This window comes from Trachinotus anak, unplaced genomic scaffold, assembly GCF_046630095.1.
Source record: "Trachinotus anak isolate AG129_WGS33_773 ecotype Australia unplaced genomic scaffold, CSIRO_AGI_Tana_v1 ptg000008l, whole genome shotgun sequence".
NCBI lineage: Eukaryota > Metazoa > Chordata > Actinopteri > Carangiformes > Carangidae > Trachinotus > Trachinotus anak.
In genome coordinates, this window is record NW_027273859.1 from 19,669,242 (window position 1) to 19,807,445 (window position 138,204).

At 39.9% G+C, this 138,204-nt stretch overlaps 14 protein-coding genes across 30 annotated transcripts in view; 8 read left to right on the forward strand and 6 right to left on the reverse strand.

The window, feature by feature from the left end:
• Window positions 1-16,838: 16,838 nt before the first annotated feature.
• On the reverse strand, window positions 16,839-19,869 carry ptger4a (prostaglandin E receptor 4 (subtype EP4) a). Its single transcript, XM_071483342.1, has 2 exons — window positions 18,748-19,869; window positions 16,839-18,412 (listed from the first exon to the last, which is right to left on the reverse strand). The coding sequence occupies exons 1-2, from the start codon at window positions 19,603-19,605 to the stop codon at window positions 17,864-17,866; spliced, it is 1,407 nt and encodes a 468-aa protein (XP_071339443.1). The 5' UTR covers window positions 19,606-19,869; the 3' UTR covers window positions 16,839-17,863.
• Window positions 19,870-29,787: 9,918 nt separating this feature from the next.
• Window positions 29,788-39,521, reverse strand: mrps27 (mitochondrial ribosomal protein S27). Its single transcript, XM_071483341.1, has 11 exons — window positions 39,407-39,521; window positions 39,174-39,251; window positions 37,017-37,087; window positions 36,810-36,868; window positions 36,097-36,211; window positions 35,503-35,581; window positions 33,889-34,004; window positions 33,541-33,643; window positions 33,307-33,449; window positions 31,589-31,753; window positions 29,788-30,299 (listed from the first exon to the last, which is right to left on the reverse strand). The coding sequence occupies exons 1-11, from the start codon at window positions 39,477-39,479 to the stop codon at window positions 30,051-30,053; spliced, it is 1,251 nt and encodes a 416-aa protein (XP_071339442.1). The 5' UTR covers window positions 39,480-39,521; the 3' UTR covers window positions 29,788-30,050.
• A 4,595-nt stretch (window positions 39,522-44,116) lies between these two features.
• On the reverse strand, window positions 44,117-53,716 carry znf366 (zinc finger protein 366). 2 transcript variants are annotated; one of them, XM_071483343.1, is made up of 7 exons: window positions 53,564-53,716; window positions 50,154-51,185; window positions 49,898-50,065; window positions 48,925-49,075; window positions 48,091-48,282; window positions 45,672-45,846; window positions 44,117-45,579 (listed from the first exon to the last, which is right to left on the reverse strand). In XM_071483343.1, exons 2-7 carry the CDS (start codon window positions 51,176-51,178, stop codon window positions 44,882-44,884), a joined length of 2,409 nt encoding a protein of 802 aa, XP_071339444.1. In that variant the 5' UTR covers window positions 51,179-51,185; window positions 53,564-53,716; the 3' UTR covers window positions 44,117-44,881. The 2 variants fall into 2 exon arrangements, with proteins under 2 accessions (XP_071339444.1, XP_071339445.1); XM_071483344.1 differs by lacking the exon at window positions 48,091-48,282 and having other exon boundaries at window positions 44,744-45,579; window positions 53,564-53,701.
• Window positions 53,717-55,308: 1,592 nt separating this feature from the next.
• LOC139624314 (isotocin-neurophysin IT 1-like) lies at window positions 55,309-57,449 on the forward strand. The gene is made up of 4 exons (XM_071483348.1): window positions 55,309-55,448; window positions 55,551-55,672; window positions 55,765-55,969; window positions 57,072-57,449. Exons 2-4 carry the CDS (start codon window positions 55,553-55,555, stop codon window positions 57,215-57,217), a joined length of 471 nt encoding a protein of 156 aa, XP_071339449.1. The 5' UTR covers window positions 55,309-55,448; window positions 55,551-55,552; the 3' UTR covers window positions 57,218-57,449.
• Window positions 57,450-58,658: 1,209 nt separating this feature from the next.
• On the forward strand, window positions 58,659-59,551 carry LOC139624315 (fatty acid-binding protein, liver-type-like). Its single transcript, XM_071483349.1, has 4 exons — window positions 58,659-58,817; window positions 58,917-59,089; window positions 59,287-59,379; window positions 59,465-59,551. Exons 1-4 carry the CDS (start codon window positions 58,751-58,753, stop codon window positions 59,513-59,515), a joined length of 384 nt encoding a protein of 127 aa, XP_071339450.1. The 5' UTR covers window positions 58,659-58,750; the 3' UTR covers window positions 59,516-59,551.
• Window positions 59,552-60,609: 1,058 nt separating this feature from the next.
• Window positions 60,610-67,435, reverse strand: smyd1b (SET and MYND domain containing 1b). 2 transcript variants are annotated; one of them, XM_071483346.1, is made up of 10 exons: window positions 67,155-67,435; window positions 66,246-66,422; window positions 65,598-65,811; window positions 64,820-64,950; window positions 64,568-64,606; window positions 63,378-63,573; window positions 62,270-62,362; window positions 61,926-62,089; window positions 61,610-61,778; window positions 60,610-60,928 (listed from the first exon to the last, which is right to left on the reverse strand). In XM_071483346.1, exons 1-10 carry the CDS (start codon window positions 67,274-67,276, stop codon window positions 60,764-60,766), a joined length of 1,470 nt encoding a protein of 489 aa, XP_071339447.1. In that variant the 5' UTR covers window positions 67,277-67,435; the 3' UTR covers window positions 60,610-60,763. The 2 variants fall into 2 exon arrangements, with proteins under 2 accessions (XP_071339447.1, XP_071339448.1); XM_071483347.1 differs by lacking the exon at window positions 64,568-64,606 and having other exon boundaries at window positions 67,155-67,424.
• Window positions 67,436-71,605: 4,170 nt separating this feature from the next.
• Window positions 71,606-73,945, forward strand: sprb (sepiapterin reductase b). The gene is made up of 4 exons (XM_071481692.1): window positions 71,606-72,022; window positions 72,094-72,322; window positions 72,431-72,718; window positions 73,454-73,945. The coding sequence occupies exons 1-4, from the start codon at window positions 71,924-71,926 to the stop codon at window positions 73,606-73,608; spliced, it is 771 nt and encodes a 256-aa protein (XP_071337793.1). The 5' UTR covers window positions 71,606-71,923; the 3' UTR covers window positions 73,609-73,945.
• Window positions 73,946-76,761: 2,816 nt separating this feature from the next.
• Window positions 76,762-90,065, forward strand: lzts3b (leucine zipper, putative tumor suppressor family member 3b). 3 transcript variants are annotated; one of them, XM_071483350.1, is made up of 8 exons: window positions 76,762-76,977; window positions 79,582-80,550; window positions 81,853-82,326; window positions 82,414-82,581; window positions 83,570-83,698; window positions 85,003-85,194; window positions 85,430-85,660; window positions 86,886-90,065. In XM_071483350.1, exons 2-8 carry the CDS (start codon window positions 79,699-79,701, stop codon window positions 87,996-87,998), a joined length of 3,159 nt encoding a protein of 1,052 aa, XP_071339451.1. In that variant the 5' UTR covers window positions 76,762-76,977; window positions 79,582-79,698; the 3' UTR covers window positions 87,999-90,065. The 3 variants fall into 3 exon arrangements, with proteins under 3 accessions (XP_071339451.1, XP_071339453.1, XP_071339452.1); XM_071483352.1 differs by having other exon boundaries at window positions 79,707-80,550; XM_071483351.1 differs by having other exon boundaries at window positions 76,762-76,935.
• Window positions 90,066-91,245: 1,180 nt separating this feature from the next.
• On the forward strand, window positions 91,246-97,446 carry ubox5 (U-box domain containing 5). Of its 3 annotated transcripts, XM_071483355.1 has the most exons (8): window positions 91,246-91,349; window positions 92,733-92,796; window positions 93,549-93,650; window positions 94,088-94,860; window positions 94,982-95,589; window positions 95,688-95,873; window positions 95,944-95,986; window positions 97,047-97,172. In XM_071483355.1, exons 2-8 carry the CDS (start codon window positions 92,743-92,745, stop codon window positions 97,048-97,050), a joined length of 1,770 nt encoding a protein of 589 aa, XP_071339456.1. In that variant the 5' UTR covers window positions 91,246-91,349; window positions 92,733-92,742; the 3' UTR covers window positions 97,051-97,172. The 3 variants fall into 3 exon arrangements, with proteins under 3 accessions (XP_071339456.1, XP_071339454.1, XP_071339455.1); XM_071483353.1 differs by lacking the exon at window positions 95,944-95,986 and having other exon boundaries at window positions 91,249-91,349; window positions 97,047-97,446; XM_071483354.1 differs by lacking the exon at window positions 95,944-95,986 and having other exon boundaries at window positions 91,280-91,370; window positions 97,047-97,446.
• Window positions 97,447-100,774: 3,328 nt separating this feature from the next.
• On the forward strand, window positions 100,775-102,899 carry avp (arginine vasopressin). Its single transcript, XM_071483356.1, has 3 exons — window positions 100,775-101,034; window positions 101,786-101,990; window positions 102,193-102,899. Exons 1-3 carry the CDS (start codon window positions 100,915-100,917, stop codon window positions 102,339-102,341), a joined length of 474 nt encoding a protein of 157 aa, XP_071339457.1. The 5' UTR covers window positions 100,775-100,914; the 3' UTR covers window positions 102,342-102,899.
• Window positions 102,900-110,576: 7,677 nt separating this feature from the next.
• On the forward strand, window positions 110,577-114,424 carry slc35d2 (solute carrier family 35 member D2). Of its 3 annotated transcripts, none has more exons than XM_071483357.1 (12): window positions 110,577-110,832; window positions 111,056-111,089; window positions 111,210-111,296; window positions 111,388-111,455; window positions 111,545-111,616; window positions 112,054-112,122; window positions 112,232-112,355; window positions 112,994-113,086; window positions 113,177-113,244; window positions 113,356-113,434; window positions 113,751-113,833; window positions 114,115-114,424. In XM_071483357.1, the coding sequence occupies exons 1-12, from the start codon at window positions 110,705-110,707 to the stop codon at window positions 114,242-114,244; spliced, it is 1,035 nt and encodes a 344-aa protein (XP_071339458.1). In that variant the 5' UTR covers window positions 110,577-110,704; the 3' UTR covers window positions 114,245-114,424. The 3 variants fall into 3 exon arrangements, with proteins under 3 accessions (XP_071339458.1, XP_071339460.1, XP_071339461.1); XM_071483359.1 differs by having other exon boundaries at window positions 112,232-112,334; XM_071483360.1 differs by lacking the exon at window positions 111,056-111,089 and having other exon boundaries at window positions 110,692-110,832.
• A 13-nt stretch (window positions 114,425-114,437) lies between these two features.
• Window positions 114,438-119,470, reverse strand: znf367 (zinc finger protein 367). The gene is made up of 5 exons (XM_071483361.1): window positions 118,894-119,470; window positions 117,883-118,033; window positions 117,449-117,568; window positions 116,878-117,016; window positions 114,438-116,717 (listed from the first exon to the last, which is right to left on the reverse strand). Exons 1-5 carry the CDS (start codon window positions 119,170-119,172, stop codon window positions 116,459-116,461), a joined length of 948 nt encoding a protein of 315 aa, XP_071339462.1. The 5' UTR covers window positions 119,173-119,470; the 3' UTR covers window positions 114,438-116,458.
• Window positions 119,471-124,895: 5,425 nt separating this feature from the next.
• Window positions 124,896-129,330, forward strand: LOC139624324 (intracellular hyaluronan-binding protein 4-like). Of its 3 annotated transcripts, none has more exons than XM_071483368.1 (9): window positions 124,896-125,053; window positions 125,181-125,422; window positions 126,041-126,206; window positions 126,397-126,537; window positions 126,624-126,695; window positions 126,776-126,856; window positions 128,023-128,197; window positions 128,540-128,728; window positions 129,085-129,330. In XM_071483368.1, the coding sequence occupies exons 2-9, from the start codon at window positions 125,188-125,190 to the stop codon at window positions 129,151-129,153; spliced, it is 1,128 nt and encodes a 375-aa protein (XP_071339469.1). In that variant the 5' UTR covers window positions 124,896-125,053; window positions 125,181-125,187; the 3' UTR covers window positions 129,154-129,330. The 3 variants fall into 3 exon arrangements, with proteins under 3 accessions (XP_071339469.1, XP_071339471.1, XP_071339470.1); XM_071483370.1 differs by having other exon boundaries at window positions 129,088-129,330; XM_071483369.1 differs by having other exon boundaries at window positions 124,978-125,095.
• Window positions 129,331-129,496: 166 nt separating this feature from the next.
• The window catches only part of cdc14b (cell division cycle 14B), a 13,020-nt gene continuing 4,312 nt past the window's right edge, over window positions 129,497-138,204 (reverse strand). For 2 of the 7 annotated variants that reach the window (XM_071483362.1, XM_071483364.1), the window contains exons 9-15: window positions 138,177-138,204; window positions 137,321-137,486; window positions 137,107-137,204; window positions 132,679-132,726; window positions 132,462-132,587; window positions 131,843-132,011; window positions 129,497-130,275 (exon numbers count right to left, since the gene is read on the reverse strand). The exon at window positions 138,177-138,204 is cut by the window's right edge and continues 111 nt beyond it. In XM_071483362.1, coding sequence (XP_071339463.1) covers window positions 130,255-130,275; window positions 131,843-132,011; window positions 132,462-132,587; window positions 132,679-132,726; window positions 137,107-137,204; window positions 137,321-137,486; window positions 138,177-138,204 — 656 coding nt within the window. In that variant the 3' untranslated portion in view covers window positions 129,497-130,254. The other 5 variants (XR_011691646.1, XM_071483365.1, XM_071483363.1 and 2 more) reach the window with 5 other exon arrangements.

A 138,204-nucleotide genomic window follows, 5' to 3' on the forward strand; every position in this document is an offset into this window, starting at 1 on the left:
CCTGCTTCAACAATTGAACACTTGTGTGTGTCTGTGTGTGTCTATGTATGTGTATTGTTGTTATAACAAACCCAGTCTCTTGTTGTTACAACTAACCCAGACTCATGTAGCCATGAAGTAGAAGACTTTACAGCTAACAGCTAAAACATTAGCTGACAACTTGCATAAAATGTATATACATAGACACACAATAAACATTATCTAAGTTTGAAGAGTTTAACGGCAACTCAGGGAATTATATCACAAAAATAAATTCAGTAAGAAAAATCAAACAAACAAAAAAAAAAACTAAACAAAACGTAAAAAACTTTTTTTTTTTTTTTTTTTTTACCTCAAAATATGTTTTTTCCTTCTAAAATTGGGTTGGTTTTCCGCAGGGTGCTACAACCATCAATCCTAACAATCCTAACCTTACAACAAGCTGAGAGCCTATGAACAAGCTGAGCTAACGTTAGCAGCAGCTCGGCTAACAGACTTCAGCGCAGTCTATGGTCAGGCCAGCCTCCGCTTAGAAAAGCTAGCCCACACTTTAATTTTGGATAATGTACATACTAGACAATACCTTAAGAGCGAGTTAGAACTCATTTCAAAATAAGAGCGATATACATTCATTCAGTCATCAGTCAATAACGAATGAATGAATAAATGAACAAACAAACACATAAATAAGAATATACAAATAACTAAATAAAAAAACTAATAAATATATAATAGTAAATAAAATAAATAACAAATTGTATTTATGAGAGGGCTGAGGATTTGTCGTTTGTGTTGTGTGAATAATTTAATAATAATGAATAAATTACTACAAAACAACCTGACTTGTGCGCACTATAATGCTAAAATGTATTAGCTGTAAATGTAACATTTTTTTGCTGGGCAAAAGAGAGAAATCATCTGCTGGTTCTTGCTTTTTGTGTAATTTGTATCTCAGCCAGCAGAGGGAGATACCTTCATTTGGATTTGGGTTCAAAGTGAGTTGTTGTGTGCACCATTACATGTATTCAGGAGCGCATGAGCACTGGTTGCATCATCCAGATTGTCACAGTCTTAGAACAAAACAAAACAAAACAAAACAAAACAGAGCTGCTTTCCCTCATTCATGGATTTTCCAAACACAAAATAAAAAGAACAAACAGCAAAAAACAAATCCTGTATATGTTTAAACATGCTCTATGCATTATGTATTTGTGTTTTACATACATTCAAATGTGAACATTACATCAACAACACAGTGGCTTCTTCATGTGTACACTTCTGCAAAATACAGAACAAATACAAAACAAACAAAACACAAATACATTGACAAGATACTGAATATACAAATGCAATGCAAGCTCTTTGTGGTACGTACTTTTTATGGTAGAATATGTATGATGTGACGACTGTCCTCTGCACACCAATAATAATAAAACAAAGCAATTTAAAAAAAAGCCTTCATCCTGTATTCATTTTCTGTCTGGCCAAGTGTTTTTGTCTCCACTTTGTGCTATGTTTCCTTTGGCCGTACCGTGGACTTTTTGCCTGGCATAATGTGTTCAGCCACAATGGATCCCTGGATGCTCTTCCTCTTCCTTGTCCTCATCTTCCTCCTTCTGTTTCCCTCCCCCTACCTCCCCCTTCGCTCTTTGCAGTGATTCATCCAAACTGGGGCACCTCACTCTCAGCACTCCACGCTGATTTGGAATAATTTAACTGTTAAAGTTTGCACCCGTGAGTGGTCATTGTGGCCAAATTTAGTGTTTTATACCTGGAGCTATGCTGTAACTTATGATTACAGTTTGATTTACTACCTAGAAATGTTCAAGTGTTTTTGCAGAATTTGGTTAACAGTGTGGTACCTCAGTTTTGGGTTCATGCATGTGTCAAATTCCACTTATTTATTTGTCTAGAGCGCCCATTAATTGTTAATTTTCCATTATGCAGTCACCATGTACACAAGAAAGTTATCCTTTAACCGTTTTTGCAGATGTGTTTTGCAATCCAAGGAGTCGGTTAAAATGGATTGCCAAATCATTTTAAAGAAACAGCTGTTACATAACATGGCAAAAACTGTTAGACTGAGCAAAGTAATGATTTTCATTTGGGGGCTAGTAATCTTTTTAAAAGAGAGGACACCTGATACTCAATGCCCTCCTCTGTAACCTGTCTTTTAGACAGGACTGTTAGGTAAGGAGATTGACATGTTTGTAAGATACATATCAGTGATGCATGCAGGAAAAAGGAGTTCCATCATGCCTTTCAAGATGTTTGTCCTGACAAGCTAAACAAGCTGCCTCAAGTAAATTAGCAATTTCCAAGTACTTTCTGATTCATCGAGAGTGAAGGAAGCATTTTAGACTACAGAGGAGCAGATAGGCTGTCACGGGTGAACATGTCCATAGGGGCCAGATACTGTGACTTCAGACGTAACATTTATCTGTGGTTTCTTTGAACATAGATTCAAAGTTCATGTCATTGGTCAAACCCATTATCAGTGCAAAGGTTTTCACTGGGATAATCTGGAGCAAAGGCCACAGATAACCACTCAAACTATATCTGTCCTTTCTTTGTTGGTTCAACAGAATCATCTATAAGTTATCACTGAGAAACCAACACCAAAATGTTCTTAGTCTGCCTATTAACCTGGTCCATTTGAATAGTGCATTAAGATACTTTCTGTTGTGATTTGGCACTATATAAATAAAATTTGACTTGACTTGACTTGCCTGATTCTGTCTGATGTGTCTGTGTTGGAAGTTACTATTTTTTGACCCTATGCATTTCTTTTCTATGATTTAAGCCAGTTCCATCAGCTCTGACTGGACCAAATTCGGGCACATTATTAAACAGACTGCCAGTTAGCTCACATGTATAATCAAATAATCTAACAGTGATCTGTAATGCTTTATTTTACAGCTCTGTTATTTTCCTAATAAGTTCTTGAAAGTTTCCTGGAAAGAACAATGTAGTCTGGTTCTAGTTACAGGAAAACTAAAAAAAAATAGAGAAAAGGTCTGTGCTTTTTATTTTAGTTAATTCAGTCAGTCGTGTTGAGTTTGTTATTGACATACAATAACATTTACTTGAAATAAATTAGTTTATTCAATGTATTAAATGTTCATTTGTTATTGGAAACATTATTATTAATTTATGATGAATTGTACGCTTGTTTGTAGACACATTTCATATTTTGCTTGTGTGGTCTGAATAAAAATCTCAATCTTGTGCTAGCTTAGCATTTAGAAAGAAGTGTACCAACTGATCACTCATTTATTTTTTTTACATTCCATGGTTCTCTTTTTCTGGGAAAAACTTTTTGGAAATAAATTGGAACTTTTTTTTTCAACAATATGGAAGCTCATAGCGTCTTTCAATTACATGAAAAAAAAAACACACAAAAGGTTCCTGTTAAACCTAAAAAGAGAGGAAACATAACACTGTTGTCATAAGACAGTTGTTCAGATGCAAATTATAAAATGAAGTGGTTTACTAGCTCACATAAACAGATACAAAAACAAAAAAAAAAAAACTGGGGTGAGTATGGAGCCAAGTCAAAGAAATTAATGTGAAAATCAATCATCCATCCATTCATTAGATTTCACTTTAAGTGCCTAAGAAACATTTTTAATAAGTCTGCAGGTGAGTCTTGAGATGCTGCATGTTGGATATGTATATGTCTACTATTTCACCGACCAATTAAAACCCTGCATCAGCATCAATAATCACAATTTAGATTTTGTCCCCACTTTATTTCAAGATGTTACAGTTGGTTTATCTATTTGTTTTAGAGATATAAACATTAAGAAGTGAAGTAACCTCCAGTGGGAATCTGAAATGTCTTCTATGTGTGATGCTTACTTCAGATCCTGCCATAGCCTTTGGATTATAAGCTTAATTGGTTTCCCAAAGCTACAAATGTTTATTTTCCATACTGTCCAGAAGGAACTTCGTGATAACATAGCTGCGACACTTTGCAAAGATTCCCAAAACAAACACAGTGGAGGGTCTGACAGTTCACGCAGGATGCACAGAAGGAAATGAAGAGGAAATAGATTGTCACAGCAGGATACGTGATGAACACGGTCACTGTCATGTTGCTCAGCCAAGAGCCTCAGAGTCCACGACTGTGGTCAAATTATGTTATGACAAAGGGATCAGATCGTGGAGAAACCTAAACACTGATTTATTTGATAGGGGCAAGGTGGTTTGTCCCTTCTCACAGTAACTTGTCTCATTGTGGTTATGCAACACAGAGAGAGGTCACTGCTAGTGCTCATAGTTTTATTACTGTGGCCAACAGGTGACATAGTGAGAAGCAAGTGTGACCCTCAGTAAGAACCTAAGTTAAAGGTGCTATGTTAACAAGAATCAATACCGATATTGACACTTTTTATTGTTAAAATCAGCTAATGTACCATCATACAAGGCTGAGAAATACATCATGATTTATGAGGTGAATGCATTATTTTTAGTCTGCATCAGATTATATCTTAATCACCAGGAAATAATTTGCCAAACATAAGGTAAACATTTTTACAGGTGTCTCTTAATTACTAACTATAACATGCATTTTAACACACAAGACATTTTTTCCGGTAAAGAGCAAATGTTATTTGAATTCTCTGGACTGAATAAATCATCACTGGGTTCATACTCACAGCAGTAGCAGAGAAGCAAATATTACAGCACTTAGTGTGTTTTTGTGCACAAAATGTGATTTAATATGTGATGGATCCTTTTTTTGTCAGCATGGTTGGTTGAAACCAAGACCTTGTATGAGTAATATTAATACTTTGGGGATCAATCCGTCCAACCTTATCTTGAGCAGGAGCTGTCCATCCTCCAACTTGTCCTCACTTGGTTCCTGTTCACTGGAAATCTGATAAAACATTACAAAGGCATGGTATCATCCCCTCATGGGAATCATTTTTGTCTTTTTTTTTTTTTTTTTTTACAGGATCCAATGATAAAATTCCAGTTGATACTTTTTTTGGTTTGTGTGTATAACTGTTTGTCCAGAAAATCATATTCTTCCCAACATGGATAGAATTTTGTATTCTGTGGCTAACAAAAGTGCAAACATGTTTAGCATACTGTATTAACACTGAACAGCAAAGCAAACCAATGGGGTCAAGGCACAGGCCAGAAGATGAAAGGTTTTATCATTATAGTCTGTGAGTTATTTCATGAAGCAGAGTAAAAAATATCCAATAATACTAAGCAGAATTTCTCCCGTTCCCACACAACACCATTTGAAAAGGAAATTGTCATATAGATCAATCAGACTCTTCTTTTTAACCATTTCTTACTAGGTAAAGTTTTGACCAATACTTTTTTGTTTCACAAGGCAACAGTATCCTACAGTATGTTTACTGGGTAGTAAAGCAGTGGGAATCAATTCTCCAGTGATACAACACTGGATTGGACTAACATGTCTCTATAAAAAGGACAATACTCATGCACTGGAAAGTGAGGAAACCCTAACTGCTTCAAACTGGAGAACTGGCTGAAGGAATTTACTTGGATCGAGTCTCAATGGAACAAGCAGTTACAGCCTTACAAACATTGGACAATGAACTTGAAGGACCTTGGACTTTAATCAGATCCCTGCTGAACACTCTGCATTTTTACATAATCACACATTCTAGAGATTTCCTGTTTTTGTCAAAATTATATGGATTTTTGATGTTACAGCTGCTTGACAGCTGGTAATGAACTAAAATGTTAATAGCACTTTGGTCTTCTCAGGATGATGGTGTCAGACCCCAAACGTTAGGCCAGTGTCTCGGACCAGTGTCCCCGATCACACCCTCCCATCCCTATCCATCGTTAAGTTTTTGTCATTTTGGTTTTGTCTTTGTTATGTACATTAACTAATAAAAATAATTTAAAAAAGGCAACTATTAACCCATTTGTCTCCTTACCTGTGCTTTAGTTAAGGAGACAAACAGCAGCATACATGGTTGACTGGTTAAGAAGAGTCTAATCACTGGACTGGAACTGTCATTTCTTATCGCCCCCAATTTGTAATTTTCTTTTTGTCTATACACAGTCATAGTTTCCACATCCACATTGCCATGAAAGGCCAGAGGGGTTTGCATGCCATAAACTTCATCCTCTGCCACATCCTTAGGGCAACTTAGGCCTTCTCTGTAACTATTCTTTGGTCTCTATCACTATTGGTCTGTCAAGTTTTGTGACATCATGTAAGTCCAGCTTTAACCTGACATGATGTCCAGTCAGTCAGTGCAGGGCTTTCAAAGGGTTTTGTATTTTCCTCAAAAAATCTTTGAAAAAGTAGGATTACTTTATTGATGTTTGCTGATTTTTTTCAGACAACAATTCAGTCTGGTGTTAGTCCTTAGGCATGTTAAACCCCCAAGGGAGCAAGTGTAGCCTTCAGTCCAGTTCTTTAAATTTTACTGTTGGGTTTTAAGTTTATGTTTATGTTTTTAACATTTAGATGACAGACTGTGTCTGTCCATAATTATGGTGTATCTCAACCTGGTATATTTCCTATAAATGTTATGAATGTGGCTCTTTGGGCCATGCTTTGCATTTGCCATCTCTGTAGTAGAGATTCAAGGAAACGAGAAGACGCAACTGGAGCTTTCCCTATAAACATAATTTTTACATGAGTATCTTTGACTCTCTCCGAAAGTAAACACAGAAAGTAGCCAGCTGGAAGAGGTATTGGTAAACACTTTCTATATTAACATTCAGTCAACTTGGAGAAAAGCATTCGAAATGAAATCATGTAAAATTCAAGTTTATTTGGAAAGCTGAAGGAGGCTGCTTGCCTGCAGCAGATTGTCCCAGTATACATTATTTTGTGTGAGCCCTCGGCTCCCCGAAACTCTGAAATGAAAGTGGAGAGTGCAGAGCTAGCACAAACCATAGATTCACAATAGCCAGATTTATGGGAAATACACCAGGTTGAAATAAACCGGAATCATCCTTTGACCTTCTCTTCCAATTTTGGTTCCTAAATTTTCCACGATAGCATCTATTTCTCATGGAAAGTAGCAGTGCAAATTGTTGCTAAAAACAGCCTTGATTCCAAAACATTCAAGTATCATATCACAATGTTTTTCCTGTTCCAAGCATGGCACACGTTATGATGCAAAGTTCATCGGGTTAAACGAAAGGAAAAATAAATATATAAATAAAAACTTAACTTTTCAGCATCGCTGTTCAACCTCAGAACCCTATCACAGGCTTTGAAGCTTGGCAGAGAGTTACATAAGCTTTAGCAAACACCACCTACTTCCAACCTCCAGTGTGAACTTCCTCTTGCTTTTTAGTTTAATTGAATGAGAAAGATACGAGCTCTTCAAGCAGATTACTTTCTCAAAGCAAGAGGCCCTCGATCCAGGGTATTGCAGTGTTTCAGAACCAGAACCACAAGAAGGATTTAGATTTTCTTTTCTCTAAGAATACATTAGATCCTTACTGTTGTAGACTTTGATGGTGTAGCCTCTGGTGGTGAGTGTCAAGAAAAAAGGGATGACAGAGAAAAGATGATGTTGCAGACACTTTTCCATAAAATAAGTCAAACACATGGCCTTTCCCAACCAAATGAGTGAATAACACACCACATGGCACGCCCTTTCATTGCTGGGAAAGACGGTTAAGGTTGTAAAGCCAGGCTGGACAAATGCCAGGGAAATAAACAAATAATTATCACCAAAAGTGATGCTGAAGTAATAAATAAGAAAGAGTATGAAAATAAGAGAAAGTGGAAAAGAGCGTACCCTAGAACTACTGAAAACAATCGATTATTTCAATTAACAGTCACTTAAGGTAACAATGCCTTTTTCACAACGTTCCCATTTCTCATTGAACAAAACATAAACATCAAAGAAGAAGTGCTCTGATCTGACACAACATATTCAGGCTGATCTATTTTTGCACTTGTTCCTGTTATTTCATTCCTGGAAGATAATTGGTACCTTTTCAGATTAACATGGCCAAGCCCAGTGCATGTGAGTCAATCTGTTTATCCTACAAAACCTGTTTCAGCTTGTGTAAGAATATTATGTAGAACTGGGACTAGTGTTTGGTAAACGCTGGTAAATTAAACAGGCAAGAAAAACAGTTCAATCAATTTTGGACACTATAATATTTTTATTTTTTTGCTTTAAGAGAGCAATTCAGTCAGGCTTTCATTTCTCATTATAGGGAAATTGTTTGCAAAATATATATATATGGGGGTGGTGGGTGCAAAAGAGTGAGTGCAACAGAAACAGATCCACAATGGATGCCTTTACTCCACATCTGCTCTCCTTCACATTGTGACGTCTTTTGGTACTTTTTGCCTGCTGAAAGTGCACTCAGAGGCGACATCTGATATAGTGTGTGTGTGTGTGTGTGTGTGTGTGTGTGTGTGTGTGTGTGTGTGTGCAAGTAAGCGCACTTGTTCTCTGTTCCCAGTTGCTGGTAAAACACTTACATTCATGTTGATCCACGCCACCAACAATTAGTGGCCCTGGTCCGGGCAGTGGAAATGAGGACGGCGTCTCATTGCCTTCGGTGAGGTGCAAGGATCTGAACTCAAGAATCACAACTTGGAAGGAACCTGAGCTGTACAGCCAATAACTCTTTAAACACACACACTATACACATTTATTATGATTAATAGCATGCGTATTAGTCAGTGTTTTGAGAATAGTTTGCTCATTAAATACTCAGTGACATACTGTTCCCACTAATTTCTTGCCCTTTTGAAGTCAGTGATTTCATAAACCATTTTAGGTTGACATAAGGTAGCAGATTTATAGCCTGTTCCTGTTGTTTTATCTTGGTATCCTAACTGACCCCTCCATTAAATCATGATTCCCTGGTAAAACTGTACTTTTCACCAGATATTCCCATGCAAAACATTGGCCCAGGGGCACAACTGACAAGATAGACAAGAAAAATGGTCTTTGCAGAAGCAGCAGTAGACATGCTGAAAGTGCATTTGCATGGAGTCATCATCAAAGTTGTGGCAAATTCTGTGTATGAATCACTCTGTCCGGAGTGGCTTACATATTATTGCACCAAAGCAATTATGTTTTAACTTTACACAGTACCCATGAGAATAAAGTACCAATTAGTTTTTTGACCCTGTGTTAGTTTTATTTTTTTATTTCCTATTAAGTCATTTAACCAAACTAAAACATGCCAGGTTTGTGAATTGTTCTATCTTCTCTAGCTGTTTTTAAACTTACTTAAAATAGGTCAACTTTTTTATCTGCTGATTATGTTTTTAGTTTAGCATGTGCTCTTGAGAACCCTATGATTCATAATTAGCTTTCCTACTTATACAGTATGTGAATAATGAAGTGGTTTGATACATGAGTCAGTGCTAATAGTGGCCCACAGAGCAACTGGTTTTGAGTTATGATGTGCTGAAATCTCAAAATAAATCAGGATATAAGCAGCATTAAAGCCATCAACATTGCTTTAGAGCAACATTTGTTAGAAAACCTCAGAGTGAGACACAGTAATATGATTCCTGAGCAAACTAGCAGCTCAGCCTTCAGTATCTGGAGCTGTACTTAAATTAACTTGTTTTGAAATATATGATTAATGGTGTGGAGAAACAATGAGGGGAAATTCTACTCAGCATGTAATAGGTGAAAGCAGGGGATAATGATTATTTGAGAAATGAGGGAGAAACATAACGTAGGTTAGGCAGCTGTGAAAAAAATACACTGAGAGCTCCAAGAATCACTGAGTGAGTTGGCAGAGACAGCAGCGTGAGCTGGGAAAAGCTGCTGGCTTCCAGTATGTGTACGCACGTGACTTTCTGTTGGAGCACCTCTCTGTGGACCCGAAACTGTGTGGTTAAAGTGTTTACTATCACATTCTGTGCTCAGATGAATTTTAAACTCTTTCTGACGTGGTGGCTGTTGTACCATTAATGAAGTGAATGTAAAGTAATGATCTTTTTTTCAGCTATTTGTGCCGCATCAAAAAATTAACTTTCAGTAAAGAGACAAAAACTATTTTTCTTGTTCAGATAGTTCAGCCAACAATCTGATTATTGGCTGAACTATCTGAACAAGAAAAACAGTTTTCAATTTTGTCTGCACTGGATAATAGTGATATTATTTAAATGCATCCTTCACTAAATGTATTGTAGTATAGTACTATGAGATTTCTAAACCTAACCTGTGAAAAACATTTTTTAAAATATCTTCTTTTTTTTTTGTCTGTATTTTAATTTAAAATAACGAAATAATAATGGTAATAAAACTTTTTAATTCACTAAATACAGTATAAAAGATCTTGGTATCAGCCAATGAAAATCCCACCACTTTATTAAATTGGTCCTGCTTTTACTACTATATAGTATCTGTTAAGCCCTTATAGGCATGGACGGATTATGAGACAGTGGGACCCTGGGCAGAAACATGCAAAAGGCCCCCAACCTCTCCTGTAGGAACAAGACAACCAGATTAACAGAGATGCACTTTTTCACCCTTTGCGATAATTTTGTGTCCCTTGGTGGTCGTTTTACCTCTTCTCTAGTTGTATTGTGTGTCTTTGTAGTTGTTTTGTCTCCTTTTGTTGTGATTTTGTCTGTTTGGATTTGTTTTGATATCTCTTTGTAGTTGTTTTGTGGGTTTTTTGTTTTTGTTGTTTGTCTTTTTGTAGTTGCTTTGTTTCTTATTGTAGTTCTTTGGTGTCTCTTTGTAGCTATTATGTCTCTTTCGGTGACATTTTGCAGGTGAAACTCAGGCGGGCATCTGACTCTTTGGGCCCCTGGGCCTGTGCCTGGTAGGCCCAGTCAATAATCCTTCCATGCTTCAAGGAAAACAGTAAGTACAGTATATATTACATCTCTTCTGCAGCACAGACAAACTCCTTACCTCACTCACTAGGTATCAGGATTGCCATGTTGTGACGACCAAATTCAAAACAGAGCTTGGTAAAAATTACTTTTAATGCTTTCTCCTACGTTGATAGAATAAACTGCAGCTGTGTGTCAAACTGCATCACCTAATGTCTTGATCTGATTTTACAGTATCGAGTGTCCGTTAAACCCCACCCTTCAGCAATTGTCCAATCACAGCTTAACAACCATAACTAGGCTCTGTAGGTGTGTCAATCTTTGGACTTCTCCCTGGCATTTAAGTAGTTTGGAGGGTGGTGTCCATTATTAATCTCTCCAAAACAAAAGAGCAAGTGTGTGGAACACACTGTTTATCTGCTCTAACCTGAGATTCAGTCATTCACATATTCAGCGACATAACTTAACTAAGTTACCAAGTGAATGCTAATTCCAAGGCATAGATTTAGCATATCATTACTCACTACATTCATTTGTGGGGTTACATGCTATGTTACATAGTTCAAGACCAGCATATCCAGTGTGTGGTATTTCCCCACTGTGCCGTAGCAAAGCTATAACAGCTGCTGTGCGCTGTTCTTTAATGGAGGTGGGGTTTACCAGACACTCGAGTTAGTCTTCATCCCTGAAGCCTTTCCTCTTCTAAAACTGAAAAATACTGCATAAACACGAAACTTATCTTTTGTGTCGGTTGTCAGAGTTTGTTTTAGAGTCTGGAATGGGCTCATTATTGCCCCTTGTGGCACAGTTCTCACCAGTTAACAAGGTCCAGGGGCATTTTCTGCACCCCAGACTCAGGGGGCAGTAATGAGCCTATTACAGCTTTGAGCCACATTGAGACGAAAAAGACATACAGCGCACAGCCACTTTCCTGAGTTTTAGTAGTACAGCAGAGTTGCGAGAGTCCAGGTTGAAGTGGATTACAAAATACAAAGGTCACACCAGAGACTGGGGTTTGCATCCAGAGTCCTGTTCGTGGTTAGCTTTAGGCAGCAAAAGCACTGTGGTTACAATTATAAATGCTAATAAACACGTCACGTCTGAGGCCACCATTAACTATTTCTGTATCAAATCAGACCACAATCTTTCATGAACATTTGTGCTGTGAAATAAAGTGTCATAATGCAAGTCACTATATTGTGCTGCAAGATTGGATAGTTTGGTGAAAGACAGATGAGTTGTCTTTGAATGTTTCACTGATATATTCAGAATCAACATATTTGCAACTTGCCAAAGATATATATACATGTAATTTGTAGGATACATGGTTGGAAACAAAAATTGTTTCATAAAATTGTTTCAGAAATTGAAGTGGTAAATCTGCCGCAGTCTTCAGTGTAGAGTGCATCTGTGCTCTTCAAGACTGGAAAGCTTGACAAGCGTTAGTGAGTGCAGATCTTCATCATATTTTGTTTTATTCAAATATAACCAGCAGCAGGTGTGATGGTCTTCTTTTATCTTCTTATCATTTGTATCCTATTGTCTTTTTTGTCTATTTTAAATAAAAGAAGGAGACATACAACTGATGTCTGTGGTTTGATTTTAACCCAGAGTATAGGTAGTGCACAGAAAGTGTCAGATGACTCATTGATTTCAGCTATTAATCTTTCATCGGGACCCCATGTGGCCTTCTACCTCAGCAACATGTAGTTTATTCAAGCAATAAAAATTTTCCTGGGAGGTCTGTGACTGATATGAATGGGAAACTTATGATTATTACTGACTCAGTGAACTCTAAACCCACAGAAATCTGCAATGTGGAAAATGCCTTGATAAATGTGACCCTTGTGAAAACACCCCCAGACACATGCAATGACACACACATATCTGCACCAGAACAGATGCTATAATGCTTTCATTGTTTTGGGACATTCTCCTCTCTACTTTGAACACTTCCCAGCAAAAATCTTTTAATCAGATATACAAGTCTTTTATCATCCTCTTCTCAGCGTTTAGAACAACAATAAGGCTTTTATTTTGTTAAAGACTTACAACTATCTTTCTTCCTGCTTAAAAACAAAAATACTTAAAAACAAACAAACAAACAAAAACTTTAAATGTTTATTTAAAAATCTGTATTTTAGGCTAGTTTACATTGTCTGATAGGTCATCCCATGTGGTTAACTTTTTCCTATTTGCATGGGTATTATGTAACGGTGGAGATCAAAGTTACCAATTAGCTGCTGATTTCATGGGAACTTGCTGGTGTACATAATTCAGCTTTAAAACCTTTGAAATACGTTGCTCTACATACTGTATATTTGTACGGGATTTAATAGAGTCAGGAGGGTGACTAATTCCTGCCCTGGAGCTGTTCACATTGCCATTTACGACCAGGCTGAACACATGGATGCAGTGTTGTTAAAATTGTACTTAAATGTGATAATAAAGCCAAGATTTTACAAAAAAAGAAAATTGTCATTTCTTTATGAGTAGTGTCATCCCTTTTAAGTGGTTTTTAATACATATTGTATTGTTTTGTCTGAAACTTTGAGTCCATGCAGAAAAGGTTTCTGATCTCAGTGGGACTTATATGGACAAATAAAGGTATATATATATATATATATATATATATATATATATATATATATATATATATATATATATATATATATATATATATATATATATATACACTACAATTTTACCATATAGGAATTAGACATGACAATAACTGTGAGCATTGCATTTTCAAACAGGAGAGACACCGCCGTACTTTTGTGATAAACTATTGGTTTTTATAGTTACTATAGTTAGTTATAAGGTCAGTTCTCCAACAATAAACAAATAAAAGCTTTAGCAACCTTTAGTGGTATCTATGCATGCTAACAGTTTTGGGTTGCGTGGTTGAAATATCTGCTCTGAGATTTCTGCCACCACTTTAAAGGAGCATTCAACCAATTTAATACAGCAAGATTTAAAACTGCACTTTCAAGAAGTTCGAGAACTTGTGGGAGAGATTTATAGAAGAACAAAAAAGAGCATACACTAAAATATCCAGACTTTAAGTCTGTGGTAATGGTGAGGCTACAAAAATGAGGATCCTATTCTTCAAAGCTTCAATTTTACCCATTCTGTTTTCCCATTTCAATATTTTCTTTTTAAGTAGCCTATACTAGCTTGTACTTTCAACGTTTTTATTGAAGAAGTGATATTTTCCAATGCAGTCGATAATACTTAAGACTGATGATTCCACTGGAAGAGGCTCATGCCAAACAAAGCCATAAAGGTGCTTCAACTGTGAGTCACATAATGTTGTCTGTGGGAAAAATGAACAGGGCTGATAAACGCCCATAGTATCTCTTTTAAATTCCACACCCCCAGTTTGTAATGTAGGATTACTGTGATACTTTTAAGTCTCAAGCCCAAGCCAATACAATCCTGATAACAGACTTTAGAGAGCCCTCATAGAGGCATTAAAACACACAACTGTTTTCAGTGACGGAGTGTTATTCCCCATGAAAAGTGAACTGATCCCTGTGTAAACTCAGTCAAGTGTAACTTTAATACAGTGGGTGGGAATAGGATTTGGTTTGCAGTGCTCATAGCATAAAAGAAAAATTACATTAATAAATTCATATACGACATCTCTTTCCAGATAGAGTATTGGTGTTGCTTCGTGAACAGTTTCACAGAAACAGCCCCAATGAAAACTGGGATGGAAACAAATATCCCAAGACTATCTGCATGGCTAGACATTTTTTTTTAAATTTAGGTGAGCTGATCTTTTAAATATTCCACCTTACCCCAAAATGAAGACGTATTGTTCTAAGTAAGTCTTCTCACTAATGTGAAAGAAACTGCACCTGACAGCATGGCGGGTCATATTTTCTCTCTGAATTGCATTTCATTCCCTTGTTTTTTTTCAGAGGCACAGGCTCATTTACCATTTACAGACATTTACCAGTTCCTACATCAGTTCTGCTTTGGCTCTGGCATATTTCCAGACTGGGATTGTTTTGTGTCCTTTTCAACCGAGGGTGACAGCAGACATGCTGGAGCAAGTTGGTGTTTTCTGCAGTTTATCAATGAGCACAGAGGTGACAGAGTGCAGAGCATCACGGAAGGACCCTCTTGATGTAAAGCTGTTTAACGGGTTTCTAACAACATTTGTGTCAAGTTGTATATCACTTACGAATCGTCTTATGCAACCGACACCACCTCCGACCCTAATAAATCCAAATATATTCTCCTGATTTCCTGTTGAAATTTAGTGCAGACTTGGTGTAAACCTGCCTGAGGTCAGAAAGGCTATTCTATGCAGCTTGTTTCTATGGGATGTGAATGTACACCTGTTCACACAGATGGTAAATATCAGCCTCATTGGTTGTCAATTTATTCATTTAATTAGATGAGGCTAACTCTGGTGAGAGAAAGAGGATCAAATTGCTGAGAAGTGGAAGGCATGTTGTTGTGTCTCACTGTTGTGATCCCATTTTTCACAGTCTAATTCAATTCATGCGTTTTGTTCCCAGAGTCTGGAGGATACTCTGACACTCTTAGTCTCTTTGGCATCTCTGTCACATGTTTGCCTTAGCCACTGCAGTGCTTGTTTAAGCTTAATTGCTATGAATTGGAGACTTAGATTGTGTTTATTGTTGCAGGAGAGAAGCTCTCTCGGCCAGGTCTACTTCCTGAGACCATGTTTCAGACTAACACACTGTTTTTCTCTGTTTCTGTGTGTGTCTGGCATTAGCTATTTGACACATTCAGAGGGGTTTTTTTTTCGTATGCTTAGAAAAATCTTAATTCTGAGTGTTAAGGTTTTGTTTATTTTTCCATAAACTTTGGAAAACTGGTAGCCTGCTCTTCTCAGGGCCATTTGTCTCCGCTAATGGGGTCATGAGATGATCTCACCAAACCTTAGCAGGGAAAAAAAGTGAGTATGAGAAACTTTGTGCTCATATCATCAACTTCCGCTTTATGTTGACAGCATTTGGTGACACGTCAAAGGCCATATTTGCCCTCAAATGATAGCATGGGTGTTAATTTACAGCTGTATTGTAAATTGTACACAATTGTGCCCTGTATTCCTGGTCACAGAGAAGTTAACAGTTTCTGCTCAGTTTTGACGCGCACAAAGTTGTGTTTGCAGATAAGAAAAGTGTAACAATAGCAAATAGAAAGTATATATAAATCGCAATATAAACAAAATAAAAAATAAAGAGCATAATTTGAAAATAAGCTAAATCACCTTATTGAATAGGCCACCTGTATGTCAAACTCTACATTTAACCAAATATTATTATACTGTAGAATCCTTAGGGGTATGTGTCTCAGCATGTATACACTTCAACAGTGAGAGAAACAAGAAAGGCAGCACATAATCTGTGACATTAGGCAACAATCTGGAGTTGATGTAATAACACTGAAAAGGAGGCAGACTGTGCGTGTCAAAGCTGCTGAAACCACAGACATAAAACTCATTTGAGTGGAAAAGCTCAAACAAACAAGAGTTCAAAGGTTCAGTCTATTATATGCTATTAATACGGTGTCAATTGATTGACATTACACCATGTTAGAGAAGAGAAAAATGATTTTAAAAAACTGTTCTAATGATAATGTGAATCACCAGTCCTTGATTGACAAAGTAAGAGCTCTTTTCTAAACTTGAACATTTAAATTTAGAGATGTGCAATTTGAGATTTTTGTTTAAGGGTTAGTTTTAGTCTTTTTTTAACTTCTGTTTCTGTTTTTCATTCTAAACTGAATATAATTGGACAGTTGGTTGGACAAAAACAATGTGAAGACATCATTCCTGGAAGCTTATAATGATGCTTTTTTTGTTGTTGTGTTTTGGTTTTTTTTTGCAAATTTCTAACATTTTGACGAAGCAATAAATCAATTAAGTGATAATATAATCAGCAGAATAATTGCTAATTATTAAAATAACTGGTGGTTGCAGACATAACTGATACACAACACATCATGAATAAGTCCTCTGATTATTTGAGTTCTGATTTTCTGGATGTTAGTGCTGGAAGATAGAAATTCATGAACATGAACGCCAAACCAATCAAACCACAACACCACAATTTAATTATTGTGCGGAAATACTTCTTTTGGATAACCCCTTTAGAGTTGTGATTTATTAACTAGGACCTTCTCCTAGAGAAGAATAATTTTATTACAAACAATATTTTACACAACATTGATCATCTAGAACACTATTTTTCTAAAGCTGACAGCTGTGTTGAAATATGCTCATCTTACACATCAAACAACATCTGTCCACTGATTTACACAACATTTTCTGTAGCTGCGGAAAAACTGTTCAACATTCCCAGACAGATTTAAAAAGTTTGGTGTTAATAACTATGGCACAGGAATCTTTGTACCCTCATAGTAAGATGGAAAACAATGTTTTTATCATTTGAGATGACATATTAGTGTGTTATTCCAGGGCTGAGGAACAAAAACGTTGGTGTTCACCACATAATAATACTGCACTGTACATTAGTCATGGAACTAACACAATACATCCTTCAAAAGGAACTGTACAATAGCGTTTGCTGAACAAATCGATCCCTACAATGGCAGCATATGTGCCAGTGATTACTCATGAGGATCACATTCAATACAGTTTTAATTTACAATATTGACCACAAGCTTATGACTCAGTTTTTCTTAATCACTGGCCTCATCTACTTTATAGTAAAAGTTTCCACAGTGATTGAACAAAGTAGCTGAAATCAGGAAGGATAGCTTTCCCATCACTGACACTTGAGTCATGAAGAAGTGGGTCATCTCTGTTTTGATGACTTCTCTTCAAGTCAAAATGATAAAAATCTGCTTGCACAGGCAGAGATAGTCATCACTGAGGTAGCTTGATGCTGAAACAAAGATCACAAGATAATAAAGCTCAGAGCACTTCAAGTTTCCTCTGTTTCTTTCTCACTGCATGTGCCCCACTTCACACGTTGGAGCATTCATTATTTTTATGTGCCTACCCCCATTTTTAAGTTTAAAAGTTCACTTAAGGAGAAGTAATTCAGTAGATGATCTACCTCAGAGTGATCAGAGAAGATTCTCTTGATTAGTTCAGATGCATTTCTCCTCCACTGACTCATTGCTCAAGGACACTTGAAGTGCTGGATCTTTTGGGCAGGGCAAGGCTGAAAGGTCCCTGATTACATTTGTCTCTTTTCTGGTCTGAGCTTCAATGTTGCCCTGTTCAAACAAATAAGAAGTCTGTGAGTTTCTGACCGATGAAGGTCGCGAACCAGAGAGTCTGTCTGAATTGTTATAGCTTCCAGTGTACATCTCATTTCCCTCCGGCAGGTAGAGGAAAGTTTGGGAGTTGCTGGTGACATCTGGCAGAGAGTCCCGGTTGGAGATGACAGAGGATAGCTGATGAGCATCTATACAATGGAAGTTCCCCTGTCTCTGTTGCCTTCTGGCTCCCATTTTACAAAATAGGCACTTGATTTTCTCAATTAGCTTGAGGAGAACAGCCTTGCGCAGCAGGATGTAGATCCAGGGGTCCAGAATAGGGTTGAAGGAAGCAAAGCGTATCGCTCTTAGATCCGGGTTTTTGTCCAAATTCAGCTCAACTGGAGTCTTATAAAGCTGGTTCAAAAACACTTGAGCCTGCAAGTAAAATTAGAATAGAGGCTTAGTACATGTATAAATATGTTAAACTATGTGTAAATGTGCATCTTTCGATGTGCATAAGTGTGTGTTTGAGAGTAGAGTGAAAGAGTAATTAATAAAAACATGGGAGCAGTTATGCAGTACAAAAGTCATATGTTTTAGCGTTGTTTTCATCAGATTTTGATCAAATTATATGAGCAACTTGTTCGAATTTTTTTTTTTTTTTTTTAAAAAAAAAAAGAAAAAACACCTGTTTGTGCATAGAGGGCCCTGCGTAAAACGTGCGTAACGGTAAGCATTAAACCATAATAAAGCGGAGAAAGAGAACTTACAACAAGTGGGATGGAGCAGATGAGCACCACTGCCGACGTGCCTATGAGCAGGATAACCATCTGAATCTCTGCACCGGCCAGACGCCCAAAGCTGCGTCCTCTCCTCCGCGGGTCCATGTTGCGCCCCAGATCGGTTCCTAGCGACATCCTGCGCACGTAGCGCCGGTGCATCCGGATCAAAGCCCCACACACCAGCACGTTACAAATAACAGTGGCGAGAATAAGAAGAGAGCTGAAACCTGCATACATGTAGGAGTACGCTGCATCGCTGGTCTTGTTGCTCCTCCACTCTAAAAAACACCAGGTTTGCGGATATTGTTTCTTCACCTGCCCAAAGCCCATTATCGGCAGGGCGCAGAAAAGCGCGTTGGAGATGTAGATCGCTAAGAGAGTCAGACCCGCCAGTTTTTGGTCCACATAGTCATTGTAGAAGTAGGCATGGTTTATAGCGATGTATCTCTCCACGGACATGGCACAGATGATGCTGAGCCCCGCCAGAGAGAAGAAAAGCATGGTGAATCCAAAGTACTGGCACAGCGGGTCCTCTCCGGGCCAAGATCCTTTCACATAAATGGCAATGGTGACCGGACTGGCCAGCAGTGTGCCCAGGAGGTCCGTGACTGCCAGTCCACAAACCAGCGTGTAAAACGTGGTTTCTTTCTGTTCTTTGCGAGATTTACAAAGAACCACGATGGCGATGACATTCCCAACCACCCCGAAAATGAACATAATAGACGGGATGGTCGGGACCATGGTCCTCCCAGTCATCGATTGATTATTCATTGATACGCTCTTCGAACGCAGGGCAAGACGAGTGAAACAACTTTTCTTAACGCCAGTATTTCCAGTCGAAAGCATGAAACTTATTTGCACTTGAAAGAAGCCTGAGCAACATTGTCGGAATCAGAAAAAACAAAAACAAAACAGCTTGCACCTTATACTAAAGAAAAACAACTTCTCAACAACTTTCAGCTCCTTCACAGCATCTTCTGTCCGGTACTGCTGTGGCCACTGGTGTTTGCTATCAGATCCTCTGCTAGCTCTACAAGATAGAAGCAGATTTCACTCACTAAGACAGAGAGATAAAAAGCTGGCAACAGACACCAGTGACTTCATTGAAATGAGGCTCTGCCCTCAAGCTTCCTGTAGGGTTCAGTCCCTCCCCTTCATTTCACTTCACAACCCTCATCAGCTGTTCAGTCTGGTGCAGGAAAGGCCTTGGACATATTGTGTAACACCATAACACAGAGGTTAACCTAAACACACTGCAAATGTTGCACAAAAATAACATAGTTTATTATCATTATTAAAGTGAAGTAATAGCTGAAAAACTTGTGCGCAATTTTGTGCTTTTTAAAGTTCACCTAGGCAGGCAAATTAAAAAGAAAGAATCATATTCGATTTAAACTTGAGGTAAGTAAATGAGTTGAGGCTTGTGTCAATGAGACCTTATAATCAGTTTTAGCCATGTATCACTTTTATATCCAAGTTTGTGTCCAAATGCATCTCAACTGGAGTCTCATAAAGCTGGTTTAAAAACACCTGAGTCTGCAAGGAAAATTAAGAATAGTGGCCAAGTAGATGGATAAATGTTTTAAATTGCGTATAGGTGTGCAGCTTTGTGCATGTGTGAATTATTGAGTGGAGGAGTGAGACAGTCACTAATAAAAACATGGGAGTAGCTAAGAGAAAAAGCAGGAAGGGGGAAGTTTAAAAAAAAGCGAAAAAACACTAAGAAGCATTTATTCTGCATCCGTTGCAGAGCTGTACTGATTGGACTCTGGTTTGTCGCCAGTGAGACTTGACCTCCTCAGGAATCGACTGTATTTGAAACTTTAAAGCTGCATTACTGTACTGGAGCTGTCAATGATCCATCATCAGTATTGTTGAAATACAGCCTTCAACCACAAGCGGCAGCACGATGATGCTATGCAGAACATCAGTTGGTGAATGGGGAAGAAATCCTGCGCCATCTGTGAATTAGCATAAGTTTATATAGTCCTTACTCTTGAGACTCTTAATGAATTATTGACAGACAAAACCAAAGGCATTAGAAGGCTAGTTTTGGGTAGCTTTGCTCGTTTGTCTACTACCAACATTGGTTATTACTGTTTCTAGGTGAGTGATTTGGCATTAAGGTGAGCAGAAAGTGGCAATTTTATTACATGCGAAGTGTGAGATGGATTGCACTCAATTCATGTTTATTGTCAGTTGCATTAGTTGTGAAAAAGCAGCAGGGGTTTGTGGTCGAAACAGTAGGATTATCAATGTTTGAAAGAACAGAAACGTGAATGAACAGATCTGCATGTGTACAAACAAACCTACATACACACAGTTTCCTCCCCTCAGCCAGACCGTGACTGCTTTCACAGAACATATTGAACCCGGAGAACCAAGACCTTGAGTCCTGCTGCCTGACGTCATCACACTAGAGTGACCCTGTGCTCTTGGAAAACACAGTTGTTGTTTTCTTTGTTGCCAATTTCTAGCATTTATTTAAACAGAGAACAGGGAGAAACCCTATGTGATTACGGGAATTGTGGAGCCCTGAAAAAATTTTTTTTATTTATTTTTTTTTTTATGTATGCCATTCATACATAGACTGTATATATTATATCTGTCTTTAACATGTCAACCCTTTGATAAACATAGTTGTTACGTAATGTGTTTATGTGTGCGTATGCCACCCTGTGCGTACATAGCCTATAAAATATGATTTCAGCCTCCTGCTGTGTATTCCTGTAAGTGTGTGTCTGGTTTCAAGACATGCAGAATGTGCTGTAAGTAGATTTGAAAGATTAGGCCTCTCATGAATGTACTTTTCCTGGATTTGTTTGTTGAAGTCAGATAACCTGCAGTGTGGTTGCACTACAAACTCAGGGTAATAGCCACCAGGGCTGCTGAAAGAATGAGTTCTCCTGTAAATACGACTTGAACTTATGTTCTGTAGATAGACAATCGCATAACTGAGTGGGTCTTTCTATTCATATGTTTATTTTGTTTTGCTGTGCAAAGAAAAAACAACTTCCTAACACACTATTTACTATTTAATTCCTGGAATTACTACATTGTGTCATGGAAAGGTTTTGTGGGCTCTATAGACTCCTATATCCTCAAAGTACTGCCAATTGGTGGAAAACACTCTTTCCTTTCTCTCCCGTGGTAACTGGCAGGGATTTAGTTTTGTTTCTTACAACAACAGGGAGAATTACACTCGGGAAGAAAAACTAGAAATACCAGTAAAGGTGTGTGGCACACCATATTTACCACTATATTTAGGTACAGCTCTGAATGATTTCCCTCGCAACAATGCATCTGTGACTTGTTTTAAGTCAGTCAGCTACAGTTGAGCCTATGATTTATGGTCTGAGATTGTGATTTGCCACAGGCCTTTTTGTTTAGGAAAACAACAGCTTCCTGAAGGGTAAAGTAAGATCTCTGATCTCCGTGGACAGGTACAGACACATTTGGTAGCGTGTGGGATGGGTCAAAGGAAACAGTTTTCGTTCCAGGTGTAGTTCTGCAGAATGTGTGCAGGGATGCACAGGTTACACAACCACACATTTCACAACTGACAAAATGGACAGCTTACGTTCTTCTCAGTTAAATGACTTGGATACATGCAGATGTTTTAAATTTTGACAACAGTTAGGCTAGCTATTATATTCCCTGTGTTGATTGGGTGTCTTAAATTGACAAAACCACAAGGTCTGTTTAGTAGCTGTTGGAGCTTTTGATTGTATTAAATGGTCATCATCAGCGGATGATGTTTTACCCACTTTACATGTAATTGTACATATTCAAATTCCTATTTCTCAGCTCTTTAAAGACTTTTTATCCATGTTGGCTTAAAGTAATAGGCCAAAATTTGAGATATAACGCTTTGTTGCTAAAAAGTAGATGGGAAGAATTGTATCACTTATATATGTACTATAAAAGCACAAAGACTGGGTAGCACCAATAACTAGATACAAATAGTTGGAAACAGCTAGGCTGCCTTTGTCCGCAGGTAATAAAATCCACCTACCTGCGCTTCTAAAGATCACCAAAGTAAAACATGTTATATCTTGTTTGTTTAATCAGTACTAAAATCAAAATCACGAGTGGGAGCGGAGACTTCAGGAAGCTACTGGTCTAGTCTTTATGCTAAGATAAGCTGCTGGCTCCAGCTACACATTAACAGAGAATATTATTAATAGCGATCTAACTCTGGGTATAAAAGGAATATTTCCAAAAATGTCGAACCGATCATTTAAAAGTAGCGTTGGCTGTTGTTTATCATAGTCAAACATGAACTTTCAATCTCAAGCATGTTTTTCAAAATGAAAACCACTGGCTACCTCGAAAGGTGCAAAAATCACATATCAAAATGTAACAAGCCCAAAGCAAAACAATTTTGGCATGTTTCAGAAAATGGTCAGCCATGGAGTATATGAGATAGCAGCGAAAGGCCTCACAAGAGCAGTTATTTTCATAAGCATTGACCCTCAGTCCAAATATAAAATATTTGTATACATTCCTGTTTTAAGCACTAAACTAGTAATTTAAAATAAAGCAGTTAACTACTTACTTTGTACCAAACGAACCATCTTCTTTTTCATCTGGAGTCTCTCTTGGCTTTAACTTGGGATTCCCAACATCTCTGAGAATAAGCCCAGGTGGACGGGTTGTTTTTCTCAAAGACACTCTGCCTGCAGCTTGTTTTTTAATGTAAAGTTTATACAGAGTTTGGATGTGTTTATTCTGGGGTTTGGTAGATTTGCAGATAACATCCGTATGCGATCTCACTCAACATAACAAATCCACAGTGCCGAGCATCAGATGTAAACTGTTTGAACTGGCACTGAAGTTGACATGTGATGCCAACACAAAAACAGAAACAATTTGTCTGCCTTTTTATTCACAGCAGGCATCTGATCAAATAGTGTCATTAATTTGTTTGGACGGTCAATTGAGTCATCAGATTTAACCATATATATCTCTAACTCCTTAAATATATAGCTTTGCAGTACACAACCACTGTAGATAAAATTTGATGCGATCTGAAAATAATCTAATGTCAACATCTCTTCATAAGATTATTGATGGTCGTCATCTTGCACACATCAAACTGCGTTTAAGCTTGAGGCTGCAGCGCTGCAAAGTTTGCCACAGTACAAAAGCTGGCACAAGCTTAGTCAAGTCGAAATGAAAAAGAACACTATTGCACTAAATTCCAACATTAAATTTTACACAATCAATTTTGTGGCCCTCTGGAGGGACAGTTGATCTGTAAAGGGGGCGATGTGCATTTCTTAGCAACGGTCAAACACCAACATTATGGGATGTTGCTTTAAAAGTTTTAATCCACCCAAACAATTCTGACTCCTTGGAAAAACTGAGTTGTACATCACAGCAAGTTCCTGCACCGGCTCCTGCCATTCACATTATAGTGGTAATCATTGACAGGGAGAGAAATTCAAAGCTACATTAGAGACCTTTACTGCTAATCTTTACATGACCAGACAACCCAAAGTGCCTATTAGAGCACAGTGGAAAAAAGCATGCAGGATGTTGCTGATGATGCATAAATTAAGGAAAATGATGTCCTGCTGCTAAAGGGCAAAAACAAAACGAATGAGAAAACCTGACCAACACTGCATCTTATTTAATTAGTTTTATATTCTTTATTTTATATTCAGCTTGATATTTCAGCTACTGAGTTTATGAATTGGTTTTGTACATAGCCTCCTGTTTGTGAACTCCTGGTGTGTAACTGAATGGGAACATACAGTTCCATTCAGATTATTGATGTATATGCCAAAGAGGAAGGATACAAAAGTTTTTGAATTTCTTTTTTTTTTTTTATATAACTTTTACTGCAGCAGTTATGAATGCTGCTTGCTGTGATTTAATTTTAATGTAGGATTTGTTTACTGCTAACCAAGCTCGTCATTACGCTAGCTGTTTTTTACTTTTACTCTTGTGGAAAATGGCTCCATTTGGACAGGCTGGGTTGATTTTAATATTGCCTGCCTGGGTCATGTTTCCAGTCCACTCTGAAGGGTGTATGTGGGTAATTTTTATGTGTGTAATAATCACAGCCAAAATTACCTACTTTTTTTCAGCTAACCTATTGGTCCTCCTGTAATTTAAATCCTCTCCGGGGCTACATAACCACAAAAAGATCATCTTCCCTTCCGCATTTCAGCAGCTATCTATGAATTGTGGGCTGTATTACAAAGTGTAGCTGGTGGTTTTGAAAACATTTTTGACTGTGACATAGCAGTAATGGGTAGTCACCTAGTAATTTGTTCTAATTTCTTTTCAGTGTTATGACCGGAGCGACAGCACCAGGCCAGAAGGACAGCTGTGATACGTCTTGGCAGACTGTTACAACATCCCTAAACACTCAGACATGTTTTTTATCCACATCACCTCCTCAGAGTTGGGTCAATAGTCTTTCACAAGCTTCATAGATAAAGTGTTGGTCAGAGGTTGAGAGGGATACTGGGAAAAAGGTTATCAGAATCAGAGCATCAAATATCTTAATAAAAAGCAGAGCCACGTTTGTGCAAGAGCCATCTGTTATGCAGTACACATTCTGGGGATAGCTGGATATCAGACTGTCTTCGGGTAAGAGCGCTTTTAAATAGTTTGAGAAAGGACTGATATGAGGTGGCACCTGAGTATTTGTACCATATGGTGCAATCCAGTCACAGACACAAGTGCAAAAATTCACATTACAGCAAGTGTCTAGTGCAGATGCTCATCGTGTCAAAAATATCACAAACAATAAGATACAATAAAATATAATAAAATACAAAGGCAACTACACAAAAAAAGTATCACATTTGTATTGATAATTAGTATCAGATAAAAGTCTGGACAACAGGCTACAGCAGACAACATAGGGCTACTTACAAAGGTACAAGGGCAGGAGTATTTGTTGTAAACACAACAACACTACAAACTACAAAATTACAGAATGCCCAAGTTTTAAAGCATCTTCTAAACAATTAAAGTTTCATAAGTTTGTATTTTGTTGTGAATGTATCGTATCGAATGTTTGTTATTGAATCTTTAAGCAGCATTGAATACAAACATTTTAAGTTTGACGAGGTTTGCGTTTGTTTACCAGCTAATGATGACAAAATAACAGGCAAACGAATCAGACGGCAAATAAATCATATTTCTAATTACCACTGCACATCTACCTAATTTATTACTGTTTAATATGTGAGCAGCACACCAGTGTCAGAATGCATAAAAGCCATGCATATCCTCAAAACAAACAGAAAGACAAATTAGACATTATTTGTTTTCACTTATCTCTTTAAAATGTTAGATATGAAGCAGCTGACCTTGATGAATAATGAAAAATTAATAAACACAGACTCCGCTGCTGTGGGCAGGCTGGCCAAGAGAAACACAACCAGCAGCATCTCATCCTGTAATCTGCTCCACAGGACACAGGACACTTTGTGTTCTCCCGTCTCAGATATTCATCGCACTTATGAATCAGAAATAACATCAGAAAAAACATAACATAGTTTGTATTTACATGATAAGGAAAAACTGAAGCCATGAGAAAAATAAAATCTGAACATACTGTTCAGAGTGGATGGTACATTCTAAGCTAAGATGAGGATGTGCTGGCTTAGTTATACAGTAAGTATTTATCCCACCATTAAGTTTTCCTGAGAGAGATAAATGCTTTGTACAGTAGCAGGTGTGTCTGTATGTTCTGTATCCAGGCACTGATTTTGTCTAATGTATTCCCTTTTCTCTTTCAGATTCTGTAATATTTACATCTCTCAAATAACCCACAACACCCTTCAACCACCCTCCTCCTCCGCTCCATGAAAACACACAAGGATCTTTTAAAACACTTAAAAGGCTCTGGGCATCGGATAACCAGTGATGTGGATGTCTAACTTCCTGACTTTTTATCCTCATCACACCTCACCGGACTGACATCATCGGCAGTGTTAGCACACCTGTCTGTACTAATACTTGCACAACAAAATGACAGCCAAACCTCTGACAACAGCAAGAAATGGAAACACTCCTGTTGCTTTCAAACCAGTGAATTGAAATTGAGCTTAAGGATGAAAAGCTGACAGGGAGCGGTGAATGACCCCCCTTTTTTTTTTTTTTTTCCACACTGTGAACTATTTTCTATTTGAATTCTGTGTTGAATAATCAAAATACAAAGGGAAAGGGGGTAAAAACCAGTACACCTATTTTCCTTTTCCTGCCATAAACCATAGTTGATAAACAATAAAAACAATGACTCCACTAAATGATATGTAGTTAAAGGATAAGACTGGTAATATTCTGTATTTTTCAAAGGTTTGTTGCTCACTTATTTATCAGGGTGACCAGTCGCTGATGATCAACAGTGACAGTTGTATAGACCTTTTTCACAGCAGACAGCTTAGCGTGTCATAGCAGGAAACCCGCTGGTGTAATTGATAACATTAAAAACAAGTGCATTCCATTTAAGTGAGCTCGTACCAGAGTCCTGCTACTGTGCATGCTGGTTCGCTGACATGGCTTAATGCGTGGGTTGATGAAACAGAGCCATTTTTAACAAAATTTGTTTAATCTTTTCCTGCTATTAAATGTCAAAATGTCTGCTGCAAAAAAAATAAATAACTAAAAAAAAAACTCTATAGAATTACAGTGGTGGGAAAACTTTGCACCAAGAGAAATCCACATCTTTGACTTACTTCAATCAGCCTGTGAGGACAGTGACTTGAAGAACAGGGGAGATAAGACATCTCTAGTTTGACTAAACAATGATAGTTTGATACCTTCACAGGGTTGCATCAGCTAATCAGTCCCTTCTGCCTTCATCACCACTACTTTTCAACCAATGAATACGAAACTTGGTTGCACAAGTAAAACTTAAAAGAAACTCTTACATAAAGACTTGACTTAAATTTGATGCAAGGAAACATCTGTACCACTTTCTATCATAAGAAATTATATGTCCGGTGTGTAACTTCTGCCGCTAGGGGTCTCTCAATCAAAACAATAACAAAACACGGCGTAGGGCGACGTCGTTCTATTGCGTGGGATCATGGGAGTTGTTGTCTTCACCACCATTACCGTAAGCTTGTGGATTTTGAATGACTTCATTGTCAGTTGTTCAGGAGGTCTTTACCGGGAGCCGATCTATCTACAGAGGTCTCCTCCTCTCCAAAATTAACAGACCCAGTGAGTATAACTGTTCAAAGCACTGAAAGCAGTTTCACAGTTTATGTCAGTGTTTCGCTGAGGCTATACAGCGGACACAGGACTTCAGGGAAGAGCTGGGAGCTTGAACTACTATTCTAACTAACTAAGCGCTAATTTATGAATCAAACGTTCAAGAGGTTTTTGCCGGCAGCTGAATTATCCGCAGAGGTGTCTTCCCCTCCATAACAAACGGACAATGGGATTAAAACCGGTGGAAACCCAGAATACAGCAGTATCACTCTAAAAATCAGCAATTTGCCAACACTCTTTGGTGGACAGGACGTGTTGGAATGACTTAGATTATCTACAAAGGTAGAAACAACACCTGGAGGGAACTAACGCAGACCCAGGGAGAACATGCAAACTCCACAAACCGGAAAGTGAACATTGTAATGATTTCTGAGTAGTCCTAGGTCTATAGTTTTTGAATGTTTAGAGATTAAAAAAAAAATAATAAAACTATATACACTAAGTCTAAACATGCCCAATAGTCTGTACTTAAATACAGATAGGATTATTCTAAGACAGCCTAAAATAAAATATGGATCACACTACTTAAACTGCTCTTTGAATTTAATTTGAGCTGATAAACTTGTGAAACTTGAAAAAAAACACATACATGTTGCATTTTATAACTTAAACTAGCATTAGCATGCTAACATTTAGCAAGCTTACGGGTAGCTACATCTGGCGGTTGGTGCATGTAAATATTAAGTCGCAACAAATCTCTATGTAAAGACCTGTTTGTGTGGTGGAACTTATTTATTTATTAATTTAGTTATGTGTAAATTTTCACCTGTCAAATGCTTATTTTATCACCCGGGTAAGTTTGAATTAACAAACAACTGTGTCCAAGCAAGTAAGCTAACCCTGACCCTGAACTGAGTTGTTTCAGCAATTGTTGTTTTCAAGGTAACTTTATCCTGGTATTTAGAGGGGGCTGAGCATGAGTAATGATATTTCTTAGCAGCTAAAAAAACATTTCTAATGCTTTGAAAAGAAAACATTGATTATGAAGAGCTGTTCTCAGAAAGGCAGTCAGAATGGTGCCTCTGGATCACAATGGATCTTGTTTCAGCATTTTGTGCCGCTCATTCATCCTGGACTGCATACCAGGCTGTTTCCCAAGATCATGCTCTGAATACTGAATAGCTGCAACATAATGTGGAATGAATGCATTATGTGCACAACGACAACTGCATTTTCTTCTCCAAAGATCTATTATCTTATCTTTCTGCAGAGTCTAAACAACCTGGGCTTTACTCAATTTGCCAGTTAACGGACAATGTTTTTAGTAATGAGTGCAGTTTATGCATGAGCTGATGTTGCACTCAATTGTTTATATCCTAACTTTTTAACAAACACCAAAGTGCAGTTTGTGTCTGTGTGACCAGTTATCTGGATCTGTACTGCATGATTTTTTTAATGATTTTCCTTTGTGAACGGAAAGATTTCAGGTCACAAATGCATTCCTTTCTGTGCAGAGAATTTGGTTTTCTCTAGATGGGCTATCAGCAAATAATTCTTCTATGCAATCCCCCTTTCATTTCCCCCTGTGAGAAAACTTCCAAAGATGCTTTTGACAGAAACACACACACACACACACACTGACAGACATAGACGACTGCAGGCAGAGAGGAAAAGGAGTGGGAGGATGTGATGGTAAGATCTTTCCCCAGCTTCTTTTTGCTTACATGAGGTCACTGGACCACCAGGCCGAACAATTGATGTGCGCATATGTTCCAATAATGATATCATTCCATAGTCCACAACAGAAAAAAATAAATAAATCTGAGACAATATTTCTGATACAAATGAAAATGGAAATCAATTTTAATGTGACAGTACACTTATATTAGCCCAATGCATTCTATAAAACCACAGCAATAATTATAACATAAGCACACAATAATTGATAATAAACAATAGTAACTAGTGACACAATCAGATGTGATGTTGACAATGTTGATATTTCAGAATTTTAGAGACAAAACTCTTATTTCCTAAGTATACACAATTTTATGTACATACTCAAAGGACAGTTCAGTGATCTTGATGCAGCTCCATCCTCAGTGTCTTTACGCCTGCTGAGCTGCAGCCTTGGCAGCTAACCTCTCCTGTCTCTCCTGCTCGGCCTTCTCCCTCATCTCTTTCTCTCTCCGAATCAGTTGCTTCTTCTCGGCCTCCCAGGCCTGCACCCGGCTCTTGTACTGCTCCAGATCCAGTTTCTCCGCAGCGGCCAGGTTCTGCTGGGCCATAGCGGACACTAAATCCTGGAAAGAGGCAGAGTCCACTTTACCCTGAGACTCCAGCTGGCTGATCAGTTCCTGGGGAGGCAGGGAAACAAGAAAAAGTTGAGGGTGCGTAACAGTGACCTCATCACTTCATTTAAATTGCTTGGGTGAAACCCACCAAACCGGTTAGCTCTATTCATGACATTTCAAAAGCTCAAGCTTCTCTGAAAAAATTCTCTCAATTCTCATTATCAACATTTCAACATTTAAATGAATCCATTAAATGTGGAAAGAGTGTACATTTTTGTAGTCTATTTAATACAGCTTTTTGACTACTATTAACAATGTGGAGCAATGTATTTATGAATGGGTACCCATTTGTTAACTCTTGTAAATGCCCTTATGATGTGATCCACCAAACTGATCCAGCCCTTCACACTAAAAACATAATGTCGCAATTTCATGGTAAACACACGAATGCATCAACAAAGCCAGGGAAGGAGAAGACTGCAAACAAGTAAACATGGATTAAAAATGCTTCATGAGGAAGGAAATGCATCCAATACATTTGTTAGATCTCGAGAATACACAAAACATATCTTGGTGAGTGACAGTGAATGTAAACAAAAACTTTATTCAACAGGAAGACTCCACAGGGCAACTTTAATAGAGATAGTAGTGTGGTCAAAACACTATGGCAGCTCCCTCGAATAATTTGTTTTAATTGTAAAATCAGAGAGATACAGATGAAACTATCTCTCAGTGGAATCATCACAGGGCCATTTCTAAACAAAACAAACAAAAAAAAAACATGTCCCCTTGCATTTGACAGCAGATAAAATAATATCAGACAAAACAGTATCAGTGAAAAGGCTGCACCCTACCTCCTGAATCACTGTTTCATTATTATCATGGAGAACCAGCAGAAAGCTCAGCTCACAGGCAAGAGCACTGCTTTAGGTTACAGTCTTAAAAATATATATATCACTGATTCAAACCATTTTCCAAAGCAACACTGTTGCTTTTTAAAAATACCTGAAGAACATTTCCAATCATTCCTTATTTTACTTGCTACACATAGATGATTCAAAACAACGAGCAGCATGTCATTTATTTTTGGTCAGCGCTATCATCGGATCATCATTATCATCAGACAGGGTAATTTGGCTAAGACTGTTTCATGGGTTATGTTACCAAACAATCAACTAAAAACAACCCTTAGTATGCTGCCCACTCAGATTTCACCTCCAAAAATCCTCACACAACCTCAGTTGGGACAGGAAACACATGTTTACCGTCTCGCCCCGACTAGGAAAACTGATGTAAATTCAGTTGCTGCTACAAACAAAAACACACCTGCAGTGAGCAAACAAAACACCCACCTTGAACCTGCTGGCATACTGAGGTAGCTTAGCCCGCTCGGCCTGATCATCTTCATCTACAGTGTCTTCTTTCCTCTCCTCCTCCTCACCTCCTGACTCCTCTCCAGAAGTGTCAGAGTCTGTGGTGGAGGACAGTTCCTGTAGCAATTCGCTCATGTAGTCCAGCTGAAAACAAATGAAAATGAATGTTAGGAATGCGGGAAGATTTTTTTTTTTTTTTTTTTTTTTTGAATTTATCTGTTATGTTTGCAAAATCAGTATAATTGCAGTTTGAGCTCTGAAATAGCTGGCACTGCCTTAAAAAGTCTTTTTGTGGTTGTTGTTTATTAAACCTGAGTGAACCTTATGTGAGTGAAAGTTTAATATTTTCAGCCTTCTGAGAAGATGCAGTTCTTATTTGAATGATTACAGGGCAGGCATGTAATGATGAGAGACACCGACCACCTTACTTGACAACTCACCTCTTAATCTTCGGAAGAGGTAAGATTAACTGTGACCTGAGGCAGCCGTCACCAGCACCTTTATTTGAGATGTAATATTTCCTCTCTGTCCTATGGTGTTATCTGCTCTGTCTACATTATTGCTGTGCCGCTGGCTGACACACAGACCGTTTTGTTCCTGTTGCAGTGACATCCTCGGTGCTCCAGGCTCTTCAAAATCTCATTAGACGTGGACAAAGCTGAACTATTGAACTGGACAGCGCAGGCCAGATTAGAGGCGCTACACCCAGCCGTGTGTGCGTGCATATATGTAAAAATAACAACAATATGACAGCATGTGTGTTCCATCTCAGCAGATGAACACTGTCTGTGTCATACAGCCCACCTGGCAAGTAACAACAGCCCGTCTCTCCCGTGTGTCTAATGCTGTTATGCAGAACCATGATCACCGTTTGAGACCTCGCAGCATTTTCATGTTAAACACGGAAGCCTGTTTGTATGAAAGTTGAATCCAGATTGATCTCACAGCAATAACCCCGCACTTTGGGAAATATAGTTTGTTTGATGTCAAACTCACAGTCTGTGGAGAAGATCGATAACAAAAGACAAAATGAGTGCAGGGAGCACCGCTGTTTTCTTCGGTGCAGTGTGTTTGTTGAGTGTAATTCTATATTTTGTACTATAAGTAGTACTGCAGGCTGTTCTTTTCTGCCTGTATGGTATGTCATGCATGCTGTCACTTATATTAGGTGTCATGTGTAGGCTATGCCTGTGTTTTATTCTAATTCCATGCCCACATTGTGAATTAATTATGTAAAACATGTTCAGCTAAGCTTAGCACAAAGGGGGAAAGTGCTAACCTATTCATATTTTTAAAAAAGAGAAAAATATGCCTTCAACATTCCCCAAAGCCCCCATGTTTTTATGTTCTCTGTTATTATATAATATTGCACCATGCAAAACACTGAATTTTGTGGTACTGATATTGGATCGGTACTCCCTACAGGAGATACTATAACAAGCCAGTCGTACATCCAATAGTCACCTGGGATTTGTAAGTGATAGAGTTAGGACTGGGCCCATACCCCCCATCCCCCCACCATAAGGGCCACACTGTGGACGTGCTGTGCAAAGTCACTTAAATGTGAAATCTACATGTGTCTGTTAAAAGCTCATGTCATCCTTCAGACAAAATGAAATGTGTAAAAATCAGCTTTGAGATAAACAATAACTAACACAAACAAAATGAAATACTCCTTTAAATGTTAATGTCCTTACAGCGTCTTTGGACAGCTTGACGTCACCAGACGCAGCAGCCACTCTCTCGATGACATCCAGCGCTCGGCCCAGATATCCATGAGCCCAGTAGAGAGGCATCCCTCTGAACACAGCATGTATGCCCTCTAAAATCTCCACCTTGCCTAGATGGGGAAGAGGAGAATGAATGAGACAATCACGGTAAAAATGAAAAATATACAAAATAGTTGGGGGGAAAGAAACTCAAAGACACACCTAGGAGAGCATTGCCAAGTAGCTGAGCGCTGAGGCCAACAGTGTTGCCTTGCGTCAGTCCACAGATGAGCAGCGATGCCCCCAAAGCCCGCTCCTCTGACAGCTGAACACAGCGAGAGACAAATGTAGGTATTTGGAAGCACACCGGTTACTCCTGCTACTACATTCACATGCTAATGAGTTTCAGGCATCCACTTTTCCAAAACAAATGGATGGAAATGCATCAGGAAATTGATTACTTTACTGTAGTGCCCAAGGTAATGTACTGTATTTCCAAGGTTAAGAATATACTGGTACTGTTTGTTTTCATAACACCTCCCATGTTGTTTCGGCTGCTGTTTGACTCACAGTGAGTTGTGGTCTGGTTGCTAGGTAACTGCCCAGAGCGTACAGAGACAGGAACTGTGTGGAGGGAAGGTTGAAGGCCTCCTGAAGCATCACCTCTTCCACCACAGAGCATGCATCTGTAAAACAAAAACATTACGTCACAAATACATATTTTTGTAGCATGCATTAGATAAAGTATGTTATCATTGCTTTTCTTTATTTCTCTTTGTAAGGCCACTGTGCTTAATGCCTTTTCAGCTATTCCTTTGAAAAGTTTCTAAAACAATTTGTACCAAGACCAAACCCAACAATAGCCAAGTTTCCATCCAAATTTTAAACAAATGTCCAGAGTATCAGCAAAATGAAAAGCTGATTAACGCATGTTTTCATCTACTACACTGGGTGTTAGTTCATTGAGATTAACAGGTGGTGGAGCTGCTTTTCCAGTCAGGCATCATTAAACGACTACATAAGCAGAAAGCGCAACGGGACGATGTGAAAAAGCATGACGGAAATATGGCATTTATCTTTATTTCATGTGTTAAATGGAGCAATGTTACAGGCCTCTCATCGCCCGACACAAATGTGAAGTTTTCATCTGCTGCTGTTTGTCAAATCTCCAGCAGAGTGGAAGCTTGAGTGGATGTTTAAATTACATGATTCATTCACCAAGTCTGTTGCTTTATGCTTTTATTGATACATCCCCTTCTCTATATCAGCCAAGCCAAAATAAATTCTTACGATATTTCTTTTTTTGTGTGTGTGTGTGTGTGTGTGTGTGTGTGTGTGTGTGTGTGTGTGTGTGTGTGTGTGTGTGTCTCCAAATAGGTTTTTTTAATGCACAAAAAAGGCTCAATTCTTCGTTGTTAGTGTTGTTACTCAATGTTACTCAATCAGGAGTAAATTGTGCATTTGCTGGGGACTATTTTCAGCTGTGGTTCAACACACACTAGTAACTATATACAGCAGCAGGACTGTATCTAGAGGTTTGACTCAAAATAAACTCCAATGCCCACATTCATTGTAATGAAGGAACATGTCACTCAGTGCAACCATGTGGTTCACTGATGTATTTTTAATAGTTTCTGGACAACAATGGAGCCCTTTGACAGAGGAATAGGAAATATCAGGCTTTAGTTGTCAGTAGGATCTATTCACTGTTGGTTTTGTTTTTTTCATGGGATTTGTTGAAAATAAAAAATATTGAATACTGCCAGGTTTATCCTTCAAAGTAATGAAAAAACATTGGATCTGTGCGTCTTCAGTCCCGAAGAGATAAAGTGCATAAGTGCTAAGCAAACAGTGAACTCAGCATTTTATCAAATGTAATTTCAACATCACAATTCACGTGAAAACACTGTAATGCCAACTATGTGCTTGTTGAAAGACGACACAGTGTTTACTGTCTAATGTTATTACAGAAAAATAATCAGGCTTCCCCTTTACCTCTGTCTCTTACAAACAAGGAAAGACATGTTTGAAGTCTGATTTTAGTGATTTGACAGCCTGCTCCCACTCCTTGCAATATTCAGAGTTAACAAGAATGTGTTTGGAAAAATGCAGGGGTTGTACTTCAGCAGTCTGTCTGAACCTCATTTTTTCTTGAATCTTTGATTGAAAAAAAACAAAACTTACTTTTAAAGTCTCCATCCTTAATGTAAGCATCTATGAGCAGGTTGAAGGTGAAGTCATCTGGGAATATTCCATACTGGACCTGCAAGGCACACACACATAATTTGAATTATTTCCATCACATGTATAACGACACGATTTAAAAAAAAAATATCCCTGAACACTGAATATCACACGCAGTAATAACAACTGCATCACTGACATCGAGTCCTCTAATCTCAGTGAAATGGCACCAATCACAACAACTACAGAGATGGCCATACTGACCGAGTATACGCTGCTTCGCCTCACTGTAAACACGTCATTGGCTAGTTGACGTCTCTGCATTTGGAGTGATACAGTGATTCATAGGTACTACAACTCATTGAAGAACAGTGCACATGCTGGGTTGAAAATGTCAAACATGTTTGAAGTTATCGGTGCTGCTCAGATCAGTTTGAAAATGCATCTGGGTTGTTAAGATTGGATTTATAATCACTAAGACTGTCAGATAACTGCAGCTGTCAGGCCTGATTGGGAGCCTCTGATCAGATTTCCTCTCTGATTTTGGAGATGAGCCTCATCAACACAACAGAAGGAATATAATGTGTTGTGTACCTTGTTTTTCAGCGTGTACAGGGCCTTCTCCCTGGCCCCATATTTTAGACACTGTCTGATCCAGCTGTGAACGGTCCAGTCTCGCAGGTACCAACAATTTGGACTGTGACGAAACCTGGAGGGATTACAAAAAAAAACAAAAACATGAAGATTTCTTTATATATCCATCACAGCTCTGCTTTATTAATGAGCAAAACGACAGGAAAGGTGTGAGGAAGAGGAGAAATAACATGCGACCACAAATATCACAAAAGTCTGAAGTGAAATAATTTAGCTGCTGAATAACCAGAGTTTTAACAGCTTCATCCTGAAAAATCAGCTCTAATAACTGAAATACAAGAGTTCAAACATCAAAAACTGTTGAATATATTAACAATAATGACTTCTTGTTACAGACTTCAGATAGTAGAAAGACACTTAATTCCCACTCAATTATGAAAATGAATGTGTCCTGAACAGGGTGCAATTGGGAAATATACTTGTAATCTTGTAATCGCAAGAATGGGTGCAGATTCCAGAGAAGGGAGTAAACAGGAAAGGTCTGGAGTTGCCCCGAACAAAGAAAAGCATGTGACTGAACATAAACCAAAACAGACAAACCAAACAGACAATTCATTCCAAGAAAAGCACGTAAGTTGGTACCATGGACCAAAACCAAGGAAGCAGCAGATGTCTGACACAGAAATGCAGAGAGTAAAAACGATTCCTCTTACTTGTAAAGGTAGTACTCCGCTTGATCAATTTCCTCCCGAGATGATATGTTGTCAACAAACTGAAACACGAACAGAACATATGAACCGTTATTGAAAAAACTTTGTATTAGCTCCCATCAAATTCAAACTCATTTGTTGCTTTGACAGAGACAGGGTCACCACTAAACAAATCAAATTACAGTCCATTTAAATCTGATTGCAGCTTACCCGAGACACAGTCAGGGAGCTAACTGGGAGATTCCTCTCGTATATCCTCTCCATACTGGCAGCCAGTTCAGCTGTGAGTTAAAAATAAATAAATAAATAAAAAATAAATAAAAAAATAAAAAAAAACAACAAAAAGACGATTAGACAGTTTATCATGTGATTAACAAACTACTGGAAAATGTATTTCAAAGTGTGGTATGCCAGTGTGACAAAACAGCACCAACTAGTCTTTGTTCAGTTCTGTCATCAAACACTTCATCATCAGTTGTGATCCATTTAAAAGTTTTCAAATTTTAACTAATGCTCCTTTTAATGTCATTTGATTGTGTGTTGTAATTATAGCCACACGACTGAACATTTACCAGTCAGAGCACGATGAGGCTGCAGTCTTACACTGCCATCCTGTGTTGATCAAGTGCACACACACACACACACACACACACACACACACACACACACACACACACACACACACACACACAGAGTTTGACAGCTCAACTTTTTTTGACATGAAATAACCTGCAATCAATACTTGTGGTCGTGGATATCTGTCAGTTACACCCCACATTTCAAGTGTAAGGGGTGATTATAGTCGGGCTAGGCATCTTTTGAAATCTCTGTGCTGTTACGATACTTCAGTCGTCAATTTTTGACAATATTTTTTTTTAAATATCTCACTTTGAGGAATATAAAAGCCCTTTTTCATAATTTCGAACAATAAGCTACATTATATTCATTTAAGTGGAAGAGAAAACTGGCAAAATGAATTAAACCAGGAAACATTTGCTCAAGGAAGAAAACACAGCTAAGAACCAAACCAGGCGTTCAAAGCCAACTTTAATTTTTAGTTTGCATTTCAGCCTGCACCCAAAAAGTGAAGAGGTTTGATATCCAGCCTCATATTATAACAGTCCTTTTTTTAGGGGCTGCATCTTTTACAATTCATACTTCATTACATTTTGTCAGTACTTGAAAGAAATATATAACAATAATTCATAATTATTTAACCAATTGAACTAATCATACCTGGGCCAGATCAATTCATGTAAGGTTTTGCTAAAATCTTCACCTGTCCCTTGTGAGCTGATGAGCTTCCCAGCTGCTGGAGCTCACAGTAATGATGGTGTTTGCAACAGGTTTGATAACACTGACTGAAACTTCACAAAAAAGGATTAAACAGCCTTCTGCATCCTCCTCCTGCAAGATTTTATAACAGCCTACAGCAGGAAGCAGGTCTGCCACATTAATCATTACAAACCAATTACTCTTAAGAGGGAGAGGGTTTTAAAGCCTTCATCGATCCAGGCTTACAAATGTGAGTTCTGTGTGGTTATATCCAAAGGATGATCATTCTCCACAACTGCGGTGAGCAGAAAAAACATCTCAGACAGCACAATACATCAAAGCTTGAGGCGGATGGGCTACAACAGCAGAGGACTCCTGTCAGCCATGAGCAGAAATCTTACGCTGCAGTGGACAGAGGCTCACCAAAACTGGACTGTTGTAGACTGATGAATGCGGACTTGTGCTAAAGTATGCAGATGGTAGGGTCAGAGTTTTGTGTTCACAGCATGAATCCATGGACCCAACCTGCCTTGTGTCAACAGTCCAGGCGGCTGGTTGTTTTCTTGGCATACTTTAGGTCTCTTTACACCAGTCAGCGAATGTTTGAATGCCACAGCATAGTCTGTGTACTGTTGCTGACCATGTGCCTCCCTTTATAGCCACAGTTTATCGTCTTCTAATGGCCCCTTCCAACATGATGATGCTGGAAGCATGATAAACAACCAACATCACAAAACAAAAGTCATCTCAAGCTCGTTGAAACCAGAATGGTCAGTTTACTTAAGACACCAGATCTGAATCCAATAAAAGGCCTTTCATATATGGCAGAACAGGAGATTCACAGCATGGATGTGCAGCTGACAAATCTGCGATTCAATCATGTCGACATGGACCAGAATCTCAAAGCAATGTTTCTAACATCTTGAGGAATCAGTGCCGTGAAGACCTGATTGTTATTGAGAGCGACAGGGTGCCCTACCCCTTGAGGATGGTGCTCCTGATAATGAGCTCAGTGACTGTAGGGTCCCCTGGACGAGCTCCACGCTGGAGACTGTTTTTATTATTGCTTTGACTGTCAGTTTTAGCTCTTACCCAGATTCTGATGATCCTTCTCCTTCGCCTCCCACACTTTGGTGTCGGTGTAAGCCGCTGAGAGCAACCATCTTCTGGCTGCCAAAAGACAAACACAGTCCATCAGGTCACAGAGACACAAGTAGCACATGTAGGCTCATCGGCTGTTTACGAGATGGAAAACATTTTCAGACACTTTAACCACAGCACACTATGTGTAGAGACTTCAGTTTTGCAATGTGCGATCTGTCTACCTGAAAAAGACGAAGATAAGCGGTTAACTTTGACAGCTGCAGTCACACATCGTTTCAACACGGAGGAGGCCATCTTTGGACGATACCATGTCGTAACCGGAGCGGGGGAGTACCGGATATTTCTTCCGGTCCCTGAAACTGACGTAAGAGGGTCAAACCAAAAATGAGACTCGCTAAAGTTAATGGAAATCCTGAAAGTTTGTACTTGTTTATTTGCACAGAAAAAAAGTATTTTGCTAACCATTCATGATTAGCGTTGTAAGAGCGCAAAAGAGGCCGGGTGTACAGTTATTATTTTTCCTTTTCTAAATTACAAAATTCATAATGACGGTAATAAAAAGATAAATAAATATGATGTTAAATCTTGAGGGATAATTATTCTAAAGCATACATTCCCTTTTTAATCTTCTTCAAGCTATGCTCTTGGACAAAGTTGTTGTCAAATTGATTGGCATCAGTAAAACACAAAGCAGCTCGGGCACAGCAGTGTGCTTAAAAATGAAATTATAGATGACATCTCTTCAATAATATAAAAATAGTTTAATTTTTAAAAAAAGGAAGAGAGCAGAAGATTTGAGCAAGACCGATGCTGTGAGAACTGACGGTCAATTAATTGTCTGTAAATTGATTTTTTTTTTTCTTTATTATTCATTATTAACACACCTTTGCTCGATTTTTACACTTATTCTTTTATGTTGCATTTGTGGAGCACACACCAAGACATATTCCTGTATACTTGTGTACTTGGCTCATATAAAAACAGACAATAGAGGGTGCTGTTTATTTATGGAGGAGACTTACCAGAGAAATGGACAGAAGGGGAAGTGCAGGAGATTCACTTTGCCCTGTAGCACTGCATACAAAGCCATGAAAAGCCCCAGTGTTAGTTACTAAGCATCAGGGATGACTGCTTCTTTAATCTTTTCTAGACATTATATTTGCCCAGTCATGTTTAAACAATGCAAAAAAAATCCCCAAAATAGAAAAAAGCTGGAATTTAATTTTATATGGAGCTGAGCTGTTGCAAAGTTGAGTCTACAAATTATAAAATTGATAATAAATAAATCTGTATATGAATAGCAGGGCTGTTGACCTGTTCTGTCCCCTCTCACCTCTGAGTCAGTGAGCCAGTGTTTTTGTTTTCTGTTCAGGAGGACAGCCCTCAGCTATAATTACAGTAAGCTCCTTGGCTCTGGGTCAAAGGAGGTAACAGGTTGAGTCTGGGGTGGGACAGTTTTCTTAAACAAAACATGGAAGAATCCTAGCACCATTTAATTTTCTCACTGACCAGCAAAACAGGAAGCTCTTACCTGAGCTACACTCGAGAACTGACAGGAAGTAATCATTTCTAAACACACAAACTGGGCATGCAGCTTTCATTTCAGGCATATATTCTTTATTCTGTTTTATTAGTTGGAATTTTTTTTTCTAACCTACTGTGTCCTTTAGTTGGTATTGTATTAAAGGTCAGTCTTGCAAGAGGGAGCACTAAGTGTAGACTGGTGTCATCAAAAGGCCTCTATCTCAACCGTGCTCCCACACTATTCCCCTCATCCAAAAAGGTGTTTGTGAATGTGATTCAGTGATGCGACATAATTGTTTTCACTACTTCAGTCACAGGCATCCTCCTGCCTGCCTCCCTTTTTTATTTCACCTCCGTAGTGTTATATAGGACATTGGTTCCTGAATAGGTAAGTGAGACAGAAAGACATGTGACACATGGAAAAGTAATTTTGGTGGGGTAGAGCGGCTGTATGGGGCAGCCTGTGAATGTATGTATTCATGCTTCTGTGTGAACTATAATGTACGCAAGTTAAGTTACATCCAAATAGCATAGAAATTATGTGCAGAACACTGTAATAAGCCCAAAAGAACTAATCACCTCTACCTTAATGGTATGAAACACAACAATTATCAATATTATTAATAGTAGTAGTAGTATTATTGATTAATCAATTAATCATAGTCTCTAAAATGTCACAAAAGAATGAAAAACATTTATTCATATTTCTCTGAATCCAGGATGACAGCTTCAGATGTTGTTTTGTCCAAACAACAATCTCAAACTCAGACAGATAAAGCCAGAAAATCGTTTTCTTGAATGATGATAATCGACAAATCGATTAATCGACTAATTGCTGCAGCTTTGATATAAATGGGTCATGACAAAAAATACAAAGCAAATTTGTAAAACCAGAGATAAAAGCAGCAGCACTATAGCTACTGTATAGCTCCTGTCCCTCAAAAGGAATGTGCAGTAGTTTATGGGTGTCTTTCATAACATCTAAGTACATTTTGAAGGGAATGAAACAAGATGGGTACCACCCTATAGTATATTATAGGGATATTGATACCTGATATTCTTGATTACTTTTTAACATATAAAATAAAACAATGCTATAACAACACAGACTATCTGTAGAGGATCAGGTTAGTATGGGGCTATAATGAACAACAGTTTTCATTATCAGTTAATCTGTTATGAAATGTGAGGAAATTATGGAAAATTTCCATCACAGTTTCCTAGAACAACATGCAAACCCACAGATATTCCATTTGTAGAGATGTGAAACAGAGAAAATCAGCAAATCTTCACAATTAAGATGCTGAGGTCAACAAGCTTGGCTTTTGTTTTGTTTTTTTGGCAAAGCAAATGACTTATATTAATCACCTATGAAAATCATTGTCAATTAATTTCCTGTCCACTGATTAATTGATAGACCTTCTAATTGTTTCAGAACCAAGTCAGTGGATCTGGAGGGCTAAAGCAACTTTGACTTTAGGAAGAAAGAACATCCATGAGTGAAATGAATCATATGATTTACATCTAAACAACTACCTACCTCAGAAGATCTATGGAGCCTATTCAATCAAACTTTATGTATTTTGTACAGGTTAGCACAATTGAAATGAGAGATGAAAAAATGTGACAAAGCAATAATAAAACCAAATAAAAAAGATGAATAATTTAAAAATAAAAACAAGAAACTGACTGAATTAGATGAAAGACAATAACAAATACAACTGATAAGAGAGAATATAACATTTCAAAACATGACTACAATAAAATACATGATTAAATAAGATAAATGATGGCCATGAAACATTAAGAGCAAGTCTAAAAGCATGTTTCAGCTCTCATCTGATTCTGTGTAAAGCCAACCATAACACGATCTTAAATGATGAATATTCTATAACATATACTGTACCCTGAAATAGGAAGATTTTCTGTTTTTCTCTGTTTTATACCACAGTCAACCGAATATCTTTGGGTTTTGGACTCTTGGTTGACCAAAAGAAGACATATGAATACATCACCTTGGCCTTTGAGAAACTGATGGACATGTTTCACTGTTTTCTGACAGTTAATAACACCAAACAATTAATCAGGTAATTAGGAAAATAACCAGGACATTAAATGATAATGAAAATAATCATCGTTGCAGCCTTGCTGTACCCTGAAGCTTCTTTTGAGTGTGAATCACAAAGTTTGGGTGGTGTAAATTATCTCAGAGTGGTGCCAAAAAAAATCACTGATTCATAAACTGTGATGTGTCTCCTAACAAAACATTATCTTGTCATTTTGTAATGGTTATGATTAGTGTGTTTTAATTTGCAAAGCAGAACAAGAACCGTTTCTTACCACAGAGTTCATTTTCCCATCACTTCAGTATTTACCTGTTCTCCTGTGTGTCTGGGTGGATTCTCATGGTCTCTAAAGTTTCACTTCATTAAAAACACACAGGAGTGATACAATCACCTTCTGAAAGAGTCTCTCCGTCTCCCACCATCTCTCTCGCATCGCTGAGCTGTGATCAGTTCTATATTATTATTATATTATACATTATTGATATTCTACGGCGATTGCACAACGTGATGCTGCTGAGAGGAGCTAATTCTGGACAGGAGACGGTGAGAAGAAACAGTGTGGGCTATCCACTCTCTGCAGTTCCTGTCTGAGCTGGTGGTTGGGATTGAAACGTGTAGGTGAGGAAAGGAAAGGAAAGGAGGATGTGAGAACTTCCTCAAACTGTTTGCAGTTTCACTCTTTAGGACACGGTGGTCTTCACTTGTGGAAATAGAGAAGCTGCTGTTCTGCATTTCAGCTGACACGAAATGACTTGTTTACCTGAACTGTCATGGTAAAGTGAGGTATAATGTGATGCCATAGCCCAGTGAACTCGATTTTATACCGGAGTGTGGATTGAAACACACAAAGCTGATACTTTAAATTACCTTCTGCTAAATTACTTTTTAATAATAATGAGACATGTATGAGTTATCCCACATGATGCACTATATGATAATCTATCTTTAACTGACTGTGTCATAAAAACTTTTTTTAGGCACTTTTTCATTCCAGTAGTATTTCTATTTGCAGTGGGGCTTCTGCAATGAGCAGAAACAATGCTTTATTCTGAGTCACACAGGCACATGAAGCCTTTGTCTGGGACACCCACTGTGTCCGTCACCGCTGTTTGATCGCAACCTAAAAGAGAGAAGGGGAGAGGTGTTTTCTCTTCCTCTTCCTCTGCTTTGAAAGAGAAGCAGGAGGAGAAAAGCAAGCTTTTTGAAACTCACGGCAATCATCTCTGGCTTGCCAAAGTGTGTGTCAGACAACAGACAGTGAGGACTGAGAATTAGCTTATATTCTTTAAAAAGAGTCACAGGGATGTTCTAGAAACACAAACAGCATGTACATTGCACAGGTACATGCATTCAAGCTTTTATTTTTGTATTGATTTAGCAGAATCATATTCAGGTGACAACCATTAAACTGCCATACAATAAAAACAAAGCCATTCCCCCCAGAAAGTCAAAGTCATATAGAATTAAAAATCTAAACATTAGACATAAAAATAAAATAAAATCATAGTTTATTTCACAAAAACACAACGTCAAGCTTTGTCATATTTCTATCTGTTGAAAACTACATTATTACACTCAGTAAATCTGATCTTTACTTTGAGTGCAATGTCCCACAAACAAACAACAATAACAGAAACGACAGGTTTAGCAAAACTTAATTGTTGATTTTCATATCAGATTTACACAAAAAGAGTCAAAGTTAAAGCAAAATTGCATATTTGAGTTAACATTGCAAAAATGATTTGTAAAAAACAAAAATATTAAATATCTCTTTGTATTTTATTTACAGAAAAGCTAATCATTAACTTTCTGTCAGTGACTATTTGTCAGTGTGTGACATGTTCTGTACATGCAGTATGCTTCACAGCTTTGTATTACAGTAACTTCATTTTTATTTTTTGGTCTGGTAATAAACGTGATATGTTTATCTTTCCTTTTTTGTGCTAAGCTACTATACGACATCCTCCATAATCTGTTTTATTAGGAGACCTACACACCTTCCTCTCTCCTTAGGGGAGTGTCTCCTGAACATCCTGTCCATTTTCCTGTCAAGAAAACATCAGCATACCCCAAAACCTGCATCTCCTTCTCATTCTTCCCTTTTTCTCATTCTTTGTCTACTTTTTCATCCTGTGGACCCGTAAATTCACATGTGTGCGAGCGGTGCACTATTTCACCGGTCTCGAAACTGCTCTGCTTCTTCTCTGCCTCATCGATAGCTGCCTCATAAAAGCCATCCAACTGCTTTTTGCTTTGCTCTGGCTCATCTTGCTCTTGGTGACCATCCTCTAGCTCTGAATCGGAGTCATAATCATACAACTGTCTATGGCCTGTTTCATGGTGGTACGCTTCCTCACCTAGTTCTAAATCAGATTCATAGGATGTCTCTGACTGCAAGAGGTGCACCTGGGCACCTCTGGGATCTACAGATTGTCCTTCTGCCGCTGACTCCCTCTCAAATGTCTCATTCTCTAAACTGTGCTGGTATGTCTGTTTCTGTTTCTTGTCTGGCCTTAGTTCATCAGGAGATTCCTGTCCTCTCTCCTCCAGCTCTGGGATATACTGGTCCTCGCCTGCTGGCTCATGGTGGTCTACCTCAGGGCTGTACTGGCTCCTTCTGTACAAACTCTCCTCATCTTCTTCCTGACATGAGCTTCCCGGTACACTCTCGCCATCGGACTGGGAAAGACGGAGGCTGGGCATGCCTGGCGGCTTCTGGGAAAGGTCAAATGGCTCCTCTTGGCTGAAGTGGGTGAGGAGCCCCATTTGAGTGGTGAGGCAGAATCGCCCTCTTTGCCTGAACACTGAAACCAGAGAAGAAAGTAATTACATCAAGCAACTATTTCAATAGAAATGCACATACCATCAACTGCAATAGAGATTTGAAGATGCTTACATCTTTCATCCAGCCCTCTGTCCATGACGCCGTGTTTGACCTTCATGTGTCTGGTGAGGTTTCCCTTTAATGTGAACTTGCTCGGGCAGTAAAGGCATTTGAAGGGTTTGCTGTCTGAGTGGAGATGCATGTGGCCCATTAGATTATGCATCCTGTTGAACTCCTTTCCGCAAAGCTGAAAGAAAAGAGAGAAAAGTGTATGGTTGTGAACAGCCAAATAGGAAATCTAACAAGCACAACACAGCTTTTACAGATATGTAATTATGTGCATTACAAATGGCTGGCATTAAATTCTTACTTGATGCAACCTAGCAACAAGTATTCAGATCGTCCATGTAAAGAAATAGTTCAACATTTTGGGAAATATGCTTATTTGCTTTCTCATCAAGTGTTAGAGGCTCAATACCAGTCTCATGCATGTGCAGGAAATGGGAAGCTGAAGCCAACAGCCAGTTAGCCTAGCTTAACATGAAAACTGGAGTCAGGGAAAGACAGATAGCCTGTGCAAATTTAACAAGCTCCACCTACAGTCAGCTCTAAAATATATATGTAATATGTCAGCAGAATTTTACTGTTGAAATTAGATAAAGTGGACCTAATTCTAACTACGTCAAATGCCGCAGGCAGTTTAGTCTGCAAATAATAGCAACTACAGCTGTCAGATCTTTAAAGTTGAGTGAGTAAAAAGCAAATGCAAATGAAATGCAGTGGGGTAGAAGTAAAAAGTAGCAGATATTTGTAATATTCAAGTGAAGTACAATTGCTTCAAAGTTGCATTTACTGTAATTACAGTGCTTAAGTAAATGTACTTTTCACCACTGGCCATAGTAAACACTATTTTAGGATACAAAAACAATAAGCCAACACCATCCATCTATTATTTTCTCAGAATGCAGAGCGACACGTAATCATGAATGAATGTGCAGGCGTTCAGACACACACCCTCCTTCTATCCTTGTTTTCCTCTTTTCCTCTCTGTCTTCCCCCCTCTCTCTCACTCCCTGACACACACGCAAGAAAAACAGAAAGAGAGAGAGAGAGAGAGGAAGCAACATCGAGACAGGGCCAGGAGGAGAACAGGGAAGGGCAACTCCTGCGCTGTCCTTCCTCTGCATTCTTTTTTATTAGGGTGGTCCTTTCCTTCAGGAGGAGAGAGGGACTGTAAACTGTCCAAGAGGACCGTGAGAAAACAGGAAGCTCCCTCCAGCAGCAGAGAAAGCGAGATGAAATCTATTTGCGGGCCCTGTTCTCCGGGGAGGCTGGGGGGCCATTGTTAGAGAGGCGGTTTGTGCGGCGATATCCTTCCTATGGACAAGGAGGCTCCCACTGCCAAAAGCCTCTTTGCTATCTGGTCATCGTCTCAGTCGTCACACCAAACCCCAAGGTCAAAACAGACACTCCAGAAAAATGGGGAAATCCTTTAATAGCAGCTACCACTAAATATTACAAGTCTGGTTCCTAGCTGTGATTATCAGTAGATAAGGTTTGGTTATTGATAGAATATTGACGCCTTGATGCTTTCTTGCAAGGGGTAGAGGAGAAGATTGCTACGACTCTCATGTCTGTACACTAACTGTGAAGACACAGCCAGTAGCATGTTCACTTAGCTCAGCACAAAGAGTGAAAATTGGGAAACAGTGAGCCTGACTGTTCCAAAAGGTAACAAAATCTGCCACATAACCCCACCACATAATGGTGCAACAAGTTAAGCTCACTGGGTGCTAGCATTATAATTACCCAACAAGTCAAGCAAATTGACAAAATGACAAAACATACAAATATATATGTGTTTAGTTTTTTTTTTTTTATCTGACGCTATCGGCAGGACAACATAATTTATCTTTGCTGTCCAAAACTGTTTTAAATCATTGGTGAAAAATAATCCAGTTTTATGATGAGACAGCATTAAGGCTTGGTTAGGTTTGGGCACAGAAGCAGCTTTGTTAGGATTAGGGAGACATTGTGGTTTGAGTTACAGTTAGTGCTTTGTTGAGGTTAGGGGACCTTTGTTCTATGGTTACAATAATAACAACTTAAGGTTAGGAAACAATTGCAGTCATGGTTAAAAGAAAGTCACGTTGACTGCCAGTTGTGAAAATACAATGTTTCCTTGGTCAATCCATCCACCCCAGGACTTTGTTGCTCTGTAATAACTTTGCCTGACTTCTTTCTTTGATTTAACTTCTTATGGCCTCTGGGGTGGTGGGTGGGGGGATTTGCCACTTGAATATTTGGGGCATTTGCTAAAATTACTAATTCTGTTGTTTTTCGTGGGAAATACCAGCTACCATACAGACAATGACAGTGTTGATCTTCATCCCGAAATGTTGTACTATTCCTTTAATCAGTGAACAAAAGAGGAACTGAAGGCCAGAACACAACGCAAAGAGCCACATCTGACATGCGAATTTCGACCAACCTTGCATTTATAGGGCTTGATGTCCGAGTGGACGATCATGTGAGCCTTGAGAGTCTGTTTTTGGACGAAACTCTTGAAGCACATGTGGCACTGGTAGGCCCGTATGTTGGTGTGGATGAGGACATGGCGCTTCATGTTGGCCAACAGGGTGAATTCACGACCACAGATGCGACACTTATGCTCTTTCACACCCTGAAGAATGAAAAGTACTGGCGTGAGAAATGTGGTCAACAGATGCCTGGTGCTTATAATGCCAATTTGTTTGACCTCTTAAATTTCACTGATCTTCATTTTAAGATCTTTATTCTAAATTGTGTTGGAAAGCCCAAAACTTACAGAGATACCAAATACATCAGACTGAATTTTGGGAAAATGTATATAAAATGGTGCATAAGACAGTTCATGTATTTCCATTTGATGCAATGGTGCAATAATAAAAACATTAAATCTTGTGTTGCCTCAGTTGGGACAAACTAATACAGTATGTGTACATATAATACTGTCAGTGTTGAATCAGGTGTTTTTTTTCCAACCCTAAAGCTAGTAAAGAGGAAATAAAACACGAAAACTGAATGTTCAATCGCATCAGGTCCCAGGATTTGTGGGGAAATTGCTTTGAGACAGCTGCCAAAACAACCCATTGGGCTGGTGTCCAAACTCTCTGAGCCATTTTCACGATCTAAAATGTGAACAAGGAATAATGGAAATGTCTTCATGTGACAGCAAAATTGATAACTGTTTGATACCAAAATCCATGTTTTTGCTTCCAATCCCTGTCAAAAAGCATTGAGAAAATGTTTTGTCTTTTTTGATCATCTTCCTAATTAAACCTACTTTGTGAGTGAGCGTGTGCTGTTTCAGGTGGTGTGACTGGATGAACTCCATCCCACACTCACTGCAGATGTACGGTCTGATGTCTTTGTGTTTCATCATGTGGTTCTGAAGCTGACTCGGATACTGGAAAGTCTTCTGGCACTCTGCACACCTGCAGGAACAATAGGTATAACCTCCTTATACAGCCAAAAAGAGAACTGAAATGTTAAAGCAATAGTTTGAAATGTTGGGAAATGCATTTATTCTCTTTCTTATCCAGAATGAGGTGAAAATACAACTGTCATATCTGCTCCGTACATATCAAGCTACAGCCAGCAGCCTATTAGATTAGTTTAGCACAAAAACTGGAAGTTGGTAGAACCAATTAGCCTGGGTCTGTCCAAAAGTAACAAGTACACCCACCAGCTCCTCTAAAGATCACTAATTTATATGTTATAGCTCCTTTGTTTCACCTACATAAAAAGTGTAAAAATAGCTCATAGCAGTTTCATAGAGGGTTATATGCCAGGATTTCAGGAAGTTACTTTTCATGGCTGGGAAATAATCCACCACATTATCATTTTTACACTTTGGTTTTTGTATGGATTAACCAAGGTAAAAGTCAGAATTTAAGTTAGATATTGTATTTGCCCAAGCCGGGACAGTCTACCTCATAAAACCCCTTAAATCGTTTTTAATCTTAAATTTTTATACAGATTAAACTAACAAGATATAGGCTAACATGTTTATTTTTGATCTTTACATGTGTTTATCTTAGGCAGATTTTGTCATCACTGCACAGAGCCAGGCTAGCTGTTTCCCTTTGTTTGCAGTCTTAATGCTATGCTAAGCTAACCCGCTGCTGAATGTAACTTCATGTTTAGTGTACAGACATGACAGTGGTATCAATCTTGTCATCTAACGCTTGGTAAGGAAACAAATAAGGGTATTTCGAATTACTGCTTTAGCATGCTTTAAACATTTTTCTGCTCACCTGTACAGGGTGGGGCCACGATGGGCGGTCAGGTGTCTTTTCAGCTGAGCCAGTGTGGGGAAGTCAAGACCACACTCCACACATACGTTCTCCTGGCCTTTTTCATGCTTCAGCTCGTGGGCACGAAGCTCACTGGGGTAAGCAAAGCCTCGACCACACACACCACAGCTGGATGGGCAGAAAAAGTGTGTATGAGGTGGAAATATAGGATAAAAACAGTCAATAAAGAGCACAAAAAACTGCCACAATCATTCACCTGTATGGCTTTACGTCACTGTGTTGCATCATGTGCCTCTTCAGGTGGCTGGTCTGGGTGAAGGCCTTGTGGCACACCTGGCACTTGTGGGGCCTCATGCCCTGGTGGGTGAGCAGGTGTGTGTGCAGGTGACTCAGCTGCTTGAAAAGCTTCCCACACAGGTGGCATCCATGTGGCTTGATGCCGTTGTGGCCCAGGATGTGCGTGACCAGGTTGTACTTGGAGGTGTAGGACTTGTCACACATGCGACACTTCCATCGCTTCTGGTCACCTCCAACATCAACATAATAGCTGTCATCTACGTGGATGTTGAGCCCGAGCTTCTCAGCGCTGGTCATCCCGCTACGAGGAGCTCCGTCACGGGTTCGATGACCAGGTTGGAGGTCCTCTCTGGGGTAGAAAGCACCAGGGGAGAGGTGCATGACAGGCCCAGGCATGAAGAAGGGGTATGGGAGGAGGCTGTGGTGGAGAGGTGGGAAGTACGGAGGGTGGAGAAGGAGAGGAGAGGGCGGCCAAACAGGGGAAGGACTGAGAGGCTCCTGTTTTACCTGCACAGGTAGATTCATACCCAATGATCTGTGATGAAGCTGCAGTCTGTTGAGCTCGATCATACCAGGGAGGGGTTTTGGAGATGGGGAAGGAATGGGGCATGGTGCTGGGATGGAGAGAGGGATGTGGGAGAGGTCTACTGTTTTCTTACTGCTGCTTTCTTCGGTGGCCTCTGCTCCTCTTTCAGGAGATTCGCCTCTTTGGGCGTCCATTTTGAAAGGAGTTCTTTTGCGTTTTTGGGATCCCTCCTTTTGGGTGTAACCAGGGCTGAGCGTGGGAAATAAAGCAGGTGGGCTGAACATACTGTAGGTGTCTCTGGTTTGTGATATGCTGCTGTATCTGGGAGGGGGGAATTTCAGGGGCTTGATATAGAGTGGAGGTGGGCTCAGGTAGAAACTGTGCTGTGGTGCTTGTCTTAGTTCATCTCTGAGAGGAGGACTTCTTCCTGGTGAGAAAGTGGCTCTGTCTGTTTCCATCTTCTTTCTGTGTCAAGAAGATTACAACAATGTTTTGGTGAGAGAAGTCCTTCACTTGAATGGGGACTCCACCAAAGTGGGTTTATAAGTCTCATAGAGTGTTAGTACTAGTGCATATGGATCACAGAAGCTGTATAAATCCAATGCATTGTGGCTCCAGTGAGAGCAGTGTGGAAAGTGATAAGTTGCTTCAAGTGATATCTGGTTGGGCCTGAAGGCTGCTACTACAAAGTTTGAAAACAAAAATATCCTAGGATGCATTGTGGGTAATGTAGGCATCAGGTTTTGATACAGAAGAAAAATAAAAATATATGTCCAGTTTGTATCTTTGGAGTGAATCTTTGCTTTTTTGTGAAACATTTGATACTTTTACCTCTTTGGGCCTCAGGCAGTTATTTTAATTCAGCCACCTGAGGTGGGCCCCAACTGGGCACCGTTATATATATATTTTTTGTAATAGGTCACAAGCCAAAGAACATCGGAATCACTGATTAATCTTTAACAATACATTGTGTTTTATAAGGTCATCATTTGTCTTTTTATGTAAAATCTGTCAAATTAATCTGCAAAATCTATAAAGTAAATACAGCTGACAGATAAATGTATTGGGGTATAAAATACAATATTTCCCTCTGAAATGAAGTGGAGTACAATAATAACATAGTTTAAAAAGGAGACACCAATGTACGATTAAGTATTTGTGTAAATCTACTTAGTTACTTTCCACCACTGCTTACTTGCAGCCTCTAAAACAAACCTCTCATTTGGAAAAAGACTTGAGAAAATCTACATCAAATGACTCTGCGTCTGGTTTCTGTTTAACATATGAAACCATTTCTCTAAGAATTTCTTTGGAAGGAATGGGCACACACAAACAGCATGGTGTCAACACCCACACCTTCAGTGTTCAACCTGAAACCTCTCACTTCTTCCTTTCTCACAGATCTCCTCTTCTCCTGAAATTAGGAAGTTATCTGTGAAATGCTCACCTCTACCTCCCGCACACTTTTCGCTTCTCCATCTCCTTTTTCTCTGCTCTATTTATCATTTTCAGTGCCATGATGGCCAAGAAGAACTTCCCCTTTTCTCCTCCACTGATAAAGCTACGTGATGCTTTCTGAACCTCTGCATGAGTCTGAGTTTGATTAAATCACTGATAAGCATTAAACTGTGACATTATACAGCTATAAGTAGCTGCACTGTGTGTTTATCAGTGTAGATGATGGTCATAGATGAGAAGATGGTGACAATCTACATAGGTCACTCAAAGGGGAACTGTGTAACTTCTGCATGGCATACAAAAAGCCAGTGCTTAGCAATGCTGCACTTAACTATTCTATTCCTGTAAATAGTTCAGTGCTTATCAAAGAGAAACTGCTGGTATTCATGTTAGTCCACATCACTGCAAGTTCCACCTTATTCTCTGTAACCTGTTGTCCTCCAGTTTGCGGTTGCAGATTCATCAACTGCTCTTCTATGTGATGATATCTCAATTAATAGTTTCATCATTTGGTCAAAATGGTGAGAAGAACTCAACTAAAACTCAATGGGACATCTTCAAATGTCTTGTTTTTTTGTTTTGTTTTTTTTACCAAAACCCAAGATATCCCATTTACAATCACATAAGTTAAAGAAAAGCAGAAAATTCATAAAATTTACAAACAAGGACAGAGAGATATTTTTGTATTTGTGTTTGAAAAGTGTCTCAATCTTTTGTTGACTGATTAATTTCAACTCTTAACATACACCAGCTGTTAAGAGCTTCACCAGCTTCACAAACGTGGAGACAGTAAAAATCATTTCTAAGACTTGTTGAAAAGATGATGTCAAGTGAGAATGATGAAGTTTGGGGAGCCCATGAGTAAACCTTGACTGAGATTACAGATGAATTCACATATTCACATTCATATAATTCACAGAGTCATTCTGTCTCTGCAAAAACATACTTTGAAATCTTACAAGCAGTGCATCACACTATCTAAGCACAGGGAGTATCTGTTCTTATCAATAAATAATGTAAAAATACACTACAGCGACACATGCATTTGCATATAGATGTGTTATTAGTAACATTTAGAAAACGAAAAGCACATGCAGAATGCAAGAGGAATGTTGCAGCCTCTTCCCAAGATTCTTGAAATTTCAGACGCATTATGAAATTTTCAGTGTTTGAAATGTTCTCCTGGATATTCATGGTCCACCTCTCCCTCTTAGAGTGCACTGTGCAAAGACCCCAGCCCATACTTTGCCACTCCATGCATTCCAAACAATCCATTAAAATCGAAGCCCCTCCTCACCCGTATGCCAGTCAGTGCCATGTAAGCGTGCATTTGTTTGAGGCTGCAGTGAAGAGTGTGTGTGTGTGTGTGTGTGTGAGGAACTTACCAGCTGAGTGTAGCAGAGTGTGTTTTCTGTGATGCTGTGGCTGAAGTGCTGCTGCAGCGGCTGCTGTTGTACCTGTAACAGCGTTCTCTCCCTCCTGCTCGCGCTGCAACTCTCCTGACAATGAGCTGCCCGTCCACGGATAGCATTTGAAGTGACTTAAGAAAGAGAACAGGAACAATCACTTTGTTCTCATTTTTCAGATGAGTACCTTCGGAGAGAAGGAAGGAAGGGAGGGGAGAGGAAGTCAACAAGCCTAGTGCCTTCCTGCAGAAAAATAAGGAAACACTAGATAGACATCTCCATTTCTCTGTGAAATAGGGATTTGCACAGCTTTTGGAGGAACATGGCAAAGCAAGATCAAATTTTTCTCTTTATCCAGCGCAAAGACATGCGTATTGGGAAAGATAGATTTTAGATTTAATGTAAATAGATAAAATTTTCTGTGTTTTTGGGTGGAATATGATGAGATTTAAAGGTTTTCAGCAGCTCTAGAAACTTTAAGGGTAAAGATATTTCAGGGTTGTTTTTTTTTTTTAGAAAGTTAATGGATTACTGTCACACAGGCTGTGCAGTATAACATTAACACCTGTGTGGTATAATGTAATTTCCCAGAAAAGCCCTGCAGCAAATACTGCCTCTTTGAAACCCTAATGTACAATTTTAGTTTCATTTTAAAGAAAAGAAAGAAACACACAACTGTGGTGTTGTTATAATAGACTGCACAATGTTGCATAGTAGGTATTCCTGCTATTTTGTCCACCTCCTGCAAAAACATGCCAAAAAAAAAAAAGAAAAATGTATGCATACATAGATGAGATGTGTCAACACAGACACTAGGTGGCAAGAGTGTCCCATTGAGTAACACTTCAGTCCTGTTTATGCCACTTTATGTCTTCAAATGGTGACTGGAGACCTTTTTCATGATCTGTCTGTGGGTGAGAAATCTAAATACACAAATGTCAGTCCACGTCTTGATGTCCTGTTCCCCCCTCGTAGCACAGAAGTTGGTGAACAAAGACGATGTTATCAACTTCTTTTTATTAGATGAGGTGGCACTTCATAGATTGGGGAGGGAGCTGCAGTAATTGAGCTCATATCATTGAAACTGTGAAACTGTCTTTTATGAGTTGTGGCTGATCATTAGCTGTGTTAATTAGCTCATAAAGCCAATTAACCTCAGACCTGCACAATGCTTGCGTCAATTCCTGTGAGGAATTAAGGGTTTTATAAATAGACAGGAAAAATCTGTAGGTGTGTGTGCCTCTTCGCGTGTCTTTTTGTTATGCTTCAGTTTGTTTACAAACAGTCGTCCTGCTACAAATTCTCTGCACTGGACAGAACTGTTGAGCCAAAATGGTGGCTCAGCAGGCCGAGGTTCAGAGATGGACTTCTTCGTATGACCTCTGAGAACAGCTTTTTTCACTTTCCTCCATCTGTCCTGAAAAGGCGCTTAATAAAGAAGAAAATCCTTAATGTATCTAGTTTTTTAAAATAAAAGCAGAGCAACATTGTAACACACTCGTGTCCAGTCATACTTTGAATAATTTCATCTTCCCATCCTCTTCTTGACCTCCCTGACTTTTCATCATCATCTCGATCATGCATGGTCACGCAGCAGCAGCCCTTTTCTAATGATTCTCAATGGCAAAACGCAAACCAGGCCACAGAACTGCCTGGCCCTTTGACCCGGCCTACCCGGTGGTCAGCTTCAATGAAACAAACTCATTAAGGACCTCTAAGTGGCTTCTGAGTTTCTGTGTCACTCTCAAAAGAAGCTCTGGAGGTATATAAGACATGTCATTGGCACCATGCAAGATAGAGAATCATCTGGGACCATCTGACACAAGAACTTGAGGTCTACTACTCACTGACCGTGAAGTCACAAGTGAGTAAATTTTGCTCTCTCGACATCAGATTTTCGATGGTCATTCGTTCTTAATACTTTTCCGTTTTCCTCCTGTCTGTCGTTTCTTCACTCTCTCTGCAGAAATGACTGGGGCTGCTGTATCCGTGTGCCTGCTTTTTCTCCTGTCTGTATGTTCAGCGTGTTACATCTCCAACTGTCCTATCGGTGGGAAGAGGTCCATCGTGGACGCACCACTGCGCAAGGTGAGCTGCTTTAATCGATCTCTAACTTTGAGCTAAATTTTTGTCACAATTTAGAAATAACACCAAGAATTATCACTTGTGTCCTCCACCAGTGCATGTCATGCGGCCCTGGAGACAGGGGCCGCTGCTTCGGCCCCAGTATCTGCTGCGGGGAGGGTCTCGGCTGCCTGCTGGGCTCCCCAGAAACAGCTCACTGTGTGGAGGAGAACTACCTGCTCACCCCCTGCCAGGCAGGAGGGAGACCCTGCGGATCTGAGGGAGGACGCTGTGCTGCCTCAGGACTCTGCTGTGATGCAGGTCAGGAAATCCTAAAGTACACACAGGAAAAAAAAAAAAAAAGAAAGTACATGTATGCGCTGATTCAAGAAGTATTTGGATCTTTTTACTTAAGTAGAAGTAACTCTACCACACAGTCATAAAACTACAGGAGAATATACAGCTCTGTTCGTGATGCCATTGGATTATAATTACAGCAACACTTTAATATCACAGCATTTAAGTGATTTAAATGAAGCAGACTGTTTTTTTAACTACTGCAACATAATGGGATAGTATGGAAATAGCATTTAATTTTAAATTCGGACCATTTAATGCAGTTTTAGTGAAGGTTAGTGTTATAAGTCAGCAGAGGAATTACGTAAACACGTGAAAGTCATTCATAGACATGCAAAAGCAAAAAATGCGAAGTGATAAAATGCAAAATGAAATTGGCGCATCATTCATATGCAATTTGGTGATACCCGGGTGACTACTGAATGGTTTAACATACAGTAGGCTACTGTGTAGGACTGCATCATAATTTAAACACTTTTTAGACTCTTTAAATCTAAATCTGTAAAAAGTAACTAGTAACTAAACCTGTCAGGTAAATGTACTGGAGGAAAATTTCCCTCTGATATGTTGTACCTCTGAATTGTACTTAAAGGGGCAATATGTAAGTACTTTTAGTTTAAAACAATCAAAAATTAACTAAGATTGTCAACAGCATGTGAGAGAAATAACAGAACAGTTTGGAGTTAGCATGCTAATCAGCTAGCCTGTCACTTCCTGTCTCATAATACCACTGTGTACCTGAAGAGGCAATAGAGAGTCACTGTAGCATTCAGTCTGCCCTCAGTCCAACATGGGAGGATGAAGAAGTAGTGACTGTGAGTGGGCTATAAACCTGTGTTGCAAAAAAAAAAACAAAAAAAAGAACAGCCTGTGTTGCAGACACATTATTTTTAAAAGGCAAGCAACATACTGTGTCTTTGCTTGAGCACTTCTACTTCAGTACCTAATTGTGATTTCCTCCATTTGCCCTCTTGCTCTGAAAAAGTTGTAAAGTGTATGACTGCAATAACAGACATACATTATCTTGGTAATGACTCCTCCCTTTTTTTTTTTTTTTTTAACACAGAGAGTTGTACCACAGATCAGTCCTGCCTCATCGAGGAGGAAGGTGACGACCAAACCGGACAATTTGACAGCAGTGATCCCGGTGACATTATCCTCAGGCTCCTGCATCTGGCTGGTCACACTTCTCCTCATCGAATTCACCAATGAGCTGCTTCTGACTCCAAGGTCTCACGGAAACTCTGCAGCTGTAGGACCAGTCGTTGTCCATACTGTGTTATTTCTATGTTTGTCATCATCACTCTGATTTTGCTGTTTCCCCTGGAGTACCTCTGTAGAGTGCCTTTGTCAATATATTTTTATGTATGAAAATAGGGATGAATACTGACAGTGCTCATCCAGATATGTGCATGTTGAAATAAAGTTTTGAGAGAGTATCAAATGCTGCCTTTTATTTTAGAGCCACCTGACTAAAATTTGTGCATAATACAATTTCTAAAAAGGCTGCAGCGTAGGCAGTTTCAAACCTTTGAAATCCTTTTCTCCAAACGGCAAAGAACAACTCAGCACAAATCTTATCAGGTTGTTGTGTTAGACTCTATTTCACTATCACAAAATGTACAAAGCCCACAGCCATCTTTATCTTTCAGATTTCAGCTTCCAGCTTTACATAATCATGTAACAGACCACTACATGAATCAAAAGGATCCTCACAGGCCACTGTGTGTGTTTTCGTAGCAGCTCCAGTGACACAATGTCACTGTTGCAACAGTTATGATGGTTATCTTAGACGATAGTCACCTTTGACCCATTTTTTGTTAAGTTCATGGTTAAATCATAAGCTCCTGTTCTGTGCAAGAGGTGAATGCCAAACACATTTGCTGTAAACACAGCTGATTGAAGAAATCGCACGGATTAACACCCTGAAACACTGATGATGGATTATTGACGTTGTGCTGCAGTTAATTATTTTGTCAAATCTTGGTTGGCTGTGTGAAAGCCGTGTGGTTTTTCAGGGAGCTTATCTTGAAAAGTGACATCACTTGAGTAAAGTACCATTGCAATGAAATGTAGAGTATAGTTCACGCCGTGGAAGTGACAGTGAACCTCAGGAGGGTTTATACCAGCTGCTAAAAAAGGCATAAATGTTGGCTCTAAACGTTGTAATAAAATAGGAAATATAAGAAAATAAAATGACAAAAAATGTAAAAAGTCATATACATTCAAAAAAAACAGGGGCAGAGGTAAAAGAATTGGCTAAAGCAAAGACAAAAGGGAGGAAAACAGACAGAAGCAGGATAAAAGAAGGAACTGAAATCAAGGGTCAAATGTGAGTGTTGAGGGGAGGAAGGAGCGTGAAGGATGAGACAAAGCAGCAAACATTATGTCCTGTCAGCACTTGTTGGAGTAGGCTTAATGTATTTCCTTACTGTGTGTGACTTTCAAGATCATTACATACATATCTGTGTGCAAGCCAGATCTTCAAAATATGTACTTTCACGCACACACGCACACACTTTCACTATTTTCCCCTCTGAATTAAAGTTTATCTAGCATTGCTCCCCTTTTTATCGCCCCTCTGGCCTTATCGGTGCTGGTGGATCTTCTGTGAGCTCTGCTGGGCGAAGGGGGCTGGAGCTGCCTTAATTGGTGACACCTGTGGTTAATGATTGCAGCGTTGGAGTTTGAGAGTATAAAACAGGCAGATAACCACTTTTCACCTTACCTTCACTGTCTGCCACCATGTCTTTCTCTGGAAAGTACCACCTGGAGTCTCAGGAGAACTTTGAGCCTTTCATGAAGGCCATTGGTATGTTTCTGCAGTAGTGAGTAAGTAGGGAAAATTAAAACACCAATAATGCTTATCTGACTCTATTTATTTCATTTTTTTTTTTTTTTTTTGTCTTAGGTCTTCCTGATGACCTCATCCAGAAAGGCAAAGACATCAAGAGCGTCTCTGAGATCGAGGAGACTGGCGACAACTTCAAAGTGACAGTCACAACTGGCTCAAAGGTCCTTGTCAACAACTTCACCATCGGAAAGGAGGCTGAGCTGGAGACCCTCACTGGAGAGAAGGTCAAGGTAAGCCAGGACACTGACTTCAGGGATGCAAAACTACAATAGTTCACTAAACTAGAATATTTGGGTGTTTTTTTTTTTTTTTTTTTCCTCCCCTAAAGTAGTGAAAATTGAATTTTTAAGAGATCCCCCTGGACCAGAATTGCATGAGATGAACACTGTCCTGATTTGGCTCTAATCTTATGTCGTGCTTCTTGAAGGCGGTGGTTCAGCGTGAAGGCAACAAACTCAAAGTTTCCCTCAAGGGAATCGAGTCCGTCACAGAACTGGTGGATGGGAACACAATTGTCAATGTGAGTAGACAAAAACATGTAATTTAACTAAATCAATGTTCCACCTTAAACTTAAAACTTTTTCTTTTTCCCTTTCCCTCCCCAGACAATGACTCTCGGTGGCATTGTATACAAGAGGACGAGTAAACGCATGTAAATGTCTGCACTTGGGATAATAAAATGTAAAAGGCAATGGTGTCTGTTTTTTGGTGACTATAGTTTTCATCTACTTGAACACAGGCCTTAAGCTCCATAGCAGTGGAGCAACGTAATGCTGGCATTACATTGATGGGGGTAGAGCATTTGGCATTGCTGCCAGGCTAAAGGTCACTTTGCTCTGAGAGCTCCACTAAACTGATAACAAGCAACAGGTGCCTTAAAAAGGCTCAGAGTGTATCATACATAACTGCGCAGCAATCTTGCTCATGAGACTACACTCGCACCCCCAATAATCCTATCAAAGCAAAAGTAGTCTAAGAGTGCAGTCATGGGGCCAAAATGTTGAGTTTCAAGTATAGGCTTGAATAAAAGAACTCAGTGGGAGGACCAGGAGTGACTTCAAGCTGTGTGATTGGTGTAACCTGACAGATAACAGTGGACAGCAGGGTAGGCTTCTGCTTTACAAAACACTGTTTAGTGAGTCAAGGTTATGTCAGGTTGCACCTGCTGTTGATCAATGTGACTGACTGGAAACATTCAACTTTGTGACTGGGTTTTCTTATCTGTCCAGCACTGGTTGCACAAGTTTAGCACTGTAATCATCTGCCTTCGCAAACGACAGGTTCCTCTGTCAGCCCTCATTTATGCCTATCATAACAATGGAAAAAGGTAAATTTTTTTTTTTTTTTTTTTTTTTTTTTTTTTTTTTTTCTTCTCCTCCTTCCTGGGGTTTTCAAACTTGCTTCTCATTCCCAATTATCCTGTCGACAAACAGAGCTATTAAAGACAAAAGGTTTACTAGTGTCTATTCTTGATGTTTGGTGTGACAGGTCTGCGCTCCCCTTTGGCATATTGAAATAGTGCAAAATATCATTTTGTGTCCAAAGTTCATTTAAAAAAAAACTGACATTTTTAGTTTGATAATGGGGTTCAAAACTTTGCATTACTCAAGGCACTACATATAATGTGCTACCTGTTCTGGTACACATTGATAACCAACATTTAATCTCTCAAAGAACCACATTTTTGGTAAATTCACTTAAAGGTAGGGTACTTGCTGAAGCGTTTGCAACACTAATTAAAAAGCACAAGTTTCATGTGACATCTTTTTTAATGAAAAGTATAACTACAAAATTGAGTGATACAGAAAACGATCATGGGCTTAATTGTGTGGACTCTGACACCGGCACTCTGAAAGTTGTTGACGGTAAACAATAGGATGGTTTTCTTGACTGCAGTTGAATGGTTACTTCCTCCGGTGGAAGAGGTTCTTGATTCCCTCCTCCACAGACTTGGGTTCATGCATCATGGTCATTGGCCTGTTTTTCAGAGCTGCCTCTCTCATACTGTGGTAAACGTATTCATTCTGCTTGAACATCCTCAGCTCCATCTCCGTCTGCATCCGCATCGCCTGTGGGGATATCAGGAAGGAAACATCAGCACTTAAATTGTCCACCTATGAGTTTGATGTAGTATATCATCAGCAGAATTGGAAGCCTGTGAATTAGCCAGACAGCGCCAGAGCAGTATTTAAGAGTTAGTCCAGCTATTGAATATGTATCAAATATATACCCATTTCTCACTACTGCTCAAATTTTCCCCTAACATTAATTGAGCAGTCATTATTGACCGCTCATATGCTGTTTTGGGTCTCTACTGACTCCTGAGGGAAATGCTGTATGTGGTTCTTAAGCTGCTAACTGCTCCACTATGTTCACCAACTAGTTGCTGTTTTGGTGCTGAGCAGGTAGTGTTGAGTCGGTTTTGAGAACTTTTTAACTGAAAGCAGCTGCCTGTCATGTCTGAAAACAACACTACATGAGCGGTGAGTGTGAGGCAGACCAGTGCATTTGTGGTCAGACAATTAAACAATGAGCTGAAACCCGCTAAGAAAGCTATGCAAAGCAAATGGAAACTGCATATTCCTGTGATAATTTCATGAGTGAACCCATTTGACTTTATCCAAGACAAGATAAACAACCTGGCTGCTCTCTTTTTGCCTAACAATACAATTATACCAGAGCCCAAAGAAAAGCGTAAACACATCCAACTGCAGTTTTGTGTGCAGATTTTTAGATTATAAGGTGTTTACCTCCAGGTCCTTGGTGATGGGATGTGTTGGGCCATGGGTGACCATGAGAATGGCGTAGGCCTTGCAGATCATCCCGTGTCCAACCTCTATCTGCCCAGCCTGCCAGTGGTTCACTCCAGCTCGCATGGCAGCCATACCAAGAGCAGCATTGTTTGGGTGGTACAGCTTTCTGTCAGTGGGAAACAGTTGGATTTATTTCTGTATCTATCCAGTTTTCCACACAGGAGCATTCAGCATTCAGTCCATCATTATTATGGGATGGAATATGATATGCAAGAGATGATCACAAGAGACTGCTCAGTATCTTCGTACTCACATGTATCCTTCCACCATTTTGCGGGAGTACTCCGCAGCATCATCAAAGTACTGCAGGTAGGCTTGCACCTCACTTAACGTGCTCCACATCCTCAGCAGGTAGATGTGAGTGTCAGCCAAAATCGGCTCTGTTTTCTCTATGCAGTCCCTGCAGATTTTTACCACCTGAAGAGAAAAAAAAAGAAAGACAGAAAAATATTTAAAAACTTATAATAAGGATAGAGCATTGGTTAAGTACAGGGGAAAAAAGATCTTGTATTCTGTTCTGTTGAAATATAAAAAAAATCTTTCTGGAGCCACAGAATCTGTGTTTTTATTTGGGGTTGTAGTTGATTGATACAATACCTCATGGTAGTCACCATTTAATCGAGCCTTGTCCATTTTCTCCATCATTTCGTAGCAATAATCCGTTGCCTCTTTCACCTGCTCCTCTGAAGGCTAAAAGGATGGAGATAGGAGAGATTGATCCAATTTTAATGAGAGTTTCAAACACTGTTGCACCACTCGTAAAGTATTAACAAGCTGACACTGATATAAAACTCACCTGTTGAGTTCCATAAAGGCAAAGGCCTGATTATTTTTATCTTAAGAAGACCTTTGACCAACTCAAGGGTCTATGTCCAAGGCTTGAATGTTCCTTTAACTAATAACAAACAATTTAGTCTCATATATGACTAAAAGAAAAGTTGTAGTTATTATGGTTATTATTTGACAGCCAGATCTGGCATATGACAATAGTTTTGGTTAATATGTCAAACTTATATTGTTAAAAGTCGACTAATCAAGTTGGAGTTTTTTCTACTGATAGCTCCTTACAGATTCTATTTATAACCTGTGACACATACACACACACACACACACACACACACACATACACAAAACCACACAGACATACAAAGAGTGGACTGGTAATTTTTGTGCTGACAGAACTGTGTTTAATTTAATGCCAAACTGTATTAATCAGTATCAGGGTATTATCGCACTTTTTATGTTGCATCACACATTAATTTACTCAGCTTAGAGTATTAAGTGGTAAATTGTAAGCAGTTTGGTACTGGAAATTGAATCTCAATTATAAAATGTAACATGGCATAGATACAATAATACAACCTGGTATAAGGTAGAATATTAAAATATAGTTACAGCCTTGAAGTAATGGAAGTTATTGTGTAAAATGAAGCTTATGTCAGTTATGTTTTTTTTTCCTCACCGTTTCCCAATGCATTTCTGAATGTATGCACATACACCCAGATTAGAAGCTAATTCCACTGGGAGTTATCTTTGCTTAAAATAGTCACTGAGGCTCTGCTTCTCGTGTTTCCCGCCTGTGCTTGTCACCCATGTCAGTACAAAATGAGGTGAGAGGGTTGGGTCCTTTCTGCCTTGTGCAGTATAAACCTCATTCTCTCAGTTCAACAGTCAACTCAACACAAATATGCTGAAAGACACAAACCTTGACTCCCTCCACTTCCCTTCCCCCCATCTTCAAGTCGTCTTTGGTGCGGTTCTTGCAGTGCTCACATGTGCAGTCAAAGAAATATTGTGTTTTCAGCAGTCTTTGTCTCTCCTCCGACAAATTCAAGTAGTCCACATATGCGACTGTCAGCTCCTCTCCCTCTGCGATCTTACCCAAAGAACGCAGCTCAATCCTGAGAAAGAGAACCACAGTTACATGTGGAAATATGGAAATACACGCTTAACAACTTGTCTAATTCATCTAGTCTTTCATTTACAGTCTTTGATTGATGGTGAAATCTCGCTCCTTAGTGTGGCTTTCGGTTCAGTCAGTCCAACTGTACGATTGATTATGATTTGGATTAGTGAATATCAGAGGCATTATTTCCAAATTAAGCCAGAATTCTGTTAGTTAATTCTACAAATGTTGGCTACCACTTTTCTAAAATAACATGTATTCACATTTTTTAGTGGATACATTTCTATCATCTGCATAGTTAATTTGAGTCTCACCTATTTGATTTGTTTTACTTCTTTTTTTTTTTGTAAATATGCTAAACTAAATCCACATTTTACAAATTTATGACAAACCTATCAACATGTAGTAAATGTTAAAGGCAAAATGTAATAAAAGGCTTAAATATGAAATTATTATGGATATCAAATTTTAAAAAATAATGTATTAAATATATGTTACATATTGTTTTTGTCATGGTGTTGCATGGTGTTAGAGGTAATAGAATCAAAAGCTGTTTTGAATGAGAGAGGCAACATAGGCTAGAGCACAACGGACAGGCACACAGTGTGGTCACACATGGACAAACACACAAAGTGACAAACCAGTATCACATGAGTAAAGCTTTGTGTGGACATGACAAACAGATAAATATGCAGGGTTGAAAAATGACGTTTCAGCAAGTGAAGAAATATGCAGAGAAAAACCCACACCAGCCTGTTGTTATATTCTACATAAGCCAAATAAAGGTTAGAGCATTCAAGTAGTAAGTTGATATATTGATGTGAAAACTGAGTCACATCAAACCTAGAGAACTTACTACAGGACAATATTGACAAAGACTTTCATTTTCTACAGTGGATGGAGTTGGTGGTGATTAAGCGTTTAATGTCATAGTCTCAATGGTGCTCTAATAAATAACACTTAAGAAGGCTTAGGTTGAGGTAACGCACCTCCGTTGAGAATGAAACATAGTATTCACAGCCGATTGACTGAAAAACAAACAGGAAGCAGTTTTACAGCAAAGGCAACCTGATGAACACACATTCTCACACACACAACACCACGTAAAAACACACACAAATATTTTGTATTTGAACTTTTCGATCAAGTTAGAGTCAATCCCAGCTGAATACAAAATCAAGAAATTTTAACTGAAAAGCACTTTAACGTTTTTGTTTTGTTTGGGGGGTTTTTTCACCTACTTGCCGTGGTTGAGAATTACAGTGCAGTTTGGCCAACAGTCATGATTCACCAGACACAAATTTGGGAAAAGACCGACTCCTACTGCCTGAAGACCCCTCTGGTCACTCACGGTGAAGCCGTTGCAGTTGATCTGGGAGGCAGAGGGGAATAATTGTGTATAAAAATAACAATTATTAATAATACAGTACTAATATTTCAATATTATTCTCTGTTTGCATCAGTGTTCCCATTTAAGGTTGAAATGCCAAAAAGGAGGCTAAGCAGAAGAGACCGAAGACAATAGCCATGTAATCTCAGTCACTGCTAAAAACACCATATCATCTGCACTGCAAGGTGTAAAAACTCTACTGTTTGTTCTTGTTAGCAGACCGGACATGTTGTCAGGCACAAGGTGTTACAGGTAATATACCATATTCACAATTAACCTGGTACACTGAGGGACAGCTGTGACACAAATATTAACTGTCACATCTTGTGCTGTAAACTCAGGTATGAGGGAGTTTACCACTGGAATTGGCTGGTGTCAGTCATTAAAAGGGAGAATATCCTGGTGGCAGATGTGAAAATATTTGATTTTATGAGCTGACAGTTACGACTGAACACATTTGTTTTGGTCTCTGGGAGGTTAGACTGTCTTATTTGGACAGGAGTGGCAGGTACAGCCCAATTTCTTCAAGTGCTTGTTCATTGAAGCAAAGACACAACTTATAATTTTGCACCTACAGTATCCACATAATTAAGAAATAACAAAAATGGGGTATAGATATTCAGACGCACCACTCCAAAAACATGTGAGATGACATCAATTGTGTGCTGCCTGCTGTTTCGGGGCCAGTAGTCAAGGAAGTTGTGGATGTCCACTTTGAGCTCCTTCATTTCGTCCTCTGGCATGTCAGCAATGTGGTCCTCCAGCTCCTCCAGCGTGGTCAGCTGCATCTCAGACACCACGCTCCCTTCCTTGTCAAGGCGCCACATGATGCGGGCCACCAAACTAAAGCCACAAAGAAACAATGAAGAAGACTTGTGACTGCAAGGACACCACGAAATCAGACACACGTTATCTTGTCACTAATTCGAAGGACTGCTGAGACAGACATGGATGTAAAATCATGTAACACAAAGACAAATCTGGAGCAACTCAGAAAAACCACCACTAACCACTGGCAGGATAAAAAAGTTTTTCTCTCGCCTGATTAATTGTGGCTCTATGCATTCATATTTTCTTGATCAAAACAATATCAACAACAACCCTCTTCCTTCCTGATTTAGAAGGGTAGATTGCCAATAGTGGAGTGTGGAAAAAGCTCCAGAAAACTTACAGAAGTCTATCTCTTAGTGTGGAGGTTCTTTACCTGTGTTTTGTCAGCAAAAAAAAAAACTCCCTATTTCCCGATCACTCCCTATTTCCTTTTTCCTTACACTTACCGTATGTTCTCATTTGGTATTTTGCCATAAGCTTTGATGGCACCACATTCTTGCTTGTGTTCGGCCCAGCCGGCACGCTGGCAGGTTCGGTCACAATAATGAGCAAATTTGCACTGGCCACACCTCTGGAGCTTGTCTTGTCTGCGGAAACAGCTGTGGCAAATACGCTCCACTAGACTGCAGAAAAGGAAAGGAAGCATAGAAAGGAAAGATGTTTTGATCCATGTATTACGGCACATGCATACTGTAGATATAACAGCCTAAGTGACAGAGTGTCAAAGTAAAATTTAAGTCTGTTGGTTGGTTTTGCCCATTGTTGTATAGTTATTTTTTCCCTTTTGATACTGTATTACCAGTTTAAAGTCAATATTTCAGATCAGCATGGAAGTCCAGTCTTTTTATATTATCTTTCAGATCAGATCATCACAAAATACTCTCACCTTAATGTTCCCATCTGACAGGCTTCATCAGCAAAATCCAAAAAATAAGTGGGACTTCAGTTGAGATTATTTTGTTACACAAGTTAGTGTTAACTGTTGTTAAAGCTATAAAATTATGGAGTATGGAAATTAATATGAGGATTACGGGTTACTCCTGAGAAAGATGAGGTTTGATGTAAAGACAGTCTGAGCTGTAAACAGTCTTTTGTTTCTGATTGTTCCAGATACAGTTATTATCACCCAGTGTTTGCTAGAGGATAAGTTGTCTCCAGTGGAGGCACAGTTGACTATGTGAAATTATATCCACTTGATGAAGTAACATCAGTAAAATCAGACTAAATGACCTTCCCAAATAGAAAAACAAAATATACATAAGACAATATATTATTCAACCGCCCGTCTTCATAATTACTGCATCTGAACACATCCCCATCCCAAACCACATTCACAATTTGCTTCATCACTGTACCTGTCAAACACCACAGCTGCAATACTGGGCTCAGAAAAAATTACATCTCCGGCCCAAAACTCCTTGGTCGCCTTTAGACCTCTCCCCTTTCCAGGTGAGTCAAATATTGTCACGTTCTCCATGCTAGCCGCACTGGTTCCTGAGATGCTGGTGAATGGATGGTGAGCTGTGCGGATAAAAGAGGAGTGTTTCTGTGGTAGAGAGAGGCTAAATACAGCAGTAGCGCAGTTGAGGAACTCTTCAACCAATCTGTGCCCTCTGTGTTCGTCAATGACAACTGCACATTCCTCAGTCAAGGTACTAAAATAGCCATCCACCTCTTGAACTGTACCAAGAGAGACAGAGAATAGGTTGGAGGTGATTTGTATCATTAGTTCACTGAGAAATAAAATGTCTTCAGTGAACTGATCTGTCAATAAAACCAACAACCTTTCATGAAAAGTAACACCACCGAGCTCTGTGTCGTGCTCTCAGATCCTTCCATTTACTTGTATCTGTAGTCACACTTTCTGCTGTTTGTCCTGTTAACTACCCCTGACTGTGAATTGGTAGGTGCCCGGTCACTGAGGGTTATTTTTGTCCCTCAGCTGGGGCTGTCTATCAGGAGTGTGTGGTGATGTTGGACAGCTGCAAGACATTTGACAGTAACAGACCTGATTTATCTCTCTGTCTCCACTCTCTTCTGGTGCTTTCTCTAACTTACTCTGTCTCTCTGTAACTGTAACACTCTATGACAGGGGTCATCAACTACGTTTGTGGAAGGGCCAGAATCTTTCTCGGCAGACACTGTGGGGGCCAGACTTTAAAATAAAATTAAATAAGATTTACATTTTGGCCTCATTAATGTATTGTTGTTTTGATATTTTAATTTTCTTACAAAATTGATGTAATTTTTTTGCCTTTATCAGTCAGGCTCCTATCACCTATACCGCTGCCTGCCACCAAGGGTGATAGAGATATTTTGCCTTGAAATTTGTGGGGCTGTCATGTCCATCACTGGAAAAAATTGATGTGTTTTGGAATAAACTTAATTGGGTCCAGGTAGCTTTGTTATCAAATGGTGGAGTGGTTAGGGCACGTACCACATTTGTGGATGCTTTTAGCAGCTGAACGCCGGTTCGACTCCCAACCGGCCCGACTCCTTCCTGCGTGTCATTCCCCCTCTCTCTCTGCCCCTTTCATGTCACTCTCTACTGTCCTGTCAATAAAGGCAAAAAAAATGCCCAAAAAAATATCTTAAAAAAAAAAAAAAAAAAAAATTTGTTGTCAAGGAGGCTGCTGTGGCAACTTCACAGAGAAGATGAAGGAGGAGAACTCAATCTCAATTGCTTTTTGGGTTGCTTTAATAGCGGGGATTTTTTTTTTTTTTTTTTAAAGGATACCCTAAATACCACAAGAGATTTTCTTTTTCCTCCTCATTATTCCGGATTGACTACAGAAGGAAATTGGAGCACAAACTGGAGGACTGGAGGGTATAGATATTCAGATGCACCACTCCAAAAACATGTGAGATGACATCAATTGTGTGCTGCCTGCTGTTTCGGGGCCAGTAGTCAAGGAAGTTGTGGATGTCCACTTTGAGCTCCTTCATTTCGTCCTCTGGCATGTCAGCAATGTGGTCCTCCAGCTCCTCCAGCGTGGTCAGCTGCATCTCAGACACCACGCTCCCTTCCTTGTCAAGGCGCCATATGACGCGGGCCACCAAACTAAAGCCACAAAGAAACAATGAAGAAGACTTGTGACTGCAAGGTCACCACGAAATCAGACACGAAATCAACAACACCAGGGACTGGAGTGGGATGAGAGAGATCACCGACTTCCAGAGGAGACGTGGGGGTGCAGCTGAGGGGGACGAACGATGTGCTAATGAGTTGAACATGTTTTTCAATAGGTTCAACTCCAACCCCTCCACCCCCGGCAGCCCCTCTACTGCTTCCCCAAGCAACAACCCCCCACCTCATGGAGAGACTGGTCCTGGCACACCTCAGACCGCTGGTGTGCCCATCACAAGACCCCCTGCAGTTCGCATACCAGCCCCATGTTGGGGTGGATGATGCAATCATCTACCTGCTGCAGAAGGCTTACTCCTCCCTGGACAGACCCGACACCTCAGTCCGCATCATGTTCTTTGACTTCTCCAGCGCCTTTAACACCATCCAGCCCAGACTGCTGAAGGCCAAACTGGAGAACATGCGGGTGGGTGCTCCCCTCGTCACTTGGGTTGATGACTATCTGACGGGCAGACCGCAGTTTGAGAGATTACGGAACTGTGTGTCTGGTCGTCTGATCAGTAACATCGGGGCCCCCCAGGGAACTGTGCTGTCTCCCTTCCTCTTCACCACATACACGTCAGACTTTAGGTACTGCACTGCGTCGTGTCATCTGCAGAAATTCTCTGATGACACGGCCATTGTGGGGTGTGTGGAGGGAGGGAGGGAGGCTGAGTACAGGGACCTGGTTGAGCGCTTTGTGAAGTGGTGTGGGGAGAACCACCTGCAGCTGAACGTGGCGAAGGCGAAGGAGATGGTGGTGGACTTCAGGAGGAACAAGCCCCTGCCCTCTCCTGTCTACATCAGTGGGACGGATGTGGATTTAGTGGCCTCATACAAGTACCTGGGTGTAACACTGGACAATAAACTGGACTGGTCCACCAATACAGAGGCCATCTACAAGAAGGGTCAGAGCCGGCTTTACTTCTTGAGGAGGCTCCGGTCTTTTCATGTCTGCAACAAGATGCTGCTGATGTTCTATCAGTCTGTTGTGGCGAGCACCATCTTCTTTGCTGCGGTGTCCTGGGGTGCGGGCATCAAGGCAAAGGACGCCAACAGACTGAACAAACTCATCAAAAAGGCAGAGTCTGTTGTTGGCTCTAAAACTTGTCACCCTGGAGGAGGTGGTGGAGGAAAGGATGCTGGCAAAACTGCTGGCAATCATGGACAATCCCTCTCACACCCTCCGCAAAACACTGGACAAGCTGAAGAGCAGTTTCAGCAACAGACTCATCCAACCCCGCTGCTCTAAGGAACGATACAGGAAATCGTTCCTACCTTCTGTAATCAGACTGTACAACTCATCTACCTCTGTCAGAGCCAAGATGACACAAGATGACCTGTCACCCTTTGCACTCTAAATCATCACAACACTCCACTCCAAATACTAACTGTATTGATATCATATATCATATTCATACAATATTTGTATCCTTCTTTTTGCACTTTCTATTTACATATGCATATTCATAGTATATTATTATTTATGGTATTTATATCTTGCCATTCTGTATTTTTATTTCTATTCTGTCTACCTCAGTATTCTATTCTATTGTATTTTTGTATTCTAATACACCGGACTGCTGTAACAACCTAATTTCCCTTTGGGGATGAATAAAGTCATCTATCTATCTATCTATCTATCTATCTATTGGAAGCTTCAGCGGGCCAGATTCGGCCCACAGGCCGCCAGTTGACGATCACTGCTCTATGATAAAACAGAGCAATATTACTATCTCACTCACATACCCACTGGGAGTGGACCAGTTTCAGGGTTCCCTAGAATGGAGGTCAGACCCCACAGTGTCACAACCAGGTTTGGGTCCCCACAGTGTGATATAAAGAAGAATAGACATACAAACATATACAAATACACACAAAAACCGCCTCATATACATGTGTACACAGACATAATTACATTTTCAAACAAACCTTTTCTGCTTGTTATGGCAGTGCTCTATGAACTATGAGCTGGTTTCTACAAACCCTTTGACACCATACTGTCAAGGTCTCAGTTGTATTCTCCACCAAGAACGGTCCTATGTAGTCATCATATGCTTTTTTGTAAATGAGTGGAAAGCTCAAAGTGCATTACATCATAGTTTAGGAAGATTCTTCTTTATCTTGGAACTGCAGTACACATTGTTTCTCAAAGCATGCGGTTCATGGCTCATTTTCTCCTCCGCAAGCCTTTTAAATTGAATATATCATGTCAAGAAATGCATGAAGGGATCACACTCCTACATCTAAAACCTAATTCACTCAAAAGATCATTCAGAGCTACTGTACTGGAAGAAACCATTACTGTACATACATATATATGTGCAAGGTCTATCTGTGATCATACTTCAGTGTAGTTTTACAGTATTATTGTGTACTCTCTCTTGGTATATTATGTGTTTATGTTCTTATCTTTTATGATCCTAAACAGTGTTGTTGCTGTTTTATATTTATAAAAGAGGTTTTCCTTCCAGTGACTTATCTTGTGAATGTATGGAAGCTAAAGTGTGCAATATATTTGGTTTATTAAAATATATTAAGTATTTGTTGTCTATGAATAACAGCTTATAAAGTTATTGATTTGCTTTATACTTAATGCAAGACAAAAAAGTGTTTTTGTTTTTTTTAAAAGAAATGTGTTCTAATAGTTTTAAATGTACTTTCCTAAAAGCATTTAGTGATGTGATACACCCCATTTAGAATGTATTCACGTTAGAGTGGAGAGAATGGTGCATCTGATGTGGGAACTGCATCAAATCAATTGAGAAAAACTGTAATTCTCCTGTTTCTTAGTTCCCTTTACTTAAAAGCATTAGGCTAGCATGAAATGCATGAGTGTCGCCTGTTCATGTTGGGCTATAAAAACAGCTCAGTGTTGATGTCTAGAGCAGTGGGCTCTTGTCTTCTCATTTCACTTTAGCTGTAATCCTTTCAGATCCACTTTTTCCACAAATATTCCAGTGACCATCATTATTTTTACCCCCACAGAAATCTGTTGAGATGTCAGACACCTACTCTACAAACCCAAGGACTCTGGGCCGGGGAATCTGTATCATCACCGGAGCCTCTAAAGGGTTCGGACGGGCACTGGCGTGTGAAGTAAGTTCGAAAGTTAAACATAAGAAAGAAAGAAAGAAAGAAAGAAAGAATTTTGCCTTGTGTCCCTCCAGGTGACCCACTTGCTGGACCCTGGCTCTGTCCTCCTGCTGGTGGCTCGCTCTGGGACTTTGTTGCAGGAGCTGAAGGAAGAGCTGCAGAGCTTCACTGACCAACAGCAGCTGACAGTTCACTGCGTCGCAGCTGATCTGAGCACAAGGGAAGGGGTGAATGAAACAGTGAGGATGGCAAAGCATGAGGCTGTGAATGACATTGATCATGTGCTTCTTATCAACAATGCTGGTGAGTCTTGAATGTAAGACTCTGATCTGCCTGAGTAGCTGGTGAAGTGAAGTTAAATCTTACCCATCCCTTTTCCCTCTTTCTCTCTCTCTGTCTTGCTGCTCCCAGGCTCTTTGGGCGCCATTTCCAGGTTTGAGAGTCTCTCAGATCTTGAAAGGGTGGATTCCTACCTGTCCTTTAATATTAGTTCAGCTCTGGTACTGACTGCAGGAATCCTGAAGACATTTCCATGCAGACCAGGCCTGCGATGGAGCGTTGTGAACATCTCATCAGCATTTGCACTGCAAGCCTTACCATCCTGGGCGCTGTACTGCACTGCCAAAGCAGCCAGGAAGATGATGTTCAGTGTGCTGGCTGAGGAGGAACCAAATGTCAAAGTTCTCAACTATTCTCCAGGTAAATTAAAACTTCATATACTGGACAGGAGAACAGAACTAGGACTGTTTTAAAGATTTTGTAATTATGGTTGTTTGTTTTTGATCTTGGAAAAATCAGTTGACAAAATAGTTTCCACTTACTTGTTTGTTCTGACATTTTCAACTGTATCACACAGTTTTCATCAGCAGATGAGGTTTGTAGAGATGTTAATGAACTGTAGATGTTCAAACTTTCAATTTTTCTGAGCATTTTTACTGCTCATCCAAGAGGCAGGAACTGAAAGATACATGGGCCAAAGCTGTCTGACTTAAAGTGACAATATATGACTTTTTTGTTTTAACTTATCACTATGAAGTAAATACTGATTGCACAATATAATGGCTATGGAATAATGACACCATTAGCATTTACATTTGTTCTCTATAAGCCTCGTTTTCACTATGGAAATCTGTCTGCGACCCTGCATGAAATTTCACGGTAAAATAAAGGCTTGATTTGCCGGAAGTGCGCGAAGGGGGAAAGTTTTCCCTTGCCACTGTAACCAGGAAACATTCACAGAAAGTATTTATCTAACCTGGGAGCATAAATATTGCTATTTTGTTTCTCATTGCAATGCAGCACTAACATTTTTTTTAAAAGTAGTATGAACAGCATCTCCAGATTGAATCATCTAGTATGCATGTCATATGGAGGACAAAAATAACCTGTAGTGTTTTCCTAACTCCTAAACATTCTTACTAACTTTTCTTTCAGGTCCCCTGGACACAGATATGCAGGAGGAAATTCAGAGGTTGACAGGCATCAGTCATCATCTGTTTCCATGCCAGGAGTCTGCAGCTAAACTGATGAAGTTGCTTCTCGACAATGACTTCTCCTCAGGGGCACACCATGACTTCTTTGAAGTGTGATATCAATATATAATTTTAATACAATACATACAATATATAGAATGCACTAACTGTGAAGAAAATTCTTGGCATATGCTTTTTTTATACCTGCTCTGTCTGATTAGCTCTTGTTTGCTCATCTATAATTACTCTAATTATGTGATGTGTCCTTTTAAATCAATGTCACATGTTATAGTGTTTTTTTTTTCTGTTTGCTCCTTTTGTTCAACAGATACTTCTATGTTGATACTTTTTCTTTATTGTCGATAAATAAATAAACAAACTTCTTCAACCCAACTGCTGTGTTTATCTTAATAAATGAACATAATTCTGTATCTAGGAATTACTTCCGTAGTCGCAGAACTATTTTACCTCCAAATGTTCATTAAAATAGCACAAAACTTTCATGGACTGGTAGTACTATGCAAAACTGGATAAAATACATCTTTGCATAGGCGGAGTCAATGGAGCTCTTTTAGCTACTGAGGAAATATCGCCATCTATCGCCAACTTGCGGAGCCTTCGGGCTTGAACACAAAACACCTGATGGTTTCATGACTGAGCCTGGAGGGAATGTGAGTGAGAGGGGGAAGAAGAGAGGACAGGAGAAAACCTGTGGACCAGGAGAGGAAGCAGGACAAAAGGAGGAGAGATGATGGAGGGAGTGAGAAAGGAGCGAAAAGCAGAAGTTAAGGAGAGAGGAGAAAATATGTGTGATGAACAACCAGGAGCGGAGGATTGGAGAACTGGGCTGAAGGGGACAGAAGAGGAAGTGAAAGTCTGGAGTGAGGAAGAAAGAAGAAGGGGAGGAGTGAAATAGAAAGTGAGGAAAAGAATGAAGGAGAAAAGATGAGATGAGATGTAAAAAAAAAAAAAAAAAATGTGGAGAAAGCAGGTGAAGAGGAAGAGGGACGGGTGATGAAAATGAGTTGACAAGAGAGGAGTGAAGAAAAGAGGAGGGAAGGAGAGCAGAGGTGGCGGGAGCAGGGAAGAGAATAAGATATGCATTTCATATTTTTGCATCTTCATTACATCTTCTCTGGGGATGAATGAGTTGAGTCTGAGAGTGTGAGAGAAGAAGAAAACAGGGAAGAAGAATAGAGTGACCAGCGGTTGATCAAATAAGTGCTGTACGATAGTTTTACAGAATATGGATGCAATGCTATTCCTTAAAGAAACTGAATATAACTTAAGTAAATGTTCTTCTCTTGGCTTGATCTTCACTTCAGAGCATTGAAGACATTTACTTGGCATATTTGTGGATCAATTCTTGTTCAGTTAGAGCAGCCCAGATCATTATGGCCTGGATTTAAATGTACATTTGTCAATTTAACATCAATTCTGTGAACCCTACTCTAGCGTAGTGTAATGAAAATAGGTTTCAAGATTAGTAATGCTGTTTTTGTCAAACTCCCCAAATAGGAACACCACAACACCTGTTTTTAGGTGACAGGAGTAGAAATGAGTCATCCTCAATATTTGTTGTGTTGTGGTTTTAGAATGATGGAAACAATTATGTACAAAATATGATGCAGGCCCTGGAAATGTCCTTTTCCTGGGCAACCTATCATGTTTTCCCCAATGACTTGGGGAAAATGGCTTGAAAAATAGAGGAGCACGTCCCCCAACACCTTTAAGTTTGGACTAAGCCCAGAAATGAAAAACCGTGCTGGCTACCCTGCCCTGGAGTTTTGATTTGATTTGACTCCATGCGTACCCTTGTTCCTCAGATGTTCCTCTCTCATCCTGCAGGGGGCACACTGCTGTTCATTTTCCTCTCCTTATGGTCAGGAAAGAGCTGCAGTACATAGAGAGTAAGAGATAGCAGGCAAGGATTTAACGAGCATAAGATACAAATACCTTTATGAAAATGCTGAAAGACAACACCCCAGTGAGCACATAAACAGAAGACAGCATAACAGGAAAGTAAGTGAAGCTTTTAGGCAATCAACAACAACTGAGAAGTAAACCCAGTTCTCCCCAGCTGAAGACGGAGGGACCTCATTCACATTGAAGGAGAGGTGTGCTGTTGTGTACTTGTGAATTTGTGGTTTGGCAGTAGTGTTGTGTCTTCTTGTAAAGTTGTGTGTTGGTGTGGCATGAAGAATATTTTGCCCAGAGGAGGAGAAATGTGCCATGAAGTGCTATGAATGAACAGTATCTTTTTTTATAAAAAACCTGTGAGAAAAGATAAAAGTATATGGTAAATGGATTGTTGTGGGCGTGCAAGAAATTTGCACCATGCATTCTCCATCCTCCATCTTGTGGCCCAGTCTTACAATGGGGCTGTGTGTCAGAATCTAGTTTTAAGACCTGACCCGCTTTTGTTTATATTGTGCACCTTTGTTTTAAAGCTGTGTTTTATCAAATTGCTTTAATTAATACACAGAAAACTTCAGGGCAGGTTTGTATTATTCATCACAGAAGAACTATAAAGCTGCAACTAACAATCATTTTCACTCATTGGGTCTGACAATTATTATTTCTTTAATAACTGACGGATGGTTCAGCGTATAAAATGTCACCTGCTCAGCAGGCGGACACAGTTAGTGACCAGCTGGAAGACATAGTGGAGTTTTTAGAAGCTGAAGAGCCAGAAAAAGAGTGAATACCAAGTTTAGATTCAGAAACAAAACTCCAATGAATGACAGTCTCTGTCTCTACTGGGTGTTTACAGGCTATAGACATGTTCACTACAACAGCTTGGAAAAAACAAAAAACAATGTGTGCTTAAATTTAGAGAAGCATCACGCTTCTTTCTTCAGAATGGGTGAGACTGTCATAATCAATCTGTGATTCGAACTGAGACGTCACGAAAGACTCAAGCACCGAGTAAACTGTGAAATGGAGAATGACCATTGAGACAATAAAATAAAATAAAATAAAAATAAATACAATCATTAACACGCTGTGGGCTTACAAACATTAATAAGAACAAGCATTTTATCTGGTGATCAGTCTAGCATCACTACCTTTTCCATTCAATGTCTCATCCACATCCATCCATCCATCCATCCATCCATCCACCCAGGGACTGTATATGACACTATAGGCTTTTCCCGAGGGAGACCACTGGATGAATGCCAAAAGGGGGCGTTTGTATCATGCAGCCGGAGGGGCGGGACCAGAGGTGGGTGTGTGTCTCTCAGCTGATGCGCGTATCAACCGACCGACTCCATCATCAGCATCCGACGCTGACAGCGGTCGAAGACAGCATCCCTAACATTACCGACCCACGGTAACATCGCAGGATAATTCAGAGCCCGGCCGACCAGGACTGACGTTGCTGTCTTGTGACAATATTGTTTACTGAAGCTGCCATCTTACAAACCGCCGAGCTGCAAAATAGTGAGTAGCCTTTGATGATGGATCGCCAGGATGCTACAATCGGTAAATCAAAGCTACTGCATGATTCGTCGTCAATGTCAATGACGCTGTGCATTTTGATTTAGCTTTATTTATTTCCTATTCAGCGAGGGTCGTGCGTTTGTTTTTTGTTTTTTGGGGTTTTTTTTTTTTTTTTCTTTTTCTTTTTTGTTTTTTTTTCCTTCTTCCTCTTTTTTTGTCTCAGGCCTAGCGAGTAATTGTTTGGGAGCGCAGTCGATTCAGGGCTTGATGCGGATGCTGCTAAAGCCGCCCTTGCCGCCCAGGGATGCAGAGAAAAAGGGAGAGAGAGAGGGAGAGGGAGTCGTGAGGGGAGGGAAATGAGGCAGAGCAGTAGATAGATAGGCAGTGTATTTTACTACTACTACTATTCACCCGAGTGGAAGTAAACCTCTAGTAAATGGGCTGAGAAGGGGAGGTGCAATGGCATGACTGCGTTGGCTATCTGTCTATCTGTTTATCTATCTATCTATTTATGTATCTATCTATTTATGTATCTATCTATCACAAACCAGGCTGATATGTTAGTGTAAGATCTTGATGTGAATCCTGTAATTCAGTGTAGTTGAGGGCTACAGATTATAGCAATGTAAACATGACAACATGGACATTTATGTCTGCAACCACACACTGAACAAACGTGTGTGTGTGGTGTGTGTGTGTGTGTGTGTGTGTAGTCAGAGTCAGAGTTTCCACTTTATTAGGAACACCTAACTAAAAACTGATGCGAGTGAACCGAGGGACTTACTGGGAGAGATGTAGTGGTTACATGGTCAGCATCCTGAACCTCTAGAGTAGACCAACAGACACACAATAATGCAGTATAGTTCGACTACATAGCAAACTGCAGCCTCTGAATACCCTTTTATTAGGTACACCAAGCTAAAAATGTAAGTATTTCTGATCTTTTTGTTTTTTTGGAGGATGTAGCTTGTGCTGCTGTTGAACTGCATCCCACTATCCAGAGAGGTGGTTCTAATATTTTGTCCGTACCATAATTAAAAACAGTAAGGGTAGTCTAAATATTAGAACTACTTTTAAACAAGGTTCAGATAAGCTTGTTAGGGGGCCCTGGAAGAAACATGAGCTGTGGGCCACGATTGAGCCCCTAGAGCCTCAGAAACCAACCAGTATATCCCAACTGTCAGTTGGACTGTGACTGTTTGAGTAAACATAAATTTGTTCATGAATGTGCTTTAGGGAACATTATTTCAAATGAGAGTATAGTAAGTAGTGGGCTAACAATGTTATAGTAGATTTTGATATAGGGCCCCTGTGTAAGACAGAACCTCTACTTTCAAAAACATGTGAGAACCATTAGACATTTACCATTTCGATTTTTATCCATCGGTGCAGATTGCTAAACAAAATTGCAGCTTATCAAATTATCACAAAGTAACTGCCTCACAGACAACTTTGGTAGTGAGTATAACACAATAGTATAACAACACAACAAACTACATCCTTCAAAATGAACAAATGGGCCTGTTGTATTATAGTGCATTCATTTTAGCCAGGTGTACCTGATGAAACTGGCGACTGAGTGTAAACTCAGAGGATGGACACATTAACAAGAATACCCGTGCACTACAGCTTCGTGCAAACTAATAGCCCACAGCAGCCCTGCAATAGATGTTGCTTTTGATCCAGTCACACCATCCCATGTCCCATACACAACCAGTGATTATAGCTTCAAAATTTGCCATCGATTTAACCCTAATGTGTTCAACAGCTGTAAAAACATAGTTAACAGTTGTCTTATCACCTTCATGCTTCATGAAATCTCTAATTTGCTTATTAACCCAGTATTGAAGTGGATGTCCATTACAGAAAAGGACACATCACCTCTGTTTGGGGTCTCAGAGACCATGTTTTTTTATATATGCTCTAGATCTGTAATTGGTGTTAACACAGCACTAACCCTAAACTAAGTCTATGTGAATTTCTGCTATGACAGTTGTATAGAAGTTTGTTCATAAGCGGTCTGACAAAGAGTTAGGCAGCTCTGAGGTTTAACTGACTCCAAACATATGTAATTTCATATAACAAAAATGATAAAACAGTTCCCTGCAATAACAATGCTTTATTTCCATGTTTATTTATTATTGGTTGCAAGGCTGTAGTTTTGCATCGTATCAGACGTGTTTAATGTAGGTAGTTCTTTATTTGTGTCCACGAAAAAAAGTACAAACAAACAAGTAAACTCCTCTAGTTCAAAAAAGCTATTGGAAACAAAACTCAGTGTACTTTTTGTTTCAGAAGGTGCGAGTGCCCTCCTCACTTCTTATAACTGCACAGTTTTATACACTGCAACTCAAACAAAATCAATCAAAAATAACTCATTCTTAACTACAGAAACAAAAAGCAACACAGTGATTTGTTTCTATTGGCATCATTAAACTGGAGGACAGTTTTATTTTTACACTTTATTTATAAACAAGGTTGTCCAGACTTTAGCTATCTGACCCTTTTCATTTTTAACATGGTGGGAGGACCACGCTGCCCCTGTATGTGGGCTGGAATCTATTCTGCATTAGCTATTATTGTATAACTAGCCATTATGCAATTACAATATTGTATAACTCCTTTCGTTTTTCTGTGTTCCTCTAGTGTGTGTGCCCCCACTACCTGCATTAGGTTGTGATGACCCACACTACTTCCAAATGTATCTGTGACCCTCCCCAATCCTGACTCCTAACCTCTAATCCCTGACCTTTGACCCTCACTATGGGCAGTGTTGGCAGTGGGGTGGCAGGAGAGCAGGAGTTTGCCATGAAGTCTGTGGGCACGAGGACCACCCTCCCCCGTGCCCCTCCTCTCTCACGGCGTTGCCCTGCCGACCGCAGCTGCAGTGCAGAGCGGCTGCCCCGCCCCCCGGCGACTATATCAGACGGGACGGCTTCTAGCGATGAACGAGGGAGTGTTAGTATCGGGACTGGGACCTGTACTGGGACTGACCGGCCCACCGAAACAGCCTCCTCCACCAACACTGAATGTACCATGGCAGCCCCGTCCAACAACAACCAGTTGGAGTGTGGCAACGGAGCAGGCAGGAGGGAGAGGGAGTGGGAGAGGGAGAGGGAGAGGGAGAGGCAGCGTGAGAGGGGGAGAGACAGGGACCGGGACCGAGACTGGGACCGAGAGAGGTTAGAGAGGGAGCGAGAGAGGGAGAGGAACCGGGAGAGGGAGAGGGAAAGAGTTGAGAGGGAGAGGCTGGAGCGGGAGAGGGAGCGGGAGAGGGAGAGAGCCAGAGAGAGGGAAAGAGAGAGAATCGAGAGGGAGAAGATAGAAAGGGAGAGGGAGCGAGAGAGGGAACGGGAGAGGGAGAGGGAACGGGAGAGGCTGGAGAACGAGAGGATGGAGAGGGAAAGAGAGAGGGAAATGCAGGCTGCAGGTCTAGATGTTTGTGGGAACATTGTGGGCCGTGGAGGAAATGAGAAGAACAGCGTTGGCATGAACCACCACCAGCACAGAGAGATGGCAGCCGGCAGAAGTGACAGCGAAAACAATCCAGCCAGCCATAACCCTCCGAACCACAACCCGCCCAAGATCCTGCCAGTGTCGGGAAAACTGGAGCAGGTACCTCAAGATATAGCACAGTGGTTTCCAACCTGGGGATCAGCATCCTGAAAAGAGGATGTAAATCCAATCTAAGATGATTAGTAGGAGAGTGGTGGGCAAAAAACAAAAAACAGAACACTTTTAAACAAATTATGTTTATTTTTTGTAATTTTATCTAACTTTTCTTTAACCACTTTTACCTCCTCACGCCTTTAAAAACTATTGCAATCTGAGAAAGGAAAATCCCTCTTAAATTGAACTGCTCATAGATATGCTACCTGTTACAAGGGGTCACAAGCAAAAAAGTTTGGGAGCCACCAGGGTGGAGTATGTGTTTACATTTTGAACATTTAAACAGCTGGTTCCGATTTTTCAAGTCTGTCTTCAATTCAATATTTGATGGATGCTGAAAGAGTTGCTGTAATAATTCCTCCTCTCCATACTGACCATGAGATGCTCCCTTCCTAGTGTGATTCAGATGGAAATGACAGTGGACAAAATTCACAGTCCTTATTCTGTCGAAGAATGCTTTCAAAATTTCAGCCAAACCTATTGAGGAGCAGCGGGGTTAATATAAAATTTCCTCTCTGCGTCACTGTCCCTCTACTGCAGTTCAGGAAAAAGTGTCCAAACAAAGAGGGAATTTCATACTCAAGGGCTATGAATCTGCATCGCAAAGATACATAAAAAATTAACAGGAATGCTGACTTAAAAGTCTGAATTAGCCAAATCATTCAAAAAACGTGCAGTCTTTTGCATAACATTCCCTCCTTGTTCCAAACAGTGTTTTCTTGCTGAGCTGTGGTGGGCAGCTAGTGACAACAAGAGGGAACTTCTTACTAAAAATACTATAAGTTTGGAAGATACTCTTTTCATTTGGCTATTTCAGGCTGCTGAACTTACATATTAACTTTGGCTGAACATAAGAATGCGCAGAGGGAGAACTGTCAACCCCATTGTCTTACACTGGAGGATTCACCTCACAGCCATTATGGATAGCAAGAAAGAATATAGCTACCAATAACAGGCCATGGACAAGTGAGTATTGTATTAAGACACACTTGAAAAAATCTAAAAACTCTTGAAAAAAAAAACCTTTAAAAAGATGATTAATGCCATCTGCCACTTACCTGTTTACAGGGATTAATGTGCCTCGAAAGATAAATCACGTGCATCTCAAGCAGTTCCAAAAATATCATAACATGTGTTATTGTTCTTAACACATCCCAATGCTGAACTTTATCACTGAAACTTTTACTGCAGTGTACTATATCTTTCTCTCAGTGTCCTTCTTTCCTTCGTCCTCCATCTATTTCGCAGGCAATGCAGAACAACTCAGGCCTTGTTCGTCCCTCTGCCTTCAAGCCGGTGGTTCCCAAGAGCTTCCACTCCATGCAGAACCTGGTGGGCCAGGCAGGAGGGGCTGGGTGCGAGGGCAAGCCTGAGGCGAGGAGTGAAGGGTTCAGTGAGAGCAGAGGAGGCAGGAGAGGCAGGGACGGAGGAGGAGGAGGAGAATCAGGGGAGGTCCCAGAGGCCCTGCTCCTGGACCAGGACAGCCCAGTGAGGGTCAGCAGAAGTGAGGGCGGGGGAAATGGTAATGAAGTGGTTCAGGGAGGGATGTCCGATTCAGGGAGAAACTCTCTGACCAGCCTGCCCACCTACACAGGCTCGGGGTCTGGTTGTGGGCCCCCAGCCGTCCTGGGGCCTCTCAGTGCTTCCACTAGTCACATCAACAGGTTGGGAATGGCTGGGGCAGCTGCAGTCCTGGACAAGCTGGAAAAACCTGGCTACCAGGTACAGTCATCATCCATACTCACTCAGTCTGCTCCATTATGCACATTATTGTTATCACCTTTAATGTATTGGGATGTGTTCCTCCAGAACGGCCTCAGCGCCTCGGACAGTGGCCGGTCCTCCTCGGGAAAGAGTTCCTCGTCCTATCAGAGGCTAAGCCACCTGAGTGATGCCCCAGCACCTCTACGCCCCTCCCCCTCCTCTGATGACATCATCCAGGACTTGGAAGACCGCTTGTGGGAGAAAGAGCAAGAGGTCAGAGACCACTCAGACATGTCCAATTTGCTGTTGTTTCTACTTAGGGGCACTCCATTAAAAAGAAAGAGGACATTTGCCAGCATTTAAAGAGTAAGTTCATCTTAATGAAAAAGTCACATAGACATTTTTGGTTTTATTTTCTTAGGTTCTAAGATCTCAAAGATCTCAGAGTTTCGGCTCCCACACCTAAACATTTTGTGGTGCCCATAACAGTGTCCCTGTTACTCTGGATAATCCATAGACTTCACCAACACCTGTTTTCGTAGTAACTGTTTCTTCGGTATGAAGTAATTCAAATAAAAACTATCCAGTCAATTATCCAGGACATTGTTTCTGGACAGACACTGTGCTGATTGTTTTTTAAATGTATATTGCGATTGTCATGAACACCACAAACAAATTTCCATTTGCCTTCATTATGTTGTGGTGGCAGATATGTCTCTGAGACAGATATGTCAAAACGAATGTAAAAAATGTAATTGGCTAAAGTGTGCACTGATGTGCTACTTCATGCACCTGCAACCTTGTAGCCCTTGTGTCAGGTGGAAAATGTATAAACATAAATGTAAAACTTAGCACATAAAACTGGCATTATCACAGAAAATGCATAATATATTTTTTTGATCTGAGTCGTTCATCAAACTGAATGAAAATCCAGGACTCATTTTTTTTTTGCAAAGGGAAAAGGGGGGAAAGTGTAGCAGGCTATTTGCATTGCTAGATACCACAAGATGCTAAGTGGGAATTATTTTTTGTAATTTGGATGAAAGGACCCTTCAGCATAACCAAACTGTGTTGTTCAGTTTTGGATGATAAATGTACTCTAAGCAGCAAACCAGTAAATAATGTACAGTGCATTAGTCAGAGAGCTTGAAGTTGCACTTTGTTGTCACTTTTTCTCTTTTCAAACTTTTGATGTGAAGCAAAGCGGTGGTAATGGAGGACTCTACTTTTACTATTTAAATGGCTTCTTCTTTTCTACCAGGTGCAGCATATGCGCAGAAACCTGGACCAAAGTGAGGCAGCAATCATTCAGGTGTTTGAGGAGAAACAGCGTGTCTGGGAGCGACAGATGGACGAGTTGAGACAGAACTACGCGTCACGCCTGCAACAGGTGACCTCACTACATACTTTAATCCAACAAAACAATAGCAAGATGCCACTTTGTCCCAATGCAACCCATGTGAAATCTTGGAAGAATGTGGTGAAAATCAGATTTTTGAGGATGTGGGAAAAAAGTTGGAAAAAGTTTGATTAAAAGATTTCATTCTTACGAGACAGTTTAAAAGTGTAAGAAGTTGGAAGGTAACTATCCTGCATCTTAAGTGAAATTCTCTGAGTGACATGTTGACCAAACAACAATTAAAAAGCCTTATGTTCTCTTAGCATTTCATATTACTGGAATTGCTATTTCGTATTTAGAATGATATTATGTATTTATTGGTATGTATAGCACTTTTCCACTTATCATCTTGAAATTTATTTTGTTTCCACCCCCCCCCCCAAAAAAAAGACTAGAATTAACGCCTGGTGGTTGTATCCGCGAGGCCGCCACACAGACATGTTTCAAATTACACCCCTGTTTATCCAGCATTATGTAAAATATTAACCATTTGTGTGAAATTTTGTCATAATTGCTGCATGAAGTCTGGAGTAATGGAAAAAAGGGTTTTGTGAGGTCACACTGACCTTGACCTTTGGTCTTTGACCACTAAAATGTAATCAGTTCATCCTTGGGTCCAAGTGAACAATGGTCACAAATTTGGAGAAGTTCCCTCAAGGAGTTGCAGAGATATTGCATTCACAAGGCCAAACCACATTTTGCAAGGTCACTCTGACCTTGACCTTTGACCTTTAAACACCAAAGTGTAATTAGTTCATCCTTGAGTCCAAGTGGACATTTGTGCCACATTCGAAGAAGTTCTGTTAAAGCATTACTTAGATATTGTGTCCATCAGAATGGGACGAAGGAGGGACAAAGGAATACGAGAGAAAGCTGTTAGACCACTTTAATGTTTTAATCTATGATCATGTGATCAAATTTGCCAGGTTCCTGAAATTATATTACACTGAAAGCTTCAAGTATGTCCTTTATGAGGAAGCAGTGCTGACAAGCAACATGTGGATATGAGGAGAGACATTTTGTGCCTTAAAACTGGTGTAAAAGCTGTGACTTGCTACATAGTAGTCGGAACCGCTCCAGGGTTTTGAATAAGTTAATGCAGGTAAACGCAGTTAAAATGCAGCATTATCTGAAAGGCAATTAGACCAAATCTGTCCTAGATAGTCAACACTTAATGGCTTATAGAATCTCATGGATTCAGGTACAAGATTAAGTTGGGTCTTTACATGTAAGTTCTACATATAGATACATACCATCAAAACTTACACTGTGTACGTATGTTTTCTTTTTTGCAGGTTACGCGGCGTGCTCAGCGCTCCCAGACTGCCCTGCAGGCCCAGATAAGCCGCCTGTCCCAGGACAAGAGGAGGCTCCAGGAGGAGATGGCTGCTCTGTTGGCCCAGAGAGAGGAGCTGGAGAGGAAATGTCTGGATTACAGAAAGGAGCAGGCCGACATCTTGCCTCGTCTGGAGGAGACTAAGTGGGAGGTGAGACATGAGTATATAAGTTATTGGGCTGGACTAGTTCAGTAAAACTTTGTCAGGGCTACATCATGGTCGACTGGGCAGTGAAGCACTGAGTAAAGGGGTGTGTGTGAAGCTGCCTATTTCTGTAAGTTTGTGCAACCCACTTGTATGCATTGGGAGAGTTAGGATATTTACCACAATACTTTTAATGCTAAAAAAATATCACAAACTCACCCACTCATTCCTTGTGTGGCAGGTGTGTCAGAAGGCAGGAGAGATCTCACTGCTGAAGCAGCAGCTGAGGGAGAGTCAGGCTGAAGTGACCCAGCGAGCTGGAGAGATGGTGGCCCTAAGAGGCCAACTGAAGGAGCTCAATGCCCAGCTGAGGGAGCGGGAGGAGGCCATGCTGGGCCTGAAGGACTCCTATAGCACCAAGAGTCTGGAGCTGGAGAAGTGTGAGGGAGAGCTGAGGAGGACTCTGTCAGAGGTAAGTTTTCAGTAACACTTTAATTAGGACACAGGACACAAGCAGACAAATAATGTACAGAAGTTAACAATGCACTAAAACAGTCTACAAACATAATAAAAATCATTTACTATTTGTCAGGTTCCTAATCATATTTCAGAATTGGTATTGCAACCAAAGCATATGGCTTCATAGTATCCCACAATTAAGTATACAGAGCAGATAAAATCACCTTTAGGTGTTTGAGTCCTTAAGTGAATGAAATGCAGTGCCAGCCCAGCATTTGAAAATATGAGTTTAGTTTGTTTTATAACAGTCTAATCACCAAATCTACACAGAAAACTAAGACTCACTCAGTTTGGTCACAATATCAAACGAGATCAATTGGCCAGAATAAATATTTGAGAGACTGTCATTCTTATCTTTATTTTATGATTATGAGCAGCATTGTCAAGGATTGTAATTTTTTTTTATGATACATCCTGTATATGTCTGCCTTTGTCATCAGCCAGCATTGATGCTATTAAGTGCCTTTTCTGGTATTAAAATAATATTAATTATGATACTTTTATAGCCCAGTAGGTCATCACTGTTCTCTGGTTGGAAAATCTGATTTATGTCATCAGTGTAGAAATGTAAATAAGTATTTATGGACAAGATATCATTCTCACTGTTTGGTGAAAAAGACCAAATTTTAAAAAATCACCCAAATATGCATGAAACAAACCACAAGCTGTAGGAGCTAAGGCTTATATCATTCTAGATCTATGATGATAATCTTGGTCGACTTCAATAAAGGCTTTAGAAGGGTTTGCAAAAACATCAATACAATGTTGATGGCAATCCAAAGCAAAATTTACAGCAAGTGAGATTGCAGGATTGGGATGCTTACCACTTAATCTAGATTGTTGATCATTTAATCCTAGAAATCCTTCGAAGGGATTCCAAAAACTTGGCAAGGAGACAAGGACAAATTGGGGATTGTGCTACATTGTATATTACAGCTGCTACACTTTTTTCCTTTGTACTGTATGAGCTCATAAGCAGCTTACACACTTACAATAAATATATATATTTCATTACTAAAGAGGCAGAAAGTTTAAGAGCAACACTCGTTTGATAAGTCGGTTTACAATTAATGCAATTATCAGAAACTATTTTTATCAGAGCACACATAGAATGAGTTTTCTACATGTAAAACTGAAATAGATTTTCCATGATAACCTGTACCTGTTCCTTTCCTCAGGTGTCCATCCTTAGAGAGAAGCTGGGTGTATTTGAGGCAGAGGTGCTTAGTTTAAAGCGTGCTCTGAATGAAGTGAGCAGAGGAGCAGAAGTTGTTGTGAGCCCTAACCTAGCTGCTGCAGGTCTTTTGCCACCATGGGGAGCTGTTCACTGCCCACGTAACCCCACAGAGCCCTCGACCAACTCCCTCACCCCCACCTCTGACACCCTGCTGAGTCTTCAGAGTGATGAAGCTAAAGCCCAAAGGCAGGAAGCCCAGAGACAGGAGAGGCAGCAACGTGAAGAAGCTCAATGGCGCGATGTGCAGCAACGGCAAGAGGCCCACATGCAGCAGGACATCCAAATGCGTCAGGATGCACAAATTCGACCTGAGGCCCAACTCCGACAGGAAGCCCAGCTTCGTCAGGAGGCTCACCTCCGCCATGAAGTCCAAATCCGTCAAGAGGCCCAACTACGCCAAGAAGCGCACCTACGTCAAGAGGTGCAGCTCCGTCAGGAGGCCCAGCTTCGTCAGGAGGCCCAGCTTCGCCATGAGGCCCAAATGCGTCAAGAGGCCCAGCTACGTCATGAGGCCCAACTCTGCCAGGAGGTACAACTGCGTCAGGATGCCCACCAGCCACAGCGGGTCCATGAGGGTCACTGGGATGAAGCAGGGGAGCTGCGCAGGCAGCTAGAGCAGCTGCAGGCCGCATTACGGCTGGAGCGGCAGCAACGGGAACGTCAGGCCCTCAACTTTGACCAGGAACGACACACCTGGCAGGACGAGAAGGAACGGGTTTTGAAATACCAGGCACAGCTGCAGCTCAGCTATGTGGAAACGCTGCAGAAGAACCAGGCTTTGGAAAAACGTATGAGCCAGCTGGGGGCCAAACCAACCACAACCTCCACCCCCACCACTATTACAACTACCATCACCACCTCCTCCAGTTCTCCACCTCCACCACCAGCCCTCTCACCTCTGTCTCCTCAGTCCCCACCCTCTATTGCTGCCCCCATTGCCCTCACCCTGTCCCCACCTTGTGAAGACCAGAAGGGCCCTCCTTCTCTCCACCAGCTTGCTCCTCCCTGGGCAGGACCCTCACGGCTGGAGAGGATAGAGTCCACTGAGATATAGAGACAGCTCCATGAAACGGTTTCAGAGTACCAAGTTTAATACACACACAGCGACATGGCCTCTCACACAAAACCCATTGAGCATACAGTAGAAAATTATTTCAGTCTACAATAGAATAAATCTGTACAGTCTGACATACTTTTCAAAGCAACTATAGACACTAAACAGCAACAAAGCCGACTGTAAAATCCACCGTTATCAGTTACAAGCAGATCATCTGAACAGGAAAATGAATCACAGTCAATCTCTCAATCATTTTTCAACTTTTTAAGAAGCCTTTCTCTCTCTAGTTGCACCCAACTACATTATACATAATCAGTGTTCATGAAAAGTGTGCCATACTGATGGATGGCAGAAAAACATGTCACGATGACAATGTTTAGATTACAGCACTAATACAGGGGTCATTTAATTCCCATGCTAGAAAAGGACCAAGACAATCAGGGATATTGTCAGAAATGATCAACAAGAATATTATGCGGTATTTATTCATTGTAAGTCTGTGTCAATGGTAATGTAAAAGTAGAATTAGTGGTCAGAGTGTGTGATGTTAACTTGCATTTTTGGCCAGAGAACGCCTTACTCCATTCTTTCCAGCATGTATAAGAGAATAAATAATGCTGGAAATAGATGATAAAAAAATATCAAGAGTATGATTATTATTTTCAGTGCTTTAATTATAATATCAGCAAACAAGTTACACAACATCATTACACATGGCTTAACTATTTCTTTTAAATCCCAGCGATGTTGACATTAGAGGTCTCACAGACTGATTCTTGAATAATTTTTTTAATCGTTTCATGCACAGGGTCCAACATGCATGACCCATTTAAACACATCATTAAGACCAACAGAGTTTATATTTTCTACAAATTGAATTAAATAGATATGTTTAGCAGATAATCAACCCAAGCTGGATATAGAATACGTTTAAAGATGTGGGAGAACTTGGTTCGCCTTCACTGCAGATTGTCTGCTGTGACTAAAAACGAACGCTAGAGGTCATTAGAGAGCTTTCACGGCGCTCCCCAACTCAAATTTCTTCTCATTGAACTTCAAGGAGAATGTGAATGGAAGTACACAATTTGAATTTGGTTATTATGATAATTGTGTCATTCAATTTGTACATTCACAGCCAAGAAGTCTGAGAGAGCAGTCAGTATCCCCAAAGTTAAAAACATTTTATAGAATGTATGATATACTAGAAAGAAATACTTATAATAGTTATAGATTGTAAATGTGTGTATGAGAGAGTGTATGTGCGCAAGGGGGTGTGTGCATGTGTGTATACATATGAAAAGCTTCAGCTTATGAGATTGAGGATAGAGGGACTAGTGGCAATACAGCAAGTGGAGATATATTAAGAGCAAAGGGATTTTCTTAAAGTACAGGAAAATGTACATCAAAGCTTGACACGAGCAGTGAGGCTGAAATTTCTAACTGAGGGAGTCTGTATATCCTGGAGAATTCTACTTTCTTCTGTATAGATCATCTAGACAAAGCAGAGGAGAGGGAAGTTTTTAAAAAAAAAAATCATAAAAGTGGGGTGTCTGCCTCTTTTAAGGGAGCATTCAGGCTAACTGCACTATGTAGTGTCCTACACACAAGTTATGATGTACAGTAGACTCAGATGTGAATATCATGGCTTTTATATGTGTTGTTTATGCCAGCATACAAAGATGTTGCTCAAGAATATTAACTTATCTCTAAGGTATTACATAGTATTATCATCTTTATTACTGTTATTATATTATGGTGAACTGACAGAGAAAATATGTGCCATTCGAGCTTTCCTTTATGTGTTTTTTTTTTTACTGTGTAGATAGCCTATTGGCCTACCATAATGGTGCAATCATAGCAACCCTGTCCAAAAATGATGTTCCTTTTGATGTAGGTGATAAATGTAGTTACAGTAATGCATTGTTGAGAGAACAAAATGCTACCGATTTTATACATGTTTCAAATTTATTGTTTGCATTTATGTTACTAGTACTGTTCTGGCTTGATTAAAACCACCCCTTTGTTAAAATTCAGCAGAACTAATAAAGATATGTGAATAATTCAGCACTTTTCGTCACTGAAGAAATTATTTGTCCTGTTGTGAAGACTCAACAAGAGTTTAAGAGTTGATGAGTAAATCTCAGGGATTGACCTGCTCAGTGGTAGAAGAGGCAATCAGAACTGGTACTTCTACTGATATAGTAACAACATCACACTGTAGAAATACCCCATTATGAAAAAAAGTACCGCATTGACAATTTTACTGAAGTAAAAGTAAAGTATTATCAAATAAGTATCCAATGTTATTATTATATATTGTGTTTTTCTTGTTTATTAGTACTGATACTTAACATCTGAGCATCATTTTAATGTAGGTATAATTGGTTTAGGTAGATACCATTTAATCATTTATGTACTTGAGTAGATGCTTTCCACCACTGGAGCTGGCTGTATAAAATCTATAAATGTATGCAACCTGTGAGGAGGGGTTGCATACATGTAGACACACCAGCGTTTTATCGGGTTGTAAACCAAAAAGGCCTGGAGCCATTGTTCTGTCAAACAGTATAAGGAATACTGCTCTTAAAAGGCTTAATAACATGTTTGGCTTAACATCCTCTGGGGTGAAGCAGTAGAATGAAGATACCCAGCGCTGAAATTATTTAAGAAATAGTGTAATAGTCCTCAAACCAGGGAAGTCTATGTTCTTCCCTGGAAACAGCATGTATCCTACTGAGGTGTCCTTATAATCTTGCAAGTGGCAGGGTTACATCTTGTAAAGATCAGCCTGTGGTGTTGCAACAGATGGTCCAGCCCCCACAGAGCCCTGATCTCAACATCACAGAGTCAATCTGGGATTACATGAAGACACATTGAGACAGTGCTGTTTAATAGTCACAGCAAATGTTGATTTGATTTACTTTACTTTGTTTACTGCACTTGGAGTTAACTGATAGATAAAGATTATTCATGGCATTACTCTTGAGAGCATCCTTTACTTTTAGTGCTTTAAGGTTTTACAATGTACTGTAAGCCCACATCTCTGAGAAGGATATGATAGACAAGAGCTATTTGTAGATGTCTAAAACGTAAAAAGACTTGTTTGCCGTAGACTTAGTGAGGAACACATAAATGTCAGCGGGCAAACAATTGAATTAATATAATTCCTACATAATTAACTCAACATCTGTCGCATCCCCTGAACACTGACAAATTATTATTATAAATGTGAAGCATGTCCCTTGTCGGCTCCCTTACTTTTTCCGGCTAGGCTAACTAGTGCCTAGCAACTGTTAGCTACCGCCTAAGGTTGGTCAGAGGAGCTGGGTAAAGATTCATAACATTAAGGTTTGTCAACGACCAGGCAAAGTAAGCTTTGTCAGCTGCTTTAGTTAATAAGTTATAAGTTAATTAGTTATAAGTTAATAATTAAGTTAATATTAGCGTTGTTAGTTTGGCTCAGTATTAGCAACGCTGAGCGTATTTGAATACCATAACATACGATTAGGGCGATAAATTCAGATTAGCTTTGGAGTAGAAATTAATTTACATGTGAACAAAATGTAGTTAACTTGATATGTGAGGTTCAAAACCTCCGACATCAGGGCTAAGAATATTTTTCTGTAAAATGAATTACAGCGGTATTAGTCAGTTTGTTTGGTGAAATGTAACCGCCTGTAGTTTTCAGTAGCCGGATAAGAGATGAACCCATCACAGCACCCATGTATTTGTCAAGTTAACTTAGTCTTAATCTTGCAGTTATTTTATCCAATGGATTAATCGCTTGGTCCATAACAAAATCCCCAAATATGAAAACGTACTCTTTGCTATCAGATGTGAGATGGAGAAGTAGCGAATGATCACATCTGAGAAGCTAGGACCAGTAAAAGTTTTGAATTTTTCTTGAAAAATGACTGAAGCGATTAATCAATTGTCTGAAAAGTTAACGATTTTTTTTTTTTTTTTAAATCCATCAACAGATTTGATTAATTGACTAGTTAATAGTTGCAGCCCTCACTGGAATAATATAATTCAGGGCATTGCTGAGGAGTTTAATTGATTATCCTAATAGTAGCTGATTACGTTTCTTTCAGTCGACTAGCTAATCTGTTAGTTTACTAGCTCTTATTTATGATTTCTGAATAACAATTTAGTCTACAAAATATTAGATCATAGTACAAAACGTCCATCACAATTTCCTAGACCCCAACCTGCAGTTTTCAAATAGCTTTTTGGTTTTTTTTGTCCAGTAAACACCCCAAAACCCAAAGATATTCAGTGCTATAAAGGGACAAACCGCAAAACCTCTCATTTGAGAAGCCAGAAATACAGAATGTTTTGCATTTTTCTTTTAAAAAAGTATAATTGGTTAATCGTTTATCTGAATTCTAGTTCATTTTATATTGACTGACTTAACAACTTTAATTGTATTATAACTAACTGGCCAGATTTCAAACGTAAGTGGAAATCACTATACATCCTCTAATACTGTACGAGCTAACCTCCTTGAACTCAGCTAACCATTGAAAATTGTCAATGAGGGATGATTCAGTCAATCAGTCAGTCTGTGAAGGTCGTTTTGGTGTGAGGTCAGAGTTCTGGTGGACGAGTAGGTGTTAACACAGTAATAATTGTATTCACTGAATGTTTCATTTTACCTTGATCTAAAAGCTGAACATAAGTGACACAGCGGAACTTGTGTAGCTCTAAAATCAGTTTGTGTCTTCGCAGGTTGGAGAATATGGTTGTGAATCTCTGTCTGCCACATTTTTATACATCAGTCCATTGCAACAAGGTGCGGTACATTTCATGGATCTTTCATGTAACTATACCTTACCCATGCTAATTTTTTATTTCAAATGTACAATGGTTTCCTTAAAGTTCTAATGGTTTGGAGAACAAAACTGCTGCAACAATTTCTCACTCAAGTTTTGTCTTATGAGTGCACCATCCACCTTATTTTCATTTTAAAAAGTCGAAGAATATGTCCAGGTAGATGTGACGAGACAAAAAGGAAGAATTAACGCACATGGACACGAAATAGCAATGGATGGAGGTGGAGGGCAGAGATATGAAATTGAAGCAGAGGGACAAAGCAGTGTGTAGGAGGCTGAATCACACCTGACCTTGTTATGTTCTTTTTATTGGAACTTTCTAATCTGATCATGGTTGTATTTCTTCTACACAATGAATGATGTCCTTTTACTCTTTCAAGAGTTCTTGAGTTATATTTTGTCATTCCTTTTCTACCTCACCCTGTCTACCATTCAGTCTTTTTTTATATTCTCACCTTTCCTTCCATGTGATGTTTTACACAGTTTTCATTTCCAATGCAACAAGCCCCTGAAACATAACATGCTGAAAATGACCCCTTACAAATTAACATCACTTACAATTAACATTGTAAAAAATATTTAACAGGATACACTGTTGTACAGAGTACACTACCCATTAAAAGCAAAAAAATATTAATTATCACACACGGTACCAGTCAAAAGTTTAGAGGCTTTCACTAAAGATTATTTTTCCACTATGTCTGAACTGCAGCTGTGTGCAGATGGCTACGATGTCACAAATCTTGTGTCGGCTGACCCTGTTCTCCGGAGGCGGGGCTTCAAGCTGGAGTACTTTTTACGTCCACCTGTACAGGTAAGATGAAGCTGTTGTACTTTGGTGCAACTATTTGTTGAGAGTTTTTGTCCACCTCTTGGTAAGAAAGCGATTAAACATTTTTGGGTTTTTTTGCTTTTTTTCAAAATTAAAAAAAAAATTTAATGACCTTAAAAGATAATTATGTGTAGCCCAACATATGAAAAGGTCAAAGTCTGACCTGTGACCTAGGAATTTGGGAAAATATCAGCTCAACCTAATTACCCACATGACAATGAGCATTTTTTTTCTCTCACAGTGTGGACTTGGCTTTACATATATATTTTGTTATCATTATCTTTTTTTCCCATCTGTCTGTTATACACAGAACCTCATATTTTCAAAAAAATGACTAAAATTAATGGCATTGGAGCCTGCAGACATTCATGCTTATAATAAAAAAAATGTATGTCTATTTTTAACTCCATTCCTCTCAGGTGACGTTGAAGTTTGGCTTCCAGGTGGAGCTGTGCAGGGTAGATGTAGAGCTGTGGCCCTGGGGAATGGACCGAGGACAGGCCTGCAAAAGACTGGAGATCAGCACCAGCTCTGATCCACCACCTTCCCAGAATTTTAGTCAAGGCCACAAACAGGCTGAGCAAAAGGAACAAATGCAGGTAAGGGACCAGAATCAACAGAACAAGAAAAAACAAGAATTTGACAGTAAACCCTGCCGGAGCAATGGCCACCAGTGGAGTCTTCAGGTCCAACAATGGGGTGAAGAGACTCAAGATGGGTGTCAGCATATAGGGAACACATACAAGCGGCAGATGGCCAAAGAGCACACTCAAACAAACACTGAATCCAGCCAACCTGAGCCAGAGTTTAGACTGGTGGGTCGTTGTGAACTTAGAGAGGAAACACAAGTCTGTTTTTCACGTTCAAATTTTCGTGTCCGGCCTCCATTCCTCTCTCCACCCCCTCCACAACCTGCGAACTGTCGGCAAGAGGAGCTGTGGAGCCGGGGCCTGCTGTCGTTGGGCGCTGTGACGCAACTTCGTGTGACTGTGCCATTTGGCGGTGCAGCATCTGCTTTGGGGCTCAAGGCTTTGTCTGTGTGGGGACAGCCTGCTTGCTGCTGCCCTGCAGATGAGGTGGAGAGATTTAAAAGAGCTCATGAGGCCAGTGAAAGACGGCTGCCACGACCTGTGTTTTTTGCCCCCTCTGTCAGACAAACCAACCAACCAGTGGAACCAGACACACCTACAAGGTATGTTTATGAAGCAATAATATCCCTCTTGTTGCAGATAAAATAGAGCATAAAATAATAAAAAGATATTAGTTTTCCTACAATGTTAATAGCCATCTGTTGTCTTTTTGTCCAATTCCAGCAATCTTTCTATCCCAGAAGAGTTCCTTGACCCAATAACCCAGGAGGTCATGACGCTGCCTATGCTGCTGCCCAGTGGTGTGTCAGTGGACAGCACCACTCTGGAGGAGTATCAGAAGAGGGAAGCCACTTGGGGACGAACCCCGAATGACCCCTTCACTGGGGTCCCGTTCACTTCAAACTCCAAGCCTCTTCCTAATCCGCAACTGAAAACCCGCATCGACCACTTCCTCCTGCAGAGAGGGGAGGTGAGGAGGGACGGGATGCTGGGGAGACAAGGAGAGGGAGAGAATCCACAAGCCTCAAGACTTCTAGCCTCCAAGGTAGATGGACAGTCCCAGAACTCTATGTGTCTCAGTACAAGCGCGATAAACAATACTTCAGTTCAATATAATGTTGGAACTAGAAACTCAAACAGGTCGACACAGATAGAAGACACTGGATTGGGACATTCGTCAGATGATGGGAATCATACATTTACCTCTCAGCCTTTTACAACAGATAGTAAATCAGAGTTAGATAGACAAAAGAAACGAGATCTAAGTGGAATATCACCTGAAAAGCAACTACTACCTCAAACAAAAAGGCCAAGAAATGATGCAGTTTCAGGTGAGTATGATATTTTCTGTAAGAGTAAGATCCTAAAACATATCTGTATGTGTGTTTTATCTTTTTTTTTTTCCTGCTGACTTGTCTGTCGGCTTCAGTCTCCAGCTGCAGTTCCCATGAGCAGCGTTTGTCGGCCAGCCTAGATGAAGCCCTCTTCTCCGCCCTGCAGGGCCGACCATCCTTCACCTCGAACTTGTCCCAGCAGAGATGGGTTACTTCAGACTCTGAACCACTGAGCACCGCACAGCAGTGCCAGAGTTCAGTCACTCCAAGCACCTCTACAGGTAGGATTTGTAAAAAGAGTAATCTGAAATACTTTGTGCAATAAACCACCAATAATGTTTTGAATTTCAGAATATACTGCCCCTCCTGTGCACTTGAAAGGTGGCTTTAAAAGGTTAGTAGCTTACTAAGGGGCACCAGGTGTAGTCAGTTTGGATTCAAATGGTGACAACAAAGAGGAAGTATCAAAACCTCCCTAGACATTTCTTAAACCACTTCTGCAGCGTAATCAAATTCTATGCTGCTCATCTCTGGACTAAGTAAGTTCCAGACACTCATATTTCTGCAATAATACAGAGAAAATAAGACCAAAAGTAGCTTGTGTTCAAGCAAATGTGTTGGTTTGCTTGTCCGCTCCACTCTAAAGCCACTTTCAGACAAAAGCCCAGACCTGCCATATATATGAATGAACCGCGGTGGAGCCAGCACAGAAAAAACACACAATCAGTTTGCAAAAACATTGAACCAGGCCCCAGGCGACACCATCCAGCAAAACTCTCAGTTTTAATTTCTGGTACTTTGTAAAGCGAACACCATAGTTCCTCCATTTACCTGGTGGTCATTGTGACAAAAAAGTAAAATGATTGCCATCATAACATTTCAGAGTTGTAAAGTCCTTCCCTATCGTATAGTAAACCACTGTGCAGTGGATCTATAATTTAAACTATTATTATTTCATATCTCACTGGTACTCCAAACCACACACCCCCACCAATGCAGTCCCTCAGTGTTGTTTTAACAGCTGTCACACTGTAGCTCACTCAGTGGCTGGCCTAATGCCGCACTTCCTGTAAACAAAATAGAGTATAGGCTTCATGAAGTTTCAGAAAAATCCCTTTTACATTTCTCTGTTCATTTTTACACTAACAGAACCACCATTCAGCACAGTCAGATGACACGTTGAGTTTTTTCTAAACAAGAGCAAAGCACTTGGCAGATTTATTGTTAAGAGGCATTCTTGGGTGCAGGAAATCAGGAGATCTAGTTGGTTAAGAAAGAGTGGAAAAAACCAAAGACACGTAACCAAAGAAATCTGAAATGCACAGACAGATATAAAGTAATATATGCAGTGTAGGAGTCTTTGAAATTGGAAATTGTTCTTTCTGATGTCTAATGTTGAATTAATATAAATCCATTGACTATTTGATTAATTTTCCCTCACATTTCCTTGCCAGGTGAGAAGACATGCTCTTCATGTTCCTGTTCGGTCTCTGTTTACTCCACATCTGTATCATCCATCTATCGTCTAACCTGCAATCACTTGCTGTGCCATGCCTGCCTGCGGAGGCAATCACATCCGCTAAACTCTGTCACTGCCCTAACATCCAATCACATCTTGTGTCCCACCTGCCGAAGCCCTACCACACGCAGTGACATCATACGTGTTCATCACTGACAGGATGGACTAAAAAGGCAAAGCTATGACTTCAAAAGCCTGCCAGGAAACGATGGGGATTGTTCTCAATGTGAAGACAGGATTGTACTCCAGATGTGGGGTTTAAGTGTTTTACCGTGTTGTACTCAGTATGTGGAAAAAACAAAAAACACAATTAAAGCTGAAAGTTAAAATTCCTATTTATAGATTGTTTACTGGGTTTGATGCTGTTAACTGCTGAGGACCTTAACTCTTTCTAAACAGCTGTCAAATTTGTCTTAACAACTATTTAAGTTACATTATTAATGTCTAATTTTGTAATATTTCATATACACTTTTTTCCATGTGCATTACCAAGTACTAAGAACTTCAAGTCTAGCAATGAGTTCTATTTCTTAGACTTGCCTTGGACCTGTGGCAAACTCAGATTATACAAACCAAACAGGTTTTTATTGTCCACACAATGTAAAAGAAAAAAAGAAATATATATATATATATACATATAATTCAATTCAATTTTATTTGTATAGCGTCAAATCATAATATACATTATCTCAAGGCACTTTACAGGGTAAGGTCAAGACCTTACTTTGTTAAAGACAAAAACCCAACAGTTCCCACAAAGAGCAAGCACTTGGCGACAGGGGGGAGGAAAAACTCCCTTTTAACAGGAAGAAACCTCCTACAGAACCGGGCTCAGGGTGGGCGGCCGTCTGCCTCGACCGGTTGGGTTTAGGAGAAGATAAAAAGAGGGGGTGGGGGGAGGAGAGAGGAGAGAAGAGAGAGAGACCAGGAACAGCTGTGTAGGTAATGGTGTTATCAATAATAATGACAGGTAACAGTGGTTAATAGTAAAGATGAGTAGTGGTGAATCTGGATCCTGCTGCTCCCGGGCAGAGATACCTGCAGAATGAGGACAGAGAGAGGGAGAGAGAGGAGAAGCACAAACTACTGGGGGGAGACAAAAAAATACAAAGTTAATGGCATGAAGTCATCGAGAGAGAGAGAGGGAGAGAGACAGAAATAGAGAGAGAGCGCCCAGTGAATCATGGGAATCCCCCAGCAGTCTAGCTCTATAGCAGCATAACTAAGGGATGGTTCAGGACATACCCGAGCCAGCCCTGACTATAAGCTTTACTAAACAGGACAGTTTTAAGCCTGATCTTAAAGGTAGAGAGGGTGTCTGCCTCCCGAACCCACACTGGGAGCTGGTTCCACAGGAGAGGAGCCTGATAGCTGAAGGCTCTGCCCCCCATTCTACTCTTACAAACTCTGGGAACCACAAGTTGACCTGCATTTAGAGAGCGAAGTGTCCTATTGGGAAAATAGGGAACTATAAGCTCTCCAAGGCACGATGGTGCCTGACCATTAATGGCTTTGTAGGTGAGGAGGAGGATTTTAAATTCTATCCTGGATTTTACAGGGAGCCAATGCAGAGAAGCTAACACAGGAGAGATGTGATCTCATTTCCTAGTTCCTGTCAGTACTCGTGCTGCCGCATTTTGGATCAATTGGATGCTTTTTACTGAATTTTTGGGACATCCTGACAATAAAGAGTTACAGTAGTCCAGTCTTGAGGTAACAAATGCATGAACTAGTTTTTCAGCATCCTTCAGACACAGAATGGGTCTGATTTTTGCAATATTGCGCAGGTGGAAGAAGGCTGTCCTAGAGACTTGCTTTATATGTGAAGTAAAGGACAAGTCTCATCTCTTCCACCCCCTCTCCCTGTCTTGGCCTTTTCATTCAGCATTGAAGTCTAGTTTCAGCCTTGGTTCAGGAGCTTTTGTGGAGACCCTGGATGTGTTGAGGACACACAAAGAAAAGGTTGAGGGACAGAACTACTGAGAGCAAGAGGCCAGAAGAATTCATCTGGAAATTGAGTTGACCCAAGGCTGTGTGATCATTGTAGAAAAAATGACAGGGTCATGCTAAGCTCAGCTGACCTCCTGACTCCCCACTCCGTTCACCACTTTACATTCCCTACACTCATGGTCAGGTTTTGTTGTCTCAAGAGGATAAATACAGGCAGATAATGTAATGATGAGGAATTATTTGTATCGATTATGTACTTTTATTTATAATGCTTTTTGGTGTGTTAATATTAAACTGTAGCTATTGGCATGAATTCCCAAGGTAGCCAATGTTCATCAGGTAGTATTAAAAGATGTAGTGTCAGGAAACAAATGTGCGTACATGGTTCCCTGCTAAGACTACATGTCCTCCACAGTGTCCTTGCCCACATATTCACTTTGTGCCTCTTAACACTTGAACATAATCACCTCTTACCACTGTGTTGTTGTTGTTACCACAAAAAGGCTGAACAGAGCAAAATCGGGAAAAACAGTATTTATTGGGCTTTACAATCACAAACGGCATAATTTACACTCTGGTCTCCCTGACAACATCGAGCTTAACCAAGGTCATGATCCTGTATCCGCTCAATAAAGAGCAAAGACTGGAATCAGTTGTTCTGCATGTGAAATCGGGACATTGGCTAAACTGTTTCAGTTTCTAGTGGGAGATGAGGCTCTTTAACCATACACAATCAAAGTGTCTATTTTGGTATCTGATTTGCTTCATACACTCACTTTGAACCTTTGGTTCCACGTCAAAAGCTGAAGGTCATTTTTCTGCTTTATACCTGTAGGAAATGTGGAAAAAAAAAAAAGTTAATTCATTCTCAAATTTGATTTAACTACTTGTGAAACGATGTTTAAAGATTTAATTATTTCAGGTATTGTTTCTATATGTTTTTTATAATTTTTTTTTAAATTTCATGTTGTTTAAGACTGCAGTGATGCATAATAAAACCACATTTTGTATTTATTAAATGGCAGCGCTTGATTGCTCTGGTGCTAATTAAAGAACCCCTTCACACCCTCACCTGCTGCCTCTGATGCTCAGTTTTGCCATTTATCACTTACTTGTTAATCAGCATCACAACAGCTAATAGGTGAGATAAAACCCTGAGCATGCAACAAGACCCTAAACAGAATAATAAACTGAAAATATTTATGTTTATTTGAAATGCTAATCCTGTTATGCCCATCAGTAGTCTTAAATTAAGTCAGGAGGATAATTTGCGTGATCTAGAGGTTGGCATGGTGCTGGCACAGGTTCCTTCAGGTGACAAAAGTTAAAAATGTCGGTCCTACAGTGATGAGCTGTGACTAGTTTGACAGCTTATCTGTACATGATCATCATGAAATGTACTTAATCAGTGCGCTTATTGCACTAAATCTAATTAGCGGTCCACAAACTTCAATTAGTCGCTGATGTTGTGCCGTTTTGGAAAGTGCGCCTGCCCTCCCGCCTTCAGGAAAGTCATTTCAAATAAGTGCGGCGCGGCCCTGAATACAGAGAGAGCATCTTCCTCTCTCACCGCTGTGTCCCTGTGTACATTTGTTAGATCGCGCACATCTGATGCACAGCCACATCTGCCGCGACCCCTCGGCACCGGCGCGCTGTGCATGTGGAGGGCGCGACGGCACACGGCTCTGACGTCAGACGCGGGTGTCGGTCGCATTGTCTGATCCGTGTCCGTCCGCTTTATAAGTGAGGAGTCGACCGGAGCACCGGTCAGACATCAGCCCCACCCCCGACAGGCGGAGGACACACACACACACACACACAGGTGCGCGGCGCTCATCCAACAACCAGCAGCGATGCCTCACTCCCTGTCCCCGCTGTGCGTCCTGGGACTCCTCGCCCTCTCTTCCGCCTGTTACATCCAGAACTGCCCGAGGGGAGGAAAACGGGCGCTGCCGGAGACAGGGATCAGACAGGTGAGGACCATTATCCTTTCTTTTTCCTACTTTTGGGATGACTTTTTTAGATATATATATATGTTTTTTGTTTTTTTGGGGGGGGGGCTGGAATTGTCTCAAGCTGCCTTTGAGCCTATTCTAATTCTAAAGTAATTATCCACGTAGGAAAAAAAAAAGGAAAATTAAAAATATAAACTGAGGGAAACCTTAGGTATAAAATAGGGAAAGAACAATTTCATAAGGTCATATTTGAGGGGTTTGGGTTCAGATGTGTAAATAACAACCCAGACATTTTACTTGCTAAAAACTAAACAAATATGTTAAGGACCATAATAAAGGCCAATTATGATAGCAAGAAAAAGGGTGTATCATTGTATAAGGTATTCAAAAAATAAAACACTGCAGCAAATCAAGCTTTTTTTAAGAACATAAAATGACAAACATACTTAAAAAAAAATATTTGGTAAACTTCTGTGATCAATTTCAAGTTTTTCTTAATATTTTATTCCCATGATTTTAGGTGTAGAGGCAAGTTAAACACATTAGTGTAAAGTGAGATGAACAGACACAGTGTTTAAGAATCAGCTTTTCGGCTAATACCATGCCCGTCAGTGATGCTGATTGCATGTGATGGAAGAGAAAGTATCCTCTGAGCATTAAAAACGCTCTGTCAGGATGAGTATTGAAATCAGGAAACAAATGTCACAAAAAGAAGTGACTGGATTTACAGCACCTGATTAATGCTTAAATCTAATGTATTCTCCTTTAGTGCATGTCATGCGGCCCTGGAGACGGGGGCCGCTGCTTCGGCCCCAGTATCTGCTGCGGGGAGGGTCTCGGCTGCCTGCTGGGCTCCCCAGAAACAGCTCACTGTGTGGAGGAGAACTACCTGCTCACCCCCTGCCAGGCAGGAGGGAGACCCTGCGGATCTGAGGGAGGACGCTGTGCTGTCTCAGGACTCTGCTGTAACTCAGGTACAGTCTTGTCTGATGTTATCTGTTTATCATGTTTGGGGGTTAATAGTTAATAGGTCTAATATGGTATGAACTAGTCTATGACCACAGTGTCAATAAAGTTCCTTTCCTTTCCTTTCCTTTCCTTTCCTTTCTTTTCCTTTCCTTTCCTTTCCTTTCCTTTCCTTTCCTTCCCTCTCCTCTCCTCTCCTCTCCTTCTCAGAGAGCTGTGCGGTGGACTCTGACTGCCTGGGGGAGACCGAGGCCTCAGATCCAGGCCACGGCTCTGCAAGGAGCTCACCTGCAGAGCTGCTGCTCCGCCTGTTGCACGTGGCCACCAGAGGACAGACTGGTGGACACCTCGAGTACTGATACTGTGTCTGTGGAGGTTCCTCTGCTCCTCAGGGCCTGGAGGTGCAACAGAAATAATCTCTGTTCCACTATAAACCCTGAGATTCAATAAAATACCAAGTCAAATTTTGTTCTCTCTTAACCCTTTCTGCTGTGCTAATTCTGTAAAGATGGTTTGCGGTCACAGATGGAGAACTATCTTCAACTTGTTTACTGTTTGGCTACTGCTTTCCAGATCCTGGGGTCGAGGAATCATAGTAATGGGGAATGGAAACAGTAAATTTCATGTTTGTTCCCACCTTAGAAATGTATATACTAATGCACATACTGTAAACAAAGTTTATTCTATATGAGGGGGTATTAGACACCTCACACCTCCAGTTCCAATGAGTGAGTTGTAGCAGAAAACACTGTAAATAAGTCAGAGACTGGAGATAAACATTGCTGCAGAGATCCACGTGTAACAGCTGAATGACAATGCTTGAGCAATTGCCTCTTGTGTATTAGAAATATTATTGTATATTGAAAATTGAAAAAACAATACAGAATATATCACTGCCAAAAAACTTCTCTTGTCTTTTCTCATTATCCCCAGGCTCAAAATAATTACACCTTTGACTGATGAGTCACTAAAACTCATTAACCTGCCACCTGTATCTGTGTGTGTGTGCGTGTGTGTGTGTGGGAGTATAAGGAATGTATTCTTACCCAACACATATAACTTCTTCCGAGAAATCAGCCACAGATATTACTGTAGTTTAATCATTTCTGAACAGTTGAAGTTTACTGCTTGAACTTCTATCATCTTATTACAGAAAACTGATTAATACTGATGCAGTATGAGGGTCAAGAAAGGACAACAAAGGTTGGGCTTGTTGATGCTTAAAGTCAGGTTGATTTAAAAGCCGTTTGTCGTAAATCATTTATTGAGTGATCCAGCTCACACATCAGTTGTTGCACCAATTAAATAGTCAGTGTTGATGTGGAGCCAGTGCGGCCCTTTCATTTATCTTCAAGCACACAACCTTTCCTGTTGTGTATCAACATGTCTAACTTGTGCAGACGAAGGAAAGTGAATTCCAGCCATCGTTATCCTTTGTGTGATGATGGAAAGCTGAGGTTTCTGCCAGAGCTGATGGCAGTTTGGCTGTAATGTGCCTCAGATTCATCTTGGACAGGATGCCAGGGCCTCCCAGATTTTGACAGTTGACAGGTACATGTTGTGACATATCAAAAACCTTTATGTTCATCTTTCAGAGATTTGTCATAAACCTTAATGAATGCCTTTTGTTTCCTTTCGCTTTCAAAATCCTTCTCTGCGCCCTGTGTAATGGTTTGTTTCTAGCCAGTGTTGCAGCAGTGATGTAAATTGTGAATGAATATGAATACACATACGCATTCAAACATAACATGTAGATTTCAGTGACTTAAAGTAGTAGCACCGACTACTTGTGGACCCAGAATGACACATTTTTTTCTCAACAATTATTTGATGGCTTGCCATTAAATTGTACAGACATCTGTGGTTCCTAGAGGACGAATCCCAATGACCGTGGTCAGCCCTGCTTTTCCTTCTATTTTGAATTTAAGTGAAATATCTTTATATACAACCGCTGGGTGGATGGCCATGATATTACAGATATCTAGTTCCCAGAGGATTTATCCTACAGACGTTGTTGCCCTCCTGAATTTTGCTCATTCACCACCAGCAGGTTCACATTTGTGGTTTTAAGTAAAATACTTCAACAACTATCGGATGTGTAACACACATTCATACCCTCTCAGAATGAACTGCAATAACTTCAGTGATCCCTTAACCTTCAGCATAGCACCTTCACCAGATTTGAATTTGTCCTTTACTTTGATTTATGACTAAAAACCTGCAAAACTAAAATTAACTATTTTGTGTTTAGCATTTCACTCAAAGTACGGCTGTGCCTGTAAGGACAGCTTCACAGAGCCACAAGCATGGCTGTGGACTCCTAGTTTTGTGAATGGAAACATGCAGATCTGTCTGTCAAAAAATCAGTTCAGCACCAAGGTGGCAGATTTCTTTCTTCCTTTCATTAAAAATCCAATCTTAAGATATTTGAATGGATAAGATGGGATAAGATTTGTTTATCTTATTTACCTTTATTAGTCCCACAGGGGGGAAATTCACAGCGTTACAGCAGCAAAGTCACAGTACAGAGAAAAGAAAGCTGCAAAGAAACTGCAATAACAGATATTTAAGAAAGATAAATAATAAGAATATGATAATGTACAAATTATATATAGTGTACAAAATTTCATGTTTACAAGAATATACAACAGTAGCAGCATAACAACAGTAGCAGCATAAAGCCAGCTGCCAGTAATATTTCATAAGGCAGTCTCTCTAGTCAAACCAGACCACAGTGGCTTGTTTTAAAGATGAAAACAAATCCTCCAGATTTAGTTTACAAAAAAAACCTGCGCTTCTTGTCAAGTCTCGTGAATTGAAGGCTTTACATGGGACTACGTATTCAGTGTTGCATACCCAAAATTGAACAAACATAGTACAGAGACTGTTTCTTATTTGTCTGCTACCACACTACCAACTTTCCCAGTTACACAATAAATTCCCCAAGACGTCAGCCTTTCCTTTGGTCTACCAGAAAAACTCCCTGGGGGGTAGTTTGATTGCTGTTTTTTTTTTTAATCTTTTTGTGTGTTTGCACGCTCTTTTAAATTGCACAACATGCAACACAGGTTTCAAAGCCACACCTGAGCACACAATGCATGGGAAATGTTTTCTCGATTGCAATTTTTAGGTCAACATAATATCCTATCATCAGATTCAACATAGATTTGGTATCAATCCATTTATATCAATTAAGTCTTTATAGATATCAGCAGTATTTTACTCTACAAGCACGTGAGAACTATGTTGCCAAAAGTTAGATCTGATTTTGCCGTCATTGGTAAATTCTTTTTTTTTTTGTGCTCAGAGGTTAGAGCCATCATCAGACCCCTGCACGAATATAAATGAACAAATATAAAATGTGAAATATTTTATTTCTCTCTTTCATTTGTACTCTGATGTTTGACTGAGCTGCAACACCTGCATGACTTTGATTAAACGGGCATTTGACCTTAATTAAGTTTCCATAAGACATATGTTGTTCAACTGTGGCCTATATTTTATTTTTTGTGAATCTGGGTGTGGAGCTCTCAATCAGTATCAATCTGTCAAATAAAGTCCTGTCTAAAGAGTTGTTTTTAAGCCTGTCTGAGCCTGCCTGAGTGGAGCATACCTGTACCACACAGTCATCCAGCACCAACAGTTTTAACAAAGAGTCAACTTCAAAATGAAACTAACTTTTTTTTTTCCTAGACTCCGATTACAATAAAGTCTTATCTAAGACTTTGATACTCCATCATTACTGTTTTTTAAACATGTTTGTATGTTTGCTCTGTATCTGGGTGGGTGGGTAAGCAGGTGTGTGTGTGTGTGTGCGTGCGTGTGCATGTGTGTGTGTTTGTGTGTGTGTGTGTGTGTGTGTGTGCGTGTGTGTGTGTGTGTGTGTGTGTGTGTGTGCGTGTTCAGAGCCGGTATTTAAACAGCAAGGACAGATTTCCTCTGCTCATTTGCTCTTCCAACATGGATCTGAAAGTTGCGTTTGTGATTGTCTGTCTCTGTGCTTTGGCCATCACCCCCACCGAAGGTAAGGACCTTACTAATATGACAAATAAATATGTTAAAACCAAGAAAAACACTTGTATTGAATCAGTTTTATGTGTTTATAAGTCATCTTCACGCTTTTGAATTGGTGTATATTTTGGGAAAGTGCAGGTGTGATAACTTTTTTCTCAGTGTGGTGCAAAAAAAATTAAAACAAAAACGTGTTGCACAGGTGTAAACAGTTACCGAGTTGACATTCATGTTCATTTTGCAGTTCATTTTCCAGTTAATGATCAGAATCTTGCCCACTGTTTTTTATTGTCACCCAGCTGCTTTTTCATTTCATGTGGTTTCAGCATGTCAGCGTTCCTCTGATGCTTGCAATCTATTACTTTCCAACATTCTTACCACAGTTCTTAACCTCTCATTGTAGCTGGCATCCCAAAATGCTGCATCAAAACAAGGACCCACATCAGCAGAAATTTGCTGATGAAGGTGGAAAGATCATATGTACAGCTAGGCAACGGTGCCTGTGACATCTCTGCCCTGGTGTAAGTGGAAAAGATCAACGATGAGCCTCAGTGATTTTCGAGTGATCACATGTTTCATTTTGATTATTCATTCATATTGTTATTCATGTATTATCTATGCAGTCTGAACTTAGAAAAGAACTTTTCTTTCTGGGTCCACAGACTTTACATAAAGGGAAGTAAGAAGCCAATATGTGCTCCTCTGAAGCTGAAGACACTCCTGGAGAGTCCTGCTTGGAGAAGGAAACAGAACAAGCTGAAACCAGTTTTCTGAAGATGTGAAAAGAAAATCTCTTTCCAAGATACACGAGTGTTTCATGTTTTCTAAAGCTGGTGTTTTCAAGAGATTGTATCATACAGAGGATCTCTTAGTGGTTTGTTTTTATCGATTATGTGGAGGGTACCATGTTGAACTTCATGTTGTGGCATATTTGTACAAACACTGAATGAAAAATAAGACTATAGGTAGAACTTCATATCTGTGAGGAAACTAAAAATTACTGCAGCTTAATTTTGGAAATGTAACTCAACATTTTTGATGAAAGTAAAAATGGAATTGGACTTTCCTTGTCTGGTCTTTCCTTCTGACGATGGTGATGAAACCCATATCCCGCTCCCTCCTCTGTCACGGTTTATCCCACAGACACAAGCTGCTACAACAAAGGCTATGAAACCTTTTGAAAAAACTTTACCGAGCTCATTTATTTGATTTATCAGGTTTCTTTCCCAGGGAACGAGCCCCTTAAAGTTTCAGGCAAAGAGGTGGAAAAGTTCAATAATATTTACTGTATCTGAGTAGCTTTTTTGTTTGCCTGTACTTTCTTGGTTGTGTATATTTTTGTTTTTTTTAGTAGTATTATTATTATTTAGTAGAAGTAGTATTCTTTAATACATTTAAAGAAGACATCCACAGAGCAGAATGTTTCAACCTCCAGTCTTCTAAAGTTGTAAAGATTACATTTTATTCTTTGCTTCATTTTAAAATAAATGAAAGTATTAATTTCAACACATTTTCCCTTTCTCATAAAATTCAACTTTCTCTGCATCGCGCCTTTAGGAAAAGGCATCACACCTGATGTCAAGTACTATGAAGAAGTGACAGGCAACATTTACATAATCCAAGGCTGAATTGTGCACAAATTCAGGCATGAAGAGCTTTAAAAGGGGGGGTTGGACTGGGACTTCCTTAGGCAACATACAGTGCTTTCCAGGTTTCATTCATGAACAATTAGTCAGTTGTTTTTATGTAAATCCCTATTGTAATTCCTGCACCCACAACAGTTATACAGTACACATGTAGTAATTTTTACTTTTACTTTACTTAACTGTATAGCATCTTTCATACAAGATATGCTGCACAGCTGCACAGTGCTTTACAACAAAGAAATTACATGCATAAAATCAAGGAAAAGATACATTAAATACATGTTATTTATTAAAAATAAATAAAGTGTAGGGTCTAGACCTGCTAAGGTGCTCTGTGATAACATCTGTTATGATTTAACTCTATATTAAGATTTGACTTTACTTGACAAAAATAAACTCAGTTTATTTTGCAGGTTCATTGCTTCATTCACAATCACGTCATCAAGCTATAAATCAGTTAAGCCCTAAGGCATCAGACTGTTATAACAAATAAGTCATCTAATCAAAATGGCAAAAAAAAAAAAAAATACCTACAGCAGATTACCGGAATCTGCCTTTCAGTCATTCAGGCTCTCAAATGTATACACTTTTTCATAGGAATGTACGTGAGCCAAAGCAAGTTCCTGCAAGTTTATTTTCCTTTATCAGAGACCTGAGGTCAAAACCAAACAGCTAAAAAGACAATTACACTCCATGATATCAGTAACTGTTAAACAAACAAGATGGTGTCAGATGGGGCCACAGAGAAAGCTGCCACTACACACTCAAAAACATCTCACAGCTGTGTACCTTTCGACAGCATAATCATCTGCTGTCACAATCCTCCACTCACTGATTCATCAGCTCAGAAAACTGCCAGCAACATTTGGCAGAGGCTCATCCCATCAAAGACGCACCATTTTTGTGCAAACTGTCAAACTGAGGCAGGTAACGCTTCAGGAGAGGTTGCGCATGTGGTCACCTGCCGCTGTGTCAGTTCAAGATGTTTTCTGAAACACTGTGAGGACTTCACAGTTCTATAGTGCCCTCTAGTGGAAATACTGATATCAATGGCCATAGAAAGGAGTGTTCTGTCCATTATGAAGTCACGCTGGCCGACATTTTTAGTCTAAACTCATTCCTCCGGTTTGCCAAAGGGAGTGTGTCAATAAACAGTAGCATCCTGGCAGTAGAATAGCAAATGTTTGTCTGGTGATGTACTTGGCACAGCTATCTAATGCAAAGCAGCACCACATTCTGGATACAGCCCTTCCTCCTCAAATACTTTCGCTCAGGAAACTGGCCCCGATATCGAACACAATCCTTTGTGCTTTAGTGAAGCTTATTTTGGCTGTCAGATTCTTTGTTACACCACTTGACTCCAGTAAATGCCTCACTGAAGATCAGCAAGAATCACTGCCAAGTAGCTGCCATATACAGCATGGGATGTTTGGCTCTCAGCATGTTGTAATCTCAGACTTCGTTTTGTTAAACCATACATACAATTTCGGTCAGTCTTCTTCAGCATAGTGCTTTGCTATCAGCACATTCATCGCAACAAATATGACATCTTTTTATCGACCAGCAGATCTGTTGAGCAACAGCATATTGAAGCTTCTGCTCAGATTGCTGACTCTAGCAAAATACAGTCAAGTAAAGCAGTTTGTCATCCAAACAGCAGATTTATGGGTACAGCGTACTCCACCACACAGTTTCACAGAACATGTCTTGCCTACTGAAGCGTGAGGACCGCTCTTTGTCTCATGGTGTTTACCTTGGCATAGCCATCAGAGAGCTGCTCAGTCAGAAGCTGTTCAGAGCAGAAAATATGCCGCACAAATTTTATTAAATGATTCACTGTCTACTAGTCTAGTCTAGAGTGATGCCGCAACTATGCAGTCACCGCCCTCAGCTATGCCCCCAGCAAGGCCCACCTTGTATGATTTGTTGACTTGAAATCTGCTGTATTTACATATGTGGGTTTAGATACTTAAAACACAAATGTATCTTCTTAAGGATATCAAAACTTCAAATAAAACACAGGGGAAGTGTAGAATACGGGAGCTTTGATATTTATTTTTAAAAGAAAATGAGTGTAGACTGCGTGTGACGTGTGACTCAGGTATATTAATATTCTTGGCCACAGTGCTTTATAATGCACCTTTTAGACTCCTGAGTTTTGGGGTTACTGTTATGTCTCATCACTACGATAAATGTACACACCATATTAACTCAAGAATAAAACTTGAAAGGCACAGAATGTCTATGTGTATACAGTTTATTGCTTAGACATAAACTTTATCAAAGGTAAATGTCTCTGCAACAAGTAACACACAAGAAGCCCAGCTTTCCTAGCGAGCCTGGACAGAAGATTGTACTTGTAAGCTGCAGCTCACATAAGGTACACTGCACAACATGCAGTTCACAGCGCCGAACAGCCGTTAATTCCTTTTTGTAATGCATTTTTGTACACAAACATGTGACTAACTTATATGATACATTTACTGCAGTGTTTTTTTGCAGCATCTGGATCACCAATCATACACTTATATAGATTTTACTAATATCCCTTCACTGTAGGCTACTATTAATGTACAGAACTACATCAAATTTCAAATACAGACCTTTTACTTGTAATAATCTATTTGCACATTATATTTTTGTTGTAACGTTTACTCAATCAAAAATCCACCACTGAAATCTTACAAAATGCATTCCAAGTAAATTGCCTTCGCTCATCTTATTGCCAACTTATTGCTTTATTTTGAAAGTGTAAACTATAGAAAATGATTTAACTTACCTATCAAGAAAACGTGTGCTTTAATCATTGTTATGTTAATGTTTTTTATATGATTTTATTGCACCAATAAGTGGTAAGCAGCCTTGACAACCTATAGAAAACACTAGTTTGACCTAACCCCACTTTTATTATGTAATTATATGCTCGGACCGCCCACCTGTCCCGTCTTCCTGTGTGGGCGTTCGCAAGTGGTTGACAGGAAACGCCAGCAAAACCAGGAATTACACCGCCGTGCAAAAATTAAGTGATTTTCTTTAAACTAGCAGGTGTTTTACAGTGGCCGATTATGTCTGCCAAAGTCTGCCAAGCAACCGCTGAACACTCCGGACTGCACAAGTTCTTCTCGGCTGTGTTTTACGCCGGAAGCTCGTTCCTGATCACGGTGGTGAACAAAACCGTTCTGACGAGCTACAGGTAGGTGGCACTTTGCCGTGCTGTCATTCACACGGTGGCACTGGAGGAGGCTCACACACGCACACACACACACACACACACACACACACGCACACACACACACACACACACACACACACACACACGCACACACGCACACACACACACACACACACACAGGAAGCCTCTGATCCTCTTCTTACCCTTTGCCTGGTCTTCCACTTTTAATGTGTTGGCTTTGCAGGTTTCCCTCCTACATGTGTCTGGGGATTGGCCAGGTGAGATGTGCAAGTGTGGATGTTTTTTTTTTTGTTTTTTTTTCCCCCCCTTCTGTTTCACTGTGAGTCACGTCAGCACACACTCATTTCATCATTTCATTGTCACTTCCCTCCTTTCAGATGATCATCACTGTTGTTGTGCTTTATGCTGCTAAAAAGACCAACACAGTCCAGTTTCAAGATTTTGACAGAAGGATTCCCTTAAAAGTAAGCGTTTCTCGTCTTTCATCATTCATCCTTATGTAGTTATATTCTGTTTCCCATTGTCCGTCATTATACGCTTTTATTTTCTTGCCAGATTTTCCCTCTTCCTTTACTGTATGTTGGGAACCATATAACAGGACTGGCCAGCACCAAAAAACTCAGGTTTATCCACTTTGGCTGTTTGTGTTATTTAATTTAGCAGATTTTGGTCCTTACGTTTCCTAGTGCTCAAAACATGTTGTCTTTTACAGTTTACCCATGTTTACAGTATTACGGAAATTCACCATATTGATGACAATGATCTTGGAAGTATATATACTAAGGTAAGACTATCTGATTTTTATGTTGTTGTTGATGCTTTGAAACACTTTATACTGTTACATTTTGCACTCTTACATAGATTGATTTATAATGAATTTATTAGTAGAATGAAACATGATAGGAGTTTCCAGTGCACGGAAAGAAGGGCGATGTATGATATAGAAGAAGGCGATATGAGTCAAGTGTGCTTATATTCACTACATGCCCATGGACGGATTACTGAACAGGTGTACTGGACACAAGGGGTCAGGAGACTCTAGACCAGAGCCTCTGACTGTGAACATTTCTTGTTGAGAGGTCATAAAAACAGGGGTAAAAAAGAAAGCTTAAGACTGTTGCCCAGTCTCATAGTCCACGCCCATGCACCTGCCTCTTCCTGTCCACTGTTTAGGTTTGATCTGAATCTTTCAATGTTCCTTTTTTTTTTTTTTTTGTTCAGAAAAACATTTCAGAAACGCCTTGTGTACAGTGTTGTGGCCATAGTCTTTGGTGCCATGGTTGCTGCAAGGTATGGATTATTTTTTTTTGTGTTGGATTTGTTTATAGATTGCTTTAAGAACTACACCATGTGCAGACAAAACACCCGTGCTTTCCCTCCTTGTTTGTCTCTGCTCTAGTTCTGACCTGGCCTTCGATGTGGAGGCCTACACTTTCATCCTGCTCAATGATGCCTTCACTGCTGCCAGCAGTGTGTACACCAAGAAGAAACTTGGGATTGACGTAACATACCCTATATATTCTGTAGATACAGACATGATTTACACTGTATGTCACGAGTAGTGTCAGAACAGTTAAATGTATTGGGTAGTTGTAGTTAACTGTTTTATTTACTATTGAAAATGGACAAGTACCAGACAAATTGTAGCCATCCTGCCAAAGAAGGAGGGGTTAAACTTGTTCTCTCCATCCTAAAAACTTGAAATATTTAAGTGATGGATTGAGTGCTTACATTTTTATCCATCTACGACTTTGCTGGGAAACAATGGGTTTGGATTAACCTGTTAACTTTAGCACAAAGGTGGTGCCTTTGAGTTTATTCATCCATCCCTTTAAGTAAATAGGATCTTGGAAACACCAGGTAGCAAATACACAATGTAAAACTGTACTGAAAATATATCAGAAACAGCAGGATACACTGTCAGCCATTGATTTTAAAACTGCCACTTTTTTTTAGGCCTTTATGAGCTTAGATACCAACAGTTATTGTCTGATTTGGAAGTAAAATGTGAAGAATTATTAATTCTTTGAAATATTAACATGCAGTAAAATTAAATGTAGTTTTTAGGTTTGCTGTTTGTGACACAAAAGTCTCCACAAATGATCTGTGAATGTTTAAGTTGGATCGCACAATATTGAATATTTTCCTCTTTTTTTACAAGGGCCTTGGGAAGTATGGCATTTTATTTTACAATGCACTAATCATTGTGAGCCCCACTCTCTTGGCAAGTGCATTTACTGGAGACTTACACAAGGTACATATGGTTGCTGTAATCTAGTATATTCTTTCAGTGTGTTTGGGGATGCTTTTCCTGTCTGACTGCCTGGTATGTTTTGATCCACAGGCAGTCGCATTTGAGGACTGGGTTAAAGCCACATTTATTATTTGTTTCCTTATGTCCTGCTTCATGGGGTAAGTTGCTATAATTCAGTTTAAACTGTTCAATTACTGTCTCCAATCGCTGGCTCTTACATTACTGCCTCGGCTTATCCAGTTTCTTAAGACTCAGCTCTGTGTCTTCAGGTTTGTGTTGATGTATTCTATAGTCCTGTGCAGCTATTATAACTCTGCACTTACTACCACAGTGGTGGGGGCAATAAAGGTAAGAACACTCTGATTTGAATACTATTTTTAGTCCTTATCAGTGGAAGCACTGATAGTGCATATCTCCGCCAAGGTTGGTCAACCCTCCAAATTGATTACTTTAATAATAGTTACTTGTTTTTTGGCCCATGACGATGGCTTATCCTTCCACTGGGGTTTTCGAGATGTTCTGCTAAGTAACAGATATGAAACAGTACATAACTGAAATAAAGAACCTCCTTGGTGGAGGTAACTATGTGTCATCATTTCTTATCTGTCCAGTTTCACTCATAAAGATCATCACTAACTTGCATGAATATGAACATTTTCTCCAGAATGTGGCCGTAGCGTATATTGGCATATTTGTGGGTGGAGACTATCTGTTCTCTTGGACTAACTTTCTAGGCCTCAGCATTTGGTAAGATTTGATTTATTTTTAATATACATTTAATACATTCACAGGTCTTGTTCCGTTAGAGCAGCAGTGTGAGATTAATTTCCCTCTCAAAGACAATGACTAATCCAGAGTAAAACAATGTTGTATATGCTCACAGTTTCGTTGTTATCAGTGAGTAAGTCTTTTTTTTTTCCCCCAGAAAACTTTTTAATTAAAACTTTTTTCAAAATTACACACAGTCGGTCACTAAATGGCATTTTTCATGGCCCAACAATTCATTGCTTTTATCTTTTGCTTTGCAGTATGTCAGGTGGACTAGTTTACTCATATTTCACCTTTAATACTAAATCATCTGGAGGTAACACAGAGGGAGCACAGGAGCTGAAGATTCCCATTACAGAAGACTCAACAGGGAAGCAGTCTGCCTGCTAAATGGACAATATTTTAGCATTCACCACTTGGTGCCATCGTTCTGCTTCATATTGGAGCATAATGTTGCTGCAAAACTTGTATATTTATTTAAATTCAACAAATTGATTTCCATGGATATTTTAATGATGCTATTTAATTCCACTACCTAATCACTAGTGAATAAAATTGACAAGAAGAGCACACACATTCTGGGTCAGGTTTCAGTGAATGTTTATTGAAGACCAACAATTACATAACAGTGTGGACAGTCTGTCAGAGAAATCCTACCTTTTAAAATGTGTAATAAAACATCTACCAAGCAAGCAGGATCACTCTATGCATGTCACAAACAGGAAAACTGTTGGAGGATGTTAGCAGAGGGGGAAAACTGAAACTAAAATTCAACTTCAAAGCTCTTGTAATTTGTGCACACTCAATATTCTAACAAACATAATGTGTATATATATTAAATGCCATAATCTTTCTCAGACCACAAAATAGGCTAAGGGTTAAAAAAAATGCTTCAAAATATACTATAACTGGGTACAATAAATCATTTGGTGTTTTGATTATCAACAATTAATTTGTCTTCCAGTTTCACCGCAACTCCACAAGGATAATTTGTATATCAAACAGATTCAAACATCACAGCTCGAGTGACAGAGTGACAGGTTGTTGGTGGAAGTTTCCCCCAAAACAACCAGAACCAGGGCAGTTATAAGAGATGTCATACAGTGTTGAAGGATGTAGTGTTGCGTGTTTAAAAAAAAACAAACAAACAAACAAAAAAAAATACCCAGCACTACACAAATCAGTTTATGAAGAACAGGTGCCATTTTCGTTGACACGTAGAACAGATCTAATCTTCAGTGCATTGCAAGCTTAATCCAAAACTTCAGTGGGTTTAAGTGCTTCATCAATTTCAATGGGATGTCTTAAATTTATGTGACAAACTTTGAAGTTGGAACATTTCCCTTTACGCATTAAATGATTCTAGTGCTCTCAAACATATGAACAAAATGTTAGCCAGATAAAAAAATATATATATGGTGAAATAAATACCTCATAATTTAAACTTTGAAATGAGATGACAGATGCACCACACACTGAAATTATGCTATGCCTTATTATAACTGGTCAGTCGCCTTTTAATATAAAAGGTAACTGACATTCATTGTAAAACGTCTCCTGTTTGGGTGGAAAACAACTTTTGGCCTGCAGGTTTTACTCGCATTCCTTGTAACTATGAGGAAACTGTTATTAAAATGGAAATATGGCATGTCCTGAAAGGTCGCCTGGACCTTTACCCATTGTAGAATACTTAGAAGATTGTAGGTAGTGGGCTCGGTAATGTCAGGCAGATATGGTTATGTATAAATAGAGACAAATGGCAAAGCTGTAAAAGTTTGGATTTTTGGAAAAGACCTCTGGATTAGGCTTGCAATGATCACCTCTCATTCGCATATAAAATCACCATGTCACATGTCAGGACTGATCTAGCTCCCCTGACTTTTTCTTTTTTGCCTCCCTTTTGTCCACCTTTACTCACCACTTTTTTTTTTTTTTTAGAGAGAGAGAGAGAGAGTTGTACTGGTGAGGCTAAAACTATCTGAACCTTTCTCAGTCCATTTCTACCACCCCTCCTGTCACCAGTGGCAGTGAAGTTGTGCTTACAAGGCTGGAGATGAAACCCGGGAGCATGGTGAGAGGTCATCTGACAGTCAGAATGCAACTTAACATTTCCTATGTTTGACCACACCCTGTATCGTTCTGTCCATCTGAGCTTAATCCATATATACATTAGTCATACACACTCTCTTACACTCACAATATACTTAAAAAACTCGTTACCATCAAAGTGCAAACAAAACAAATTAAAAACATAACAGGTACTCTTTCTTTGCCCGTAGAAGACAGAAGAAAGAAAGACATTCTTCATATAGTCAAATCTACAATTATAGCAGCCTAAAAGAATAAAATGAAAGCTGAATAAGGTGCTTTAGCTTGTGCCTTCCTGGTGCTGTGGGGGGGGGGATTAGATGATGCTGTGCATAACACTGATCTCAGGCAAACTCTCTCTCAAAGTCTGGTTTCACAACTTGATAGAACAAACTAAACTAGTCTTCGATCTGTGTTTCTGAACGATTTTTAGCTACAGCACATATTGTAGGAAGGCGGGTTGGGAAGGGAGGTATGAGGGGAAGGGAAGTCCAGGATTGGGAGGTGGGTGGGTGTTCAGGCAGACAGGTTGTTGGCCAGCTCAATGAGCGCCAGAGCACCATGGAGACGCTCTCGTTGCTCCTGGAGGCGGCGCTTCGCAGCTCCTCCCTGGCTGCCCTTCTCCTCCTCTGCCATGTCTTCCTCTTCTCCGTTCTCTTCATCGGACTGGAGGAACTCCATGGGATCCTGCTGCTCCTGGTCCTCTGCTCTTGCCTTGCCCTGTGGCTTCACCTTGGTTGTTGTAGGGGCGCGCTGTTCGCGAGTTCGCCAGTACCTGCAAAGACAGAGAAGATTATATTAACATAGAGCATGTAAGTAGAAAATGACAAGAAGTGTTCGATATTCCAAGGCTCTCCTCTGCACGCTGTATAAAACTACGGCTCAGTCCATCCATTAAAGAGCAACAATATGTGCAGTCTTGTGTATTTACTTACTTTGCCAGCCACTCTGCCACTGCCTTGTTATCCACAGACTGGGCCTTCCCCAGGCCCTCCTTTGGTTCCTCCCTCTTCAGACGGGAGAAAGGATGCTTGGGGCAGTGACGGTTGGCATGGGTGAACCGATTGCCACATCCTGTGGAGAAAGCAACAGATAATAACACATTAAAGGTCATGAATGCTGATTTAAAAAAAGCTAAGACGTGTTATGCATGACCTTTTTGTGGTTTACAGTAATGTATGAAGGCAGTAAGAATGCACAGGTGTTTTTAATAAAGTACATAGTGAATAAATGTTATTGCTGTTATGAGTCGGATAATTCTAGTATTGGTTTTCGGCTATTACACTTGTATTATAACACACAGTTGCACTGTCAGTTTTGTGTTTCTCAGGTACTTTCCGTATGCTTCAAATATAGCTCAGCCAGTTAAAGCTCTATCAGTCCCAGCAATGAGCCACATTTAATGCCATTGGAAAGTACCCTGAAAATTCAAGTTCACAAAACTTTTTTGTTTGGCAGAACAACTTTGCTTCAAATCAATCTGTTCAGCTCTCCTTTAAAACCCACCTTTCTCTGAGCAGACAAAGGGTTTCTCCCCCGTGTGCAGCCGCTGGTGCGTCTTCAGCTGACCACTCTGGACAAAAGCCTTCCCACAGTTTGGGTAGTCACAGAGATAGGGCCTCTCTCCTGGGGGGGTAAAAGAGGATATTGTTAAGCTAACAGCACTGATTTGGTTATACACAGTGCTGCTTATATGATATACACATGCACAACTTCCAAATGTGAACACTAAAGCCATACAAAAATTAGAATATGCTGATTAATTGTCAGTCACATAATTATGCCCCCCCCCCCCCCCGCTCAGCATATTACTGTTATATTTGCTTAAACAGGTGTTTACATGACCTTCCCCACTTCTGGTCGTGTAGGAAAGAGCATGATGCAATCACAACACCTCAACCTGTCCTCAGGGCACCTGTGTGCCTTGCTATCTCTCTCACCTGTGTGTGTCCTCTTATGAGCCTGGAGAGACTTCTCTCTGGGAAATACTCGGTTGCAGATGTTACAGCGGATACGGCTGGATGAGGTCTCTCCCTCACTTATCAGCTCGCGGACAGTGTCAGCCCGCGGACGGCCCCTGCGGATACCATCCTGACAACAAGAACACAACAAGAATTTTTTTAATTTTTTTTTTACTTTGGCTTAATTATCACCTTAAGAATTGGTTTTCTCCTCTGGTAGAACAGCAGCTGTAACCAGATCCAGAGCATGATTTGAGAAATTGAGTATAACATGCTTCCAGGTTGTATGACCTAATAAAATTTACAATATATGAGTCAAGTTGGGACATCATAATTCAAACAGGCACATTATGTTAACACTCCTTCTTTCACGTATATGCGCATTTTTCCATTGATGTGTATTTGATGCGGTTATCGTTTCCTTAGACGGGCTCACGTGTTACACTGTAGCACGTTTGACCGGTACAATTCATTCACATCCGGTTACAGTTTTGGCGCGCTACAATGCGTCATGCAGAAGCAGCTGCTCCAGATTCAGGAAGTAACGGGGTTTAAATCCAACATGTCACACCCTAATGCGCGGGCGTTTTTTTTTAAATGACTCTCCATCTCGGCCATATTAAGGCTGTGGCAAAACATCATTTCACCGCTTTAAGTACCCGCGTCCTGAACAATGAACTTATATTTCTCTCTATATTGTGCTGATATTCCACGACCGGTCGGTTTCGACTTGTTTGTGTTTTAAAAGATGTCAGGAACACCATGCATGCACTCTGTCTCCCCGCAGCTCATGATATCAGTAGTAGTTACACATTATGGCTGCTCCTGTACGTTACAACTGTTGCTTTTAAGTGCATCACGTTGTTGCTGGAACTACAGGAGGAGTAACTTTAAAACTGTCTTTTCTGCTCAGTCTGGGCAAAATGACTGTCATGTCACTTTGTAAGCGGCGTCATAACGATTAAAATAAGAGTTGTTGTTTTTTTTTACCTTTATCTGGTCAGGTGACGGAGCAGTGTCCGCTTCTCTGGCCGTCTGGGTGCCGGTAGGGGAGGAAGCCCCGCTCACTGAGCCCGGGCTCAGCGTCACATTATGGGCGTTCTCCCCCCATTTCCACGGGTACACCATGAAGTCGCTGAAGCCGGGGCTGGTCGGCGTCAAGGCTTCCGCTTTTCTGGGTTTGATCGGGGTGGTCTTGATGACGGACACCAAAACTCTTTTGGGAGAGTCGTTGCAGAAAATAACATGCGGGTGCTTGTTGTCGGCCATCGTATGGATGTCAAAAATGTCGGTGCTGGTCTCGAAAGCAAGCAAAGAAATTGTCAAAGTTCAAACTCTAAACGATTCTTTCTTTAAAAAAAAAAAAAAAAAAAAAATCAACAAGTAAGAGGCATGAATCGTGCGGCTTTTCAATCTGGAGTGAATATGTCCTTCATTTCCGAAGAGGAATTAGAAGGAAAATCTCGGGTCCGTCCTTCGCTACAAAGTATCCTGAAAAGATACAAAAGACACAGTCAGATATGAAGATGACGGGGAGCTTCCTTCTTGTCGCAGCGGGTCGTCTGAACTGACCTGTGTGAGCCCACAGGAGCTGTTGTCCCGCGTTGCAAATCGCGCCGGAGAGGTGGCCAATCGACGGCATGGATTCAGCAACGTCGCCGCAGCGGCCCCGTGAAAACCAATGGGCGGCACAGAAAGCGTTGATTGGTCAAGACGTTTCGTCCAATGAGATTTAAACACTTGACGCGGGCACTCGCACGCTGACATCAAGATTGGCCAATGGAGATGAGAGGGAGCGCTCCTCCGGCCTCCACGGAGCCAATGAGAGAGAAGGGCGGTTAATTTTACACCGCGGAGGAGCAGATGGCCCATTCCCGCGCTGTGGAGTCTGTTTATGTTATTACATTTTTTGGTCAATTTAAAGGGAAAGGAAACGGTGGCTCAGAGGCGCCAAAGTTACGTAATCATTATAGGGCGGAATTACTTGAACAAAGGGTGTACTGTGTGACTTAAAAAGAAATTGAAAGTGAGGGTTATTTGAAAATGTGTGTGTTAAAATACTGTATAACATCGTGGTGGTTAATCCCCTAAGTATTATCTACATGTTTGAGAATAGTCAGATACACAAAGGTAAGTGGAGAAAGGGGTCAAACGTTTAAAAGTTTTGTTTCGTTGATGCAGATGAATCTAAAGATCCAAATTAGAAAATTAGAAAACAACACCGGATCACTTTGCAGTTTATCTTAAACAGGCAGATGAGTTTAACTTGACATGTTATTTTGAGTTCAGAACCAAGGTCAGCATTATTATCACCACAATCATGCTCATCCCAGAGTAGACGGGATATAATAAATGACATGTGTGAAACAGTATTCAGAAAATAATATCAGTTTCATTCATGTGGGTTCCAGTTCATAAGGGATCTTAAAGGAAATGAAATTGCACGTACACTTCCAAAGGAGGCAGTCAAACAGCAGAATACCAAGGCAAAAGGTTTAATTAGTAACAATATTATGAAAGACTGGCAACATAAATGGAATAAGGCAAAAAAAAAAAAAAAAAAAATGCTAATAAAAACAAGGTGGGCACTATGAGAGCAGCAGAAACAAACACCCAAACATTATAACAAGGTTAAGATTGGGACACGCAAGCCTAAATAAAACATTATATCTCATAGGTAAATATCCCTGTGGCCTGTGAGAACATTTGTCAGTTGGTCAAAAGTTCTAATATTATGTTAGTGTCAACAGCACACTTCAGAAAAAGAGACAATAAAGGGGCCACTCAGAAAGCAGGGATTGGAAGAATTGAGTATTTAACACTTACTCACTCTTGGAGTAGGGAGTTGTAACAGTTTGGTGGTTTATTTGAGAAAAACATTTTTCTCTTTTTTTAAGGGGTGAATCTGGTCCGCACTCCAGCAGGTGGGAGGGGTAATGCACCTTTACATTGGTCACCCACCAATAAAAAGGAACATTTTCCACTGACGCATGTGAAATCCACCGAAATCAGTGAATATTGCGTTTTGCAAAGATTTTTAGTTATAGCAAAATATAGTCGATATGCACATGCAGGTCCCGGGACTCAGCACTGCAGGACTTTCATTTTTGATGCCATCAACTGACAATTTTTGGTCCACCAGCATTGTTGGACATATTACATCCAAATGAGTTTCATTTCAACGCAGGGGTATAACAGCTCTGCACTTGTAAATAACTGAAATAAAGTGTGCAGTCATAGTGTCCTAGGAGTTGTTCCAATTATTCACTGTGGTGCAACAGAAGTCTTTCTGTTTGTGTTTATGTGTCTGCCTCATTGTTGTCAGGCTGTCTGGCTGTGTCTCTTACTCATTCACTGTTAGTCAAAAAAAGGCAGTCCAATATATCCTGTTGTGTCTTTAAATCATAGATGAACCAGTCTATTGTGCTGGAAGGAGAACTGATTTACTGTCAAATGCACATCATCCAGATTATAGCTATACACACTATAGCCCTGCTATTTTTTATGATCAATAATCAATTGTCTCTCCATATTTAAATGTGGTGCTCCTACATTATCATGTAACAAATATCTTTGGCTATTTTGTGCATTCAATGCAAAATATAGTAAAAGTATGTCAGACTCATTTCCATTGTGATTGGGCACTTGAGTCTGTGAATTTAGATTCTATTCAGTTTAACAAGTGTATATTAATCTGACTATAGGACCCTATGTCTTGGAGCTCATAAACTACTCTCTATGTTTTTCTTGATATGCATTAACACTGACACACTGATATAAATTTTCAGAGTCCCCCACCCCCTCTGTATGTTGAGACAGTAGGTTGACACCACAGACTTGAACTTTCTATTCTGACCACTAGATGAAGCTAAATTTCACTGTGTGAAATATATCCTGACTCATCCTGCTAGCGAGAATGACACAGCTTAATCAGGTTTTAAGTATGTTGATCTAAATTTACACTTGGAATACATGGATCTGAATATTACAAAATGAGGAAATTCATAAGGTTATTTTACAAATATCAGTCTCATGGTCGTTTATCTAATGATCCATGATGGGAAATTAGGCACTGTCTGTAGCAAAGAACATCATTCAGATAGAAAGCAGTAAATACATTTTGACATTTGCACTACAGATAGATCTACATAGTTTAGTGGAAAGGAAATGTAAATGTGAAGACTTAAATGGGATGTCCTTCAAATTGCTCCATGATATGGAAAAGCTAAGGCAACTTGATGAGTGCTGATTTCTAAGCAAACCTAAGTACACAAGTGTCTATTTAAATAAAAGCTGTCATACTTGGCTACTCATAAAGTACAAATGGGCCTTCAGGATGCTGCTCAATAGGTTTGTAAAAGGCATCACCTTATAGTTAACTATTATAGTTACTAATAACACAACATGTTGAAAACAAAATAACTATTCTATGAGGAAGGTTATAAACTGGAATAGGAAAGAGGAGGGGATAATCAGTTTGAGGTTTTTTGTTTTACCTGAGCAAATGACACTGGTAGCAACACATAAGTCTTTTGTCAGACATAACTTGAAGGAAGAGAAGTTCAGAGTCCGACTTCATTCAACTTCATTCTACAACAGTGGAAAGCCACCCTCTTGTTTTGCTTCTATTTCTATTACAACCAGCCAGCCCATCCTGACACTCTCCATTAGCAGGTCACTGTAGCGTCCAGTCTGCCCTGACGAAGCAGTGCCACTCAAAGGGCATATATCATTAAATATTATTTGTATTTTTGTATAATGTCCAAATGTTAAAACAAATAAAAACTTAAAAGACAAAAAAGTGTAACTGCCACTAACTACTCTCAGGTGACTAAGAGAACAAACTATCTAAATATCTATCTATAGGATGATGTTTTAATGTGTAACCATGGGAAACAACAGGGAAAACGCCTTGTGTGTAGCCCCTTCAAGTTGAACCTTCAACCTGTTTGAAAAACTTGAAGCCTGCTGCATATTTGATGACCCATTGATAAATTGAGATCTGCATGTCAGAGTTTACTTCTAAAATAATCAAGTTCCATTAGAAAGGTGCTGAACCTGCCAGAATTCTCTGCAAAGTAAACATGGGGCTGGATAAAGATGAGGGTCAGCAGGTTTACATTACGGCTGTTCTGCCTTGTTTCCCTCATAGTGAACTAAATATTGCCAAGCTCCGCTTCTATCAAGACATCTTACTGCAATGAATCTGGAGGAATCGGCGCAATATATTTGTTAGTTACTTCACAACATACTGACATTACACATGAAAGATCTTCGGTGGGTTAGCTGAAATCATAAAGGACGAGTTAGCAGCTAGAGACGTGATAGATAGCCTCCATCCCCTCATCTCACTAGTGACCTGCAACTCACAAAGCATTTCTGTGCTCTGCATAACTATTGTTGTAGTTTTGCGTTTTGTTATGTTGTCATCTGAACATAAAAACATTTACTGCATATTTTACAACCATTTTTCATTCAGTCAGCTATTTAAATATAAGCAGGGTGCACAATATATGTGTTAGAATTGGCCTAGAACTAATTAGGCTATATCGACTTTATAGATATAAGTAAATTTAACTCAAATCAGAAATTGTTTAAATAACATAAAACAACTATGCCAAGCTCACAAGGGATGACCTTCCAATTATGCAGACTCTGACCCCAGGGTCAGAGAGGGGGTTCAGAAGTAGGAGAGGAGCAAGTCATTTTAACAGTTCTGAACATCTGAGTGGACTTTACAAAAACTGGGACTGGATTGGTGTTTACAGTGTATTTCCAACTGCATTGATTTATGAATGGCCTGAAATCTGCATGAAACCTGAACTGAGATTAAAGAAAATGAAAGAAGATTGTGAAACAGCTGAATTAATTTGTACAAATTCTTATGTTATGATCTGAATCCATTTTGTTTGCCCAGCTGCAGTTAATAGTTTCCATACTGATGGTAACTACTTCTATACACTACAGGGATTATGGTGAGACACACCTTTTAAACATTAACTCCTATCACTGAAACCTTTTTATTTTCCGAGAGGAGGATGCTGAACGCAGTGATATAAAATATTTGTGTCAAAAATGTGGGAGGTACAGCAATTTAAAAAATGCCCCTCTCTGTTTCCCTCTGTGTTTTCTGGTCTCAGTTAACACTGGAGCCAACGGTGCAGTCGGATGGTACTCCTGTCGCTCAAAGGCTCATAGTTCAAATTCTGTAAGTCACTGTGCTTTTTTAGTCACATTGTGTGGAAGAAGACAAATCTGCCTACGTTCCGACAAATAATGAGGTGTAAATTTGTGGCCATGTGGAGGAATCAAATCCACATACACACTAATGTAGAAGTCTGAAAAGGTCAGGAAACGTTCATAAAACTGTCACTGTGTAAAAACATGAATGGGATTTCAAAGTTGAATACAACCAAAAATGTAGAAAAGTTGAAAATAGCTGAATTTAGTCTGAGCTGATGTTAACTATGTGCCAGAGCAGCAGCCTATCAGGGTTAGTTAATGATCAGTTTTACCATCAGACCAAAATACTGGAGTTTGGGGATATTACTGTCAAATCAAAACACTAGCTTCACCATAATTACAAATGTTAGCCAGCCAGGGGTCAGATTTAAGCATTCACAGCTAACATTAGCGAATCATGGTAAAATAAGCTAAACCTCCTTTGTGAGAATGTGAAATCACTCACACCAGCACTTAGCATCACTGAATGGTTGTTTTTTTTTTTCTTCTTCTTCTTCTTCTTCAAATTTCATAATTTTTTATTTTAAATTTAGCTAATGTAGTATCTTAAAAACAGCTTGTGACATTCATTAAGCTTCAAAATGGAAATATTTATCTTTTATTTCTGAATGCTATACATTTATTTATCCAGGATAGTTTAAAAAAAAAAAAAAAAAAAGAACAGCAGGTTCTGACTAAGCAGAGAATAGCCCTCCTGCATTGGTGGAGGACTTGAGCCAAGTCGATACAATGAATATTGATCAGTGAACAGCCTATTGATGAGCACATGGGCGTGGCCTCGCTGCTCTCCACACGTGAAAACATTTAAAAGTGTGGACTAAGTGTTGAGGGGCATTTTGTTGGATGTTCACTGGGCAGGCGAAGTGTGGTCCGCGGCTCTTTGCTGTTCTACCTCGACAGGAAAACGGTGGATTCTTGACTTTTATCCTTGCTCTGTTGCATTGAGATTGTGAGGAGGGAGCTGTCTTTTAAACTCTTGTTTTTAAAAAAAAAAAAAATTATTATTATTATTTTATTTTCCCGTGTTACCACAGGCTAAAAATGCTGCCGGACGCCTACGGCTGCGTGGTGGCGAACAGGTTCGGGAACCTTCTGGATGATGACGCGGACCCGTTCGACTTGATGAGCGAAGTGGAGACGGAGAAGGAGAAAAGGAAGAAGAAGAAGAAGAAGGAAGACGATAAGAAAGCCAAGCAGAAGAAACCCGGTCAGAAGGAATCGCAGAAGGACAGACGCGTCCCCATCACGTCGTCGGATGGTCAAGAGCCGGCTCCAGGTGAGCTCCGCACGCTGGGCGGCGCTGCGCAGCCCGGATCCGAACCATTCCGGCCGCTGCTAGTGTTTCTAGATTTGGACAGTCCAGCCAAGAGTGGCTGGTCCGCTTAGGCTTTGTCAGCTGCTGATGGTGCAAGGTCAGCGATGTGCGTGCTGTCAGGGTGGGTGTCAGCTGCCAGATGGTTTTGTAACGCATTTAAAACTGTTTGCAAATGCATGCTTTTACTCCTGACATGAGAATCAGCTAATAAGTGAAACACCCTACAAATTTCATAATTTTTTTTATTTTAAATTTAGCTAATGTAGTATCTTAAAAATAGCTTGTGACATTCATTAAGCTTCAAAATGGAAATATTTATCTTTTATTTCTGAATGCTATACATTTATTTGGACACTAGCTTTCTCCTTTTGTTTTATTTGTATAACACACCTGTTTCATGGCAGAATGGAGGTTGTAAAGATTCAAATATCCAACCAGCACTTGTGGTGGTCTTGTAGACTGCAATAAGTGGGCTCTGCTGATTAGTGGTTCCAACAAGAATGGTTTTTGTTTGCTCCGTCTGACCAGAAATGTAATTATCTAAAATTCTCAAATCATTTATTGACAATCTGTCCTCAGTCCGTAAGCAGCAGCAGCAGCAGCAGCAGCAGCAGGAGGCTCGTTCTCGGCCAGTGATTGAGAGTGGAGATGGCAGAGAGGAGGTCCAGAGGGCCATGAAGAGAGCTGCCATCGGGGAGCGTAGGGCCAACCAAGAGGAGTACCCACAGGAGTTTTCCATCTCTAAGTATGTGTTCTCATACAAGCTGAGGCTAAAATAAAACTGCCAGAGTCGGCACATGCACTCTGTTCATACAGCACTGATCCAAAATTCATCTAGAAGTCGTCTTTACTTACTTCACCCACAAATCTGAAATTTCAATAAAGGACATTTTTCTGCCTCTGGAATAAACTGAGTTTTCATGTGCGTTCCTCAGGCCTTCCTATTATGCAGACTCTGACCCCAGGGGCAGAGGGGGGTTCAGAAGCAGGAGAGGAGCAAGAGGTGGTGGATACATAAGAAACCAGGACAGTTTCAACCTGAGGGGCAAGAGAGAATATGATCGACACAATGGAACGTACGTCTCTGTGATCATGTAGCAGTTTGAAAAAGTTGATTTCCCTCATAATGGTGTATTGACAACCTTTCTAATAATCATTACAGAGGCATATCTCCAGAGGAAAAGAGAGGCGGCAGAGGACCCTGGAACTGGGGTTGTGTTGAAGAAGCTGCAACGTAAGTGAACTTTCACTAACAAAATGTAAATGACAGCAATAGGGACACATTTCTGTGTTTTCATGTCCTTTTTTGTGAAGTGAATTAATGGAGGTGACGTCCGACGCGCCAGTCAAATCTGAGGAGCCCCAAATACCTGCGGATGAAGAGAGTCAGAATCGGTGAGTGATGAACATAAACACCTTTTCTAAAAAGGACCACATCATCTAATTGTCAAATTCATCTGTCAAGAGGGAGAGTTGACCAGTCTAAACTTGTGTAACATTAGACTAACCAAAATGGAGGATAAATTGTCTCTATGAATTGTATTTTAACATTAATAAAACTAAAGAAGAAGAAAAAAGCCAACTAGCCACTCTGCTCAAAAGACCTGAAGATATACACAACTTTTTCTTATTAAACACTGATCACATTTGTAACTCCTGAACTTGCCCAGAATGAAATTTGCCTAAAAATTCCTAAAGTTTAGGCTGTTCCAATATCAAATTTCCGTGTTTGTATTTATGGAAAATACCAAGATATCTGCTGGCTTAATATTTTTCAGATAAATTTGTCGCTTATAATGATTGTGCTGGAAATCTTTGAGCTGGAGAAAGACGATCACCAGGAGTTCAGATGTCTTAGGCAGAAGTATTTATTGTAAGCGTGGCACCCAGGAGAAAATGATGACCATTACACTGTCAGCATGTGAATCAGTGTAGTGCCGCGCCAGTTTCCCAAAGATGTCTTGTCTGACAGTGAACATATATTCCCAGGTATCACATGGTTGCAACATTTTACCACACCTTACTCCCAAGTAAGGCTAAACTATAATCTAAACATTCACATTTGCTATAGGAAACCAAAATGTGCACTGTCACACGTTCTTGCCTAAGTATTATTACGCGTCTCGTCCTTTCACTTATTTAGCTCATCCTTGACACTAATTAGATTTGAACAATATTATCTAAGTTTATGCTTTCCTTCTACCTCCTTATCGATGAGACCTTGGGTACCCCAGCTATGGAGGATAGTCGTGGCTCCGTCTAGACACAGTCACAACAAAAGCTAAACAGTGTAATGGTGAAGGTTGTTATGGTCTGAACTCTGGGACTTTGAGTGAGGCTTAGGAAAACAAGAGGAGCATTGGAAGTGAAGAAAATGTCCTTCACAATAATTAGCTTTCAAAATGAATTTTGACCTAATTTGGAGTGATGCATTTAATATATGGCTCCCAACAATGTGCCACAAGCTTTTTGGTCATAGGGCACTTTCAATAAATGAGAAACAACCTAAGAATCTCTTTATTTGGCAGTATGTGACAGTAGGTTGTCCACAATTATGATAGAACAATGGAAGAGGAGGATGGAGAGATGGTGGTCCAAGTTGCCATGGAGATGACCCTTGACGAGTGGAAGGCCGTACAGGAGATGAGTCGTCCCAAGGCAGAGTTTAATATTCGCAAAGCAGAGAACAAGATTCCCTCCAAAGCCAAGGTCATCCACCAGTCGAAGCACCTGGAGGTGAGAATGTAAAACAAATAGAATCTGTTCACAAGAAACCCGCGAAACCCGAATGAGCCATGACTTAGCAACATAGTATGAAACCCTAATCCTTTAGCAAACAGACACAAGTTCTTCAGAAATGTGTAAACTAAGCAAATGGTGACTGACGCTGAGGTTGTCTTCTGTGTCATCAGGCCTTAACAACCTAAAAACCATAATGAGAAAATTGACGGAAAAAGCTTGGCAAAGAGTGTGGTCTGCAGAAAGACCTTTACATGCTGGCTAATGGAGATGTTGAGGTGTACCTGTCAGGTTCAACTGTCTATCAGACTATGTTCACTGCTTGCCTCCAACCTTCAGAACTTCAAGAAGACTCCGGAGGACATTGAGGACGAAGGCAACTTCCTCCGTAGGTCTGTGAATGACATCACCTCCCTTCTGGAAATCAATTTCGGAAGTCTTGGACGCCCCACTCGTGGGGGTCGGGGAAGGGGAGCACGAGGTGGTCTGACTAGTCGCCCAGAGAGACCTAAACCCATATTGGAGAGGGTATGTTTTCAACTCTCAGCTAAGGAAATAAATGTTTATCACTGCTTTGGCACATAGTGTGAGACAACACAAAAGGACCTACTTAGAATAAATGCTTTTACCAGTCTTGGTAGGTAGATTCTCAAATATTTAAGAATTGCATTTGAGCATTTGCTTATTTTCTAATGGGGACTGCAAACGATTGTTGGTAGAGAGGATTTAGACTCATAAAGCCCAGTGTTCTCAGATACCTAACTACCAGAGAATCAGTGGCAAAGCAATATTATATTACAATCAACATAAGAATTGACCAGAATATTAGGACTAATGTTAAATAAATTGCATAATCTTAAAGTTGGTGATGTCTGTTTTCCAAGCAGGAGGATGAGCTGGCTCCTAACCCAGACGACCCAGAAGACTTCCCAGCACTATCAACAGGAAGATAATTGAATACATTTCTCTTCATTTTCCTCCTGTGGGAAAAATTTGTTGCACTTAACACTAGATCGAAATTACTGTTTTCATGTTTCTGCTGTTCTTAAGATTTGGGGTTCTATTGCACTGAAGGCACTATTCAGCATTTGTCTCCTGGAGAATAAATGCTTCTGCAAGTTTATCTTGGAGCTGTTGAAGTTTTATTCAAATGCAACACTGAGACTATTAATAACAAGTGAGGAATGTGAGATATTTGGGTAAATGGACCGGTGTTATCTTTGGCATTGTAGGCTATAATGCAGCTGCTGTCAACCGGGCAAAAGGCATGAGAAGCAATGGACAAACAACCAGAGCCATACTTGGAGTACAATTTTATTTAAAATGTCCAATTCTATGTGGTTCAAGCAAATGTCTTTAGTGGATTATGAACATGATTTAGACAAGGCCCCTTTAGGACCACTGACTTTTTTCATAGCATGATTCAAACATAGTACAAAAATATTTACAAAATACAAACTGAGTATATCAAATGTTGACATATTTACAGTCTTGAAATACAGTAGCTTAAAAGCTTCACAAGTAAATGAGAGGAATAAAAGAAAAGCCAGATATTGAATGGCAGTACATATGTGCACAGTATTGTATCATGTAATGGAATTGTTGCCAATAGACTAGAGGTTTCATCTACATCCAGATCTTTCTAACTGAATGTGAATCATCCATCTTTTAAACCAGAATCGGTTGCACAGTGCTCATTTTGGAGGAAATCTCTTAGATTCACACATTCACATGCCGGTCTGATGGATATGGTTCAAGCTGATGTTTGCTAGTGCATGCTTCAATAAGTGGGAACAACCAGGCAATGATTAAAACTATCAGTTTGTTTCATGATGTTGATTTAAAAAATATAAAAACCAAAGTGCCTTACGGGTAAAATAACTTGTAATCAAACAATCTATAAATCAGTGAAATGTCACATTACATTGGTTAAAATTTGTTCCAACCTTTTTCTCTAAATTAAAAATCAAAGTAGTACAGCGGTATATAGGTTGGCTTTCATGTAAATTTCTTCGGGCTTTTTAGATCCACAGGCTCACCGAAGTAGAGGAGCTCTAGCTTTGGGTATGGAGTGACTGTAAAAACAAACAAATCAGCATTAGTACAGACAGATTTCACGGATTTGCTCTGCACTATTCTGTTAAACTGTAAACATTTTTCCATTCATGCAATCAGTTTTTGCTCATGGATCACAGACATGCCTAGAATAGTGCCTCATAATAAAAAATTATAAAGAAAGATGCCATATTATACTATTTCCAGTACATTATGTAACAGAAAGTGAAGAGATAGATACCATAGCCTGGAAAATCGAACTGATTGCAAAGAGCTGCGAGCTTTACGTCCTCGGGAGAAAGTGCGTCTGTTGCGTGTAGGAAATGAAAAAAGGAGAAGGAAAGAGGAAGGAGATAAACACTGTAGATTAGCACCAGTAAAAGATGCAGACATGGCTACAGAGTGGTGACAACAGGCCAGAGGCAGAAGACACAGTGAGCAGCTGAGTCCAGAGAAGCTATAGCCAGTCATACTTTGAAATCCACAATTCTTGGAGAACATGCAAGGAAAGCTTTTGAAAGGAAGAGCATGAGACTGAGGCAGGTTGAGTTTAACCTTACACTGGTATATGAGCAGGGACAGATTTACTATATATTAGTCCTGGACAATGTCAGGATAGACTGCATATAATGTTAGTCCAACTGAGTAAAGAAGAACTGTGGCTGGGTTGCACCATCATCTTTTAATTTGCATCCATCTTCCAGACAACCAGTTAAAGTTTGAAGTGAATACACTGGACAATTTAGATGGAACCTTAGTATGAATCAATCTTTAACTGATAAACAATATAAAAGTATTCAGGTGGAAAAAAGCAATGCATATTAAAAATATTGACTTCTTTTATGATGTTACATTTCATCCATTCATTGGTACACTTTATCTTAGGATTTATGCTGTAAAATTAACTTTGTCTTTTGTCAAGTTTCCATGATTTTGTAGGAAAAGTAATTTCTCTTCGGGGAAAAAAGAAAGAAAAAAGAAAAATTAAATCATATAAAATTACCATTTAGGTTAATGAGACCAGTCAAGTAAGATTTCTGTCTTTCCTCAGGGAACTGTCATTTACCTCCAAACTACCTCAAAGACGATATCCTCAAGACATTTGGATTCATCTGAGCTGTCAGATCAAAATGGTTGAAAGATCTAAACTTAATTTAGCTAATTCCTAACTACATAAAACATCTGATAAAAAAAATATGTGTAGTTGAACCACAATTTGATTATGTTTAAACGTTTAATCATTGTTGATGCATCCCAGCCTAAGTACTTGATGTGATTACGACCACAACCATAGAGAGAAAGAGTGCTGAGCCCCTGGACTTTGGCTGGGTTTACACAGGCCCTGATGATATGATCCGATCTGATCTTTGACTTTGCTTCACAGATCTGATCATCACATGGCTGCCAAAAACATTTTAAGTATGGTTTTCCTGTTTGGGCAGCACAGAGAAGATCTGCTCTTCATAAAAAAAAAAAAAAAAAAAAAAACACAACAAGAAAACAAACTTGTTAAAAAATTAGTTTCTGTTTGTGTGCAAATGCAGCCAAAGTCTCCATATGGCTCAGAGTGGGTCTGTGGGAGCTTGCCTGCAGGTGGATCTGTGCCATGTTTAAGTTGATGAGAGTGCCTGTGTTGGCTGTGGCACTGGCTGTGTCTCTATGGCTGCCACATGGCTCACAACACATTGGGTCCCTGTCGCCAGTCACTACATGCAAGTTGCCTAGGGACCTGACCAGTCTGGTGTGGCACAGGGAGCTGGCAGAGAGAGGGGGAAGCTGTTAATTTACTCCACAAGGATCCATGAGTGGCTATAGCCTCTTGGTTGCTTTTCAACTGTGTCTACTCCACATAAACAGAATATGATATATTTGTTATTTCATCAACACGTCACTGTTCTTGACACTGTAGAAAAGGGGAAATAATTGAAAATGTAGAATGTTTAAAATAAAGTAAAACAAGTCCAACACTGAGGGCTTACTAAATGGTGCTCATTTGTCCTGTGATGTTGGTCTAGTTTTTCAATATTAATATTTTACAAGTATGCTTAGAATTCTGTTAATTTGATTCCACTTGATACCTTACAAAAAAGGAATCTGATGTGTATTTGATTAAATAAAGATTGTCCTGTTAGTTCTCATGCTGCTCTTATTATTCATCTGGGATATCAGAATAAATGAGTGCTCAGTGTCAAATCCAGCCACTGACCTTCCTCCTACTCCGTTGGCTGGCAGTGAGGTTCTGGTCCTCTTCCTGCTGTCTGAGTGGTCAGACAGAGCCAGGGGGTTGACACTGGTCTTACAGCCCTGAACACTGCCATGCAAGATGACCCTGCTGCAGAGGAGAGAGAGGAGTCATAATCAGTCTTTGCCATGTTTTTTGTCAATGTGATGGTGTGCATGTTACTGTACAGTGAAAATGTTACCTTAGGGACTGTGATGATGACCTGGTGTGAATCTTATTCTCTTCCTGTCTGAAAACAAGTAACATGACAGTAAAAATGTGATGATTAAACTTCATATAATCAAGAAAAAAAAAGGAAATGAGAGAGAGGAGGAAAAGACTGTATGGAGATGGGCAAGAAGGTTTTAAAAATTCATAGCTTTAGACTTTAGGCACAGATCATTAGTACAGCTTCAGCAGCCAAGTAGGATTAGTAAAGCCAAGTAAGTACCACAAAAAGCCAAGAGGTGGCACCAAACAACTTACAGGGACCTGGTTTGTCTTTTAACAGAGGTATTATTGTGATCAGCTTAATTGTCTGAGGGGTTTTGATTTTGACAGTTGGCAGTTCAATCAACATAGTAACCAGCAAAGCATGATGTTTAAAGATGACAGGATGATGGGAGCAGTGTATGGTTCAAAATCATTATGTACTGAAAGATGGTGACAAGGACAAGGCAGGAGCCTCTGATGATTCAGATTTTTAAAAACTGGCTCTGCTCATCAGTTTAAAGTTTACTGTGCTCACAGAAAGGTAAAAAGAGGATGATTTAAACGACTTTCTGATTTGGGTTGGGGATTAAAGAGAGACAGGGGGCTCACTTACAGCATTCTCAGTTAGAGCTCCAGAACGGGGGCAGGACAGGTTTTTTGGGGGCTGACGGGCGGTAGAACTCATTGAAATCCTAACCCGTCTATACAGAAATGCAGGATGGAAGAAGGGAAGCCATACACAATCCACCACAGGGCAAGGCTACACAGGGAGGAGAGCAGCATGGCTACCAGCCATCTGAAAGGAGGACAAATCCAACAACAAGAGCAAACGGAAAAAAGGGGGAAAAAAAGGAAGGAGAGACAAGAGACGCCCGGGCAGGACACAAAGCCTCTGATGTTCTGCTTTTCCACTGGGACTGGATTAGATGAAATACCTTTCATAGAGCCTTGTATCCAGCAGTGCTAGTCAGCAAGTTTTTGTTCTTCACTTGCTCTAATGTGTTTGCAGACTGCCATATACTTAGAACCCAACTGATGTGGGAATTTTAAAGTGTATATATTTGTATTTGTGAGATTTAAAAAAGCTAATAACATACTGGCAGATATTCTTTTTACACAAGAACATTTTTGACAGTGGGGATAAATTAAGATAAGTTATATAAGAGCTGTGACAAATATACAATGTGGTATTTTACAGTTAATAACAAACTTTACTGATCGTAACCTTACATAAAATCTTTAAATAGATAAACAGTATCTATAATCAGTAGCTCTAATTGTTAGTGGATAAAAACATATAAAAAATGGTCAGCTCCATCAAGACTTTGAGTATCCATTATGAAATTCTGTTCCACAAAAACAGACCATTTAAAATGAAGCTGGCAGAAGTAGAAATCTGAAGGAATAAATAAAGCTCAGATGTTTTTCTTTAACACTGACCCAGTCACAAAAGCAATGGAAAAACAACAGGCAATTGACAATGAACCTGGCCCAACATTAATTACATTAGACAAACACAGATTGAACACAGAGGCATGTCCATGCATGCATGTCCAAGGGTTTCATGCCTGCTGCCATGCGTGAAAAGGCAGAAATGATGAAGAAAAGTTTTTATATAATTGTCTCGTTGGAATTCAACATGCACCGCAAAATTACACAATAAAACAAACAGTGGAGCCAGATTGTGAGTTCAGCTGCAAGTTAGATGTTTGTCTAGGAACACATACACTGATAAGACATATGGCCTGAAGTGCAAGCAACTCTCCCTTCTGTCTCAACTCCCTCCTGATAACGCATAAGAATCAATTTTCATCCCTGTACCCCCTCAGAAGCTCACATATGACGTTTTATAGTCCTGTACATTAGAATGTGGATCAGGAGCAATTTACTGTTACAACAATGCCATTTAAAGCCGCTAATTAAACTCAAAACATCTTAGTCAAAGATAAGTCAACACCTACAACTTAAAGGGTTGAGTAGACAGGTTAGCTACTTTACCAAACAATAGGGAAGTACACACTGCAGATCAGAACGAGGACCAAGTTTCCCTGACTGAAATCTTTTCTTGATGAGTGCCAAGTCAGTAGTGCAAGCCATGCACTAAAACATTTAATTCAACTAATCCAGATCTCATGTAAAACTGTGATTAGTTGAATAATTGGTGCTGTGGTTAACAAGTACAGCAGGCTCCACTTGAGACCTTCACTGTAACTCAGAGGATATCTCAGGTAAAGCAGAACAGCTCAGTGTGTCTATGAGGCAGACAATGAAAGGCGTGTCAATGTAATGCATCCATTAAGTGCATATCCACTTCACACCGTAGTCATCCAAAGAAAGAAAGAAGAAATAAAGAACAACATTAAATCAGCCATACCATTAGCCATACCATTCATTGGCATAGCAACCATTTCTACAGGAAGAGGATGTCAGCTAGAAAGGAAGTGACGTGCACTTACCTCCATCATACAAAACCTCACATCCTCTCTCTGTTTTTCCTCTCCCCAACTCTTTCTTTGCCTCTCTCTGCTATCTTTTGAACGGCGGGCAACACATCGGCCACACCATACCCATGAGGCTGCAGCAGAACACTACCACCTGCCTGACATGGGACAACAAAAGCCAAAGCCATATGGGTACATCGGCAGAGGCCATTCAATCATCCTTAGCCTTGCTGACACCCAACCTTCCACAGCTATATTTACATAGGCACAAATGATCTGGACTGTATGTAGACAGGGAAGTAACAATCTATTAGGGGTCTTCCTGTTTAGATAACTGTAGAGGGTTAGCATTAGCACTTTATCACCTTCTGATGGAACACAGTGCCTCCATAGAGCTGGCTAGTCACATGTTACAGCTGTCCAACTGTACTCTTATGCTTGTTACACACAAAAGTACTAAAACAAAATCCAAATTTCCACGCTGGCAAAGGCATAATAAGTTTGCAACATGCCACAATAACTTTTATTCTGAAATTGTTTAGTTTAATTTGTGCCAGCCAATGTTAAATTCCATGCTTATTTCTTTCGTTTTACATTTCCAATATGAATCAGTTTCAGATTTCACAACTGCCAAGCCTTGAGTGCACCTCTATCGCTGCAGAGCAGCGACTTAGAGAAAAATGGAGATATCACCTATTTTATGTATAACCACGGATTTACATGCTCCCACGTCCGTTGTGCGGTGTCATTTGATGATCAGTTCTGAGCTGCAGTGACTATATGTATATTTGGTCATCACCCTATTACCTGACACCAGTTCACATTTAATGAAGGTCAGTTCTAACATTCTCCTGCCTTTATCCAGAAGTGATTAAACACTACTGCAATGCAATTAATGTCTGTTTTTGAATTAGAACATTTAAGTCTAATGCACCACTTTGGTAAACTGTTACGTTTATCTGTGCAATGCTGATTAGATAATTTCCCTCTATGGGAGCTTTGATTAAGAGGTGTTCTAGACATTGTAGTCTTCAACAGCTGTAATAAACCTGCACAGTCTTATCCCAATGATTATTTTAGATTTAAAAAAATGTTAATCAAAATCTAAATAAAGGCTAAGATATTAAAGTGTAACTATCACAAAGGGTTAAGACTAAATGAATGGCCCAGTTACCTCAAGGACAATGTGACATGATAACCCAGTGACAAGCAAGCTCTATATTGATTTGGCCTACATATTCTTTTCCCCTCAAATTTGAGTTTAATTTTTAAGCTTTTTACTGGAGAAGACAATTTACAGTCCTATAGTAAGATAAATAAATTGATCATACATGTAACTTCCACATCTTTTGTGCCTTTTTAAATCCAGCCCACAACAAAAGGTTTTTCTGGAAGATTGTGTATCAGATAACTCCAATCCAGCCCTCCAAACATCTGTGTCACTCACTCCAAGTCCCAATAGTTGTCCTACTTCTTCCTTGACTTACTGTTCTTCCTCATCACTTATTGATAATAACGTATAGATGACAATTATATTACACTTGATCTGCATGTGACAACTTTTAATCCAGAGAACCAGAAGGGGACACAAAAATACTACAGGGATACTACCTAGTTCCTTAACTCATCAATACATTATGATATTAGGATGAAATTGCCATGGTATGGGTAAGGGAGAGCAGCCCTAACAGATTATCCATGCCTACATGACACAAAACAACAGCTGACTACCCTGAATAAACAGTCAGGAAAGGAGAAAGTTCGTTAAATGAAATAAACAAAAACCTACCAGGTCATTTCCTGGTCATTATGAAATCCTAATTTTTCCAAATCATAAGTTAGTCATGATTTGAAAAACACTGTTGTATACATGTAATGATCTGACAGACTGACACGAAGAGGCATCGCTCAGTTTACAGTACTACAACACGTCGGCGTGAGGCATGATGACACTTGCAGGCTGCCTGGGTACTTACGATAGTGAACCTGAAGACGATCTGGCCTGCCTCTTGCTCTTCAGGGCTCGCAGTTTGTCACCCTGCGTAAGGCCATTTCTCTCCTTTTCATCATTATACTGTAAATCAAAGGAAAAGCAATTAATAGACTAAACAGTATGTCCTTATGGTTCATTAGTTTCTTCCACTTTCAAAAATGATGAAAGCATGACAGGAGCAACATTTCAAAACTCACCAGTTCCATTTCTTCTTTCTTGGCTGCCCTGTTCTTGTTGCTCCCGTTAATGGTAATGTCGTCCACTCCAGACAGGATCCTGGTTACAGCCATCTTGCCATTCTCTTGTTCATTTAGCATCTTCTCCCGGAAAACATCTCCCTCAGTCCATAGACTGTTCTGCTTCCTGATGTAAAAAAGTTCAACAAACCATAATATCAACTTTTTGCCAAACCACCATTACCATTATCATTAAGATTTGTGAGATTTGTTCTGCAATATAATGACCTGTTTTTTTAAAGGCCCTGAAACCCTATTTTCTTAATTATCAATCTTACTTTAAGTGATGGGGTCCCACGGGAACATGTAGGCTAGCCCCAAAAACTCCAGTGGTACAGTGAGGGAGAGAAGTCTGTATGTCTGTATGTGACGGTGAAGCTGGCAACTGGAGCAGGGAGGGGTAAGTTGGGAATAGTTGTGAAAGCAGCAATTCAATTTAAGCTGCTTGTCAGAAAAGAAATATTATAACTCAGCAAGAGCCACCTTCAGTTTAAATTGAAGTGGTTAGCCTGAAGTTACAAACAACTTTGGCCCTGGAGCAGTCTCCAGTGTTTTCTGTGTTAGCTGAAAAAGGCTAACATGGAAAACACTGACCAGGACGCACTGTCCTGACAGATATCGCATATCGTGCAGATGAGCACGGCGGAAATTCTTTGACCACAGCAGGCCTAGGCAGAGGTAAAACCTATGGGTCTTATTTTTCTGAACTTTAACTCAGGTTGTTGCTTATCTGGGCATGAATATTTATAATTATAGAGAAATGCTTACGATCTGAAAACAGTGACATTTTGAAAAGCCTGCTTCGGTGGACACCTACTCTTCAACAAAGTTCTGCTGAGGCCCAA

What these genes read in the sequence shown, in the direction of transcription:
- ptger4a (XM_071483342.1), bottom strand. Translation starts at nt 19,605, where the DNA reads ATGCTTTCGACTGGAAATACTGGCGTTAAGAAAAGTTGTTTCACTCGT. An exon ending in TCTGCTCCATCCCACTTGTT is followed by an intron (nt 18,413 to 18,747) that starts GTAAGTTCTCTT and finishes TTTTACTTGCAG; the next exon opens with GCTCAAGTGTTTTTGAACCA.
- mrps27 (XM_071483341.1), bottom strand. Translation starts at nt 39,479, where the DNA reads ATGGCCTCCTCCGTGTTGAAACGATGTGTGACTGCAGCTGTCAAAGTT. An exon ending in TAAGGATGGAGACTTTAAAA is followed by an intron (nt 34,005 to 35,502) that starts GTAAGTTTTGTT and finishes TTTGTTTTACAG; the next exon opens with ATGCATGCTCTGTGGTGGAA. An exon ending in TCAAGCTGTCCAAAGACGCT is followed by an intron (nt 31,754 to 33,306) that starts GTAAGGACATTA and finishes ATTTGTTTTCAG; the next exon opens with CTGGACTACATGAGCGAATT.
- znf366 (XM_071483343.1), bottom strand. Translation starts at nt 51,178, where the DNA reads ATGGAAACAGACAGAGCCACTTTCTCACCAGGAAGAAGTCCTCCTCTC. An exon ending in CGTGGCCCCACCCTGTACAG is followed by an intron (nt 49,076 to 49,897) that starts GTGAGCAGAAAA and finishes TTGTTCCTGCAG; the next exon opens with GTGTGCAGAGTGCCAGAAGA. An exon ending in CAGAGGGCTGGATGAAAGAT is followed by an intron (nt 45,580 to 45,671) that starts GTAAGCATCTTC and finishes CTCTGGTTTCAG; the next exon opens with TGTTCAGGCAAAGAGGGCGA.
- LOC139624314 (XM_071483348.1), top strand. Translation starts at nt 55,553, where the DNA reads ATGACTGGGGCTGCTGTATCCGTGTGCCTGCTTTTTCTCCTGTCTGTA. An exon ending in TGGACGCACCACTGCGCAAG is followed by an intron (nt 55,673 to 55,764) that starts GTGAGCTGCTTT and finishes GTCCTCCACCAG; the next exon opens with TGCATGTCATGCGGCCCTGG. An exon ending in AGGACTCTGCTGTGATGCAG is followed by an intron (nt 55,970 to 57,071) that starts GTCAGGAAATCC and finishes TTTTTAACACAG; the next exon opens with AGAGTTGTACCACAGATCAG.
- LOC139624315 (XM_071483349.1), top strand. Translation starts at nt 58,751, where the DNA reads ATGTCTTTCTCTGGAAAGTACCACCTGGAGTCTCAGGAGAACTTTGAG. An exon ending in GCCTTTCATGAAGGCCATTG is followed by an intron (nt 58,818 to 58,916) that starts GTATGTTTCTGC and finishes TTTTTGTCTTAG; the next exon opens with GTCTTCCTGATGACCTCATC. An exon ending in ATGGGAACACAATTGTCAAT is followed by an intron (nt 59,380 to 59,464) that starts GTGAGTAGACAA and finishes TTCCCTCCCCAG; the next exon opens with ACAATGACTCTCGGTGGCAT.
- smyd1b (XM_071483346.1), bottom strand. Translation starts at nt 67,276, where the DNA reads ATGGAGAACGTGACAATATTTGACTCACCTGGAAAGGGGAGAGGTCTA. An exon ending in GCAGCTGTGGTGTTTGACAG is followed by an intron (nt 66,423 to 67,154) that starts GTACAGTGATGA and finishes CCTTTTCTGCAG; the next exon opens with TCTAGTGGAGCGTATTTGCC. An exon ending in TCTCACATGTTTTTGGAGTG is followed by an intron (nt 64,951 to 65,597) that starts GTGCGTCTGAAT and finishes TCTGCCTCCCAG; the next exon opens with ATCAACTGCAACGGCTTCAC.
- sprb (XM_071481692.1), top strand. Translation starts at nt 71,924, where the DNA reads ATGTCAGACACCTACTCTACAAACCCAAGGACTCTGGGCCGGGGAATC. An exon ending in GACGGGCACTGGCGTGTGAA is followed by an intron (nt 72,023 to 72,093) that starts GTAAGTTCGAAA and finishes GTGTCCCTCCAG; the next exon opens with GTGACCCACTTGCTGGACCC. An exon ending in AGTTCTCAACTATTCTCCAG is followed by an intron (nt 72,719 to 73,453) that starts GTAAATTAAAAC and finishes CTTTTCTTTCAG; the next exon opens with GTCCCCTGGACACAGATATG.
- lzts3b (XM_071483350.1), top strand. Translation starts at nt 79,699, where the DNA reads ATGGGCAGTGTTGGCAGTGGGGTGGCAGGAGAGCAGGAGTTTGCCATG. An exon ending in ACGCGTCACGCCTGCAACAG is followed by an intron (nt 83,699 to 85,002) that starts GTGACCTCACTA and finishes TCTTTTTTGCAG; the next exon opens with GTTACGCGGCGTGCTCAGCG. An exon ending in TGGAGGAGACTAAGTGGGAG is followed by an intron (nt 85,195 to 85,429) that starts GTGAGACATGAG and finishes CTTGTGTGGCAG; the next exon opens with GTGTGTCAGAAGGCAGGAGA.
- ubox5 (XM_071483353.1), top strand. Translation starts at nt 92,743, where the DNA reads ATGGTTGTGAATCTCTGTCTGCCACATTTTTATACATCAGTCCATTGC. An exon ending in CATCAGTCCATTGCAACAAG is followed by an intron (nt 92,797 to 93,548) that starts GTGCGGTACATT and finishes TCTGAACTGCAG; the next exon opens with CTGTGTGCAGATGGCTACGA. An exon ending in CACTCCAAGCACCTCTACAG is followed by an intron (nt 95,874 to 97,046) that starts GTAGGATTTGTA and finishes TTTCCTTGCCAG; the next exon opens with GTGAGAAGACATGCTCTTCA.
- avp (XM_071483356.1), top strand. Translation starts at nt 100,915, where the DNA reads ATGCCTCACTCCCTGTCCCCGCTGTGCGTCCTGGGACTCCTCGCCCTC. An exon ending in CGGAGACAGGGATCAGACAG is followed by an intron (nt 101,035 to 101,785) that starts GTGAGGACCATT and finishes ATTCTCCTTTAG; the next exon opens with TGCATGTCATGCGGCCCTGG. An exon ending in AGGACTCTGCTGTAACTCAG is followed by an intron (nt 101,991 to 102,192) that starts GTACAGTCTTGT and finishes TCTCCTTCTCAG; the next exon opens with AGAGCTGTGCGGTGGACTCT.
- slc35d2 (XM_071483357.1), top strand. Translation starts at nt 110,705, where the DNA reads ATGTCTGCCAAAGTCTGCCAAGCAACCGCTGAACACTCCGGACTGCAC. An exon ending in ACAGAAGGATTCCCTTAAAA is followed by an intron (nt 111,297 to 111,387) that starts GTAAGCGTTTCT and finishes TTTTCTTGCCAG; the next exon opens with ATTTTCCCTCTTCCTTTACT. An exon ending in CTTATGTCCTGCTTCATGGG is followed by an intron (nt 113,245 to 113,355) that starts GTAAGTTGCTAT and finishes CTGTGTCTTCAG; the next exon opens with GTTTGTGTTGATGTATTCTA.
- znf367 (XM_071483361.1), bottom strand. Translation starts at nt 119,172, where the DNA reads ATGGCCGACAACAAGCACCCGCATGTTATTTTCTGCAACGACTCTCCC. An exon ending in CGTCACCTGACCAGATAAAG is followed by an intron (nt 118,034 to 118,893) that starts GTAAAAAAAAAC and finishes TCTTGTTGTCAG; the next exon opens with GATGGTATCCGCAGGGGCCG. An exon ending in TCATAAGAGGACACACACAG is followed by an intron (nt 117,569 to 117,882) that starts GTGAGAGAGATA and finishes TTACCCCCCCAG; the next exon opens with GAGAGAGGCCCTATCTCTGT.
- LOC139624324 (XM_071483368.1), top strand. Translation starts at nt 125,188, where the DNA reads ATGCTGCCGGACGCCTACGGCTGCGTGGTGGCGAACAGGTTCGGGAAC. An exon ending in TGTGTTGAAGAAGCTGCAAC is followed by an intron (nt 126,696 to 126,775) that starts GTAAGTGAACTT and finishes TTTTTTGTGAAG; the next exon opens with TGAATTAATGGAGGTGACGT. An exon ending in CTAAACCCATATTGGAGAGG is followed by an intron (nt 128,729 to 129,084) that starts GTATGTTTTCAA and finishes CTGTTTTCCAAG; the next exon opens with CAGGAGGATGAGCTGGCTCC.